The sequence below is a fragment of the Natrix helvetica genome (genome assembly GCF_964273705.1).
Source record: "Natrix helvetica genome assembly, chromosome: 1".
NCBI lineage: Eukaryota > Metazoa > Chordata > Lepidosauria > Squamata > Natricidae > Natrix > Natrix helvetica.
The window spans coordinates 235,258,448-235,402,626 of NC_138548.1; positions in this window are offsets into that span (position 1 = coordinate 235,258,448).

Sequence of the window (144,179 nt, forward strand, 5' to 3'; positions counted from 1 at the left end):
GGTTATGTATTTTCTGCAATGGCGGTCCATCAATTATTCTACCATGACAAAGACTTGGTGTGATTTGCTGCCTGAATGCAGCAACCTTTGTTTCAAGAACCTGCTTGGATGAGGTGATTCAAGTTAAATAGTGTTAAACTGAAGCATGTTTTTAAAGTTTTGCAAAACCCTAGATTTAGAGAGAAACTGAGAGACCAAGAGATATATTTTATTTATTCATTTTATTAATTGGATGTTGAAGCCACCCAACTCCAGGAAAGAACTCTGGGAGCTCACAATGATTTTTTTTAAAAAAACATACATGGTTTAAAGAAACATGAGCACTTGTACAAAAGCAGAGAAATAATGTGGAAACAAAATTAAAGAGATGCTTCAAACCTACCTTAATCCCAGACCTGGAAACAGAAAGCAGGTCTTAAAGAGATTTTTGGAGTACTGCAGAAGTGTACATTATGATATATGCCTTCCTGCATAGCTAAATTCATACATATATCAATCAGAACCCTTGCTCTTTTTATTATGGGGAGTACTAGATACTCCCATATAACACCTCTCCTGCGTGAGCTGCACTGGCTCCCTGTGGTCTATCGGGTGCGTTTCAAGGTTTTGATTACCATCTTCAAAGCGCTCCATGGCACAGGACCTAGCTACCTCCATGGCACAGAACCTAGCTACCTGCGGGATCGCATCCTGCCCCATACATCCCTACGACCAATTCGCTCTCACAGAGAGGGACTTCTCCGGGTGCCGTCCACTAAGCAGTGCCAGAGGGCGGCGCCCAGGAGCAGGGCCTTCTCTGTGATGGGCCCAGCCCTCTGGAATGACCTCCCCCCCGACATTAGGATTACTACCGACCTCTGCTCCTTCCGTTCAAAACTCAAGACCCACCTTTTTCAACTAGCCGGCCTGGCTCAATTATAGTTCCATCTTTATCCTCCTGGCAATCTTTTAAATTTGTAATTTTATATTGGGGTATTTTAATTTTAATTTTATTAAGACTATTACTATGTATTGTACTATGCGATTTTGACACCTCCTCCGTGAAATGTTTTAATTGTATAATATGTGTTTTTATTTATTGTACGCCGCCCCAAGTCCCTTCGTGGAGAGGGAGCGGCTAACAAATATAATAAAATTCAAATAAAAATTCAATTCAAATTCAAATTAAATATGATACAACAGTGTTACGTAAAGCTACTTGGTAAACTGATTCCAGGTTGTGAAGCTTGAATAGATGGGAGTGTTTTTTTCCCACCAATATTTTTTCAGCAGATTGTGAGCATGTGCTGAAGTCAAAGATCTTATTGAAAGAGATAGTTTAGTTTAGTCAAATGTTTTACATTGTTTTTAGGGGGTTCCAGGGAGGTGGGGTGGGTGGGTCAGACCAGGAGCGATGTGAGAGCCGGGCCTCCAGGTGTGGTCGCGAGCAGAAGGGGCGGAAGGGAGGAGGAGGGGGAGGACACCATTCCTATACAGGGCTCTTTAATTCCAACGGTCGCAGGGAGGGGCAGATACGAGGACAGCTTAAGAACCTACAGTCGGTTGGGAGACCGTGGTTGCTGGTTACACCCGGTCGCTTGTACCAACCCCCGCGTTCTAGGTGGTCAAGAGTTACAGACCCAAGGCCTGAGGCTGCTGTTATGCAATGCGAGGTCCGTTGTTAACAAGGCCCCCCTCATTCACGATCTAATTTTAGAGGGGGAGCCAGACCTCGCGGGAATAACGGAGACCTGGTTGGGCCACGAGGGAGGTCTTCCCCTCGTCGAAATGTGCCCACCAGGCTACCGAGCATTTCACCAGCCCCGGGCCCAGGGAAGGGGCGGTGGGGTGGCAGCAATTATTCGGGAGGACTTAGAGCCGAGGGAGTCTACTGTGCCACAGACGTCCGGATGTGAATCCCTTGTTGTGAAATGGGGGCCTGGGAGACAGTTGGGCCTGCTGATAGTATACCTGGCTCCTCGCTATACATCAGCGGCCCTGCCCGAACTCCTCGAGCTGATCGCATCAGTGGCGGTTGAGACCCCCAAACTTTTAGTGATGGGGGATTTTAACCTGCCATCGATGGGAGAAGCATCAGAGGGGGTTCGGGAGTTCATGGCTTCCATGACAGCCATGGACCTGACTCAAATGATTCAGGACCCAATACACGAGGGAGGACACACTCTGGACCTTGTTTTTGTCTCTGGCCAGTGGCTGAGTGATCTGGGAGGAGGGGACTTAACCATCACTCCCCTGTCATGGTCAGATCACTCACTCCTCCGTCTTGACTTCCCTGGTGCTACCTCCTGCTGCGGGGAGGCGGAACCGGAAAGTTCCAGATGGTTCCGCCCCAGGTGCCTGATGGAACCTGATAGGTTCCAGACGGAGCTTGGGCCACCTCCTGTAACCTTGACCCGCCCCCGGGTAGAGGACCTGGTAGTTGCGTGGAATAATGCAACTACCGGGGCCTTGAACCAGGTGGCGCCTTTGCGGCCTCTCCGACGGCAACGATCCACCCTCGCCCCTTGGTTTACCGAGGAGCTAAGGGTGATGAAGTGCCACAAGAGACGTCTAGAGAGTCGTTGGAGATCCTCTCGCTCCGAATTTGATCGAACACAGGCACGAGCCCATTTAAGGACGTACCTTGTGGCATTGAGAGTGGCCAAACGCAATATTGTGCCACTCTCATTGCATCCGCGGAGAACCGCCCTGCCGCCCTGTTTCGCGTGTCCCGCTCCCTCTTGTTTCAGAGGCCGCGGGACACTACAGGGCAGGGCAGAGGAATTTGGTAAATATCTGCAGGATAAAATCGCTCAAATCCGGAGAGATTGGGTTCCTGTCAGTGATCCAATGGAGATGTCCATGGCGAGTCTTGAGGTATCGATCTGGGAGGAGTTTGACTTGGTTGCCATCGAGGATTTGGACAGATTGCGTGGACGACTGCGACCCACCACATGTTTATTGGACCCGTGCCCCTCCTGGCTTGTACTGGCATCCTGGGAGGTTACACGAGACTGGCTCCTGGGCCTAGTGAATGCTTCGCTGAGCGGGGGGTCTCTCCCGGCTGCCTTGAAAGAGGCGGTGGTGAGACCCTTGCTCAAGAAGCCTTCCCTGGACCCTTTGGAGCTGGCCAATTATCGTCCTGTCTCCAACCTTCCCTTTTTGGCGTAGAGAGTGTGGTGGCCTACCAGTTTCCACGACATCTGGAGGAAAATGATTATCTAGACCCGCGCCAGTCCGGCTTCCGTCCCGGTCACATCACGGAGACGGCCTTGGTCGCGTTGGTGGATGATCTCTGGAGGGCCAGAGACAGAGGTTGTTCCTCTATCCTGGTCCTATTAGACCTCTCGGCGGCTTTTGATACCATCGACCATGGTATCCTGCTGCGCCGGCTGGAGGGGCTGGGGGTCCGGGGCACCGTTTTGCGGTGGTTCGGCTCCTACCTTTCTGACCGGACGCAGCGTGTGCTGGCAGGAGAAGAGAGGTCGACCCTACGCCCCCTTACTTGTGGGGTGCCACAGGGGTCAGTCCTCTCGCCACTCCTCTTCAACACATATATGAAGCCACTGAGTGAGATCATCCGTGGTTTCGGGGTCGGATACCATCTGTACGCTGATGATACTCAGCTGTACTTTTCCACCCCGAACCACCCCAACGAGGCCATCGAAGTGATGTCCCGGTGTGTGGAAGCCGTACGGATCTGGATGGATGACAACCGACTCAAGCTCAACCCCTCCAAGACGGAGTGGCTGTGGGTACCAGCTCCCCGGTTCAGCCAATTAATTCCATCATTGGCCATTGGGGGCATTCAACTTGCCCCCGTGGAGCGGGCGCGCAATTTGGGTGTCCTCCTGGATGCCCAGCTGTCCATGGATGACCATGTGACAGCCGTGGCAAGGGGGGCGTTCCACCAGGTTCGCCTGGTGCGTCAATTGCGCCCCCTACTGGACCGGGACGCCTTACGCACAGTCACTCATGCGCTGGTGACGTCTCGCTTGGACTACTGTAACGCTCTCTACATGGGGCTTCCCTTGAAATGCACCCGGAGGCTACAGTTGGTCCAGAACGCAGCCGCGCGGGTAATTATGGGGAGTACTAGGTACTCCCATGTGACACCGCTCCTGCGCAAGCTGCACTGGCTTCCTGTGGTCTATCGGGTGCGTTTCAAGGTTTTGATAATAATCTTTAAAGCGCTCCATGGCTCAGGACCTAGTTACTTGCGGGATCGTATTCTGCCCCATACATCCCTGCGACCAATCCGCTCGCACAGAGAGGGCCTCCTCCAGGTGCCGTCCACAAGACAGTGTCGGGGGGCGGCGCCTAGGAGTAGAGCCTTCTCTGTGGCGGGCCCAGCCCTGTGGAATGACCTCCCTCCGGATATTAGGAATACCTCTGACCTCCGCTCCTTTCGTATTAAGCTTAAGACCCACCTATTCCAAGCAGCTGGCCTGGCTCAACTTTGATCTAACCATATCGCTCCTGACGGGCTTTTACTGGGTATTTTAATTATATTTAATTATCTAGGGGTTTTTAAATACTGTATTTTAATTGTTTTATTTATCAGCCGACCTCCTCCTTGTGTATGTCTCGGTATATGTCTCTGTTATATGTTTGTTTTGTCCATATTTATTTCATATGTTTCATTGTACGCCGCCCCGAGTCCTTCGGGAGAGGGTGCGGCTAAGAAATAAATATTTATTTATTTATTATTATTTATAGTTGGCTAAATTGATTTTTAATTGATATTATTTGGAATTCTGTTGGAGTAATTGTGGCCTTTCCTTATATTGTTTTATGTTTTCCCTTTCCAAAGAAATTCTTTAAAAATAAGTTCACTTCATTTGGTTTAAAAAAGGGAATGTTCATTAAATCTCTCCCTACTTGCAACACATTAGAAAATAAAGCAAACGCCTAGCAGGCATCAAAACGAATATTTTATCAAAAATACTGTTCCTCTTTCAAGTAGCACCAATAAAATTAGATAAAAGCTTTTTTAAAGAGTCAAATAAGCTAACTATGAAATACATTTGGCTGGGGAAAAAGCACAAATTAAAATAAAACTATTACGGGATGGTAGAGAAAGAAGAGGATTAGGGCTCCCGAATTGGGAGACTTACTATCGGGCAGCAGCACTTACATGGATCAAAGATTGGATTGAGTTAAAAAATAAAATGCTGATTTTAGAAGGCCATGACTTACAGTTAGGATGGCACATGTTTATATGGGATGGCAAAAATAAAACCCACAGTTATTTTCAGAAACTTTTAATTAGGGATGCTTTGCTACAAGCATGGCAAAAAACTAAAAAAAAACCCCACTATATTAAAATTCCAAGTTGGCTATCAACGATGAAAGCATTAATCTACCCAAATGTATTAGACATGGATAAAATAAAATGATATAAAGACTTACTAAACCATCAGGGGGAATTAAAAACAAGATTAGAACTAAAAAAAACACGGCATAGACATTGATTGGTGACCATATATGCAGATACAAGCTAGATATAAGATAGACAAAGAACAGTACAGATTCCAAATAGAACCACAAGATCTAGATAAAATTTTACAAGGAACAGAGGATAAATTGATCAAGAAATTATACAACTACTTATTGAATTATAGAATGGAGGAGGAGGTAGTTAAAGAAACTATGATAACTTGGGCCAAAAAATTTGGCTACAGTATTGATTTGGAGAAATGGGAAAAAATTTGGAATGAAAATTATAAATTGACAATGACAGTAGCCTACAAGGAAAATATGTAAAAAAATGTTCTATAGATGGCATCTCCCACCAGCGAGACTGGTTAAAATGTACCTGAACTTATTACTGGACTGTTGGAAATGTAGGCAAAATCAAGGAACTTATTACCACATGTGGTTTTTATGCCCAAAGGCTAAACAATATTGGAATAGAATAAGAAAATGGCTCGAGGAGATTACTAAACAGCAAATAGATATGAAACCGGAATTATTTCTATTGGGAATACCTACAAGGAATTATGACAAAAAACCACAATATTTAATTACACATACCATAATGGCAGCGAGAATAACATGCAGTATGTTATTGCATATCTTCCAATAACAATTGGAAGAATAATAATAGACCAACAGAGGGGAATGTTATAATTAAAGTGTTAGAGTGTGCAGAGATGGACAAATTTACAAAAGAAATAAAAGAAAAGGAGGAAACAGAATATTATATGGTATGGAACGAGTGGTACAACTGGCTAGAGGACATGTGTAAAGCTTAAGGAAAGACTAAATGAAGAAGACACAAGAGTTAGACATTAACAATGTATAGGTAGAGATGAACAAACATGTATAAATGGAATGAAGGATTGTAAATTAAGGAATGTATATAATAGTATCATATGCATAGACAAAGAGAAACTGAAATCAGAGGGGGAGAAGTACATTTACAATGGACCTACTGTATACTGAAGTGGAAATGTTGTACAGAAGGAAATTGCCAAAAAAATATTCTTAAATTTCTTTAAAAAAAAGATTTTTGGAGTACTGCAAGTGTACAGTATGATATATGCTTTCCTACGTAGCTATATTCATACATATATCAATCCGAACCCTTGCTCTCTTTTTAAATATGACACAACAGTGTTACCTAAAGCCACTTGGTAAGCTGATCCCAGGCTGTGAAGCTTGAATAGATAGGGGGTGTTTGTTCCCACCAACATTTTTTCAGCAGATTGTGACCATGTGCTGAAATCAAAGATCTTATTGAAAGAGATACTAGTTTAGTTGGCTAAATTGATTTTTAATTGATATTATTTGGAATTCTGTTAGAGTAATTGTGGTCTTTCCTTGTATTGCTTTATATTTCCCATTCCAAAGAAATTCTTTAAAAATAATTTAACTTCATTTGGTTTAAAAAGGGAATGTTCATCCAGTCTCTCCCTATTTACAATACATTATGATTATAGACTCCCCTTCTATTTAAGAATTGGCACAGTTTTTGTTAAGTTCCTTCTTTGAGTCAGACGATCCAAAATACGATGCAAATTTTTTTCTACACCAGAGCAGAGTGAGATTGGCTCCCACCCTCCTGACCTTCTTCAAGAATTTGAAGATCTGGCTTTGCCAGTTGCTCTGGGGCTCCAACGGGAGATGGTTGGATCCCACCTTCTCCTCTCATCGTACTCCCTCCCCATCTTTTAGTTTTAGTTATAGCTGATAATTTGTATTTTTATGGTATTTTATTCTTATTATCTACATGTTTTTCTATCATTTTATTCTTTTTAACATTGTAAGCTTCCCAGAGTCACCTCGTGGTGAGATGGGTGGGTGGGTAAATAAACAAACAAACAAACAAACAAACAAATAAATAAATGGAACACCTAAGTTAGGTGGTCTCTGGTATATCAAGTGGTTCACCCATGATGGCAGCAGCTTGTAATAATAATCTATTACTGGATAATTTTTGGAAGGAGGTACTTGCCAGTTTTAAATTACCAAATTGCTGAATTTAAGTGGAGGCACCAAATTCAATCTGACCCTCTGAATCAATTCAGTAAATTGATACAGAAAGATAATTAAAGTTGAAACTTTCATGGAACTGCCTTCTAATAGAATTGGATATGCCATTCTGTAAATAGCTCCAAAACAAAGTTCTATTTAGTCACCTGAGCAAAGATGGCTTCCATTGTACCCTTTAGAGAAGAAATGAACAAAAATACAACCTATAAGCTGCCGGTAGCAACTGTCTAGAATCCCAGGATATCCTCCTGTATCTCCTAACTGGCTGAGGAATTCTGGGAGTTGAAGTCCACAGATCATTAAAGTTGCTAAGGTTGAGAAACCCTATCTGAGAGAAAGTTGGGAGGCTGCATTATGTCTACCAGGGGTGGGTTCCTGCCAGTTCTAACCTCTTCTATAGAAGAGGTTCCACAAATCTACAGTGCCGTTTAGAACCGGTTCCAGCTCCCTCCCCCCGGCCATCCGCACATCATCAAGATGAAGAGTGAGAGGAGGAATTCTGGGAGTTGAAGTCCACAAGTCTTAAAGCTGTCAAGTTTGAACACCCCTGAGTTTTTTTCTAAAGGGTTAGGGTTGCAAGGGTCCTGTAACTTGACAGCTTTAAGACTTGCACGCTTCAAATGCCAGAGTTTCTGAGCCAACATTTTGGTTGCTAAGCAAGAGCATTGTTAAGCGAGTTTCACCACATTTTACAAGTTGGCCACTCCCACCCAGTCACATGGCCGGCAAGCCACTCTTACCCAGTCACATGGCTGGCAAGCCACTCCCACAAAGCAGGCCACACCTACAGAAGAGGTTATAAAATTTTTTGAAACCCACCACTGATGTCTACCCACTATTAAAGGCTGCCCACTTCTGCTTCCCAATTTCTAAAATTCTGACAAATTAACATTTTATCCAGAATTCAAGGTCCTATGGAATGAAATCTTCGTTACTTTCAAAATTCAAGGTCTTTCACACAGAGCAACATCTTTGCGCCTTTCTTTGCTTTACAGAACTGTAACATGTGCATTGGAACTCACACATATAAAACAGTTGTGCATTATTACACATATGTTGCAGATGGCCTTTTTTTTTATAGTCAGCAGTGAGGAATGTTTTATTTTTAGTCAGACATAATGACACTAATTTGTAGCAGAGTGAGGGGGAAAAAACCTCCAAAACTAAAAATAGCTTTCAATAAAGTTCGAGAATAGTTGTTCAACTAATGAATTGCAAAATGCAGACACATATTTCCCTAACAAGGTAACAGAAAATGAATATGAAAAAAAATCTAAAAATGCTTACAGCTGAAATGCTTATACTTTTCACCTGTGTTCCAATTATAAGTCCAATATATTCTCCTTTAAATGGAGTTATTGATATTATTACATAATTATATAAAATTATATAACAATATAATTCAGGTAAGAGACGTGTGGCAAATACATTTAATAAATAAGTGAAGTAGAGGTTATTAGTATAAATAGCACCTTTGGAAAAAATGCCACTACAATTACTTTTTAAGCATCTGTTCAATAATATTTTAGTTTGAGAAGGAAAACTAACCCTGCTTGGGACAGATTCTGAACAATCTTTCATGAATGATCAGCAAGCACAGAGTGTTGGTAAACCTTTAACACAGAATAACAGAGTTGGAAGGGACTTTGGAGGTCTTCTAGTTTAACCCTCTGTAAGAGACCCTATACCCATGATGGCAAAACTATGGCATGCGTGCCGTAGGTGGCACACAACGCCCTCTCTGTGGGCACACAAGTTGTTGCCACAGCTCAGCTCTTTGCGTCTCCCACCGGCCAGCTTGTTTTCGGGTCTCTGCCGCGTATGTGCAGGGGGCAGGCAGCAGGGGGGTTCATGTGTGCATGTGGGGGGGCACATGGGGGATCATGTGAACATACACACGGGTTGCATGCAGGGAGTCACACATGCATGCGGGGAAGATGGGCCACACACGGGGGGGGGGCTGTCCATGCATTGCATTGTGGGTGTGTGCATGCACTTTTGTGCGCACAAACATACTTTGGGCACTTGGTGCCCAAAAGGTTAACCATCACTGCCCTATACCATATCAGACAAATGGCTGTCCAATCTCTTCCTCCGGTGATGGAGCACTCGTAACGTTTGAAGGCAATCCTTAATTAATTGACACTGATTAATTGTTCTTACTAACAGAATTTTTTCCCAAGTTCTAGGTTGATTTTCTCCTTGCATCAAGATCCAGAGTATGCTAGTCTTGAGGAAACAGATTGAAAACTCCAGCAATAAAAATCAGTGTCAAATATTAATAACCTTCAAGTCTGTTCCAGCAGACAATCCATAAAGAGTGATAAAAGATAAGGAGATAAATCAAAGGTAAGGATCACTTTGGGATGGAAATTGTCTAGGGAAATATTGGAGAATCTTCCTTCCTCCATTCCCATGGTTAAAAAGCCACAGGCAGCTATACAATGGCTGAACATTTTTTTATTTATTTTTGCTGCTCCTTTCCCCTCTGATTCATGGGAAAGGGTTGCAACATAGAAGCATATTCTCAGGATTTGGTGATAGGAGAATGGCAGAAGTTTACTCTGAACAATTTTCTATTTTCCATTATTATAGATAGGGCAGCACCAACTAAAAGTGATTTAGAAAATATTTTCAGAAGGACAAGTATGATTTTGATAGGTTAATTCTTTCCCATGCACACAGAATAAGTTGTCTTCTATCTACTTCTGCTTCTAAGATGTCTGTCTAGGTTTAATTTTTAGCAGCAAGAGAATATATTTTTTTTCTGCAAGGAAAACTTCATGTCCCATTAGTGCAGGCACATCTCCAAATTGTGAAAGCCTGCTCATGCTCAGAGAAAATGTTTCCAGGTTGCAACCCTCTTCTTGCAGCATAATTTGATTTGAAAACTCAGATACCGTTGAGGCAGCACATAGATGGTTGCCGATTGGCCAAAATAGTGATTGATTCTCAAGAGGAAAAAACTATTTTTTAGATGGCAAGGAGGCAATGGAGCTTGGAAGTGTGGTAGATAGAAAGAGGGTTAAAATGGTTTCTCCCTAGCTACAGAGTATATCTTCAGTTGTGCAAGCAGTTGCTTTAGTCAGGCAATATTTTGTCTGTATGTAAAAAACAATAAAAGAAAGCATTGTAAAGTAACTCCACATGTCATTTAGGGTTATTTGGGCCTGACAATAAGTTGCGTAAAACAGTAATTCCACCGCCCTGTGTAGTTAAATGTATGTTTGTGGGGGCAAAGTCCCTTGTACACAGAGAGGTGGGGAGTTGTCTCATAAGTAACAATAAACCAACACTGGACTCCAATGATGGAGAAAACCCAGTGCACTTTATTGTTTCCAAACCTTTCAGAATCGGGATTGAAAACAAAACAGCTCTTTGGAGGGTCAGTAAACCAAACATACAAAAAAAAAAAAAAAACACCTCAAAATATAGAATATTACAAGCAAGGGACTAGCAGCATTAGCTAGAGGTGGGTTATCTTCCTTTGTCCCAACATAGTCAATGGGCAACCCAATCTCAACAAAAAAGCATGAAGCAAATTGGTAATTCTCAATTAAGAAACTGCAATAGAGTAATCAGCTCAATTTAGTGCCTCACAAATGAGCCAGATCCCAGCCAGGCAATATAAACAGGTGGAAGAATCTTTTTTACAGCCTTGATAAGAGAATTTCCAGCACTTCCTCTGCAGGCTGTTGGTTGTTGTTGTGGTGGTGTTGGTGTTCTGGTGACTATTATGTCCCTCCAACTGACACACTTGCCCTTTTGGTAGCCCAATCAGGTATTGTGGCTTATTTACAAAGAGGGTAGTGTTTCTCCTTCATCACCAGTGTGAGCAATCCAATATTTCCATTCTCATTCAGATAATAGGCAATGTCTTTGCCAACCGTGCCAATCAATTATATTTTAATTATCTGTGTGAGTTACTTCTGACTTTTCCCATTTGGAAATTTTCCTATTTCATACCATCCTTAATTTACCAGGAGTTAATAAAATGAACTTTGCACACTTTGTATTTCATATGAGTCTGAGCATTCCATGCATGCACTTGTTTTGAATTTAATATGTTTCATACTAATTGTGCTTTCCTGGCACAGTATCATAGGAACTAAAAGTTATGTCAAACTACCTTAACTGGCTGCAGAAATGCAGATGACCAATAAATGCTGGCAGAGGGATAGAGATTAAAGATGTCAGCCTTCCTAGGCAGTCCAGATAAGAAGCACAACATAATTCTATCTTTATTGTAAGGTTACATCAACAGAATATTACAAATCAGAAAATAACTCTCCTGTCCCTTTTACTCCCCTTGGGAGGATTTTTGCAATCCCCTTCTCTTTCAGACTCAAATTTTGTTTATCAGATCATTGTCTAAACTTCAGCTCTTCTTCCTATCTCTCAAGGCTATTCTCACATATCATTACACCACCTAATTGTTTTCCAGATTTTTGCAATCCTCATATGGTAGCCCAAATGTTGCACTTTGAGAATGGTGCTAGATTTTTATTACAGTTTTTAAAAAGGAAAATAAAAAACTAATATAAAGTAAAAAAAAAAAAGAAATAGATCAGAAAGCTAAAAGTGTAAGTAAAGTAAAAGAAATACAGAAAAGGCTAAAAAAAGATATAAAGTAACTTCCAATCTTCTTTACCCCAGTGATAAGTACAATTATAAATCTACTTCTTACTGTATGGTAACAACATAATTCTCCTCTTTCTATAGTCTTGCTCATGTATACGTCAAAACCCAGAAATATTTTTTTTCGACAAAATCTATAAAACATCTACTGGTAGTCAGCAGTAAACATACATATTCTCGCTGATCTAATACAATACTTCTTTAAAACCCTTAATAAAAATTGAATTTAAAAACTTTAAATAAAAACTTTATTAAAAATGTTATTCAGGAAATGTGCTAGATTGGCCTTCAAAATGGGAATTGTGGAAAACCATGACCCCTAATATCTAAATATTGTGCATCTTCTCATATTGCCCCAAAAGGGAGAATGTATAATGAGAACATAATGCTCTAGTGATTTAATTCTTTGACAGATATTTCTTCCTGTATTTTTTTTAAATATTTGGCAAATGAACTTCATATATTACAGTTTCAGCTGTTCATAAAATTATGCCTCGTGTGGAGAAAAAATGTAAAGAGTTTTTTTCCTTTATTTTTCCTAACAAAAATAGAACTCAGGATCATTCAACAAAATTGACTGTAAGAAATTCACAGAAGCTGTCCAACAGGGCCTGCTAGATCTTATGATTAGGAGTGATTTTCAAGTTGAGATCAAATAGTTTAGTTGCTGAAGGACAAAAGTGAGGGAAAAGCTATAGCCACATTGCTGATCCTTACAGGAAACAAAATTCGTTCCTGGTCTATGGGGTTATACTTTGTCAATCTGGCAGTGGAAACAAAACAAAAAAAAGATTGTTGAAACATTCTGATATACTCCTGCTTTCCTTCTGTCATTCTGACAGTAGCCCTGACATTAATTTAAAAAGATATGAAGATGCTGTTGAAAACATGCAAGCCAGCTGTGCTCTCTCTGTTCTTCATTTGATGATAGAAAGTTTAATGTGTTGGTTTTCAACCAATCCAAAAGTGGATCAGCTTAGACACATTGTCCTCATATGAAACTTCATGAAGAGACCAGAATTAATTCTACAAGATATTGCCATCTCTTTATGCCTTCATCAATTAACATTTGAGCATGACTTTGATGGGTAAATTAATTAGGCTGGAAGTAAAACTGAAACATGCCTCCACAGAATATTTTTCAGAGTTTAATTTGAAACATGTCAGTTTTACATAGAGAGTCCAAACAAGTTTATAATGAAATGTATTACTTTGTCAAACAGTGAAATACAAATATTAAATATTTCAATGCAATTTTATTTTAATAGAAATCTCTTCACAGTGTTACATGTTTTTGTACTTCTACATGGGTAAGGCCATGGATGTTAACTCGATCACATCACAAGATGTTTCACAACATGTCACAATGTTTTTTGTCTTTGCAGAGCCAGGGTGGCTGTGGCCTGAGCACTGTGACCAGTTTGACACCCCTGGGTAAGGCCATTGAATGACTCATCTGTGATAGGCCCAGTACAAAAAGCAGAAATAATGTTATGACCCACTCAGCCTTTTAATCCTCAAAATAAATGTAAACTGAGATTAGTTCATAGACATGGAAGGTCGAACTCTCGGGCACAGAAAAGCTTTTTAATTACCCCAAAGTGCAAAATAATCATTCATTTGCTTTAAGAATTGAAAAGTGATTTCCGAAGGAGTCCCTGCTTTCACTTCACTATCCATTGTATCATTTTTCCACAATGCTATTGTGGGATTCCCAGTCAGAAGGTGCAACCAACTTTCACTTAATGTATTTTCCTTCTCATATGACCACATATGTTCGCTTGAAGCTCTTTCCAACTTGGAACATGAGGCTATTTTAAGAGTTTCCTCTTTTCATATATAGATAGTTGCCATGGTTGCAAAACTAATGCACATGGAAAGGAGGTTCTTCACTATTGACTCAGCACTAAGGAACGTTGTTGCATCTCTTGATTTCTCAACTAATTAAAGGGATATTAAGCTAACTTCTCCTCCGATACAGTTCTGTTGACTCTAATGGATAAACGGTGCTGATCTATGCCACCTAAGAAGCTAGCTCAGTGTTTACCCATTACCATGCCACCTGAGATAAATCCTGCTTTGGCTCGGTTTATTTTGCCAATTAGATTTGTGCCTTTCATATATATGATTGGTTTGGAACTAGAGAATATGTACAAAAAAAACATGGGTGCCTTGATCCTGATCATAATGCAAGACGTTTGACTCAATACAAAATATTTTACCAGAATTAAACTGGTAAACTCTACTATCGCACTTCTGGTGGTTTTTTTTTTTCCTTTGTAGATTGAAAAAAATCCACTACTTGTAGCAGTTTATTGCAAAGAGGGTGAAGAAAAGGAAACAAGATAAATAATGGCAAATTCTGATCAATATAGATAAATAATAAATATTCTGAGTACATCTGTATATTGTAAATATACATGTCAAATAATGTAATTAATACAATTAATTGTATTTTTTTTAGCATATTAATTGTTATGCTGGTTAGGAATCACACGCATCCCCCCATCCCGCTAAAGAGATAAAAGCTAGAGAGATGTCTTTGGAAACAATGTGGGTTAGAGTAATCAAACTTTTATTCTCAGGCAACTGTCACAGTTTTCCAGTTTCTTCAATCTTTTTTAGCTAGTTGCATAGATATGTTCTGTTATGTAGATGCATTTAGGGCAGAAATGGGCCTTGCCTCTTCTTATGCCTTAATAATGTCTCAATTATTGTATATTCCTGTTGGGTTGCAGGGATAAATAATGGAATACCCAAAGGGGAAAGATTGATGTTTAACTAAATCCTGGCCTTATGACATTTTATTCCATTAGGACCCATGCCGATCTTCTCTATGCTTCCAAGAGCCAAAATGGCATAGCCAGAAACTTAGAACTGAAGGTCAATTTGCCTCTGAAGCTCACAGTTACCTCTATACTTACTGTGGTAACTGATTTCATAGTGATCATATTTCAGCAAATCAGATCTTTTAAAATGCAGTTGTATACACATACATGATTCTTCCTAGGCTACGTGTTACTTATTTCCCCCTGCACCTCTATAAGGTTGTAGCCAAGAAAAGGCAACCTTGTGTTTTCTTTCAGAATAGAATAGACTAGAATAGAATTCTTTATTAGCCAAGTGTGATTGGACACACAAGGAATTTGTCTTTGGTGCATAGGCTCTCAGTGTACGTAAAAAGACAAGATACATGAGTCAAGGATTATAAGGTATTTCAATTTCAATTTCAATTTATTTGTGCTTCTAGACCGCCCCCTCTCCCAGAAGGGACTCGGGGCGGTGTACAGTCCATAGAGAATATCACAAAAATACAATAAAAAATTAAATATGTACAGTTTGGAGGAGGTTAAAATGCAATTAAAAGAACTGTACAAAGCTAAATAAATATATTTTTTTAAAAAATCCCTAAAACAGACACAACAGATTAAAAACCCTAAAATAACCAGATAATAATACATTTGCCAGGAGGGACAGTTGTAATTATGCCAGGCCTGCTAATCGGAACAGGTGAGTCTTCAATTTTTGCCGGAAGGAGCGGAGGTCAGAAGTGGTTCTAATGTCGGGGGGGGAGGTCATTCCAGAGGGTTGGGCCCATCACAGAGAAGGCCCTACTCCTTGGTGTCGCCCGTTGGCATTGCCTAGTGGACGGCACCAGGAGAAGTCCCTCCCTGTGTGAGCGAATTGGCCGCAGGGATGTATGTGGGAGGATGCGATCCCGCAAGTAACTAGGTCCCGTGCCATGGAGCGCTTTAAAGATGGTAATCAGCACCTTGAAACGCCCCCGAAAAACCACAGGTAGCCAGTGCAGCTCGCGCAGGAGAGGTGTTACGTGGGAGTACCTCGTACTCCCCATCACAGCCCGCGCGGCTGCGTTCTGAACCAACTGCAGTCTCCGGGCGCGTCCCAAGGGCAGCCCCATGTAGAGAGCGTTGCAGTAATCCAGGCGGGACGTCACCAGCGCATGAGTGACCTTGCGTAGGGCATCCCGGTCCAGTAGGGGGCGCAATTGGTACAACACTTAATGATAGTCATAGGGTACAAATAAGCAATCAGGAAACAATCAATATCAATATAAATTGTAAGGATACAAGCAACAAAGTTACAGTCCTGCAGTCATAAGATGGGTGATAGGAACGATGAGAAGACTAATAATAAGGAAGACTAGTAATGTCTAGTAATACAGCCACCAACAAAACAGCTTTCTAGACTCTCACAGGGGCTGTAACATTGCAGCTTTACTGTATTGAAGTCATTTTTATTCCATTTGGCCCTCCAAAAAGAAAATAAAAAAATGCTCAAAGCTGTATAATTACACATACACACAAACACCTACAAAGACAGCAGCTTTGATACTGAAGGTGGTTCCTTGACTTAGGTCTTAGGTTTCTTAATAGTGCAACAAAAATCTGAATCCATCTGCATTTCTAAGAGATGTAAATAGAATTCTAACAGTCAGTTCTTGTGAGAAAGCAAATGTCGATATATACAGTAATATAGTCAAATAACTGGCCTCTGGAGTTGAGCAAGCTACATTACTCACCACATGTCCCTTCACTCTTTATTTTAAATTTAGACAGGGCTGTAGCTTAATTTGCTTTTCATCACCCAAATAGCCTGTCTGTAATCCAAGCCAGCATGCTGAAGTGTTTGAATAAGGACTGTAAGCACAATATGTGAGTTATTTAAAAACAAACAAACTGAACTGATTACTTTTGAAGTTGAATTCTTTGTGTTCATCCAAAGTATATCCACCAGAAGTTGGAAAATAACTGTAACAATATGTGGGAAAGAACTTGGGAGATAGGGCAAAAAGAGGCTGCCCAAGGAATGGTCAGACAACAGAGGGCAGAGTGCTCAACTGCATAATGGACAGAGAAAGAGTCTCAAAGGGACCCTCCCTAGCTTTTCAGGCTGTAAAGGAGGTAGTGGGAGGACTGTACTTTCAGACTTGCAAGATTCTGTTAGGGTAGTTTTACAATGAAAACGAATTCGCTTATCTGGTTCTGTTTCCTGTCTGTTCTAGTTAGTAAGGCTAACAATCACTTGCTATAGAGACAACCAACCAAAAATTTGTCAACAATCTCTCTAACAGCAGTGACAGATATGGATGGGATTGAATGGGATGGTTGCAGTAGAGCCTTTTTTAATATCCCTATTCATGCCTCATAGCAGCTCTGAGTGTGTGATCAAGAAGGAATAGAAAGAAAACATGTAATCCTTCCAACCCCCCTTGTTGGGGATAATTTTTTAGTTTGTATTGACAGGTCATCTATCAGACTTTGCATCTCTGAGCTCTCCAGAATCACCGCTTAGAAGCCATTTAATCTGAAGGTAAGAACTCTGGTTCATGTGGAAAATCTCTCCCACCCTACTCTTCTAATCTGTTCTTCCGTATGCAACTTGTGTTGTTTGGTATTTACTGGCATATATAGTAATTGTTGAAAATGTCAGTGAATTGGCAAATGGTAAATATCATTGACATACAGGATGGAGAATAAATGTTTCCATGGTCTCAAATTTTCCATTAATATGCACCACCCAAATGAAAGTCTTCCCTAACTAAGTTTGAGTAGGATTACAACAAAGTCAATGGAAGAAACAAAACATTTTGCTAAATTACACTGTGGTATGTGCACAACATAAACTAATTGGAAGCATATTATTGGAATTCTGGATTGAAGCTTCTTTTCATAGCCTTCTGAATATTACTGAATGGTGGGCTTAGGGATTTCTTTACCATCATACTGTGTAGGAGCAATGAGAAAAGAATCTTCTTCCACCTTATAAAACTTCATGGGAAGTAAAGTATACAATAGCTCTCCAACTGAAGGCAGAGTTCTATACGTCTTCAAGCAAATGTGACTAGCTCCTCTTAATTTATGTAGACAAGGTTGAGGATGATGGGACATTTTTTGTTTTGGCTTCACACCTGTATTATTATTTGAAATAGATCATCAGTACATTCTTTCCTTTCTCATTTTTCATGCTTATTTTGGAAGGAAAGCTGTTCCTTTCCATATATTCCACATTCCATATTTATTCCTTCCTTCCTTCCTTCCTCCCCTCCCTCCCCCACTCTCTCTCCCCTACCCCATGGCTGGGTTGCTGCAGAACAACTTGTCACAAACAATTCACCACAGGACAGTGCACTGTGGGAGAACGCTAGAGGGAGGGGAAACCTCCTCCTCCTCTCTCTCCCTTTCTCTCCCTCCATCCCTCCTTGATCCAACTTACCTCCCCCTTCACCAATAGCAATAGCACTTAGACTTATATACCAGTTTACAGTGCTTGTTACAGCCCTTTCTAAGGGAAGCATTTCCCCCCCAACAATCTGGGTCCTCATTTTACCCACTTCGGAAGGATGGAAGGCCGAGTCACCCTTGAGCCTGGTGAGATTTGAACTGCCAAATTGCAGGCATCCAGCAGGCAGCAGAAGTAGCCTGCAGTACTGCACTCTAACCACTGCATCAGCATGGCTCAATACCCCTTGAACTATGTGGCAGAAACTCCTTTGCACTGAAAAATATGTGACTCTCGCCCTCTTCCCTTCCCTGCTTGGTTCTCCCCAATTTTTCCCGAGGAGGAGGAGATTTTGTTTGCGCCTATTCCTCCTGAAAGTGAAACTGTGGTGCCCAGAACTGGGTATAGAATGCAAGGAGCTCTCTGATCATTTTGGAATACAATAGAAGGATTACATTTTAGGATTTATTTATTTATTTGCATCCTGCCGTTATTATTTTTATAATAACTCAAGGTAGTGAATATACCTAATAGCCCTTCCTCAGTGACGTGCGGTGAGGTTTATGACTGGTGAGGCACTGACACAGTGCTGAGTTTCAAATATTTTTAGACTTGTGGACTTCAACTCCCAGAATTCCACAGCCAGGCATGCTCAGTTCCGATTTAAAGCGACAGCATTTGTTTTTCTCCTTTGCTCCTTCTTTCTTTTTCTTTTTCTTCTCCTTCCTCTCCTTCCTCCCTCTCTCCCTTCCTCCCCCTCTCTCAAACACACACACACACACACACACACACACAAAAGTTGGATTGGACTATCTCTCCTACCCCTTCCCTCTCTCACTCACTCTCAAATAAACCCCCCCCCCCACACACAAAAGTTGGATTGGATATCTTTTCCAGTGGCTTGAAGAGTCTTTGCCTGGCTTCCTGCCTCCTCCTGTGGTCTCCTCAGTGCTCGCTTGTGCTCTCCCTCCCCAAGTGTAGTTTGATTGCAGGTGGAGCCACATTGACTTTTCAAATTTGTAATCAGTGAAGCTGGGCTAGATTTTTATATAGTTTTATCCAGCTGTGTGTGTGAGAGAGAGAAATGAATGGGGGCCTGGGGAGGAAGTCACTACACTTGGGGCGGGAGAGCACCAGTGAGGTTAAGCAGAGTCATCCACGGTGAGGCAGCAACTAGCTCAGCTTTTTCCTTTTACTTTTTTTTTTCATGATGAGAGTGGTGAGGCTGTGCCTCACTTGCCTCACCTGACTGCACGTCACTGCCCTTCCTCCTCCTCCTACTTTCCCCACAACAGCAACAACCCTATAAGGTGAGTTGGACTGAAAGAGAATACCTGGCCCAAAGTCACCCAACTGGCTTTCATGCCTAAAGCAGGACTAGAGCTCACAGCCACCCACTTTCTAGCCTGGTGCCTTAATCATTAGACCAAACCTGGCTCTCTGAATTTGAACACTCTGCTTCTGTTGAAGCACCTTGAAATGGCATAACATTCTAAGATCTAGATATCAGGCCAGATCTTCCCTGTTAGATACTAGCTTCAGTTACAATGGTTTCCACCAAGGTCCTCTGTTTTGGCAGGAACAGAGGTTTAATCTCAATGGTCGAAGGGTCAGACAGCTCCCTATAAAAAGGCTGCTGTCAGACTCAACCTTCGTTGGATTGTTCTTACTTGTTGTGTTATAATAAAGAGCTGTTGTTACCGTTAGCTTGTGTGTGCCTGTCCATTACCCGATCTAACATTTCCCATTCTATACCAAGACATTTAATTTTGTTTTCTAAATAAAAAATGTTAATTTTCTCTCTGTTGAACTTCATACTGGTACTTTGAGTCCATTTCATTAATCCATCTAAGTAATTTTGAACTTCATATTGGCATTAGCTATCCCACCTGATTTTTGGTCACTAAATCGAATAAGCATTCCCTCCATCTCTTCATCCAGATCATTAAGCCTTAGAAGGCCTAGGACCAAATTGTTTGGCCCCCATCCTGAGATTTCACTCCAATTTGACAAGGAACAAATAATGAGCACTCTTGAGCATGGCTTTAGTTTAATTCTCATGCCATCAAGCTCCAATTAATCAGTTTGCTAATCTGAATGTTGCTCCGTACTATGTCAGATGCTTGCTGGAATTGAGATCTGTTGTGATCTCAGCATTCTCATCATGTATTAAAGAAATTGCCCAATCAAAAATAAAATAAATGTATTCTGGGAAGAGTTAATATTGGTAAAATGTGCAGAAATTAGAGGATATATTTCAGAAAGCTCATAAATCAATCTCTTTATGTTGTGCCTGACTGATCTGTAGTTCCCTAGCTTCACGGTTTTTTCCCTCTTCTTAACAGTGAGGACATCTGCTGTCCTTCAGTCATTTGACAATTCTCTAGTACTTCAGATGGCCACAAAGATAATACAGGTATTCCTCGACTTACAAGCTTTCATTTCATACATATTTCACACTTACAACTGTAGCAGTGTCCCTGCGGTCACGTGATCACAATTTGGATGCTTGGCAACTGGCTCATATTTATGGCAGTTGCAGTACCCCAAGGTCGTGTGGTCATTTTTTGTGACCTGACAAGCAACGGGGAAGCGAGATTCATTTAACGATCATATTACTAATTTAATGATTTCAGAGTTTCATTTAACAACTGTGGCAAGAAAGGTTGTAAAATGTGACAAAACTCACTTAAGTGGAAATTTTGCACTCAATTGTGGTTGTAAGGCAAGGACAACCTGTAGATAGAAGTTCAGCCTAGCTACCAACTAGTGCTGTTATAACAACAGTCTGGTATTACAGAGCCGTTCATTTCTCATTAGAATCGTGAATTTGATCCTTCTAAATTATTATTCATAAAAACCTTCTCCACTGAAGACCAAACAATTTTGGAGAGCATTTTTTAGCTTGTATATGACACCATCTCCCCCCCCCCACTTCTACCTTATTTTCATTTTTGATCCTTATGTTTCTTGTTATTTCTTGGTTGGTTACTTAATCATGCTATGGATAACTTAACTTTTTATATTATACATAGGCTGCTGAGAGTTGTGTGATTGTCACAGGAGAGATAGCTCTGCCTTCCTGCAGAAGACTATGAAACCATACAATAAAAGTTCTCTCCAATTTCTCTGTGCTGCTGTGCTTGTTGAAACATACTGAATGAATTGGTGCTGGCAGCTATGAGAGTCAGCTGCTTGCATAGCATGGAAGCATAGCATGCACTGAACCAACAGCTGCACCATTTAGCAATTCCTTGATCTGTGTTAATATAGAGACAGCATCCACTCCACTTTAATGCTAACCTCATTCCCAAGGCAATATCTGCAATTGTACCCTGGAAAAAGGGGTTTAGAGTCAATGAGACGAAATTCAAAACCTATGGGAAGATAAAAGAAGCTCATAAAATGGTTGAAAACGTTAGTACGCCACAAAATGATTATTTAGTCTAGTATGACAAAATTTGCTCCCATCTTTAGAAAACAGGCCAGTTTTATAAACAAAAAGGTTAACAACTAAATTGGAATAGACTATGTTTTCTCTTCTATACACATCAAGGAAAGTTTGACTTTCATGCCTTCAAATACATCCATATCATATTCTTGGCAACAGTATGGAAATGATTTGTTCCTACTTTCTTTCCAGATAGTTTTTGACCTTCCAATCAGCCTACTGTCCAGTGGTGGGTTGCTAACTGGTTTACTACTGATTCGCTCGTGCTCGCGCTTGTGCATGCAGTGCTTCTGTGCATGTGCAGAAGCATTGGGGGGGGGGGGACTTCTTGTTGCTGCCACTAACAAGGCCAAACTGGGAGCAACCCACCTCTGCTACTGTCCTGGCATTTCTGGTGGCCTCCCACCAAATATTAACAAAGTCTAACTGTCAGGTGCAAAGGATCAGGATCATATGTTAAATTGCAGCACAGAAAATTTATTCAAGCCTATGCACACAAATCTAGTCAACTACAAAGTTCAGTATAAATTGGGACAAGATGTGGGTCAAGAGAATTCAAGAGGAGTTGAACTTGGATCATTTGTGGCAAAGTAAGCACTCTAAGCTGATGTCACGTTTAACTCCCCACCTCCCCACCTCTGCCTGCTCTTCTCCTACGCTGCCTTTAAGATTAACCAGGGTCAATTGCTGCTGCCATCTAGCAGGATATTCAAGCCATAATACTTATATCTTAATAGCCTAACCTAAAGCCAGAAAACATATTATATGTGTTCTCTGATTCCAAGAAAACAGGACATGACCAGAGACAGGCCAGATCCAGATCCTAAGAAGAAACCTAGGAAATGAAATGAAGCTGATGCATTTTCTGGAGAGACTGAAGCATCACTTCAGGGCACTGGGATTAGCTGACCTGATATTAAAATATTCTTTATATATTGTGCTACTGACATGATGTCTGCTTTTCTCTCTCCTCGTTTTTACTGCAGTTTTTCTCTGAATGAAGAAAGTTGCATATGATCTGAAGGGGAAGCAGAGTATTTGGGAATTTGGCAGGCTTTGATATTCTACCCTCCACCATGCTATTTGGCAGATTTTCACATCCTACCTGTTCTGCAGTGCCTTCATGGCTGGCATTCTGGAAATTCTGAGTCATACAATCTTCCTTTTTATAGGGTTTGGAGGGCTCTGCTGAGTCATCCTATTCTTCAGATAATTCCAGGCAGGCAGCCTGATTCCTATCTATATTATCTATTAGCTGATTGGTCTCTTGATCTCACCCGCAGAGTTGCTAAATTTTGTCCCACCATATGTACCATCTGTAGCAAAATACTGTGATAGTTTTCTATCAGATATTTTTGCACTATAGTTATGTCTAATTTTAATTATAAGTTCTTTCTATTATTGGTTGCACAGTCAGCCAGACATTTAGGCTGAGTTTGGCATTTTTGTCCATTATCATTGCTTATACACACAACAACGTGAAATCACAGCTGCTGCTTCTTTAGCTGGTGTTGGTCTTCATAGGCATTGAGTTCTTCCCAAAAATCTAGGATATTGCAATGTATCGATGTCGCATATGTGCAGATCCAAGCATTGCAGTCTTATGTAATTAACAGATGGAAATATTACATCATGTGTAGATTTTTCTAAATCCAAGATTTTTTTTAAACACGGTATGCAGTGTGCCAATAACCACTGAGACCACCACAGTCAGTTTATGCTACAATCTTTCAATATTGATTTCTAGATCTTGATGCTTTGTGGTCTTCTCCAATTCTTTGTTTTCTATTCTATTATCCCCTGTACTGCCACACCAATCCAAAAAGCAATATAGCCAAGTAAAGATATCATCTTCTTAATTACATAACTATTTTTTTTTAAAAACCTGCAGATGGAAGAGAAAGACCTAATGTGAACAGACATTTCAGTATTACAAGGTTAGGAATAATGAGATCTAATAGCAGCAGTTTGGAGATAGACATATGTAGCTCTAAAATAAGAGACAGTTTCTCAATAAAGAGAGCAACCAAACCCCGGAGCAGGGTGGGGATAAACCTTTTGTCTGTTTCTAGGAAAGTGGGACAAAAATATTCACTGGAAAAATGGAGAAACCTTGGGCTTCCTTTAACATGCTAGAAAAGGTATAGACAAGCTGTATCATATGCGCTATACATTAGTGTCACATAACTTCAAAATTCCTCATAAGTAGTCCTCAACTTATGATCACAACTGAGCTCCACATTTCTGTTCTTAGAAAGACAGTTGTTAAGTGAGTTTCCCCCTCCCTTTATGACCATTCTTGCCACAGTTCAGTGGTTAAGCACTGAACTGTGGTTAAGTTAGTAACGGGGTTATTAATCTGGCTTCCCCCATTGACTTTGCCTGTCAGAAGGTTGCAAAATGAGATCACATGAACTGGGGATACTACAACCATCATAAATATATGCCAGTTGCCAGAGCCCAAATGTTGATCACGTAACCACACGGGAGTGCTGCAATGGTTGTAAGTGTGAAAAATGGTCACAAATCACTTTTTTCAGTGCCGTTGTATCTTTGAACGGTCACTAAATGAATGGTTGTAAGTTGAAGACTACCTGTACTTGGAATGAGGAGTTAGCTTCATGTCAAGTTGTTTGACTAACACCCAAGGAAACAGGAGTCCCTTGGACAGTACTGTAATCAGAGCGATTCTTGTTCATTCCACCAACTCTTTTTTAATCCCACATGCACAAAAGGAAAGCGTGAAGAAGAGTGAGGAGATATTTCCCAGTTGTACGTGTGTATGTATGTGTGTGCATATATCTATTACATGAATTACACAATGGGGATGATTTTTACTTTTGTCAAAGAAATCTGACTTTGATACTTCGGTGCTAAATAACCTTGATGGAAAACTTTATTTTGAAAGACATTTTTGTCACCATCGCTTTTAATCAGCACCTGTAACAATAGTCCCTAGCTTTGTATGGTGTAGGGGATCAGGGGTTGGGTTTGGCACCAAGGAGGCCCAGATTCAAATCAAAGATGCTCACTAGGTCACAGAAGAGCACTGAGGGACTTTTGGCTTGTCCTTTTCTATCAGCCCGTTCTATTTCACAAAGTAAGGGTTGAAGGGAAAAATTAGGAGGGAGCGTTAAGTATGCCCCTTTGAGGTCTTGAATGAATAGAGAGCAATCAATCAACCAATCAGCAAGCAAGCTGAACATGGAGATGTCCCCTTTGGGGAGAGGGGGCGGTCTAGAAATCTAATTAATAAATAATAATAAATAAAGATGATTGCTCAGAATGGAGTTGTCTTGAGTGAACACACATTCTTGAGTAGACAAAAGGCAATGGTTTTCCAAAGACAATCTGACTTTCTTAGTTTTTTTTTCTTGAAAACATTTTACTTCTTATCCAAGAAACCTCTTCAGTTCTTCAGAAGCTTCTTGGATGAGAAGTGAAACGTTTTCGAGAAAAAACTAAGAAAGTCCAGTTACTGTTTGAAAAACACCTTTGGGACATCCATAAGACAAACGTGACCAGGATGATTGACAATCTCCATAGATATTTAGTAATAGATGTGTAGTGAGTAAGGGAAATTCTGATATTATTCTTTTCCTGATCTACTTTGTAACACTTAGTTCATTTTGCAAGTCTGCTTGTGCTATATTTCCTCCTCCTCCACCTCCTCCTTATACTTCAGGGAGGCATCTGCCTGAGCCATTTCTGAATATTGTCGCACTATTCTGGACTTTTAAAAAATATTCTTCCCCTTTTGCTTAAGTAAAAATGATGGAGAGGCAGATCTCCATCAAGGTCACCTTTACTTTCTACACATTTAAAAACACTTTACTATAATGAATTACACACACATCTCACACACACACCCCAAAAGTTTATGGAAGCATGGAAACATGAAGGTGTCATATTCTTGTTCTACTTGCTGTTCTTTTTTTTTAAAAAAACATGTTATTTATTAATTTACCTAAGGCATCCTTCTTTTAAAGGAAATGTATAAATACAAACAAAAGTGTTACATGTTATTAACTTGATGCTGATATATATTGCTTAACAACTATTCTGCTAGTGTACAGTAGGAACAGTTACATGGAATAGAAAGAAAACATCAGCCTTCAAAGCAGGGGCACTTAAGTTCCCAGTGGATTGCTATCTAAAATTTATGGAAGTTTTGTTGATCCAGCAGCTCTTCTGGGAAGGGAAATCTTTTCCATCTTTCCTCCACATGTGCAATTTTTTTAAAAAAAATGTTACTTGGGAACTGTACTATTGGACAGGAGAAGGAAGGGCACATGCTTCTCACTCAAGAAAATCCCCAGCTGAATTCCTGGTTTTTCAAGTAGGACTGGAAAACATCTTGCTTGAAATCCCAGTGAGCTGTTATTTGTCACTGGTGGTGATACTGAGCTAGACTAGCAATGGTTTGACTCAGGGTCTGGCAGCTTCCACAGTTCCTAAAAAAGCATGGCCTTTCATCTGTCACTCATTGCTCATGGCCTTTACAAAGATCCACACATCTGCCATCCAGGCAAGCTGTTTAGCAAAAGCAGTATGATAGATTTAGTAGAAATCATCCCATCTTCTGATCTGTTAAGCCAATAGGATCTACTTACCAAATAAGAGCATGCATGATGACATGGCTCTTTGTAATACTACACTGCAATACCTTTATTTTAGTCTTTGATCACTGTGAAACAAAAACATAATTATGGAATTTAAAAAAAAACATAACATAAAAACAATCTGCCTAACCACTGTAAGTATCGCAATGGCACTATGAATCTTACCATCAAAATAATCTAGAACAAAATATTTCAAAGATGGATAACACTTAACTGGAGTGTTGTGGTTATTATTATTTTTGACCTGGATGCAGAGAAGAGATGGTCTGGAAATAATTTGAAACTACCACATTTCTCATCCGCCTGTATTGGCTGATGATCATAGATAGATACGTAGATACTACGTTTCCCTGAAATATTGACCCCCGAAATAAGTGCTTGGCCTTATTTTTTGGGGAGGTCTTATTATTTTTGAGGTGTAGGAGGTGGCAAGTGTGGTCACCTCATGTTTGCTACTGTATTGTAACATTCTCGGGGAGGGCTTATTTTTGGAGGAGGGCTCAAAAGCCTGATTGAGCTTATTATCCAGGGAGGTCTTATTTTTGAGGAAATAGGGTAGATAGATGATAGGTAGATAGATAGATAGATAGATAGATAGATAGATAGATAGATAGATAGATAGATAGATAGATAGACAGACAGACAGACAGACAGACAGACATAGACATGGACCAAGATACATAAAGATGGACAGACAGACAGATAAAGATGGAGAGAGATAATAGACATATAGTCTTGTTTGTATAGACCGTGTAGCTTCCCAGGTTTTAAGGCAAAAGGAAGAACCACTCATCCTGCTATTAACTAGATAAAAATTGCCACCTTGGAAAATATCTCAGAAGACTTGGAATGAATTGTAAGTGGGTCACCAATATTCAGAGGAAAAAAGACTTGACCTGCAACATAATCAGTTCTGCAAATGGATAAAATGTGTTCCGCAAGCACATCATTTGCAAGCTTGTTTAAAAAAACAACAGTGCCTTATACAATAGTGATAATGGAAACTTATTGTGGAAGGATAATGTTTCTGCATACCATTTTTCATTAAGGTTGGTCACAACACTGTTATAATTGCCTTCAAGATGTGAAGATGACTCTAGTTTGCAATATGTGCATATTAGTGTTATTTTTAAAGGCATGGCTATATTTTGCTCATGCAATTATGGAATCTCTATTTTTTTCCAACACCTGGCTTGCCTGATTCTGTTTTTCTTGGCTGCTTAGTTTACTCTGGCACAAGTGTTTACCCCACCTGATAATAAAATAGAATGGGGTTAATAAAGTGCTTCTTTCAGTTGCTGAATGATGCATTCTTGCAAAGTCATACATCATCCTGGGACTGAAAGTTTTGGAAATAAAACCCATGCAGAATGTTTCATGTGCCCACTAACTGTCAGAGGAAAGCTTTTTGCTAGCACGGGAATTGCAAAAAGGTACAAGAGGCTGCTGCTGGGTTTTATTTTATCAACAGTTAATTTTGCATAATAGCTGTCTGAGCCTTTCAAAGTCCTGTAGCAACTATCACCATGCCAAGTTCTAAAATAGCGGTGCTTTTCTTTTTCTTTTTGATGGCATGGAGTAACATTAGCATGTGGTAGACCGGGGAAAAAAATGGAAGAGTTCCAATCTCAGTACAGCTGACTTTTTCCAAGAGAATGGAATAATTATGCCAAAGTTTATTGTTAGGAAAGATGGCTCCCTGTCAGAGAGAAGACTGAAGGTGAAGAGTGTAATATTACATTTTCTGAGAAACAAACCTTGGCCACTAGAAAATAATGCTGTAATTTTTAAATAGATAATTGGAAGTAGGATATAATACAGGTAGCCCCCAATTTACAATAGTTCATTTAGTGACTGTTTGAAGTTACAGTGGCACTGAAAAAAGTGACGTATGACCATTTTTCACATTGTTGCATCATCCCCAGGGTCATATGATCAAAATTCAGGTGCTAGGCATCTGACTCACATTTATGATCATTGCAGAGTCCTGGGGTCATGTGATTACCTTTTGAGACCTTCTGACAAGCAAAGTCAATGGGAAAGGCAGATTCACTTAATGACCATGTTACTAATTTAACAACTGCTGTGATTCACTGAACAACCGTGGCAAGAAAGTTCATAAAGTGGGGCAAAATTCACTGAACAAATGTCTCACTTAGCAACAAAAGTGTTGGGCTCAGTTGAGAGAGGAGGAGCCAAAGTCGCGACGATACAACGTGCGATCTCAATGCTCTGAGATCGCAGTCGACACTTTTGCCACTGGGTGGTCCAAATGGACCTAAACCGTCCCACAGAGATGGTGAACAGGAAGAATACGTCTTGCTGATCTCAGGGACATTGCAAAGTCCCTGATTGATCCAAGAGAAAGTCTTCAAGCCGGAGACAAAAAAATCCAGCCATGGCTGATGAAGTCAGGGCGGCTCCAAAATGGAAGGATATGTAAAGAGAAAGTGTTTCCAGCTGGTGAGGAAATGTTATTGTTTTAAGAGTGACTGCCTATTAAAAATTTAAAATAAATTCAAATTGGAGAACAGAAGAAATAAGCGGCGGAATTAAATTTGGAGTGGTTTTTGACAGGGGGTTATCTTTTTTTTGAATGCTATCTTCACGGACGGAATTTATGCAAGACCTTTAAAATGAACGGACTAAGTCTTCTTCTTCTATTTTCCTTTTTTTATTACTCTCTGTAACCTATGGTTCAAAATTCTTCTCTTTCATTACTGTGGGTGTTTTTCTAACTCATTTAAGAACTGGACTTTCTTTTCAATTTGAAATACAAAAAAGACATTAAAAACTTTGCAACATTGTAACAATAGCACTGCTACTTCGGAAGCTAGAATTTTGTGTATTGGAAACGAAACACTTTACTTTCTCTCACTGATTATCTCAGCTCGGCATTTCAAGGTCTTACTGCTTGTTTACAGAGAGCGACAAGAAGAAAAACACAGAGATATTCCTTTGAGATACTTCTAACCAGAAAGAGGTGAAGATAAAATGATTATTGTGAATTGAAGTCTAACCTTTGCTAAAAACTTCTAAGCTAGAATAGCAGTGTTTATTAGTTAAAAACAATGGCGCAATTCCAGCAGGAGAAAGAAGCTTTAAATTTGCAAAAGATATTTTCAGAAATACAGAAATTATCAAATACACGTGAGATGATTGAGAAGAAGTTGAATGATTTAGTACAATTAACAGCAAAATATGACGGAGAAGTTAAAGAGGTTTATCAAATGGATAAAGTAGCAATTAAAAAAGTGCTAGGCTCAGTTGTGGTTGTACGTTGAGGGCTACTATAAAACACTTTGGTTTCTCTTTTCAGTTTTTCCAAGGTGTCTCTATAATGAAAGGGTAGTGTTTTGGCCTTGTTAGGTGCACTGTACATGGCAAATATATAAGCATCTCTGAAAGCATATTATGTAGCCAAACATATTTTTTGGGGGGAATATCTTTATCAGTTCATATAGATTTAAAGTAGAAACTTCCTTTTTTTTTGTGACCAGAATTTTTATGAATTCAAAAAACGATTCAGAACACTGAGAAGGAAAGGCTTGATTAAATATGTTCAGAAGGATGGAAAAATAGAAGAGGAATGTTGCAAGATATTTCCAAGAGGACCATGCTTTCATAGGATTAATCCACATTGGACCACCAGAATGGGCCAATAACTTTGTGGAGGGCACTTCTTGTCAACCCCCACCTCGATCAAAGCCATCCCAGGGTGTGTTTTTCTACTCCATTTCTAAAGTACATTTTTTAAAAAAATTATTATATTGCCTTAAAGCCTCTTCTCTGTACCAACACACTTCAATTTCTTGCAGGCTAAACTATATCAGCTCTCTGGCTATTTTACAGAGGAAGAAATGACCTTCAACTGAGTCACTGCTTAATTGTGGTCTATTTAGGAGCTAGAGATACAACTGTTATGATTGAGGTGGCTGAAAATGGTTTTCCACTGGATTAAACAACACAGGGAAAATAAGAATCTCAAAGAATGAAATGTTCTGAATGAGCAACATTCTGTTTACAAGGAAAGAATTGTGGTCGTTTTGCTCTCATATAGAATTCATAGTAACTATGAGAGGCATTGAAAAGCAATAGGCAGTGAAATAGGACTTATTAAAAAAGCTAATTATGTTTGGATGTATAATAATAATAATAATAATAATAAATTTAAATTTATTAGCCGCTCCCTTTCCAAACAGGACTCGGGGCGGCGTACAATGGAGTATATAAAACATAAAGCATGTATACCCATTTTATACTTTAACTCTGTGTGTGTGTGTGTGTGTGTGTGTGTGTGTGTGTGTACACACACATATACATACATATACACAATTTAATTCTTGGGATCTGTATTTGTATATATGTTACCATCAATGTGTGAAATTAGGCATATCATAGAATGCCTAGGAAATCTATAGAATGACAAAAATGGAAGGTCGAATTATGAAACACCATATCTTACACATTTCCTAGGCATTCTATGCAATGCCAAAAGGCAACAGCAAAGTATAAAATAGTTCTTCTAAAATGCCGTTCTAACTTTCCTTGTTGTAACATGTGGGTCATTGGTGGTCTTTTGTTTCTTTTTTTCCCCAGTAAGAATGACCTGTACTTTATTTTGTATTTCTTCTTTCATTTTCATATCCATCTTTTCAAGAAAGAGCTAGACTTAGGGTTAGCCTAACCCTTTTCATGCCTCTGTTTTCATACTTTGCCTGTCATTTTACATAATGCCAAGGTATTATATACAATGCCCAGAGAATGTATATATTTATATTAAAATAAGACATTTCATACTTTGCCTAAAAATGTTACATATTCTATAGATTTCCTAGTCATTCTATACAATGCCAGTTTTTCACTCATTGCCAGTATCACATATTCCTCACACATATACCCAGGAAGGCCCACCCATAGGAAGGTCAATGAGAGGCTGTTGCTTTCCTAGAAGAGGAATTGCCCATTGGAAATAGGAGGGAAATAGGAGAATCCTACATGTATTGACTTCACTTTGGTGGTAGATGATTCAATTTCTAATGCATTGGTACCTAAGTATTCATCGTTAATTGGTTCTGGGAGATGCGATGAGTACCAAACAATTTTTTTTCACAAGGAGTAATGTAGTGAGTCTCAAGGCAGCTGACATTGACAAATTCTAACTTGTGTGTTAGTAGCAAACAAACAATGAGTACCGGAATAAAATTTTCATGTCAAAATGCATTGAGTACCAAATTCAAGGTGTTTCAAAATAGTTGAGTAGCAAGGTACCACTGTATTCTTTAAAAAACAGACATTTAACAATATTTTTATTACTTAAAACTCAACACTTCTGCAACATCATCTTTCTGAAAACCATTGTCCTATCTCTTCCCAGCACTTGCTCTCTTCCGCTTTCAATGTTCCCTCTGTCTTCAATGTATTCCAATGATCTGCCTCTTGTAGTCTACTAATTTTCTCCGCATCTGCTTGCTTTTATTCATGTTTTCTTCCAAACCAGTTTAGATTGGCCATTTAATTGCTCCCTACTTTCTCAATTTCCACAGTTTTCTGGGACACTTTCCTGCTGGCTGAAAATGATGGGTTTTTCAAACCTCAGGATCTACATAAGTACAACTACAGTTTATGTTATTCAGGATTAAATAAACCAAGTACAAAGAAAAGCAAAATCACTCATCCGATGTTTAAAATTCAGACAAGACAACATGGCTTTGGAAAGTTCTTTCTGAAGGGTTATTCTCCATAGGTTCCTTAAAAATGGCTGGATTATATACAGCAAACTTTATCAAGAAACAAGAAAGCACCCACCCACCAAATACATGGTTGATTGTACAAGGAGCCCCAGTTAGTTTATGTCCCCAATTTGAAGTGATCCATTATTCTTCAGTAAAACTTCTTAAGGCTTTTAAGAGACTTTTGAAAGAATATAATATTTCTACAGAGTTGTAGCATTTTGATTTGGGGACTTCTCCACATAACCGCCTATGAGATTGTCAGTCATCCAGGTCATGGTTGTTACAAAGGTGCTTTTTCAAAAGGCAACTCGACTTTCTTTTTCCAAAAACAAAGTCTAATCGCTTTTGAAAAAGCACCTTTGGGTTCTCCACATAAAAGTACAGTGAGCAAGGAGGTCTTCTCATTGATGAGAACGGCCTCTTTAGCAAAAGAATCTTCCTTCTAGTCAACTGTCTTTCTTGCACTAAGCAAAGTTTCTTTGTCATTCTCCTAGGACTTTACGTCATCATTTTATTTCTTTGCTCATTTGTAGGGATGCTGATTCCTAATTATCACTTTTTGTCCCTGTTATATGACTGTTGTTGTAACCGACAGCAGTGTTTCTAACTGATTTTTGAAGACATATTTTTATGTTTTTTTTACATATTCTTTTCTAACAGGTTCTTTGTTTAGTAGTCTAGGTTATTGATTGCAAGCTGAATTGAGCAAATGTTTCTATTTAAAGATGGCTAATCTACGAAGAGACAAAATGTCAGGAGGTTACTAGCAAGGTGTCAGAAACAAGGAAAGCTGTCTGAGAAACTGAGAATTAGAGTTAGGAGGACAGAAAATAGACTTTCAGAATGCAAGCACCCTTTTTGTCTACTCCAGTAGTACTGTGATTGAAGGAAGAGGTAAGATTCTGCTGCCACACACAGAAAGAATGAAGGTCTTGCTTTGTCAATGAATCTAACCCTCCCTTGTGGAAAAGGAACTTTGCACCCTCTATGGTAGGGGTGTCCAACCTTGGCGACTTTAAGACCTGTAGACTTCGAATCCCAGAATTTCCCAGCCAGCATGCTGGGAATTTCTGGGAGTTGAAGTCCCCCAGTCTTAATGTTGCCAAGGTTGGACACCCCTGTTCTAGAAGCTTCTAGAGTGCCTATCCTGAGGCCACAAAAGTACAGCCTCCCATGTGTGCTTGCCATCATAGTCTTCATTGTACAAATTCCCAACCCACTTCCTGTTGAGTAGTGACTCACCGCCCTATTTCCCATTCAAAAGCATAACCAGATTCAAAAGGCTGCATATCAAAACAGTCATAGCAACCGGATATACAGTGTGCGCAACCTCTGTTTAGCGATCAATAGGATTTCTGCTTAGCTACTGGGTGCCATCGTTTACCGATCATAAAAAAATACTATTCTTTCCTACCAATTAAGAGCAGAAGGAAAAAGTTTGTTCTTTCTTCTTGTGCCGGTAGCAAGAGTGGGAATAAAGCCTGAACTTTTCCCTCTGCTTTAGCAGGGAACCGTTCCAAACGCTTACATAAAGAGACATGCTGAAAACGTCAGATATTATGCAGAGTTCACTCCTTTCTCCCACCTAATTAAATGAGTGGGCAAATCTATGAGCTTTCCAGAAATGAGCATGGAACTAAGAGTAACACAATTAAAATGATTCAGTCAGTTAAGGCTAAATTGCAGGTTACTCTTTCAGGGTTTTATTATTATTATTATTATTCTCGCTTGAAAAGTGCAGTAGATTCAGGAATGACTTTTAAATAATCAATCATTTTCCCCTGCCTTCCAAATGAGAATAGATTTCATCACCCATTGATCATAAAAGAATATTGAGGAAAACTCTACTCCATTTAGTAATAGTTCGAACAGGAGGGTAGTTCTCAAGGTTATGTCTCTATTTGATAAGATTTGTAAACTACAGGTAGTCCTCAACTTACAACCCCAATTGAGCCCAAAATTTATATTGTTGAGTGAGAAATTTGTTAAGTGAGTTTTGCCACATTTTACAACTTTTCTTGCCACATTTGTTAAGTGAATCATTGCAGTTGTTAAGTTAGTGACATGGTTGTTAAGTGAATCTGGCTTCCGCATTGACTTTGCTCATCAGAAGATCGCAAAAGTTGATCTCTTGAACTCACAAAACTGCAACTGTCATAAATGTGAGTCAGTTCTCAAGCATCTGAATATAAAACACTTGGCTATGGGGATTCTACAACAGTCATAAGTGTGAACATAGTCATAAGTCATTTTTTTTTCAGTGCTGTTGTAACTTTGAACGGTCACAAAACAAACTGTTGTCAAGAACTACCTGTATTGTGCCATAAGAAATTGAGTTTTTTTCTCCAGTCAGGTGCCAGATTAATTTTTACAAAATATTAGAAAAACAGGGTGGACCTTATTTTGGGGTGTCAGTGGTATTTAAAAGTGTTAGAACATTAGCTGAAAAATTAGGGAAATACCAAGTGGCCTTTAGGGAAGGGTCGTTTTACCATCATCTACCCAGTGGCTTTTACAGTAAAAATAATTTAATATAATATATTTAATATAAATATAAAAATATTTCATATGTCTATTTTTAAAAAATTGCTGTTTAGAGGTGTGGGATAATAACTGAAAGCACTGGGCACCATAAACTGAGAGATTGTTTTAGTCCTGCTTTAGGTACAAAGCTGGTTGAGTGACTTTGGGTTAGTCTCTCAACCACATTGAGGTCTGACCATGTTGAAGTAGAGTTTACACCAAAAAGTTAATTCACAGATAACTGTAAACAGGATTTATTTATTTGTATCCTACATTATTTTTTTACAAATCACTCCAGGCAGTGAACATATTCTCCTTCTACTATTTTCCCCATAGCAGCCATCTTGTGAGGTGGATTGGGCTGAGAGAGAGTGATTGGCCAAGGTCACTCAGCTGGCTTGTATGACTAAGGTGAGAATTGAACTCACGTTCTCCTGCTTGCTAGCCTGCTACTTTAACCACTAGACCAAACTCGCTCTTTGGTCTTGATAAAAATCTGTCCTCCACTTCTGGGCCCTTAAGGGGTAAACATGAGACTCTCATATCGCTGTTTCTGTCTGATTCCCGTTAACATGTGCATGCAAATATTGTTCCTTCCTTAGTGCATATATTTTCCATTCTCCTGCCATAGTGTAGCTGTGCTAGCTTGTTGGCAGGGTATTTTCACTAAGTTATCTGCAGCCTGGCAGCTATTTTTCCACCAGGAGTTAGTTTCCTCTTTGCTTTTAGCTTGCTCAGAACAGGTGACCTTTCTGTCACCTGTGAAATTTATTATGCTGTTTGGACATGGCTGCATCTAAAATAAATGAACTACAGCATTGGTAATTTTGAAGCCAGATTTTCCACTGGAATTACGCACAGAGGTTTTATTACGGTTCTGAACAGAATAACAGAGTTGGAAGGGATCTTGGAGGTCTTCTAGTCCAACCCCCTGCTCAAGCAGGAGACCCTATACCATTTCAGACAAATGCTTGTCCAATCTCTTCTTAAAAATCTCCAGTGTTGAAGCACCCACAACTTCTGGAGGCAAGTTGTTCCACTGATTAATTGTTCTAAATGTCAAGAAATTTCTCCTTAGTTCTATATTAACATTTTAATCAAGGAAGTTGTTGCTTTGAAAGAAAACTGTGCAGTTATTTATTTTAATTATAAATTTACAGAACAAGCAGGAGGAACACACCTGATCCCCAACAAACACCCTGGTGTGCATAATAGTCCAATCCCATGCTATATATTTGAAAAGGTAACTGTAATAACTACTTATTTTACTCATTTGAGAACTTTTAGGTGAAAATTGAGTTCACCTAGAGTGTTTGCCTTTTTATAGTCTCAACTAAGGATTTGCTGCTTAGGTTTGTATTCTTCTCTTCCCTTTCAAATAAACAGAGATCAAGACAGTTCTGAATCTCTGGTGAATTTCATGGCCAAACAGAATCTTTCAACCAAAGAAAGAGTACTGCATGTTCTCCATGTTATACAAAGCTGGTTCGCTGTACAATGTTGCTGTTGATTTATGCCTTGTATCCGGTAACATTAAGACTTGTGGACTGCATCTCCCAGAATTCCCCAGCCAGCATGGGCTCACCTTAATTGGACATCCCTGCATTATATAATGTGTACATATTTAAATAAAGCCATTAAAAGAAATTGCAGACTAGAAATGGCCATTTGCATGAATGTAACAAATATCTAATAGTAAAGCTGGGGTGGGTGGGGACCTTGTAAGTACAGATTCTGTGCAGTATAAAACCATTTTTCGGTTGTCATGCTTAGCTTGTTTAGTTTTTGATAGATTCTACCTCTTCTGAGCTCTTAGAATTGCTGCACTAACAGCATGAATTGCCTGCTTTAAAGTTAAAGGGCTTCAGAGAGACCTTTACTACTGTGAAAACGAATGACTTTTTGTTGCGTGGCTGGCATACTGAAAAGGACTTTACTATTTATATATGCTGAATTCATATAGCACAGAAAACATTGGAATTTAATTCTTCTCTTATTGAAAAGCATAGCAGAGTAGTTCTACTGGTAGAGGCTGAGAGAGCAAGACCTAACCGAGGAATAAACTAATTAAGTTATATTTGTTTCAATTATATTTTGACAGGAGAACTATCAAATGCACACATACACCCACATATGTGCCAATCCTGTATCAGAGCACGGGTAATTCTTGACTTTCAACCATTCATTCTGTGACCTTTGGAAGTTACAACAGCATTGAAAATAGTGGCTTAGGACCATTTTTCACACTTACGGCTGTTGCAGCATTCCCCATGGTCATGTGATCAAAATTAGGAAGCTCAGCAACTAGTTCATATTTATGACAGTTGCAATGTCCCGGGGTTCATGCAATTACTTTTTGCGACCTTCTGACAAGCAAACTCAATGGGGAAGCCAGATTCATTTCTACAACCGTGTTACTAATGTAACAGTTATAGTGATTCACTTAACAATGGTGGCATGAAAGGTTGTAAAGCAGGGCAAAGTTACTTAACAACAGCCTGACTTAGCACCAGAAATTTCGGGCTCAGTTGTGGTCATACACCGAGGACTACCTGTATACAACGAATGACTGCTGCAGCGTGTGCGAAACTCCAAAGAATACGGGCAGCATTGCTAAAGATCTGTCGATCAAGCTTCACCAATAAATTTTAGGCGTTCATATTTAACTTGTGGCAGGTGGTGGGGGGAGGGGGGGAAAGGGAGTATTTATCACCAGGTTATTTCTGAATGGTGCTTCCCCTTCTGCAAATTTCCATCAAGGGTTCCAAGATTTCTTTCCAAATATATTGTGCAAGCTGTGAATGAGAGCCAAGTAGCACTCTGCCTTTGGGCAACCAGCTGGGACAGTTCCTCTCTCTGCAATGTTCCTTGACCAGAAATACAATCGTACTGCAACAAATGACCCCCTTATAGAAATAAAGGCAGGAGGAAATGTTTCAATCTATCAGCCCTCACGCTCCAAAGCCTATCGTGCTAACTAAATTTCTAGCCAGGTATTGCTTTGAGACAATTTTCTTCTAAACTCCCCCCCCCTTAATTGCTCACCTATCCATTTTCCCTTTCTCTCTTCACACACATATGCAGAGCAGTCTCTCTAAACGGCCTAACAGAATGGTATGTGGGTAGTCCTCGATTTACAACCGTTCATTGAGTGACCGTTCAAAATTACGATAGCACTGTAAAAAGTGACTTAAGGCTGTTTTTCACACTTAACAACAGTGACAACATCTCCACAGTTACATGATCAGAATTTGGATGCTGGGCAATTGACTCATATTTATGACGGTTGCAGTGTCCAAGGCTCATGTGATCACCTTTTGCGACCTTCTGACAAGCAAAATCAATGGGGAAGCCAGATTCCTTTTTACAACCGTGTTACTAATTTAACAACTGCAGTGATTCATTTAATAACTGGGACAAGAATGGTCACCAAATAGGGCAAAAGTCACTTAACAACTGTCTCACTTAGTCACAGAAATGTTGGGCTCAATTGTGGTCATAAACTGAGGACTACCTCTATTCCTCAGGGAAGGAAGAGAAGTATCCATCTTTTCTAATTCAGCCTATGTATTGGTATCTTATTATGGTTAGAATTATTTGTGACACTAGCCAATTCCCCTTTTAAAGTGCCAAAAAGGACTTTAAATATACAGGGCAGAGATAAGGTCTATAGGCAAAGCAATAGCAACAGCAATAGCACTTAAATTTATATACCACTTCACAGTGCTTTACAGCCCTCTTTAAGTGGTTTACAGAGTCAGCCTATTGCCCTCAACAATCTGGGTCCTCATTTTACCAACCTCAGAAGGATGGAAGGCTGAGTCAACCTTGAGTCAACCTTGCTGGCAGTGGGCAGAATTTAGCCTACAATACTACATTGTAACCACTGTGCCATCCCAGTTCTTTTGGCATCCTATGCTGTACTCATCTTGCTTTTATGCAGCTCTTGGAATATTTCTGGATTTGGGGAGTGTCCTTATTTTCCCCCCCTAAGAACTGTCTGTCTTAGAACTGTTTCTGCATCGATGTATTGTTTGTCTCTGACCACAAGCAAAAAAAAAAAAAAAAAGAGGGGGGGAGAGAACGGAGAAAGGAGGAGGTATAAAATTCTTCCCATTTGAGTTTCTGGTTTAGCTCATTTCTCCTATGACTCAAGAGCCCTTTAGGAAAAAAGTTCATCACTTCCTGTATTTGGTGTCCCCTGTTCATTTCTACATCTTAGGATGTCCTTTCCTCTTTCTCAAAAATTCTGACACAATCTGTAGCCTACCTAGCATGTAACTCAGAAATCCCTCCTGTACCAAAATCCAATGTGGCTTCTCAAGTTGCTATGATTGCATGCACTGAACTACAAATTAGCCAACCATATTTTTTCCCCTTTGAACCCATGTTGTGGTTGGTTTAGTGTCTTATAGAAAATGAAACCTAGAAGAACTAATTAAAGTATGGTTTTAAGTCAACCATATTTGCTAACTTTGGTTTCACTAAGAGAGTAGTTGTCTTGGATTATTACGTTACTTAACATTTTCTTCTTTTTTTCCATTAGTATGGCTGCTTAAGCAGACAGTGCAGTGTGTTCTGGTGGGGTTGAAAGCTTTGCTCGAAGATTTAAACAGAAGTAATCCTTATTTTAAATATCAACACTAAAGGATTAGTTCCTTCATCACTTTAAATCTAGTCTTTCCTGCCAACACCACTCAAAATTAGCCCTCATATTGCACAGATTGTAGTTCATTCCCTCCAGAAAAGTGCTTTCTTAACCAGAATAAAGCTTTGTAGGGTTGCTTTTAGCAATCTGCTTTATTTGTCACATAAAAGTTATACCTGCTACTATGACTTGTTCCTACTGTGTAACCTTCCTGCCAAAATATGGTGGGGATTAACAAATGGTAAGAAGATGACAATCTAAGGAGCCATGGTCTGTTTGCATTTTTATGTCATCCATCATTGATTGCATATATGGAGCAATCATCTGCTGTTCTCCTATATAGAAAGATCCCGGTTTAGTTTTAAAGTGATCAGGTGGCCAAGTTGTTTATGGATAGAAGCATTGGAACGTCAACATCTCATCCAAAAGTTCAATTATAAATAGTGACTACCTTACAAAGAAGCTTGCCTTTTATTTTAGAATTGTTTTGCCAGTAAAATGCTGCTGTTGGAGTCTTCTCTTGGGGTAGGAAATGAGGATGGGAAAGGAAAAGGTTAATTTTTCTGCATTTCAGCTGGGAAGGAAGCCTCTGGAAGTCTAGCAAAGCTGTTCTGCTTTGTGACAAACCATACTCTATGTGCAGGATGGACATTTAAAGGCTACACAAGGAATTCTGCCCATTTTCCTGGCTCAGGCAAAGAGATTTCCATGGAAAAATCTGTTTTCTTTTCAGTTTTTGGCTTCTTTCCTTCAGCTTACCTTGCTCACTTCTAGGTTCTGGATATCAGTTACAGGTTTGGGATGTTTGGAGACATTCCTTCTGCTTCTTGTGTGGTCAAAATACATCCCAAGTTGTAGATATATAAAATACATGATGAATTGTGGTTTTGAAGTTGTATGTGTTTCTCTGTGTGTATTCATACATTTGCTTCTTTTAAGGAAGCACACATTTTATAGGTCAACAGTAGTAGAATCACCACAATGAACATATTCCACTTTCACTCATAAAATGGCATTTCAGTAGGAATACAGTATCAAACTAAGCTTTCTCCCAACTTTCACCCTCCTTATGCCATGTTCATTTTATCACCAAATATATTTGTAGAGAGTAGAAGCAACAGACATCATTCATTTCAGACTGAACATTGGAGCAGGAGAGAATATGTTCTCTTTTGGTCTGTTGTTATACTAAAAAAGCCCATTGCAAACCTGCCTGAGCTGAAGGCAGTTGTTTGGATGCCACTGTTTGCAGATGGAATGCAATCAGGGAAAGAATGAGATTGTCCTGCATTGACCACAACAATTAAGAACATGAATCCTGTGAACAGAGGGGGATCCCAAGAAATTGATGAACTGTCTTCTTGAGAATTTAGCAGAAAAGAAAGTAAAGTGCATAGGCCACGGGTGTCAAACTCGATCATGTCACATGACATCATGTGACGTGTCATGACATTTCTTGCCTTTGCAGAGCTGGGGTGGGCGTGGCCTGCACGTGATGCATCTGCCGCACGAGCCGCCAGTTTGACACCCCTGGATAGGCTCTCTATAACCCTATTGATACCCAACCCCGGATTAATTCAGGTTACCTTATCCATAATATTTGGCGAGGTATACTTTGCTGTAAATAGGTAATATGTTGTTATTACATGTTGTATGTGTTGTTAACACCCAAAATAGCAAAAGTTAGGTCTACTACTTCTGGGTCGCAAACATTAAGATGAAGACTAGATGGCAGCAAAAAGGCACAGAAAATTACAACTCTTCACTTCTATCTAGTGGTCATCTCTGTCCTTGGCAAACCAGGCCCTGATACCTCACATTTTGATAAAGCTATTAAGCTAATTGAAACAGCAGTGACATCCTAGATTTACAGAGAACCTCTGTGACAATAATATGTTTACTTTTATGATACTTTTGCACGCATTTGCTCCTGTGGTTTTTGTACTGTGGTTTAATCTGCCTTTAAAAAAAGAGAATGCTCATATTTTAAACTTCTTTTAACAGTCAAGTATTTCCAAGAATGTTGTCTCTCAAATATTCATTTTGAAGGGTTTCTTCATTAATTTCTCGGACAGGCATGGCACAATGAACCCCAACATGCTAGTCTAAAATGGGGTCAGCCTGCTTGTAACTCAGGGTGTAGTACAGACACAATGATCTGAAATATCCAGTAAGTTTCAGGGTTGAGCAAAGATTTAAGCATAAGGAACCACAATCCTAGTCCAACCTTCTAATAACTACATAAGAGCATATAAAGCATTTTTGCTTTAAAATAAAAGACTGGGGAATTTATTATTTTAGAGTGCTCGGATTTAGGGGCTTCGGAGAAAACTCAATAAGCTGTTGGATTTCAGCTGGCAGGAAAGAAGTGAAGAATAACTTTTTTTCCTACTGAAACAAAAGGGTGGAAATGCGAAAAACTTTATGAGCTTGGGATACCCACTCAGGGACCATTGTTATGACTGAATAAGGGAAGAAGAGACTCTTAGAATAAATGTATTAAATTGCATGCTTTGACCAGCATGGCATTGATTGCTGCAGATTAAATAATTACAGTCTGCAGCAAGTCATAAAGGGTAGCAGTTATGTAGAATTGACTAGGGAGTGACCCTCACTGTGAGAATATATAGGACCCCCTATGAAGTAGTCCTTTTACTGATAAATAGTGAAAGGCAAACTTGCTTGCTTTCTTTTCCAGGAAAATTCCCCTCTGTGCTCTTTTATTCTTGATGGGCAACTGCAGGCAGGGCAATCTAAGAGCAGAGAACAAGAGACTGGACAGCCATTTGTCTGGAATGATACAGAGTCTCCTGCTTGTGCAGGACATTGGACTATAAGACCTCCAAGGTCCCTTCCTTATTCTGATGTTCTGAAGATGAACTCTTGTCCTCACGTTCCCTCTGAATCTCAAGCTAAGTTTGTTTTGAGCCAGCTAATTTTATTCTGACCTAGCATGTGGTATGCCCTACGATAAGTTTGAGGTTCACTGTACCTTTCGCTCACCCTAAATTGGCTTAATTGGGTAAACCATGAATATGTTAATCAATGAGTATCTTGTGTCAACACACCTCTCTCCGTTACATTAGCAGTTGAAGAGAACACAAGCTCCACATTTCTAAACTCTTTGTCTCCCCCTCCCTCCCTCCCTCTCCCCTCCCCCCTCCCTCCCTCTCTCTCCCCTCCCTCTCTTTTTTATCCCCTTTTATCCCTTCAACTAGTACTGCTATCTAAGGGCCAGCTGTGGATTAATTAGAATTCTAAATGCCTATTCCATGAGAAGAAGCAGATCACTCCTGAATTCTATAGCCTTTGATACAGCCAGCCAGGATGGTGAAATGGGCCTGCAGCCTTGATTGATGGGTTCTTTTTAAAAAAAATGGTCCAATAACTGTCTTGCGTGAGTCAGTGTTGCTTAACTAACACAGAATTACTGAAACTGCATTATTTTAACATGTGACTAATGATCAGAGCAGCCTGAATAGTGCATAGATGATTGACTATATAGGAGACTCTCTTAAGTGCATTGTCCATATCAAAATAGAGTGTAGAGTGTGTTCTCTGATAATTCCTTGCTAACTGGTGACTTTCAGCTTGAATAATGATGGAAGGAAAACAGACAGGAAGGAAACACTGGCGGTGTTCTACTACATAAAACAGTGTAGGGTAACCTGTTTGCCTTTGCAAAAGAACTCCTGGATAAACTTAAGTTCTCTGTTCATATATACAATAGTTGTTAGTGTGGTTTTCATAAACAATAACCATTCTGTGACTTCCCTACCTTTAAAACAAACAATTTCCTTCCTCTTCCACATTATTTTCCTCATAACAAATAAGAAATCAGAGTCCCCACAGATTATTCTAATTCTCCTCATTAAGTATTATTATTTATGATTTTCCCAGTTTAAATATTACAGTTGAGAAAATATCAATGGGGATCAATCCAAGACAACTGCATCTGCTACAGAGAAAGTGAAATTAAGCACTTAAATCCTGCTTATTTCAACAACAGTTATGCATGCTTGTTTCCTGAATTACACTTGGATGAAATTCTAACTTCAGGGTGATGAAATGTTTTTCTAAGTTTTCAGATGGAGGAAGACTGAGTAACCTCTCCTCTTCCGAAGCCTACATTTTTATGACCGCTGAGTACTTTTACAGTAACCTTTTCTCCTGTTAACTGTGTCAGGGAATCCCCCACCCATTCCTCTTCCAGGGAATTTTGCCAATTAGAAATCACACAAGGCACAAGAATTCTAAGATTGTTGTCTTACAGAGTTGGTCAGATCAGTTGTTGTATGTGGATATCTTTGAAGGCAAATGTTTGAGAGGTTGTCACAAAGAAGAGTGGAACAATCTATTCTCCAAAGCACCTGAAGGCAGGACAAGAAATAACAGACGTAAACTTACCAAGGAGAGATCCAGCTTAGAACTAAGGAGAAATTTCCCGAAGAACAATTAATCAGTGGAATGGCTTGCCTCCAGAGGCTGTGTTATTCCTTCACTGGAGGTTTTTAAGAAGATGTTGGACAGCCATTTGACTTAAATGGTAATAGAGCCTCCTATTTCTCTCCACTCCACCCATAGTGTGGATTCCTTTTAATCCTTTTGTTATTACGGATATATGTGGATGAAGCAAGACTTTATCTTCCCTCCATCCACATTAGTCATTGGACTAATCAGCACATCCAGAATTTTATCAAACTTTCCTATTGCTCAAAAGACAAACATACAGTCCTTTTGTTCTATGTTGTTTTGTTACTTGTGTTGAATTTTCATACATTAAAATATCAGAGCAGAAGGAATGCTCTAGCATTCCTTCATAGAGCGGATATCGCTGGGATTAAGTGACGGCATGTCCTGCCTTCTCTGGCTGTACAAACAGAAGATATGCAATCTAATGGTCAGTGTCATAACTCTCTATGCTAAATCATCTAGATCAGTGCTTCTCAACCTTGGTGATTAAGTTATGTGGACTTCAACTCCCAGAATTCCCCAGCCACCACATCCTGCCTGAGGAATTCTGGAAGTTGAAGTCCTTACACATTGAAGTCACCAAGATTAAGTGAAACTATGATCTCGGGGTTTTTTGCAGCATCTAGCATATTTGCTCATCATTTTACATCTCTCTGCATGGACCTGCTTTTCATGTGGCCATGTTACTTTATAACATTCTAATGCCCACTATCAAGAGAGAAGATTTTTAATCCAGAACTGAGTCCAGACTCTTTGCTCACACATTTTGTTTTTAAAGTAGTAAAGGGTCAGTGTATTCCAGTGAACTGACGCACTCTGTCTAATTTATGCCCCAAGAAGCTTAAAAGTGTGCGTCACTTAACCATTTTCCATTTGTTCATGCTGAGATTAAGAGATGGGGCTTATTGGTGAGCTTATAGTCAAAATTACAACTAAGAGGGGGGGAAAAAGGTTACAGGGGATCAGTAGCTGCAGCTGGCCTTTGATTTATTTATTGCTAGTTGTTTTGGGTTTTTTTCTCCTGCTGCCCAATGTTGAGTGCGCTAAATGGAGAAATTTGAAGGAAGAAACTTCTTAAGGAATGCACCAAAATAAGAAACGATAGAGCAAAATTTTAAAACAGACCAGTACTTTGCCAAACCTGAGGTGACAATAACTGCAGCCATTTGTGTGTATTTAAGTGAGTTTCTTTCCCCTTCTTCTTTGCTATCTGTGAACCTCATCTTATTTTCCTTGGCTAAATCAGATGGCTGATTTCCTCCAACATGACTGATAACTGAACTAGGTGAAGGTGATGGGAATGTTGTATTCTGCTGAAAGGAAAACTGTTTCACTAGATAGCTTTCTGGAGCTGTTTACTGGGAAAACAAGAAGGGAGCCAATACATTGACAGATCTATGAGCTTGACAGAGCATGTCCGAGCAAGAGAAAGAGGTCTTGGAGAGGCAGTGATAACATAATGCTTTTATGCATTTTAGTTAGCATTTTAGTTAGCATAATGCTAACTAAAATGATTTAGTACCCTGTTTCTCCGAAAATAAGACCTCCTCGGATAATCAGGCTTTTGAGCACATGTGCTAAAATAAGCCCTTCTCCGGAAATAAGCCCTCTCCGAAAATATTGCAACACAGCAGCAGCCATGAGATGACCACGCTTGCTGCCTCCTGCACCTCAAAAATAATAAGACATCCCCAAAAATAAGGCCAAATGCTTATTTCGGGGGTCAAAAGAAAATAAGACACTGTCTTATTTTGGGGAAAACATGGTACCTATAGAAAAAATTATCTTCTATCTATATGCTATCTGCTCAATGAGAGAGAATGTGTTTTCTAAATCGATTTCAAAAATTATCATTTTTGCATTGGAATGCTCAATTATTGCATTAATTTAGTTATATGATAGTTATGGAGTATGTGCAAATGTCTTGTTTTTGACTGTTTAATCATCTCCAGTGAGCTGCAGCCTTCCTGGCTTTCCATATGTGTTCCATTTTAATTTGAAAGAAATTGAAAAATATTCTGGGAGTAAAATAGAATGAATGAATTGATGAGTGTGTGTGTGTGTGTGTGTGTGTGTGTGTGTATCTACAGCTGCATGTACATCTATACACACACACACACACACACACACACACACATGTGCAGTGGGAAGGAACTTCTGAGAAATTACAAGGCATCTATGGGGATTCTTAATCATCCAGTCATAATTGTTCCAAAGGTGCTTCTCTAAAAGGCAACTGGGTTTTTTCCTTGAAAACGTTTTGCTTCTCATCCAAGAAGCTTCCTCAAATTTTGACTGAATCGGAATCTGAAGTCAAAACAGAGGAAGCTTCTTGGATGAGAAGCGAAACATTTTTGAGGGGAAAAAACAAGAAAGGCCACTTGTCTTTTGGAAAAGTCTTTTGGGATTACAGGGCAAATGAAATTTGACATAGTATTAATATAGACCAATAGTCTGATTCAGAGCAAGGTGGGGTTCATTTATTTTCACTTTTGAAAAAGGTTCTCTCTTCTCCCCACTAAGCCTAGATTAAATGGCTAAGAGAAAGTCAGGCTTTCCAAGAAAGCAGGAAAACAAAATCCCAAAAATTCCAGTCTTTCCCCGCACCCACCCCCGTTTATGCAGTAGCCTTTAAAATGGGATTTGCACCCTTTTCTATTGTACCCCTTCTAATACGCATCACTTTCAGAATGTCCAAGTTGGCAGATTGTAGCTTGATTGTAGATGTGATCTATGAGTCCCTTATTAGGCAATGAATTAGAAACGGAAAAAGAAGACAGATGAAATTTCTTGGTAGCATTTGAGTCAGTATGCAGATAGTGATGAGTTACATTTTTTGTTCAATGCTATTTTTATATGACTCTTTTTTAAAAAAAAGGCAAATTGAGATTTCAAATGACATCATGTGGGGAAAAGTGAGTGACAAATTTGCCAGTTCCAGCAAAGAGTTTTCAATACTACTTAGCCTTAAAAATGTGGGCTTATCCCTCTACTTGTGCATCCACGTTGGTGGTGCTGAATACAAATTGCCATCTTTATCTCTATTTCTCTCTCTCTCCCCCTCCATCCCCACTCCCTTGGAAAGCCTCCTTTTTAAAGCTATAAGATGTTTCAGAAGATAGCTGAGAATAGCTGCATTTCTGAAACTGGTCAGTGTACACAGATGAGAATTTCATTCAGTTTATTTTTATTGCTCCAAATGTCTTCATAAATGGGATGGAAAAACCTGAGGAATTTTTTAAAAAATGAATATGAAGGAAACAAAAAGAAAAAGAAAACCACCAAGCAAACACACAGAGAGAGAGAGAGAGAGAGAGATGGTGGTGGTGGGAGTAAGCTTTATTTTTCTTTTTGTACCAACTAGCAACATCTCTAACTGGCTGCACAGCTGCCGGCTTACCATTTCCCCCCTTCATATTCATCATATTATTTTTCTTTGGTTCTGATTTTGTTTAGGGTAGATCCCTTTCATTACACTGTCCATTGTTCTGTTGAGGAAAGGCAATACAAATGAATTCCTTGAGAGGCACTCTAAATAGAATTGGAATTTTGGTGAGATAACGAAATAGGTGAATTTTGCAATTGTGGCTTCTCAGAATGACTGATATCCGACACTTGTTTGGATAAATACATTTTAAGAAGGCACTTTGAGTAAAGCAATTCATCAAATGGATCATAAAGAGTGTACTTGGAGTGTTCGGTACCTTGGTCTAGAAGTTATTCCAAAAGCTGGTGAGATATGAGTTTTCTGGAGAAGAAAGAGGAAGCAAGCAAGAAGAAATGGTGGCTTTCTTCAAGAAGAGACTGACCAAGCGCAGGAATCTAATAAAGTTGATGCAGTCTATTTTTAGTCCAGAAACCTTCCATCTAGAACAGGGGTGTCAAACTCACATCATCATGTCATCATCACGTGATGTATCAGGACTCCCCCCCCTTCGCTAAACAGGGTGGGCATGGCCAGCATGTGACGCATCCATCCTACAGATCATGAATTTGAAACTCCTGATCGAGAACATCAAAGAGCATCATATCATCATAAGCCAAAAAGAGCAGGAAGATACTTTAGATCATCAATGTCACTATTATTCAAAAGAGCTCCAACACACTAGAATCCAGTGATGCAGGAGTAATGCCTTCTGCTCAGCATAAGTGTAAATAAACATGCTGTGTGATACAATCACTTCAGCTGAAGAAAGTTTATCTAACCCTGAAGCAAAGTTTCCCACAATTCCTGTGACTCCAGTGGCGAATGGAAGAAGGGATTAACTCCTATCTCCTGGATCCTCAAATATACGGAATATACTATCAAATTCCAACTGTCCACTAGGAAAGAAATTTGACTAGAACGGTATCATAGAAAACCAGAGAAAGTCTACAGAGTAGAAAAGGAGGGTGTCTTCACATTGTTTCCTTGTGTGAACTCCTTGGGCCAGCCTTCTTCCATTTAGGGCAGCAGACCAAAACAAACCACGTACATCACCTTACAAACCACCAATTTTTTTCCCCAGCTAGGTCATCATTTCCTTTTTCCACAGAAAAACTGACCGTGTCCTGAAATGAAGGGAGCAAAATATGTCAGCGTGTCGAGCTGTAAGCTCTAAATGCTTTAGACAAGCCCTGTTTTTGCATATGAAAGTCACTCAGCTGCCCTAATGGGTGGCTTTAAGTCAGAAAATTATTTTTGCACGTGTTCCAATTTGGGGCCATCATGGATCAGCTTGCATGCTTAAATTATCAAAATGAAAATGCTATTACAGCATTGGTCGCATATTGTGCCAGTTTCCTAATGTTAGTGACTAATATGCTAAATGTTGTCTTTCGAAGGAGAACGGATTGAATCATTTTATATTGACTAAAGGAGGATGGATTACAGGTAATCCTGTAAATCCTCAACAACCACACATGGCATAATAGGATTTACCCATTCTTTTCTGGGTTCCCCCCCTCCCCCCTCTACATTATTGCCAGAAGCACCACAGCCAAATCATACAGATGTTTATACTGATTTTCAGAAATAAAGATCTAATTTATCGTTTTGTCTTCTATAGCCAAGGTCAACAGATACAAGAAGTTAAAGTTAAGAGATTAATATTTTAGGTTAATTTCTTTTTGTCTTTTATTTTGAAATTGGGAGTCCAAGTCCTACAAGAATTCAGTGTGTGCCTTGGAACCCCCAATTTCAATTTTTTCCCCCTAGATAGATGAAAGTAACATTTGACTAATAGAAATAGATGAGGTTTATGGGGTAACTAAGCTATTTAATGTGGAATAAGGCAATCCTACGTATAATTATTTGCAATTGGGATTCAGAAATAAGATCTAATGCCTTCTGCGTTTTCTTTATCCTTTCTTTGAAAATAGGATCATTTACTCTCTTCTAATCTTTCTCTGCTTATTAGATGATTTCACCTAACTCCAAGTATCGCCAGAACTTGAGACACCATACATGGATTTGCCCATGTAAATAGGCAATAGCAATAGCAATTGCACTTAGACCTATATACCACTTTACAGTGCTTTACAGCCCTCTCTAAGGGACACAGTGGCTCAGTGGCTAAGACACTGAACTTGTTGATCAGAAAGGTCGGCACTTCAGTGGTTCCAATCCCTAGTGCCGCGTAACAGAGTGAGCTCCTGTTACTTGTCCAAGCTTCTGCCAACCTAGCAGTTCGAAACCCTGTAAAAATGCAAGTAGAAAAATAGGAACCACCTTTGGTGGGAAGGTAACAGTGTTCTGTGCACCTTTGGCGTTCAGTCATGCCTGCCACATGATCAGGGAGACTTCTTTAGACAGCGCTGGCTCTTCAGCTTTGAAACGGAGATGAGCACCTCCCCCTAAAGTCAGGAATGACTAGCACGTATGTCTGAGGGTAACCTTTATCTTTACAGCCCTCTCTAAGCAGTTTTTACAGGGTCAGCATATTACCCCCAACAATCTGGGTCCTCATTTTAGCAACCTCAAAAGAATGGAAGGCTGAGTCAACTTTGAGCCTGTCAGGATTGGACTCCTGGCAGAGAGCAGTGAGTTAGCCTGAAATACTGCACTTTAACTACTGTGCCAGCATGACTCATTTTATCTCTTAGGTTTTTTTCCAAAAGGGAACTTGTCTTTCTTGGTTTTTTTCCCCTTGAAAACATTTTGCTTCTCATCCAAGAAGCTTCTTCAGTTCAAGGCATTCTTTCATTTTATCTCCATAAAAATGGATTGGCAGAGAGAATGAGCCTGATCCAAAGTCATCAATTTCCATATTTGACGGTAGATTTGAATCTACGTTTTCCTCATCCTAACCTAATACTTTTATTGTAGAATTTCTCAAAGATAATACCAACAGAAAGAAATCTCTCACTACATGTTATGGAATTATACATCATTTATGACAGGTTAATCCGACAACTACTTCATCCTTTCAGGCCAGTACTCAATAGATGAATTGATTGATTGTTTGATTGGCCTTAATTCTACCCACTTGGCTGGGTATATTGCAAACAAGTACTAGAAAACCTTTGAGCATTGGTTTATTGATGAACTATAGCTTCCATCCTTGGCCATGCTGTTTTGGAATTGCAACCACTAATAACTATTGGAGGGCACTAGTTTTCTTGCTTTGAATATCTTCCCTATTCCTTTAAGAGGTCATGGTGAAATCTTGCATTTATTCTGACAACTCTATTGAATTTTGTCATGTGAATGAAAAATCAGCTACTAAATGGCAAATGATTAATCTACACGTGAACCATTGTTTTTAAAAATTTCACAGACTTTCCTTTGGCTTTGGAACTCATTGTGTTGGTTCATAAAGGGCTTTGTCCTTCATGTTCCACGCTAATACTTGTTTTTGCATTGTGTGTTTCACTTGTTTAAATAAAAGGTCTGACTTCCTGTTCACCCCACTTTATGCTTGTATTCAATCTATGGGTGTTTAGTTTAGTTTGATATTTGAATGTTGGGGTCAATCTAGGAAGGACAGAAATTCTTATCAAAATAGATTTATAAAAATAAGCTAAAATACAGTCTGTGGGCTTTTATTTACAAAGCTCTGATGTTTTGATATGAAAGGGGAAAGTGGTTACTGGAGGGACCATTAATCTCTAAAGGGGTATTTGGACTAGCTTGGGAAAAGGAATCTGAAGTCCAGCAGATTAAGACCTAGGAAGTTGAGGTCATATATCAACAACATGTGTAGCTCTGGGCAAGCATCTATCTGTTGGTGTCAGTTCTCCATTTACAACAAGAGTAATGACAGCCAGTATCATTAAGTTATTATTATTATTTTTGGTAGCATGAATAACAACAACAAAAAAACCCACATTCTTTGTCACATGTAACTCTCTTCATTAACACTCTATCTGGTTTATATTTCTGCATGTAAATGTATCATGAACTGCTCCTATGGGCCTTTGCACCAAAACACAAAGCACCCTGAAATAAAAAGAGATTTCACAACAACTAATTCTAACAGATAATGGTTCTTGATTCCATTTAGTAGCTTGTGGTTGCTACTTGTGGCAGCCTTTCCTATTAAATATGGAGATTAAGGTTGGGTACCCTGCTCTATCAGTTATTACTGGATTAAAATTTTAACAGCCCCAGTCCAAATGGCCAATGATGAGAGGTGATAGGAATTTTAATTCAGGAACATCTGATGATCACTTACATTTTCAAGTCTTTAGTAATAGCTCATTAACAACACCACAACAACAAAGCATCAGGACGGTGGAGATGACATATTTTGGTTGGCCAATAAGTGCCTCTTGTGGAGCTGATTCACACATTCATGTTTCTTGTTATGTCAAGTTGTAACATGAATGAGCCATTATCATTACAGACCTCATGTATTTTCAGAAGGCAATTGTTACACCCTGGCGTGAATTTCTACATCAGGTCATCAGTTATACTAAATTCAGTGAAATCTACTTTTTTTAGGTTCCAATTTGGTGTTCCAATATTTCAGTGGCTGCCACAAGGAAGGGGTGTGTGTCTCAACCTGTTCTCCAAAGCACCCGAAAGCAGGACAAGAAGTAAGGGATGGAAACTAATCAAGGAGAAGACCAACTTAGAAATAAGGAGACATTTCCTGATAGAACAATTAATCAGTGGAAGGACTTGCCTCTAGAAATTGTGGGTGCTCCAACACTGGCAGTTTTTAAGAAGAGATTGGACAACCATTTGTCTGAAATGATATAAGGTTGTGATGGTGAGCCTATGGCACATGTGCCAGAAGTGGCATGCAGAGCCATCTCTCTGGGAACACCAGCCGTTGCCCATTGCTCTTCCAGGTTCCATGTGCATGCTGGCCAGCTGGTCTTTGCATACGGGGCAGTGTCAGAAACTGGAAGAGTAGTTCCCTGGTATGCATGCACACACCGGGAAGCTGAGCTTCTGGTTTCTAGCACGCACATGCTGGTATTCACACGCTCAGCTTCCCACCTTGCGCATGTGCGCTGGGGTACTGGTCTTCCAGTTTCTGGCACTTACATGCGTGCCGGGGAGCTGCTCTTTCAGTTTTTTGCACTCTCCCATGCGCACGTGCTTCCATTTCGGCACTTGGTGCCAAAAAGTTTCACCAACACTGGTATAAGGTCTCCTGCTTGAGCAAGGGATTTGACTAACAGAACTCCAAGGTTCCTTCCAATTCTGCTATTTTGTAATTCTCTTATTCTGGTATTCAAGTGCCTGAGTGAGTCAGATGTTGATCATTTTTAGCTCTATCTACAGGTGAAACTCGAAAAATTAGAATATCGTGCAAAAGTTCATTTATTTCAGTAATGCAAAAGGTGCAATTTATATATGAGATAAGACTCATTACATGCAAAGCAAGATAGTTCAAGCCATGATTTGTCATACGTACAGCTCATGAAAACCCCAAATCCACCATCTCAGAAAATTAGAATATTACATGCAATCAATAAAACAAGGATTGTACCAGGGACGTGCGGTCAGGAGAGGCAGGGGAGGCAGAGCCTCACCGCTCTCATCATGAAAAAAAAAAGGGAACACAGAAAAGGCACTGAGGAGCCTCGGGGAATGGGACCACATGTGCAGGAGGGAGGTGCAGGAGGCTCCTCTAGCCTCAGCCTCCCTCCTGCACACATGGTCCCATTCCCTGCCTTCCTGAGTCAACATGAAGGGGACTGGGGCTCGCTCTCAGCACGAGCCGTGGCCCCCTTCATGTTGACTCAGGAAGGCGGGGAATGGGACCACGTGTGCAGGAGGGAGGTGTAGGAGGCTCCTCTAGCCTCAGCCTCCCTCCTGCACATGTGGTCCCATTCCCCGCCTTCCTGAGTCAACATGAAGGGGACCGTGGCTCGCGGTCCTCTTCATGTTGACTCAGGAAGGCAGGGAATGGGACCACCTGTGCAGGACAGAGGGAGGTGCAGGAGGCTCCTCTAGCCTCAGCCTCCCTCCTGCACACGTGGTCCCATTCCCTGCCTTCTGTCGGATTCTGACGCCGGAGCTCATGGTTCCAGGGTGAATGCGCCTTGTTAAGAATTGCGCTGCTGAAAGAGACACAGAGAAAAAGCAGATGTATTTTTTTTACAATTATTATTTTGTGATACGATATTGAACGTAGCGCTTAGAAGGCCATGGCTGATTCCAAGAAAATTAAGCGGGGTCAGATTTGATTAATCTTCGGTTAGGATGGGGACCCAGGAAATCCTAGGCAGGGAATGGGACCACATGTGCAGGAGGGAGGCTGAGGCAGCCTCAGCCTCCTGCACACTTGGTCCCATTCCCCGCCTTCCTGATGACGTCACCAGCCTCACCAGCCATAAACCTCACCGCACGTCACTGGATTGTACACAGAACAATATCAGACCTCTGAAAAGTATAAGCATGCATATGTACTCAGTACTTGGTTTGGGCCCCTTTTGCAGCAATTACTGCCTCAATGCAGCGTGGCATGGAAGCTATCAGCCTGTGGCACCGCTGAGGTGTTATGGAAGACCAGTATGCTTCAATAGCAGCCTTCAGCTCTTCTGCATTGTTCAGTCTCATGTCTCTCATCTTTCTCTTGGCAATGCCCCATAGATTCTCTATGGGGTTCAGATCAGGTGAGTTTGCTGGCCAATCAAGCACAGTAATCCAAGAGTCATTGAACCAGGTTTTGGTGCTTTTGGCAGTGTGGGCAGCTGGAAAATGAAGTCAGCATCCCCATAAAGCTCGTCTGCGGAAGGAAGCATGAAGTGCTCCAACATCTCCTGGTAGATGGCTGCGTTGACCCTGGTCTTAATGAAGCACACTGGTCCAAAGTCCTCTTTTCTGATGAGAGCACTTTTGCCAAAAGCACCAAAACCTGGTTCAATGACCGTGGGATTGCTGTGCTTCATTGGCCTCTTCATTCTTCCTCCATACTCTGGATCCTTGGTTTCCAAATGAGATGCAAAAGTTGCTCCTCTATCATGCTTTATAAGCCGACAAATACTAATGCGTGTCTCTGGATTATTGCAATGTAGTATTATATAGTGTGATGCATTGGGTAATGTATATCATAATAGTATAATGTGTTGTGCCTCCTTATTTCTAAGATGAATTGCAGTTGGGAAAATTGTGGGGGGGAGGATTTGAAAAAAACACTATAACAGAATTAAAAGGTCACCTGTTTCTTTCGGGAAAGAACATACAGTATGTGAACAGATTAATGGCCATTTGCTGAATAAAATTAAACAAGGTAATTATAGCTATAGTTGAAGCTAAAGTAGGTCAGACTGTAGGCTGTGGTTTGTTATCACTTAAATGAAAAACATTTTTTTTCATTTTATGTGAAGAAATTAGTACTTTCTCTGCTGATGCAACTCTCAGCACATCTGTTTGACATCTGTTGCACAGAGGCATCTGTTTTATCATGCACAAAGGGGAAATGTCAAGCAAATATTTGGCACATTAGTGTGCAGATATTTTTTTTATTACATCAAAAGACAACTACAGTATATCAATTGAACTGTCCTCCGTATTCCTGTCATAAATCTTTGAGATGTTGAAATTCCTGAACCTATTTTCAATACAAAATAGGTACATGTCTGTTGGAAAACCTGAAAATACACTGTAAAGTGAGTGAAGTGGTACATCAGAAAAAGCAACTTAAGATATAACTAAAGTGGCCTATAAGCCTAATACAGGGTTTCCCAATCTATGAAGTATACAGGTAGTCATTGACTTATGACTACAATTGAGCCCCAAATTTATGTTGCTAAGTGAGAAATTTGTTAAGTGAGTTTTGCCCCATTTTACGACCTTTCTTGCCATAGTTATTAAGTGAATCACTGAAGTTGTTAAATTAATAACATGGTTGTTAATGAATTTGGCTTCCCCATTGATTTTGCTTGTCAGAAGGTCACAAAAGGTGATCATATGAGCCCAGGATACTGCACCCATCATAAATACATGCAGGTCAAAAACACATAAATGCAAGTAGAAAAATGAGGTACCACCTTTGGTGGGAAGGTAACAGCGTTCCATGCACCTTCGGCATTTAGTCATGCCAGTCACATAACCACGAAGACGTCTTCGGACAGCCCTGGCTCTTCAGCTTTGAAACGGAGATGAGCACTGCCCCCTAGAGTTGGGAACAACTAATAATAATAATAATAATAATAATAATAATAATAATAATAATAATAATAATAATAATAATATTTATTTCTTAGCCGCACCCTCTCCCGGAGGACTCGGGGCGGCGTACAATAAAAACATAAAAATACAAGTATGGACAAACATACATATAATATAGACGTATACAAAGACGTATACAAAGAGGAGGTGGACAAATGGATGGAAACAATTAAAATCACAATATTAAAATCCCCTAAATAAATTAAATAAAATTACAAAAATAAAAAACCCGTCAGGAGCGATATGTTCAGACTATAATTGAGCCAGGCCAGCTACTTGAAATAGGTGGGTCTTGAGCTTTACACGGAAGGAGCGGAGGTCAGAGGTAGTCCTAATATCCGGAGGGAGGTCATTCCACAGGGCTGGGCCCGCCACAGAGAAGGCTCTACTCCTAGGCGCCGCCCCTCGGCACTGTCTGGTGGACGGCACCTGGAGGAGTCACTCTCTGTGCGAGCGAATTGGTCGCAGGGATGTATGGGGCAAGATACGATCCCGTAAGTAACTAGGTCCTGAGCCATGGAGCGCTTTAAAGATCGTTATCAAAACCTTGAAACGCACCCGATAGACCACAGGAAGCCAGTGCAGCTCGCGCAGGAAAGGTGTCATATGGGAGTACCTGGAACTCCCCATAATTACCCGCGCGGCCGCATTCTGGACCAACTGTAGCCTCCGGGTGCATTTCAAGGGAAGCCCCATGTAGAGAGCATTACAGTAGTCCAGGCGAGACGTCACCAGCGCATGAGTGACTGTGCGTAAGGCGTCCCGGTCCAGTAGGGGGCGCAATTGGTGCACCAGGCAAACCTGGTGGAACGCCCCCCTTGCCACGGCTGTCACATGGTCATCCATGGACAGCCGGGCATCCAGGAGGACGCCCAAATTGCGCGCCCGCTCCACGGGGGCAAGTTGAACGCCCCCGATGGCCAAAGATGGCATTAATTGGCTGAACCGGGGAGCCGGTACCCACAGCCACTCCGTCTTGGAGGGGTTGAGCTTGAGTCGGTTGTCATCCATCCAGACCCGTACGGCTTCCACACACCGGGACATCACTTCGACGGCCTCGTTGGGGTGGTTCGGGGTGGAACTAGCACATATTACATTTACCTTTTATGAGAGATAGAGAATTTTTTTTAAAGAAAAGGGGGGGAGGAGGGATATTTGTAAGTGGAGGGATTTCCAACTCTAACCCCCCCCCTCTTCCCAGGGTTTCCTTTACCTTCACCAAGCCTCCAAATTTTGATCAAGTGATTACAGGGATGCTGCAGCAATTGTAAGTGTGAAAAAAAAGTCGTGTCAATTTTTTTAGTACTGTTATAACTTCAAATGGTCATAAAGCGAATAATTGTAAGTTGAGGATTACTTGTGCATCCTTTGGGGAGGTGCAGACAGAGTCCAGGGGAAGTGTGAATTTTTTTATTTTTAAAAAATAAACTTGCATTTATTGTTTATTTGGACTCATTTTGGTTTTTAGATATGCACATTAAGGTTAAGTTAAAGGAATGTGATGGCAAAAAGTTCAGAAATGCATGGCCTATTATAATAGTAATCAGTATTAGCAATAGTAATTAATGTAAATATCATATACAATACAATACAATACAATACAATAGTAGAGTTGGAAGCAGTGGTGGGTTCCTGCTGGATCGCACCGGATCGCGCGCGCTCCCTTTCAGCGCTCCACCTGGCTTGCGCGCTCCCTTTCAGCGCTCCACCTGGCTTGCGCGCTCCCTTTCAGCGCTCCACCTGGCTCTCGTGCTCCCTTCTGGCGCTGAAACCGGAAGTACAGTCTTGCCCCGCCCCTGGCGAAGCAACGACGCCTGCCTGCGCTCCACCAGCTCGGCTGGGAACGGAGATGTTTCCTCAGCGGAGCGGAGCGCCTGAAAAGACTTTTCAGGCGCTCCGCTCCGCTGAGGAAACATCTCCGTTCCCAGCCGAGCTGGTGGAGCGCAGACAGGCGTCGTTGCTTCGCCAGGGCCGGGCAAAACTACTTCCGGTTTCAGCGCCGGAAGGGAGCACGAGAGCCAGGTGGAGCGCTGAAAGGGAGCGCGCAAGCCAGGTGGAGCGCTGAAAGGGAGCGTGCAAGCCAGGTGGAGCGCTGAAAGGGAGCGCGCAAGCCAGGTGGAGCGCTGAAAGGGAGCGCGCGCGATCCGGTGCGATCCGGGAGGAACCCACCACTGGTTGGAAGGGACCTTGGAGGTCTTCTAGTCCAACCCCCTGCCTAGGCAGGAAACCCTATACCGTTTCAGACAAATGGCTATCCAACATCTTCTTAAAGACTTCCAGTGTTGGGGCATTCACAACTTCTGGAGGCAAGCTGTTCCACTGATTAATTGTTCTAACTGTCAGGAAATTTCTCCTCAGTTCTAAGTTGCTTCTCTCCTTGATTAGTTTCCACCCATTACTTCTTGTTCTGCCCTCAGGTGCCTTGGAGAATAGTTTGACTCCCTCTTCTTTGTGGCAACCCCTGAGATATTGGAACACTGCTATCATGTCTCCCCTAGTCCTTCTTTCTCTTAAGCTAAATATATCCTAGGGATCCTTGGTGCTCTCTGAATTTGGTATCCTTGCAGACATTTCATTACCAAACTAGGTAACTTCAATACTCCTTCTCCATGCCAAATTTCTCCTCTTGATCTTTCTTTTTTTAGGGTGGGGGTGGGGGGTTGGCATGAGTGCCAATTCCCTGGATGCATTTAGTTTCTCTTTACTCTGCAATACAAGGTTTGTTGTGACTGTGAATCTAATCCATTTATATGAGTCAGTGGTCAAGCGTTTGAATTTTGATCACATGACCATGGGGATGTTGCAATGGTCATTAGTGTGAAAAATGGTCATAAGTCACTTTTTAATGCTGCTGTAACATCGAATGGCCACTAAGTGAAATGTTGTAAGTCAAGGACTACCTGTATGTTGAATTCTAGTGCAATATTAATGCAGTATCAGAGGTTTTCAATTTAATTGTGTACAATGTGAAGGATATGTGTTTTTGTTTTATTTTTTTATAGTTTTCTTATGTATGATATACACTGAAGATGGCATTTAATTTTGTTATACGAGGTGCACTGACAATAAAGTAAACTTAAACTTAAATGTAAAATTATAGAAATAGTATCCTGATTCATTCCCGCAGTGCAGATTCGCTTTCTAGTTTCAAACTCTACCAGTGTTAAGACAACTAAGCCAATTTGTAAGAAAATGTTCATCGAAGGACCTAAATGGAAAAAAAATAACCATGACGCAGTCATTCTCCCTTTACTTGTTTTATCAGGAACCACACACAACTTTGCTTAATTTAATACAATAAAGAAAGCCTATTAGGCTTTCCTTTATGATCATATATACTGCTCCTATCCTCTAAATTTGGATGTTTCGGGACAAGTGATCCTATGTGATAAGTCATGAGTTGAAGATTTTAAACCTCCCCCACCCACCTGCGGGCATGTCATTGGTTCAAATTTTAACTATTTCTATGAAAAATACGAAAATAACAATAGACATGGCAGGCCCTGAAGTTTTAATTGATCAGAGACATATATATATATCAAGTGATACTGATAGACAGTTTCCTTTTGTTCTAGATTTATTATTCACAATGTTTTTTTAAAAAAATAGCATTTAAAATTATTTAGATTATGTATACTTTAAAAAAAATCTATGCAGATTTCTCATTCTATCTGCTCTTGATTAGTTATCTAAGAAGATATGAGCTATTCAGGAAATGAAATACTGTTTCTCCTCCAGATTTTATAAATTTTTGAAAAACCCTTTTCAAATGTAGCGTTTTGTGTTTTAAAAAGAAAAACAAAGACTTACATAGTCAGTTTTCAGCCCACTGGTTTCTGTTTTCCTAATAATAGAAGAAAGTGTAACAATTACAATTTAAGTAAAGGAATCCCTTTGTTAAACAATCTTCTGTATGAGCTTATACAATTAGGCTTAGATGCATTAAAGTTCAAGGATTTTGCAGAAGGAGATTGCTCAGGAGTTTAAAATTACTGTATTAACCTTCTACTCTCGGCATCCTTCTCCCAATTTCGCAGAACTACTTTCAGTGATATTTGAACTGATAATGATGCAGCCAGGCTGAAGATGAAGTTAACTTACAGTTTAGCATAAATGCATATGATTCATACAAAGACATAAATCAAAACCTTTTTATCTTTCAAAATGTATACCATTCTAAATTTTCAGGCAGTTCTTCAATAAACAAATATTTTCACTAAGCTATTAGTGAAACCTTACAATACAATAGTAGAGTTGGAAGGGACCTTGGAGGCCTTCTAGTCTAACCTCCTGCCTAGGCAGGAAACCCTATACCATTTCAGGCAAATGGCTATCCAACATCTTCTTAAAGACTTCCAGTGTTGGGGCATTCACAACTTCTGGAGGCAAGCTGTTCCACTGGTTAATTGTTTTAACTGTCAGGAAGTTTCTCCTCAGTTCTAAGTTGTTCCTTTCCTTGATTAGTTTCCACCCATTGCTTCTTGTCTTGCCCTCAGGTGCTTTGGAAAATAGCTTGACTCCCTCTTCTTTGTGGCAACCTCTGAGATATTGGAATAATGCTATCATGTCTCCCCTAGTCCTTCTTTCTCTTAAGCTAAACATACCCAGTTCCTGCAACCGTTCCTCATATGTTTTAGTCTCCAGTCCCCTAATCATCTTTGTTGCTCTTCTCTGCACTCTTTCTAGAGTCTCCACATCTTTTTTACATCGTGGCGACCTTAGTGAAAATAATGTTATCTTCCATTTTGCATTTGAAAAAACAATACAAAAAAGCATAGATTTAAGTTGAAATGAATAAATACATCTCTTTTATGCTTATCAATACTTTATAACATCTCTGAAGTATAGGCTCCCATGGATCCTCCTTCCAGATTTAGTATTTCTTTTGTATTTTTTTATTAAAGGTCTTCTATCTTTAGTTGGAGATGGTGGAAAGGTAAAATTCAAAAGTATTGGGTGGGGGGCAACAGAAATACAATTCAACTGGATATTAATTGCTTATCCCAAACTATTCTACAGTAGGCCTCAATAAAAAGGTCCACACTGTATAGGGAACTCCTCCAGAGTATTGTCAAACCCCAACTTTCTGTAAGAAATTCACAAGGAAAGTACGGATACCAGTTAAAACCTTAAAAGTGCTGAAGAAGACAAGAGTGAAATTGAGTATGGATGGGTGAAGACTTGATTTAGTTCCCCCCTCCCCAAGAAAGAAAGAGAGGGGGAAGACAAGAGAAGAGAAGGAGAAGAATAAAGGAAGGAAGGAAAAGAAAGAAAGAAATGCAAATATATTTGCAATATATGAAAGCCAGATTCGATTTCTGCCACATTTAGAAATGGAATCTGGCTTTTAATGTCTATGTGTTCAGTCAGAGTCCATAAAGAGATTTCTCACCTTTGTTTTAATAATAGTTGCTAAAAACACGTGTAGATCTGCAAAATTCTGTCCCTGAAGCCCATCTCAGTATCAACTGGCTCCAATCTTTCTGTAGATCTGGTCTACCTCATAGGGGTAACAGCAGGTCTGAGAAACTATGGGATCTGTGTAGCCTCAGACATTTTACTGGGCGATGCTAACATCTAACATGTTCTTACCTTAGAAATCAAGTTTTCTCACTGACTGAAACTAGTTAGTAGTCTGCAAACAAGCAGGCAATATGGAATGACATTGTCAGAAGCCTGATCTGAATAGCCTACAGTCGTGTAACTGTTTTGTTCAAACAGAGGGAATCAATGTCTTTTTTTTTAAAAAAAAAAAATGTGAATACATGCGCTTTCTCCTGAGATGCTGATCAGAGCTCATCCTATCCCTGCAAAGGAGTGTCTTTGTGATTCTCTTTCATGTTTCTTTCTCTGTGTGCCTCTGACAGGCATAATCCAGCGAAACAAATCCCCCCTCTACTTGTTTGTTTCTCATTTTTTTTCTCTTTTTACTGCTGCACCCAGCATCATGTTACAGTTGCCCCGGTGACCCAATGAGACCTCCAACGTGTGCATCTGTGGTCTTTACTGCTTCCATGTGCGGAGAGGGATGATGTACCTCCCAGCTCTCGGTTTCCTTGACACCTAAAGCTTTCTGTAGGCCTGCTTTCCATTAAGATCAAAACGGGCACATGTGCGAAGAGACATTCCAATGGGAATATATAATTATGCTCATCAAAAGGCTGAATATTCCTTTGTTTAGCAACACGGCTCTCGAAACTCTCACTGCTCACCAAATTCCTATGGAAACCGAAATGTCGATGCTCATTTGTAACCCTTTTGTGTGCTGCTGTTACCATGTAGTCACCATGACATCTGTATTCTTTCCTTTAAATAGCTGCCTGGCCATATGCAGCACAGCAGAGGGATGACTGTAAATGCGCTTTCATTGGGAGTCATGTCACTCAAATGCTCAGATGTCCTGCTTGGAACATGTTGTATCGGATGTAAGCAAAACATTGGCAGAAAGTATTTTCTAGGCGCTGTTCATCTTTTCAGTGTTATGACAGGCTGGAAACTGAGTATTTATCCTTGAACGTTTTTTATTGTCCAATGTTTGTTATTCTTTTATCACTTCCTTAAGCCTTAAACCTTGTATCAAGGTCAGAGTTCTTTTGGCGTTTTTTCTCCTTTTCCTTTTATTGAATAAAGAGCCTTGCAGAGAGCAGGACACAGGTGCACAAATGTCAGTTTAGGAAACTGGTCAGGATTGATGGATCATTCCCCCCCCCCTCCACATTTTAGGAATATTTGGGAGTATTTTAAAAGTATTCTGTAGGTCTGTCAAATCTATAGAAGACTCAATGCATCCCTTTTAATTTGTGTTTTGGCTTGTTTCATATTGAAAATCAGTATAATCCCATGGTAGTGCAATGGTTATAATGCAGTATTACGGGCTAATTCTGCTGACTGCCATCAGTTCAAGTCTCACTGGCTCAAGGTTGACTCAGCTTTCCATCCCTCCAAGGTCAGTAAAATGAGGACCCAGATTGTTGGGGGCAATAGGCTGATTCTGTAAACTGCTTGGAGAGGGTTATAAACATGATGAAATGGTATATAAGTCTAAGTGCTTTTGTTATGCTCCCCAGAATGCTTTTCTTCAAACTAGGGTGTAATATAGTGGTTGGCATCTGGCTAAGGGACCATTAATGATTATCAGCCAGTACATAGGGAGGTCTGCTTAGTGAGACATCATCCACATTCATATACAGAAGGGTCAAAATGAGATGACAATACGGATGATAATTTGTAAGATTTATAAGTTCTTCCAAGATTTCAAAGAGACAGTGAGATTTAATACTATCAGGTATGTCAGGGGCTCTCTCGTCTGGTTAAGAAGATATTCAAAAATGAACATAGATCTGTAATTGAGGGGGACCCCAAGGGCTTTTCACTTGGCACCCCCAGAAAGACCCCCTAAGATCACCCTCTCCCTGAATTTGGTGGCAAACAAATGAACAATGACAAAAAAGTTTGCAGTCAAAGAGGTGTCATTGGCTTTGATTGGTTGAATGTACCTATTAATATTTACAATCATTCTCCAAACTGGCCACTGGCATCACTGATCATGAAATCATTGATGCCTTAATATCATATGCTTACTCACTAATATTCACTCAGAATATTAGGAAACAGCAGGAACAACAAGAGGAAAAACAACTGCAGTCACAAAAAGAGTCCTCCTTCTCCCAATTACATGAGCAGAGCTAACCCTGTAAGATTCTGGCTTACAAGAATCATTTACAAATCTTTCCTGCCTTCACTGGAAGGATTTACTTATTTTATTTTACTGCTACTGCCCAAGCAGCTGTTTCAATGAAAGCCAGTTTCCCAGGCCATGTTTCGAACCAACTTCAGTTTCAGAGGAGTTTTGACCTTCTGGCAGGACATTAGAAAAGCACCATTTTAGGTAAATATACCCGCTGGGCACTTGAAATGAAAACATTGCCTAGAAATCTTAACTGGAGATAAAGACTTTTCCATGGGAAAATCTGGATTTTCAATAAATAGTGAACAAACAAAAACAAAAAAAGTCCCATAATCCCTAGATCACCTCTCTTCCTACTTTAGGTGATACATCAAAGAACTGGGCTTCTACAGTCACCAATCAGAGCCAAGGAGAATACATACATACATACATACATACATACATACATACATACATACATACATATGAATGTTTATCCTATTTGAATGCTTATAATAAAAGTGACTTCTTGGGAACTTACAGACATCAAAGTGAAGTCTGTAATTCAGTCAATAACCAGAATAATATGTTTGTAAGATAGTCACTACCTTTGATGACAGACTGTCAACACTTCAGGATGTAATTTGAAATGACATTAGTTTCGTCGATTTGTCTTGTCTGAAAGATGCTTCATGGGCCCTGAAAAAAAGACACAGAATATCTGTAAACTAAAAGGAGGGCTGCTGATTAGGAGGGTTGCTGAAAATCCCTTAGCATGCCTCAGCAGTAAAGTGGCTTAAGTCGACAATAATATAGAAACATTAATTTCATTTCATTTTTTTAACTGAAACCCAGCATGGCGGATTTATAGCCAGCCCAGGGGAAATCCATTTAGTCTTTTTAAGCCACCTTAAAATATAGTGGAGGAAGGAAAAATATAAAGAGGTGCTTCCGCTAATCTCCCCCACTCCCCTTAGGTCTGTGTCATGATTCTCCAATTTCAGGCTACTTGGGGGGAAAAGCATCTTTTACTTTAAAGTTGCAATCAGGTGTGCCTGTCTTAGAAGAGCCATGCAGAACCCAGAACTCCAAAATCACATCTGCTTCAGGGTAGTTTGGACAAGATAACTAGTTTGGTGTGGTGGTTAAGGCAGCAGCCCAGGAACGAGGAGACACTGAATTCTAGTCCCATCTTATGCCCAAAACCAGCTGAATGACCATGACTTGGTCAATGAAGAAGCATTATTGACATATTGCCCCCAACAATCTGGGTCCTCATTTACCAACCTTGGAAGGATGGAAGGCTGAGTCAACCTTGAGTCCCATTGAGATTCTAGACTGTGGGCAGAATTAGCCTGAAGTACTGCACCTTACCACTGGGCCATCAGGCCTCTAAATGAGAGGTACCTAAAATCTGATTTTTAAAAAAATAGGACTCATGTGGAATTAAAATGTCCACAGTGTTCAGACCAGTTTTCTTCACAAGTTGTGGCTGTAGCAGTTTCCCCAAAATCATATCATCCTGATTTCAAACATTCCCTGCCAGCTTCCCACAAGCAAATGCAGAAGACATCAGGAAGTCAGAAGTCACTCCCACTATCACTGCTTTTCTGTCTTTATAGTTATTTTTTTAGGCAAGTAAATATTGACTTATTATTAAAGTTTGTTGGCCCCTGCAATTATTTTTCTGTTTATGTTATATACTCTTTAGATGATCATGGGAGCTATTCAGATGTAGGGTAAAAAACAAACAAACCCAAAACCATCAGCCTAAAATTGAATTTTCATTTTGGTCACATCGCCTCATGCTACTTTTCTCTTTAAAAATGACCCAATGGATTATAGAATTGTCCAGTTCTTTTTAAATTTGTTTGTTTTCATTGATTTTTATGGGCTCCCAAATTCAAAGAAGGCGAGACTTTCCATTTTGGGAGGGAGAAAATTATATAACTCAGTTTACTTCTAGGTCATCCAAAGATTCAGACACCGCTTTATGGAGCAAACTTTTTAGTGCTTGTTTAGTTTTTATAGTGTACATTTCCAAGTTGGAAACAGAACATTTCCAAGTTGGGACTGTCCCTTTCTCTTTCTTTATTACACTCAGTATGGTCAGTGAGGAACTTCCCTTAAAATATGCAGACATAAATGCCAACTATGACATTTACAGGAATTAATATCTTCCTGGTTGGAAACAGCAGGAGGAAGCATATTATTAAAAGGAAGGGTGAAAGCAGATCGCTGATCCTCCTTCCCTTTCACTCTGCCAGCACGAGAACAATTTGGGATCTGGCAGATTGATTCCTTTCAGTGCTCTCCACCTGTCAGGATCATATTGCTTTGACTTTCTGTTTGTTGTTCCAGGTCTTTCTCATGCCTGATGAAATATAGAAACAAAAGCAGCATTGGACTAATCTCACACAAAGGCACATTATAACCTGGCCACAATAAGCAGTCATCTGTGTAGAGCTGGCTAATGGCATTTTGCTTCTTGAGAAAGAGAGAGGGTGGGAGGGAGGGAGATAGAGGGGGGGGGGTATAGGAGAGGCCATGGATAATTCTTGGAGTGAATTGATCTTGTTACCATTCAGTCAATACCATTTCTGGGGGTGTGCAGGTCCTTCCTCTTATTCTAAGGCAAGGTTGTTTGTTTGTTTTATCAAACAGGGACTTTTTAAAAATGAAGTGTTGCTCATTTTAAAAAGTGAGTGTCACTACAGAAGTTGAGTAATAGCTTAGTATCACTTAGACTTCAGATATCCTTCAATGGCCTGGACTGACTCATTCTGATTGGACGCCTGCTGGGTACAAATAGGACAGTCTCACAGCAGAGGTGTACCCATAGCATCCTGACTAATCTTTAAAGACAGAAATGCTCAGTCAAGAGCTGCTCCACTCAAATGTGAAACTTGAAGACTTGGAGGGCGATGAAAATCCTGGCATCATGAGTGATTCATGAATGCCCTGCCACTTCTCAACAACTTGAGCATCTTCAAAGTTACTAGGAGACAGTTCCATCCACTCTATCTCACGAACATCTGAGATCCTGTAACTTGTGATGTCATTCACAATGTTTTTTTTTTTTACCAGTGTGATTGGCATTAGGAAACTACTATTGTCCGCTGTGTTGCATTCCAGAACTTACCTGAGAGTGGATCTTCAGGTTTTGTCCTAAGGACATTTGGAATTAAGATTTCAACTGAATAGGGATTTTATTTTAATAAGTTGCTTCTGAAAACATCCACTGGGAAAAATCAAAACATGGCTATTAACACACACACACACACAAAGTTCCATGATGTAAGAAGAAGCAGTTGGCAGCAGCTCCTCACCCTTTCCCCCCCTCCCTTCAAATGGAGAAATTTAAATATCATGACTGGATTATTGACATTGTGTGTCTTCCTGAGAACATTTCCCAGAAGGTTGTGTATTAGTCCCTACAGAATTAGGACTAAACTGGATTTCCAAGCTCTTCTCTCCCTGCTATAGTGTGGATAATATCTATGGAGATTCCCAGTCATCCCAGTCATGCTTGTCCCAAAGATGCTTTTTTTAAAAGGCAAACAGACTTTCCTTGAAGATGTATCGCTTCTCATCTAAGAAGCTTCTTCAATTCTGAAAAACTTTGCTAGTTGAACTTTCTTGAAGAACTGATGAAGCTTCTTGGATGAGAAGTGAAACGTCTTCAAGGAAAAACAAAGTCCACTTGCCTTTTGAAAAAAGCACTTTTGTGGACATATAATAATAATAATAATAATAATAATAATAATAATAATAATAATAATAATAATAATAATAATAATAATAATAATAATAATTTAAATTTATTAGCCGCTCCCTTTCCGAAAAGGACTCGGGGCGGCGTACAATGGAGTAAAAACATATAACATTTACATAAATCCATGACATACATAAGTACAAAGACACACATGTTCGGAGGAGGTTGGGCCACGAGGGAGGTCTACCCCTTGTGGAAATGTGCCCTCCAGGTTATCGAGCATTTCACCAGCCTCGGGCCCAGGGAAGGGGCGGTGGGGTAGCAGTGATTATCCGGGAAGACTTAGAGCCGAGAGAGTTCACCGTGCCGCAGACATCCGGGTGTGAGTCCCTCGTCGTGAGATGGGGCCCAGGGAGGCAGTTGGGCCTGCTGATAGTATACCTGGCTCCTCGCTATACTTCAGCGGCCCTGCCCGAACTCCTCGAGCTGATCTCATCGGTGGCGGTCGAGACCCCCAAACTTTTAGTGATGGGGGATTTTAATCTGCCGTCGATGGGAGAAGCGTCTGAGGGGGTTCGGGAGTTCATGGCTTCCATGACAGCCATGGACCTGACCCAGTTAATTCAGGGCCCTACTCACGAGGGAGGCCACACCCTGGACCTTGTTTTTGTCTCTGGCCAGTGGACGAGTGATCTGGGAATAGGGGATCTAGACACTATTCCCCTGTCATGGTCGGATCACTCACTTCTCCGGCTGGACTTCCCTGGTGCTACCCCCCGCCGCGAGGAGGCGGAACCGGAAGGTATTAGATGGTTCCGCCCCAAGCGCCTGATGGAACCGGATAGGTTCCAGACGGAACTTGGGCCACCTCCTGTGGACCTGACCCGCCCCCGAGTGGAGGACCTGGTAGACGCATGGAATAGTGCGACTACCGGGGCCCTAGACCGGGTGGCGCCTTTGCGGCCTCTCCTGCGGCGACGAACCACCCTGGCACCTTGGTTTACCGAGGAGCTAAGGGTGATGAAACGCCACAAGAGACGCCTAGAGAGTCGTTGGAGATCCTCCCGTTCCGAATTCGACCGAGCACAGGCACGAGCCTATTTGAAGACGTACCTCGTGGCATTAAGAGCGGCCAAACGTCAACATTGCGCCGCTCTTATTGCGTCTGCAGATAACCGCCCTGCCGCCCTGTTTCGGGTGACCCGTTCCCTCTTGTTTGAGAGACCACGGGAAGCCCCACTACAGGGCAGAGCAGAGGAGTTTGGGAATTATCTACAGGACAAAGTCGCTCAAATCTGGATGGGATGGACCCCTTTCAGTGGTTCAGTAGAGACGCCCGTTGCGAGTCTTGAGGGACCGCTCTGGGAGGAGTTTGACTCGGTTGCCATCGAGGATTTGGACAGGTTGCGTGGACGTCTGCGACCCACCACATGTTTATTGGACCCGTGTCCCTCCTGGCTTGTACTGGCATCCTGGGAGGTTACGCGCGACTGGCTCCTGGGCCTGGTGAACGCCTCGTTGGGCGAGGGGTCTCTACCGGCCGCCTTGAAAGAGGCGGTGGTGAGGCCCCTGCTCAAGAAGCCTTCCCTGGACCCAACGGACCTAGTCAATTATCGTCCAGTCTCCAACCTTCCTTTTTTAGCGAAGGTTGTAGAGAGTGTGGTAGCACAGCAGTTCCCACGTCACCTGGAGGAAAATGATTATCTAGACCCGCGCCAGTCCGGCTTCCGTCCCGGGCACAGCACCGAGACGGCCTTGGTCGCATTGGTTGATGATCTCTGGAGGGCCAGAGATAGGGGTTGTTCCTCTATCCTGGTCCTATTAGATCTCTCGGCGGCGTTCGATACCATCGACCATGGTATCCTGTTGCACCGGCTAGAGGGGCTGGGAGTCAGGGGCACCGTTTTACGGTGGTTTGGCTCCTACCTCTCGGACCGGACGCAACGTGTGTTGGCAGGGGAACAGAGATCGACCCGGAGGCCACTCACATGTGGAGTGCCACAGGGATCGGTGCTCTCGCCTCTCCTGTTCAACACATACATGAAACCGCTGGGCGAGATCATCCGTGGTTTTGGGGTGGGATATCATCTGTATGCTGATGATACTCAGCTATACATTTCCACCCCGAACCACCCCAATGAGGCCGTCGAAATGATGTCCCGGTGTTTGGAGGCCGTACGGGTCTGGATGGATGACAACCGACTAAAACTCAACCCTTCCAAGACAGAGTGGCTGTGGCTTCCGGCCTCCCGGTTCAACCAGGTGCTTCCATCCCTGGCCATTGGGGGCGTGCAACTAGCCCCCATGGAACAGGTGCGCAATTTGGGCGTCCTCCTAGATGCCCGGCTGTCCATGGATGACCATGTAACAGCCGTGGCAAGGGGGGCGTTCCATCAGGTCCGCCTGATGCGCCAATTGCGCCCCTTATTGGACCGGGATGCCCTACGCACAGTCACCCATGCGCTAGTGACGTCTCGCCTGGACTACTGCAATGCTCTCTACATGGGGCTTCCCTTGAGATGCACTCGGAGACTGCAGTTGGTCCAGAACGCGGCCGCGCGGGTGATTATGGGGAGGACTAGATACTCCCCGGTAACACCTCTCCTGCGCGAGCTGCACTGGCTTCCTGTGGTCTACCGAGTGCGTTTCAAGGTTTTGATTATGATCTTTAAAGCGCTTCATGGCACAGGGCCTAGTTACATGCAGGATCGCATCCTGCCCCACACATCCCTACGACCAATCCGTTCACACAGAGAGGGACTTCTCCGGGTGCCGTCCACCAAACAGTGTCGGGGGGCGACACCCAGGAGCAGAGCCTTCTCTGTGATGGGCCCAGCCCTGTGGAATGACCTCCCCCGTGACATCAGGATCACTTCCGATCTCCGCTCCTTCCGTGTACAGCTGAAGACCCACCTCTTTCAATTATCTGGCCTGGCTCAACCGTAATTTTTTTTTTCTCACTCCTCCTGACTGTCTTTTTAAATTCTAAATTTTAATTGTACATTGGGTTTTTTACAATTGGGTATTTTAATGGGGATTTTAACTGTCTAAATGTTGTAATTGGTTACCTCCTCCGTGCATGTGTGTCTCTGTATTTTTGTATGTTTATGTGTTTGTATACATGTTTCTATGTTCTATATGCCCACTGTACGCCGCCCCGAGTCCTGCCTGGAAAGGGAGCGGCTAATAAATTCAAATTTATTATTATTATTATTAGATACAATACATAGACAATTAAAAACCATTAAAATACCCTAATTACAAAACCCCATGTACAATCCAAATTCAAAATGTTAAAAAACAGACAGTCAGGAGGAGTACGAGAAAATTACGGTTGAGCCAGGCCAGATAGTTGGAAGAGGTGGGTTTTCAGTTGTACACGGAAGGAGCGGAGATCGGAAGTAATCCTGATGTCCCGGGGGAGGTCATTCCACAGGGCTGGGCCCATCACAGAGAAGGCTCTGCTCCTGGGTGTCGCCCCCCGACACTGTTTGGCGGTCGGCACCCGGAGAAGTCCCTCTCTGTGAGAGCGGATTGGTCGTAGGGATGTGTGGGGCAGGATGCGATCCTGCATGTAACTAGGCCCTGTGCCATGGAGCGCTTTAAAGATCATAATCAAGACCTTGAAACGCACTCGGAAGACCACAGGAAGCCAGTGCAGCTCGCGCAGGAGAGGTGTTACAGGGGAGAATCTAGTCCTCCCCATGATCACCCGCGCGGCCGCGTTCTGGACCAACTGTAGTCTCCGAGTGCATCTCAAAGGAAGCCCCATGTAGAGAGCATTGCAGTAGTCCAGGCGAGACGTCACCAGCGCATGGGTGACTGTGCGTAGGGCATCCCGGTCCAATAAGGGGTGCAATTGGCGCATCAGGCGAACCTGATGGAACGCCCCCCTTGCCACGGCTGTTACATGGTCATCCATGGACAGCCGGGCATCCAGGAGGACGCCCAAATTGCGCACCTGTTCCATAGGGGCTAGTTGCACGCCCCCAATGGCCAGAGATGGAAACACCTGGTTGAACCGGGGCGCCGGAAGCCACAGCCACTCCGTCTTGGAAGGGTTGAGTTTCAGTCGGTTGCCATCCATCCAGATCCGTACGGCCTCCAAACACCGGGACATCACTTCGATGGCCTCATTGGGGTGGTTTGGGGTGGAGATGTATAGCTGAGTGTCATCAGCATACAGATGATATCCCACCCCAAAACCACGGATGATCTCGCCCAGCGGTTTCATGTATGTGTTGAACAGGAGAGGCGAGAGTACCGAACCCTGTGGCACTCCACATGTGAGAGGCCTCCGGGTCGATCTCTGCTCCCCTGCCAACACACGTTGCGTCCGGTCAGTGAGGTAGGAGCCAAACCACCGTAACACGGTGCCCCTGACTCCCAACCCCTCCAGCCGGTGCAACAGGATACCATGGTCGATGGTATCGAAAGCCGCCGAGAGGTCTAATAGGACCAGGATAGAGGAACAACCCCTATCTCTGGCCCGCCAGAGATCATCCACCAATGCGACCAAGGCCGTCTCCGTGCTGTGCCCGGGTCGGAAGCCGGACTGGCGCGGGTCTAGATAATCATTTTCCTCCAGGTGGCGTGGGAACTGCTGTGCCACCACACTCTCTACAACCTTCGCTAAAAAAGGAAGGTTGGAGACTGGACGGTAATTGACTAGGTCCGTCGGGTCCAGGGAAGACTTCTTGAGCAGGGGTCTCACCATCGCCTCTTTCAAGGCGGCTGGTAGAGACCCCTCACCCAACGAAGTGTTCACTAGGACCAGGAGCCAGTCACGTGTAACCTCCCAGGATGCCAGTACAAGCCAGGAGGGACACGGGTCCAATAAACATGTGGTGGGTCGCAGACGTCCACGCAACCTGTCCAAATCCTCGATGGCAACCGAATCAAACTCCTCCCAAAGCGGACCCTCAAGACTCGCCACGGGCGTCTCTACTGAACCACTGAAGGGGGTCCATCCCATCCGGATTTGAGCGACTTTGTCATGTAGATATTCGTTTCCGATAGAAAAAGAGGCTGAAAGACAGACCTCATAAGAACAGATCTGACCCCCTTTTTCTCATGATCGGCAGGAAAAACATCAGCTTTGTACTGAAAAAAAGTAAAGACAATAAAATTGTATAATTGCTCAGTCCCATATACAAGCCAACCAATAGACATAGACAAACACTAGGAAGCAGCCTAGTGGGACGTGGTGGCTCAGTGGCTAAGATGCTAAGCTTATCGATCAGAAAGGTCGGCAGTTCGCGGGTGGGAATCCCTAGCACCACGTAACGGAGTGAGTTCCCATTACTTGTCCCAGTTTCTGCTAACCTAGCAGTTTGAAAGCATGTAAAAAATGCAAGTAGAAAAATAGGAACCACCTTTGGTGGGAAGGTAACAGCGTTCTGTGAGCCTTTGGAATTTAGTCATGCGGGCCACATGACCTCAGATACGTCTTCGGACAGCGCTGGCCCTTCAGCTTTGAAACAGAGATGAGCATCGCCCCGTAGAGTCAGGCACAACTAGCACATATGTGCGAGGGGAACCTTTGCCTTTACCTTAGCAAGCAGACTCTTGCAGATTGTCAAAGAGAAAATGTGACTGAACTATGGAGAGAAATTTTAGAGGATCAAAACAAGTGGGAAGATGGGGAGGAAATTATGAAGAAATCATGCTTCATGAAGCTGATGAATAGTAAATTAAATTTCTACAGATTTTTTTTAAGCTGCATACATAATGTAACAGCACATGTTTGCACTGATCTTGGGGGATATGATAAAAAATTGTTACAAAACAGGCCTCAGCTAAGTTTTTGTTTTTCCAACTTCTAGGGAGAGGAAAACCATCATTCTTTTTTAAAAAAATAATAAAAAGTCAAAACATATAGTTTCCTTCCCCTCTCCCAACTCTAAGGTGTTGAATCACAAGACAAGAAAAAAGAAAGTATGGTCTGTACATCCGTCTGTGGGAGTTATATAAACGTACTAATTATTCTCTTCCATACTTCGCTTTGGAAGAAATAGAAATTCTGAGAGTATTAAATGACAACCCCCTCCCCCAAAATAACATTTGAATTCCAGGCTGGAGCTGCAATAAACAACGCCCTCTCCTGACCACAGAGCAAAACTACAATTGTTTGGTGTCAGCTTCTGTGGTAAGCATTCTTATGCTGGTTCTCACTCCCGTATAAAGATTTTTATGAGGAAAAAAACCAACCATAACACGATATTCATAAAGAATATATGCAACAAACCACTTCTAAAGACGACTCTGTCTAAAAAATGGCTACTGACTGGTAAAAGATATAGATAGCTCTTGAATGTGTACGACCCCTGGAAAGTCAGTAATGAAGTATAGGTACAGTGGTGGGTTCCTACTAGCTCAGACAGGTTTGACTGAACCGGTAGTGGTTTGGTGGCCTGGGTCGCTGGAACCGGTTCCCCGTTCGGCGCTGTTGATGGTGCCATCTAGTTTTTCAGTTCTGCGCATGCACAGAACAATTTTAATTGCAATGTGCCTACACGTGTGTGCGTGCAAAGCACGCTTACAAGTGAACCAACAGTAGTGCTGGCCAGAACCCAGTCCTATATAGGGAGTCCTTGATTTATGGCCATAATTAAGACCAAATTTTCCATTGTTAAGTGAGACAGTTGTTAAGTGAGTTTTGCTCCATTTTACCTTTCTTGCTACAGTTTTTAAGTGAATCATTGCAGTTGTTAAGTTAGCAACACGGTTGTTAGCTGAATCTAACTTCCCCATTGACTTTGCCTGTCAGAAGGTCGCAAAATATTTTTCAGAGTATAAGATGCATCTTTTTCCCTCAAAAAAGAGGCTGAAAATCTGCGTGCATCTTATACGCTGAATACAGCATTTTTTGCCTCCCTAAACCCCGCCCCCCTCACCAAAATAGCCATGCATAGCTTTTAGGAGGCTTTCAGAGTGCCCCTGGGGGGGTGGGAGGGCAGAAATGAGCAAAAAACGGGCCATTTTTTGCTCAATTTTGACCCCCCCAGCCCCCGGGAGTAATCCAGAAGCCTTCTAAAGGTTATTCGTGCCCCCCCTTTTTTTGAAAGAAAAAACGGGCCCGTTTTCACAAAAACAGCCATTTTGGGGAGGTTTGCAGAGTGCAAAAACTTTTTTTTTAATTTGCCTCTTCAAAACCTTGGTGCGTCTTATACTCCGGTGCATCTTATACTCCGAAAAATAAGGTAATTAATGATCCCGGGATACTGCAACTTTCATAAATACATGCCTGTTGCCAAGCATCTGAATTTTGATGACATGATCATTGGGATGCTGTAATGGTTGTTAAGTGTGAAAAACAGTCATAAGTCACTTATTCAGTGTCATAACTTTGAATGGTCACCAAATGAACTGTTGCAAGTTAAGGAATACTTATATATAAATTGAATAATATCTGGAAATTCCCTATTTCTTTTCTGTGTTCTGGTAGTTTTTCATTTACCACTTCAGCAGATGGCAACTTCGCAAATGGAATTTCTAGAGTTATGCTACACTCTCTAATGTTCCCAGATTCCGTTTTCCCACTTTTTAAACTTTTTTAAACCAGCATGCAGGACTCTTGCTGCCCAATTTACCAGATTTGTAAGTTTTCTCTCTCATAGCCAAAAGTTTATAGGACCTTTAGGAGTGAAAACACTGGATCTTCTCAAAATAAGCAGCTTGTGATTTACAGCTCCCAAACAAGTCTACTAATATTGACATCACTCTATAATCAATTTGTGAACATGAGGCCACTGATCCCTTTAATTGGACTCACAGCTGCCAATATCTCAAGGTCCTTTGTTTGCCTGGTATTTGGAAAAAGATCTAATACACATATAATGAACTCATTGTGGTCTGGAATACATTTTCTAAATCAATAAATATTTCACACGTGCACAGGAACATGTATATATGATGGAGCGGAGAGGGAAGAGTTATTTTTAATGCTAATCCGTTTCATGCTAGAATATTAGAGTCATGGAGTTTAAAATCCTGTCTCACTGAATTTCTCTCTGCACAAGATTTTTTTAGAGGTCAAAGACTCTGCATCTTCATGTTTCAATCTGGGGATGCTACATATTGGACAGGTTAAAGTAGCAATTAGCAAACTGACCTAGCTGGCATTATTTTGTGGCCATAAATATGGACCTCTATTGTGGGAAATGCCCCAAACTCCAGCACATGAGATGGATTAATTTGACATCTACAATGAAAAGTATGCTTCATTAGGACAAGAACATCATAAAAACAGAGGTCAGATCTCATGGTTGTGGACAGGGCACTCCTTGCCTGTTTCTTTTCAGAGCATGTGCAACAGGACAGTGGGCTTGGCAGAGCTTCTGAATCCCAAACAGCAGTCCATTGAAGCTCAATCCTGTCTGTCAGTATTCTCCCAGCACTGAATAAAGACAACCTGCTGCAATTTAATGTTTACCAGTGGTCCTGGATGGCCCCTTTTGCTGATTGTCTGTTGCCACTTACTCCAACTCTCCAGCACATTGATGGGAAGTATTTCTGGCTTCCCGCAGCAGATCCAATCCCTTGCATTGGCTGGAACTACTTCATTCCGATTTTTTTTTGCCCTGCTTGAAAATGGGAAGCCATACTTCTATAGGCTCAGATGTATATTGCAGACTGATTTTCTTCTCCAGGAAAAACAAAAATCCCCCAAAAGGCATGGTTTTCATTGATTCAGGATCGGAAAGAACCAGCAACTTCACATAAAAAGCACACTATTATTTTAGACCAAGCAGACAACTTTATAGTATTTTCATTTCCACTACTTACTGGACTTTGGTGATCACTCAATACCTCATCCTCACCCCACCTATCAGTTACTAAGAGGACAGCATAAAGTCTTGAAGATGTTTTGCACTTCAGTTGTCATTAAGCCCACAACCCTGGGGCAAAGAATTGTGGGAGTTGTTCAAAAGACTTACACTTGATTAGCATTCATGTTTATAATGGGCCTTACCTTGATGTAGAATCTTGACCAACACCTTTGCCTCTGGCCAGTCATTATCTGAAGCTCCATACTAACATGTCCAAATAATGCAGAACTAAGTAATCCTACTTAGGATTCTCTGTTATTTGCAGGCAGGGTCCATGTTTAACAGAGTGTGCGCATGTGAGCTTACCAAGAGTATCCAGTGTGTTTAAGGACCAAAAAGACAAGCTAGCTTTATGAAGGGAGAGATCATCATGATGCTCCCTGGTTTGGATACTGAAACGTCTGCAAGAAAATAGCCAAGTTCAGAGAGCACCAAGGACCTCTCATTTCAACCTTGAGCTACAAGTATTCTCCTTTTATTGAGACTGCTTTTCTGAAGTCTGCATACCTATCTTTGCAGGGCTATAAGTCTAGGCTACAAAAAAAAAATGATTTTCAGTATCTCATTGCTTCTATCCAAAAGGTGTTTGGATCTCTACAGTCTGGGATCTGGATCTGATAGCTCTACCCCATAGCAGGGAAAAGTAGAAGAAAGAGAATAATCTGTTCTTCCTGTGGGATGCAGGCTGAAGGGGAGCTTAAGAGAATTGGCTTTCCATTCACAGGAGAGGCAAAGAGAGATACAAAAGAAGATTTATTTATTTATATTTATGTGGCTGCCCAACTCACTGTCAGTAACTTCGGGCAGCTACGATAAAAGGCAATAATCACCCAACTCGCTTGCTTGTTCTTTCTATTCATAATGCTCCTAGTGGACACTAAGGTAAAACCAACAAAGAGTTAAGACTTGTGAAGGTGCACCTGCCATGATAGAACTTGGTCAAGCTCTGTAGTAATGCTTATCCTCCTATCGCTTTCAGATTTAACAACAGCTTAGATCTGGCAAGGAATACCCTCACTTTCCTGTCAGCAGTCCTTCATTCAAAACAACTGTTGAAGCCATCACTTGGCTACAGGAAAGCATCTGAAGGAACTGTTCCAAGTAAAAGTACATTTTGGCTTGGTAAACAAAAGTGAAGAAAATACGGATTGTGTAGCCAGCACAGGTATAGTTGACCCAGCCTCTTCTATGGGCACTTACTTCCGTGGGAAAATAATCTTACTAATAATATTAAGTCCTACTTACTGGCCGCTTTTATGAAATAACTATTTGAACCATGGACTCAGGACTATGACAGGACAGAAGCTGTTCTTTCACTTCAAACATCATGCATAATTAAAACTGAAGTAGTGAACAGATAAGATTATTGACAGCAAGAAAATCCAATACTTGGGATCGATTTCACTTGGAGAATGAGTTAATTTCAAGCACTTCTATGTTTGATGTTTTTCCTCTCCCCTCCCCTTCCTTAATGAAGATTTACTGTAATTTACTCTAAACAACTAGCAGTTCAGTTCTAAACAGCTTTATATAGTTATTGTTAGATTATTATCTTTTTTTTAAAAAAAAAAGTTGAACTAGGGTTGGGTGTTTTCCAGATACTGAAAAGTCCCATTTCCCATAAATCCCATTCAGCATGTTCAACAGCCAGGTGGAAACTATAACATTATTTACAATAACATAAAAGAACTTGGAACAAAGCTGCACATTGAACTGTCAATAAATCAGCAAAACAAATGAGGAGTGAAATAGCATTAAAAATAGCAGCTGATGTAAAAATGCAACATTATTATTTATTAAAAAGCCTAGCTAAATCAAGATGTCTTATTTCGTACAGTAGCTAACATTTCGCGGGAATGGTGCTAGGTGGTAAAATTTTGCTGAGCCTCAAAAAGGAGATGAGTTCTTTTAGTAGCTGTCCTAAAGGCATAGATACTCAGAGTAGACCTCAGGGCTAGGTGTGCTAACTTGAGAAAATCCATCTCTTAAATATTTTAGAATCTCAAGCTGGGTATGTCAAACCCAGCAATTTGAAATCTGTCAGGAAAACAAAGGCGTGGTGAATTTATTTCCCAATAGCTCCGCCGCTTGGCAGTCCACTTGCTACAGTTTAGAGTAACTGAAAAGTCTTGATGAACGATACATGACATCAATCCAATAATTAGGGTGTAGGAGTGATCAGCTGTAGTTGGATGAGGAATCAATAACTAAGTCCAAGGTTGCAGGATGGATCAGGGAAAAAGGAAGAAAAGGGGCAATATTAAAGCATTTCCAAAAAAAATCCCAACATGGATGAACCCATGGCGTAGTCATGCTGGATTGAAGAGAGTCCTTACTTAATGGCAGGCATGGTTGGGTTGAGCTGGGAGACAAGCCTGCTTTGGTAAAATGAATTTTAAGCTATGTGGACATCCACCCAAGATCTGGGTATGATTCTTAAGATGATTAAATACTGCCTTCTCTTAGTCCAGAGGTGTCAGACTCCCAGTACGCGAGCCAGATGCATCACACACTGGCCACGCACACCCCTGGTTTAGCGAAGAGGGGGAAAGTCGCAATACATCATGTGACGACAACGTGACAACATGAGTTTGACACCCTGTCTTAGTCAGATGAACTATCTGTACTGACAGTGCTTCAGTCTTACCATTATCTCCAATTTGCCCATCCTCACTGAATCACACCGTAGCCTCTGGAATGCCAACCTTTATCACCTTAAATGAAAAGTATGAAAATTTACCACCTGTAGAATATAGGATTCATCAGCAATGGAAAACATCCCATTAGGAATCCATTAGAATCTGTCAGTTTATTGGAATAGATCATTTACTTAACTTTCCATTTGTGCTGTAGACGATACCCTTCTGAATTTTAGGTGAAAGTGTGATCCACAAAAAAGTAAGAAATTACCTTTCTTTCATGTGTATTTGATTGGATTGCAGCCTTGGAGAGATATATTTTGGATAGAGAACCAGCTGCTTTAATAACTAACATTGATGACCTCATAAAGTCAAAAGCTCAGAGTCTTCAGATTCACATTCAAGGCTGTGTTGGTTAATCAAAGACTGACTTTTGAGTTACAGCCCAGTTATGAAGTTCCAGATTAAACGCTGAAATTCAGACAAGAGATTTGGATGAGGAGAAATAACACAATGTTTGCCAGGGAAGTAAGATCTTAGTATAAGTTTCCAGCCGTGTATCTCAGTCTCAGCACTCCATCCTGCCTAAGGCCTTGATGTAACATCTTAGTATCAAAATCATGTTTTATGTATTCTGCATACTAAATGCATACTTGGTATAGAGAGCAATAAAAACTAGGAAATATACTGTCCTATAGCTCGCTTAACTGGGAATAGTTCTACATGAACTCACTCAAACTAATCATACCACTAAACAATTGAATGCTTATTTTAAATACAATTTTAAAAAGGAGTGAATGAGATATGCAGAAAACACAAAATTACATTCAGAGTTTACTTTTCATAGTTCGGATTACTTTGGAGAAGGGCTACTTTCTTTGTGTCTGAATTATATTCCAGAAAAGTAGATCTTTGAATCTCTGAAATATTTCTGTTACGGGAATGCTGTTATGGCAACATATCAAACAGGGTGAATGTCCATGGAGATTCTTAGTCATCCAGGACATGGGAAGCTTCTTGGATGAGAAGCTAAACATCTTCAAAGAAAATCCAGAAAGTCCACTTGCCTCTTGAAAAAGCACTTTTGGGATAAACAGGGTGAAATAACCAAGCATCATTTCTTTTAATGGATAATCTAAAGAAGATCAGCCAAATCAGTACAAGAGTAATTTAATTGCAGCAATTATACAGTGGGCGGGGGGAGTATTACAAAATATTTGGTCCTTCCCCTGCCCTGTTGCTTGGGAGTCAGTTTGGAAAAGGTGCTCCAAGGAAAGTCATCTGCAAAATTTCAGAAAGAAATATAAAAGACCAGGGAACAGAAAATCACCACCCACTGGGAGATGCAAAGAGAGAGGCCTGGAAGCTGCATTCTATGTTAGGGATCCCCTCCCATGGAACAACTTTCCCCTGAGGTCAGGTTACAGCAAATAGATTTCCTTGGTGTCAGCCCTCACCTTGACAGCAACCTATCTGGACCAAGTCCATCAACTATATCCATGCAATTTTCTCAGGGAGTCTACAGTAATCCAAAAGGTAACAAAACATCACATGGCCCAGCTCTGGAGAACCTGCAATTTCACATATCATCTGAATCTGTTTATTTTATTAAACATAGAGACAATGATCAAGTTTGGCCAAATATAATAATGTAGAACAAAGTGCCGTTCAGTGTAGGTTGACTCTTGATGACTTCATGGACACATTTATGATAGGTTTCATCATGGCAACAAGTTGTTTGGCCTACCTTCTTCTGAGATCCATTTTTAATTTCTAAGCCTTAGCTACAACCCAGGGTTTCTTTGGCGATCTCCCATTCAAGAGGAATCATATCTGACCCTGCTTATTTTTCTAGGTCAGAAAAGGTTAGCAAAAAGATGCTATCTGCTGGGATGAATATACACTCAATTCAGGTTTTACAACTATTTAGCTGATATGTTTGTTAGTAGCAGTTATCTTTTTTGAGCCCAATTTGAAGCACTCATTATGATGTCTGTGGATTGTGGGCCTGGATTATTTGCAGGACACAACCTTCTGTTTCCACCTAGTCTACCTTTATCTTCAATTGGAAATTGTTACAAAAATCTGCTTAACATCCACAACTAATTCTGTTGCAATTTCCATTGCTTCAGGATAGGAGGAGCTTCAAACATTTCTTTTTGGAGTTTCTCACTTGGTTGGTTCCCTCAGATCTTCTCACCTCACCAATTGGAGCTTGGTGACTTATGCAATTTTAAATAAATGATTAGATGCCACAAACGGTGCTTTCCATTACGAGGAGGAAAAAAAAATCTCAGTATGAAAAATTACATTACTTTGCATTTTTGCTTCCTAAACATTGGCTGCAAAAGCAGATTGGGCCATGTGACGCTGCCTTTTAAAACAGAACTTGACAGATCCATAATGAACAAGCCATATTTAAATGTTAAAAAGGGAAATCTATTTTTTTAATTCCCATTTTATAACTGGTCTTTCAGGGTTGTACTTGATGTGATTAAAGGTTAATCTATATGTTATGTAACATGAGTAAACATGAATTATCTAGGCAATTAACGGTCTTCTTTAGCTATTTCTCCCCAATCACTTTTAATCGGCATTCAGTCTAATATTTCTTTGACAAAACAGGCTGATCTGTAGCCTCTTCTGGTTATTAGAAGTGGTCTGGAACTAGGTGAATTCTCTCTCTCTCTAGTTGCTAGAGCCAAGTAATGTGGAACTCAACAATTGGAAACTCAAACTATTCAAAGTTCCAAATAATTAAATCTAGCTACAAATACAGTTCTTTCTTAAATCATGATAAATTTATGATTTCTTTGTTCTGCACATTGGCAGTGCACGTTGAAAGGCAAGGAGAGAGAGACTATAAAATAATCTAATTGCCTTGGCAAGATATTGTCTCACTTGTGTTTGTTATTATGAATGGCTCAGCCTGGATGAAAGTCACTCAGAGCCATCCATGTTTTGACTCTCTCAAAAGGAAAGTTATGTAATCAGGAGTTCATTTCTAAGGAAGCAGTTTCCATATCACAAAGCAAGTTTTGGCATGGACAATATATTTGCATTAAGGTTGCAATTGGACTCTTTTATAAGAGGGGAAGCCCTGTGCACAACACAACAAGTAATTTCCAAACAAACATGTTCATAATTGCATGGAGTCCTAGTGGACAACCATTTAAATCTGAGCCAGCAGTGTGCAGCAGCTGCCAAAAAAGCCAACACAGTTCTAGGCTGCATTAACAGAGGGATAGAATCAAGATCACGTGAAGTGTTAATACCACTTTATAAGGCCTTGGTAAGGCCACACTTGGAATACTGCATTCAGTTTTGGTCTCCACAATGTAGAAAAGATGTGGAGACTCTAGAAAGAGTGCAGAGAAGAGCAACAAAGATGATTAGAGGACTGGAGACTAAAACATATGAAGAACGGTTGCAGGAACTGGGTATGTCTAGTTTAATAGAAAGAAAGACTAGGGGGAACATGATAGCAGTGTTCCAATATCTCAGGGGCTGCCACCAAAAAAGGAGTCAAGCTATTCTCCAAAGCATCTGAGGGCAGGACAAGAAGCAATGGGTGGAAACTAATCAAGGAGAGAAGCAACTGAGGAGAAATTTCCTGACAGTTAGAATAATTAATCAGTGGAACAGATTGCCTCCAGAAATTGTGAATGCTCCAACACTGGAAGTTGTTAAGAAGGTGTTGGATAACCATTTGTCTGAAGTGGTATAGGGTTTCCTGCCTAAGCAAGGGGTTGGACTGGAAGATCTTCCAACTGTTATTCTATTCTATTCTATTCTATTCTATTCTATTCTATTCTATTCTATTCTATTCTGTTCTGTTATATTCTATTTTATAAATTTAAATAAGCATATTAAATGTGCTTGATCCTATACCACCTGAACTGATAAGGGGTTTGCATGCAGAACTTTACATACTATTCTATGTTCTTCCTTGCAAATGTCACTGGGATCTGCATCAAAGATAAAGGAAACTAAACCCTATACAAAATAGGGGATTTTTTTAAAAAAAAATACCAATGGAAATATGTAGATAATGACAGAAACAGATTACGGAAGATTACGTGACAAATTAGAAGGAACATGGGAACAGATTTAGCCATTGCTTTATTAAACTAAAATAAAAGATCGATTGCCCACAAATAGTTCACACTCCAATTTTCATTAGGACTGTAGGCAATTTTGTCCAAGATGTGTATAGCACAAGGGAAGTGATCGGCTAAGCAGCCATTCACCTTACATGAACTGATTATCTATAGGGTCAGCTGTATTAAGATATGATAAATCTTCTTTCCCTGGAACAGTTTGTACAGGAAAGCAGACAGAATTATAGTCAATAAGATCACAGGTTCATATCCCAGTGCTTAGAGAAAATAGCCAGCCATAAATTGTTGTTAATGCTGGGAAGGCTTTTAATGAAGTACTCCCTTTTTCTATCTTTTCACCAGACAGAAAGGAATTCTCCATGGACCTTTATCTGTTCCAATTCCCATGCTCTCTGTGAGAAATGTGATAGTTTCTTTTTGCAAATGAATTGTGGAGAGCATCAAAAGAAATTTCTCCTACAATTAGGTGTTTCTAAATGTCTGAGTTAGCAGCCTTTGTTTCAAGACCTTTGGCTGAAAATATTGTTGACAGGTGAAAATGCTTGACAGAGTAGGACTGTATTTGCATATGACCATCACTTTCCTCTGCTAGTTGTGATGATGAACAATGGCAACTCATACATGGTAGCTCCACAATGCAACCTGTGCCTGTTGTGCTTGCATTGGAATGCCAGATAGAAGAGTGGTAAGTCACAGTGTTTCCATTGTGATGTCATGACACGAGTTTTGTCTCCCCCTATCCACACAGCACATACCTATATGTAGCACGCAGAAGGTAAGGGGACTGTATTCTCTGCTTTGGAATTACATTTAAATAACAGTCTATTATTTAAATAAGAGTCACCACAAGCCACGGTGGCACAGTGGTTAGAATGCAGTATTTCAGGCGAAGTCTGCCCATAGCCAGGAATTCGATTCTCACTGGCTCAAGGTTGACTTGGCCTTCCATTGGTAAAATGAGGATCCAGATTGTTGGGGGCAATATGCTGACTCTGTAAACTGCCTAGAGAGAGGGCTGTAAAGCACTGTGAAGCGATATACGTATAAGTCTAAGTGCTATTGCTATTGCTTCGCAAAGACAGACATAAGTATGAATGGTACGGTGTAACAGGTTGATTCACAGGGGTGCTTTTGCTGGGTTGAAATCAATATATAATCAGCTGTTTTAATAACTTTTTAATTCTGTGCTAAAACCTCCCTGTGAATTTCTCTCCTGCCCCTTTTCATTTAACTCTATGGAAAATGCACAGTTTTTAATATCTTTAAAAGAGAGGAAAATTTATTTGGGAGAAGCAAAATGTATTAAGCCATGGTAAGAAAGGGAAAAAAATATTGAATTTCAATTTAGGAAGGAATTAAGAAGTTGCTACTTCATTCTCTGAGTCAGCTGTTCCAACTGGCTTCAGTCTTAGTGTATAATAAAGATAATTTACTAGCCATGTGGTATTAAATATTTGGGAAGCTTCAGCCAAATTTTGAGCCTGCTAAGGAAGGAAGCCTCATATAGCAACTAATAAAAATGTTAGCATCTGTTAAAACCGAGATCCACATCTAGAATCTACATAGGGCTCCTCCTAGTAAGTTATACTCATCCTACCACTCTAGATATCCTAAAAACATCCAAATATAAATCAAGATTTTACAAAGTGATTTTTTTTTCCAGAAAAAAGACCTATTTTATTACATCTTTTTGGAAAATTTATCTCCCATAAAATATATTTGCTTCTGAAATGGCAAACTCTTATCTCCCTCCAGCACTATTTTTTCATTGTTTGGGATTTGAAAGTAGGACTTGCAGGAATCCAAATGAACATCATCAATCTTTTGATCCCACCATTTCCTTTGTATCCTCAACAATAGGAGTCCCCAACCCCTGGTGGTCCAACACCGGTCTGCGACATGCCAGAAACTATGCTGAGCAAACAAGTGAAGCCCCATCCATGGGATGCAGTCAGCACCTGAAGCTATGCCCTCTCCGATTCATGGAAAAACCTCTCCCCACTGTACCCAAAAGGTTGGGGGCCGCTGCTGAACAGCATATCCTTTAAGCTCTTGGATACTTAGCAACTCATAATTCCTAGGTGATAGGGTGAAATGATGGAAAAGCTAAGCCCCTGATGTTAGTAACTCCAAAGCATTCTAACTGAAATGCTTCCAAAGCTATCATTTTGTTCATTTGTGCTGGGTACTCCAATTAATAATGGTGATCTTAACAGGCTTGAACACTGGGCTCTATCTAACAAAATGTAATTTAATGTAGAGCAAAATAAAGTCTTAGACTTAGGCAAGAAAAACCAAAAGTATACATATAGACTGGGTGAAACCAGGATTAATAGCAGTAACTGTGAGAGGGATCTTGGAGTCTTAGTGGACAACCAATTAAATATGAGCCAACAGTATGCGGCGGAAGTCAAAAAAACCAGTGCAATCCTAAATTGCATTAACAGAGGGATACAATCATGATCAAGTGAGGTACTAATACCACTCTATAAAGCCTTTGTAAGACTATACCTGGAATACTGTTGGTCACCTGCGGGATCGTATTCTGCCCCATACATCCCTACGACCCATCCGCTCGCACAGAGAGGGACTTCTCCAGGTGCCGTCCACCAGACAGTGCCATGGGGCAGCGCCTAGGAGCAGAGCCTTCTCTGTGGCGGGCCCAGCCCTGTGGAATGACCTCCCCCCGGATATTAGGACCACTACTGACCTCCGCTCCTTCCGTGTCAAGCTCAAGACCCACCTTTTCCAAATAGCTGGCCTGGCTCAACCATAACTTCGTATCGCTCCTGATGGGTTTTTTAATTTAGTAATTTTATTTAAGGGGATTTTAAATTGTGTTTTTAATTGCCTTTCACTTATAAGTCAACTCTCCTCCATGCACATATGTATATGTCTCTGTTCTTTTTGTATATATGTTTGTCTTATGTGTATTTTTATTTGTTTTGATTGTACGCCGCCCCGAGTCCTTCGGGAGAGGGTTGCGGCTAATCAAATAAAAATTATTATTATTATTATTATTATTATTATTATTATTATTATTATTATTATTATTATTACCACGCTATAAAAATATGTTGAGATGCTAGAAATTGTGCAGAGAAGTGCAACCAAGATGATTAGGGGACAGAAGACTAAAACATACAATGAATAGTTGCAGGAACTGGACATGTCTAGTCTAGTGAAGAGAAGGACCAGGTGAGACATGATAGCAGTGTTCCAATATTTGAGAGGCTTCTACAAAAAGAAGGAAGTCAAGCTATTTTCCAAAGCAGCTGAAGGCCAGATAAGGAATCATGGATGGAAACTGAACAAGGAGAGACTCAACCTGGAAATAAGGAGAAATGTTCTGTCTGTGAGAGCCATAAACCAATGGAACAGCTTTCTTTCAGAAATTGTGGGAGCTTCATCACTGGAAGCTTTCAAGAAGAGACTGGACTGCCATCTGTCAGAAATGGTTTAGGGTCTCCTGCTTGGGCAGGGGGTTGGACTAGTTGACCAACAAGGTCCCTTCCAACTCTGTTAATCTGTTAATTAAAGATAGATAGATAGATGATAGATAGATAGATAGATAGATAGATAGATAGATAGATAGATAGATAGGATGGGATGGGATGGATGGATGGAAGGAAAGATGGATGGGTGGATAGATAGATAGAGATAAAGAAATATATGTTAGATATATAGATATCATATATCAGATGACCTTAATATGTTTAGCTGTAGACATCATGCACCATTTATTAGAGTATCCAATGCAAATGAACAAAACGATAGTTTTGGAAGTATTTCAGTTACACAGTAATGCTAATACACACACACAGACACCCCCCCCTATGATATAATATATGTAATATACACATATTACACACACACACACACACACACACACACACACACACACACTTGGTAACATCACAATTTGTAAACTTTAACTGGTGGATCCTGAATGCCAGTTTCGTGTAGTGATTAACACACCAGGCAAGGAACTGGGAGACTGTGAGTTCAAGTCTTGCCTTAAATACAAAGCTTGCTGATGTTAGGAAGCAATGCCAAAGAACTTCAGAAAGACCTTGCCAAGGAAAGTGCCTGGTGTCAACCAGAGATGGTATTCAGCAGATTCTGACCAGATTCTGGAGAACTGGTAGTGGAAATTTTGAGTAGTTTGGAGAACCAGTAAATACCACCTCTGACTGGCCCCGCCCCCATCTATTCTCTGCCTCCTGATTGGGAGGAAATGGGGATTTTGCAGTAACTTTCCCCTGGAGTGGGGAGGAAATTGAGATTACACAGTTTCCTTCCCTTGCCACGCCCAACAATCCATGCCTGACACGCCACACCACACCCACCAAGCCACGCCCACAGAACCGGTAGTAAAAAAAATTGAATCCCACCACTGGTGTCAACCCAAAGCCACACATACATTTTGAACGCAGGTTGAGAATGTTCCCCATTGGCAGCAAATAACTCTTCATTTGAGGAGCCAGTTTGCTAATTAAACTGGGGACGAATGCATTTAACATCTAAGAAGAGCATGGCCAGCGCAGTAGCTCCAGTTTAATTTGAATAGGGAAAGGATGGTAGTAGGAGAGTTTGAAAGCTCAGTAATATATACCAGTCAACAATCATGAATTTTAAACTAAAATGCAGTAATGCTATTCTTTTCATCACAATGAATTCACAGACCCAACTACCACCATTAGAAATAAGCAGGCTCTCAACAGATCAGGAACTTCATTTACAGACTCTGCTATTTTTGTAAGCTGCTTTGAGGACCAATATTTTTGGAAAGGTTACCTGGGAATGTAATAGATAATATTAGCATTTCTCTTTGTTTTAAATTGAATGTAGACACCCTTTACTTAGAAGTTTTATAAGTTCTATAATCATTTCTGAAAATTATATGGTCATAACAGAGGAGGTGGAAGAGAACAAAGAAGCAAAGTTAATTTAACCGCAATTGCAATTCTTATTTCTGTTTGCTATTTTAGAAACCTCGACACTTTTTGGCTTCCATCTCTTAAATAAAGAAATATCCCTGGCTTTTCACTTTGGATAATTATTTGCTGAGATAAGAATGGGTAGAGCAATTGCCTGATTGGATTGACAACTATCAAAAAAAATAACACAAATTTGATTTTCTTGAAAGTGAACACTCAAATCACATCTGATTACTCTGAAGTACATCATACTTGATGCCACTAGCTCACCAAAACAATTCACCAAAATATAAGGACTAGGATTTTAGGTTAAATCTAATCCATCTTTTTTTTACTGTGTCAGACCAAAATACAATCATAACATTGTTTTAAAAATAAAATTATATAGTAATAACAACATAAATACATAGCATAAATAGAAACATCTACACTCACACTTTTCGAGTGAATGTTGTGTCAGTGCTGAGCCATATGGTAGGGTCTTGTTGCTAAGAAACAGAAGCTAGTAAATATAAATCCTAACCCTTACATTTTGTACCTAGTAAAAACTTTATTATATATACCTTTTGTCTGAATGGCCTGCTTTTAAAAAGAATACAAACTGGATTAAACCAAACTGGGATTTAGGGAAAAACTGACCTCCTATAATTTGAATCTCAATTGATCCACATAAGCAGAGCCTCTGAAAAACTGTGGTTAGGATTCAAATAATATTCTGACTGCTTTGTTTAGTTTAGCACAAGAATTGGACAATCCCTAATCCATTGGTCAATTAGAAATCATTGTTTTGACATAGCTGAAACATGTCTAGAATATCCCTGTGTACCTGGGGTAAAATCATTATGAATATAATTATTAATATCCATAAACTACTTATAAATGAAATATTTATAAATAAGATCTATAAACCTCAATAAAAATGATTATATAACTTTAAATGATTTTTTAAAAAAATTTCAAATGGCACCAATTTCATCAAACCACCATGAAAGTAGCTTCCTGTGACCTTAAATGAGGTTAGTACAACAGAAATGTTTCTTTGTGTACACTAAATGTTTCAGAGAATATTTGATAAAGATTGATTCGATTATCTGGGCTGCTAGAGAAGTAACTCAGGCATTCACATAGTTTGGGCTTGTCCTATTATTGTCCTTTTGGAAACTGATATTGGCAAGATTGTAAATATCACCCTGGATCTATCACTATGCTATGTACACATATATTCTTTTGGATATATCCTCCATATTTGCATATATTAGCAAATAGATAGCAAGCTAACAAGAATCTTGATGGTAAACAGCTTCCATGTTTTTAAGAATAGCAGATGGATGTGTCAATGAAGTCTTCATTAGTTATGTTCAAATCAAGGGATTTTTTCCCTTATTTCTAATATGTGCTACTTTCTATTCTATGTTTTGTATGCTACGCTGCAAAATATACAAAGGTATATTATTAACTTTTATAAACATTTCCTTGCCTCTTTTTTTTTTGTATGTAGCTTTCCTATTAAACAAATATTTGCGATATAGAATAATGGCAACCAGAAGCATATTTTGCTATTGTCCTTCATGCTCTGAAACACAATTCAAAATGCTTTGCTTAAATTGAAATCCTTGGCTGATTCCTTTGATGCTCTTGGGATCAGATTGTTTAGTTTTATTCGATACATAATGGCTACTAGGTGTAAAGGATATATTTACCAAAACATTGCAGTGTGAGAATGGAAAAGTCTTCATTTCCATTCCTACCTCAAAATATATTAAAGTAAAGCATTTAGAGGATATTTATAAATAAAGATTAGTGTTTCCTTCCTTATTTCAATTCCTCTACCTCACTTCTGTCTCCTGGATTATCTAACAGAAAGTCTTGGTTTTAACGCAATATCATCAGCTCAGTTGGATTCTTCTGGATCTCATCCACAGGGAAGGAGGGAGAGGAAAGACAGCAAAGGAACTAAATACATTTAACATAGATTTCATCATTCCCCTCCTGAGTTTTTGAATGTCATTAGGTGGAAAGGTGACTTGCAGCTTATTGCAGAGTTTTCATCCAACTGCGCCATGGAATCAAAAGTGAACACGGCTTGGCCTTGTGGCTTTTAACTAACACAGTGTTCAGACAATCCTCCTTCCGGGTGCAGTAAACATGTTTTTATGACCATGATGAAAGTTTCAGTGTTTGTGAAAGAAGTCCATTTTGGCAATAAATATTTCTAACCCCTTGTTTCTTATGGCTTACTTTCATGTTTCTCAATTTACAAATACTTCAATTTCGCTAATATCCAAAAACATGTACTATTTTTGAGAGTCAGTATCGATCATCTACCTACCTACCTACCTACCTACCTACCTATCTATCATCTATCTATCTATCTATCCATCTATCTATCTATCTATCTATCTATCTCTCCTGTTCTGTCTATCTACCTACCTATTTATGAAGGGAAAATATCACAGGGAAATATTTATTTATTTATTAGATTTTTATCCCACCTTTATTACTTTATAAGAAACTCAAAGCAGCGAACATTCATAATAGCATCTTCATCTCTAAGCCACTATCACTCATATCAAATAAATATGAAGACTAATAACCACATCTGCCTCATAGATCACTAACCATTCTGCGCAGAAATGACTGGATCAGAATGCTAACATGAAAAATTATTAAGCCGACAGAACATAAAAATTCTCATAGAAAGCTGTTTGGAGACATTGTACACAATGCCCCAATAAACAAAATGGCAGGTCAATGAACATCAAAGCCAAGTATATTTAACTTTGGTAGTTGGAAGACATAATTATGATCAGTAAATCCTACCTTAGTGAATCAAGCTGAAAATCCTTTTTTTAGTGTTATTATTCAAACTGTTCAAAATAGTATAATAGCATACAATATCATTAACATAACATAACCACAAAGCTAACAGGAAAATAATGAAAGGAGAAAAGCATGAAATAAAGTTATAAAATGAACAATAATGTTATTCGGACTGGTTCAGCCAAACCAGTAGTGGTTTGGCAGTCTGGGCCGCTGGAACCGGCAGAGACCCAGACCTGCCATGTCCCCGAACTGGTTCTCCCAGCGGTGCCATCTTGTTTTTTTTTTTTGCTTCTGCGCACGCGAGGCTTCTTTGCCAACCTCCCAATTGGCAAAACATAAATTTTCTCTGGTTCTGTGGGTGTGGCTAGGTGGGGGGATATGACTGAGTGTGTGTGTGACGTTAAGTTGGCCATGCCCACTTAGTCACATGCCTCCCCCACCTAGCCACACCCACAGAACCGGTAGTAAAAAAAAATGAAACCCACTTAGCTTCTTCACATCAATCAAGGTTGACTAATTCATATCACCAGCTGGGTTAGGGTTAGGGACAGGTCCATATAGAAGGGAAAGTTAAAAGCAGTCTCATAAATTATCTACTAAAATGTATACTGGATAAAGGCAAGTTAAATCCCATAGCTGCATGATAGAAATTGCTGTTATTTGGGTGAATGTTTCTTTTTTTAAACAATTTGCTGAAAAAGGAGCAGGTTGACACTTAAAAAGCATTTTTTACCAATATGGCACTCCACGTGACCCTATCATCGCTATTTATTCCAATTTCTAGCATCGTCTAGTATCCCACTTACTTCTACGGAATGAGAGCTAAAGCACCTCTCTGGCATTGGAGTTAGACATGGAACCTGGCATGAACTTCAGTGTAAATGAAGCCTATGCAGATTCCACTAAAAGGCATAACTGGCCTCTGCCTGGCTCTAAGTGTTCCTTGTCACAACTGTTGAGGGGAGGGGGGGGGGAATGGCATGTTGTTTGGGAAAGCAGCAAAACTAAAGGATATATCTGTGACAGTGGAGTGTGTATAAATTTATATATCACTGACATGGGCTGGATTTGTGCTGATTTATACTGATCCACACTACCATTATTGTCACCATTTGTCTCAGTGTCTAGAGACATAATGTCTAGCATCCCATTTACTCTATTCCTATAGAGCATGGAGTTGAAAAGAAGGGATATAAAATAATTCATCTCCAGATCCTACTGGGCATTTTAACTGACGCATGGAAAGACAAACACCAGGTGAGATGAAACACAGCTAACTTTCTCCTTTGAAATTGTATGAATTTAGCATTTTCTTAAGCATAAGATCTGTGCAGGAATCCTAAGTATGTATTTTTCTTTCACAGTAAACATATTCTGTGCATTTCCAGTAGTGTGCAGCTTTTTGTTGTTTTTCCTTCAGCATTTCTTGGAATGATCAAGTGACCACATCTGGGGCGGGGGTGGGGGAGCACTCATTTGCAAGCAAATGTGAATATAATCTTGCATTTGGTATTTCACATAGGAAGGCTAGTGGCTGATAAACAGAGACTAGATTCTCTTGCTCGGGATGAAGAACTCGTTTGGAATGAACTCCTAACAGGGCTTGTATTTCATACTGCAATTACTGTGAGAGTAAATTGCATGGGAACATGTGTCTGCAGAAATGTTGCCCTTAGATAAATTTTCACCTATGCTTCCTCTGTATATTCTGGAGCATGAGTTTTTTGAGTTGTAATATTTTATAGCTTGAATAAAGAAGTTCCTTTTGAAGAAAGTGCAGGTTAAATCATTCTGTTTTATAATGAAGTACCCATCTTTATTACAAGGCATGTCTCCATTAAGTAAAATTTAAAAACAACACTGCAACATGTGGTTCAGTTATATTAAAAGAAATATATATCCATTATTCCACAAGGGACAACTAAGTCAAGCAATTCCCACAGAATTACACACACACACACACACACACACACACACACACTCCAAACAGATAACTAAAGAGGAAGAGTGACATCTATATTTGGATTCAATAAGATGATTATTTCAGCCCATCTTAGTTATTATTTACACATTGGTCAAGATAAAGGAGCTCTACCAGATTACTAAAGTTAACATTTCAAATAATGGTATATGATCAGTCTGGGAACACCCCCCCCCCCCCCAATTTTATTTGGCCTTTAATATTTTTGTATTACTTCATTTTTCCTCCATTTAGAGAAACAGGTATATAATTCTAGCATATTAAATAAAAAGGAATGCAGCGGAGTTCCAGGAACATTGAGTTCCTTATCTTTTGGAAGAGTCTTAGAATGAGAGATTGGTGATTGCAGAAAGAAAGTAGAAGATCAAAAGGTTATTTTGACCTCTTCATTTTTATTGGCTATGTGTCTGCACTGTACCTTCTAGACACTGAGGAGCAATGAGTCATTAAATAGTAATATGAGAAGATGATTAACATTAGGACTTCTGGACATTTAGGAAATGTACCTCAGGTTCCTTGACATCGCAATGAGCATCTTTCAGAACAAAAGCTATGAAAAAGATTTCCTGTCCTTTTTCTGTTTTTCAAAGATGTCCAATTTTATTTTGGAACATTCCATCTGGTTATGTTCAGTGTCACACAGAGTCTACAGATCAATTATACCTTGGCTAAAAAAATAAAAACAAAACTACTGCCAGAGTGTTTTAAGGTTTCAGTTGACAGGAATGCATATAAATCAGGTAGAGAAGAGAAAAGTGCTGATTACTTTGATATATGACTGCTGTGATGGCGTCTTTAAGATAGAGAAGGTGGCAGGATAGTTCATTGCATGGGATATTTGTATACTTACTTGTCTGTCTGTCTGCCTGCCTACCTACCTACCTACCTACCTACCTACCTACCTACCTACCTACCTACCGTCTGTCTGTCTGTCTGCCTGCCTGCCTGCCTACCTGCCTACCTGCCAACCTATTTTCCACCCATCTCAAGGCAAGGACTCTGGCTGACTTATTTATATAGTTGCAATGCTATTGAAAGCTGAACAGGTATGCAAACTTTTAAAGCGCCATCAACATTTCTAGGTCTTATGATAAGATACGAAGACTGGCCATTTCTGGAATTAGGGTCTCACTGTTAGTTTTCAGAAAGCTTGCTCCTCCATTATGGAACATACTTGTGACCCATCATCTCTGTTTCTGATTTTGAATACTAACAAAGAAGAATTTTGGGCAGTTTTTACCAATCTAGCTGCCAGAATTCCCAGCAATACTAGTTGAGGAATTCTGGGATCTGAAGGCTAAGCAATTTCCTGGTAATAAACGCAGCATGAATACATGACATCAACAATCAAGAAGAAGAAGATGCGAAAAGGAGCAGATTGGGAGATGATATAAATAGATTATGGGAACCTTCAAAGATAAGAAACTTGCCTGATATAAGAGAAAATGTGGGCCTTTCTAGAACTTGTCTGAAAGGTGTTTCTTCCAGATCGGAATGAAATTATTTTGCTATTTATAAAGACAAATATTTAGAGCACAACATTCTTGAACTGTTTAGAATTATGAAGTTGAGACTCTGGAAAGAGTGCAGAGAAGAGCAACAAGAATGATTGAGAGGGGAAGCTGAAACATATGAAGAATAGTTACAGGAACTGGGTATGTCTAATCTGGCGGAGACATGCCAGCAGTGTTGCAATATTTGAGGGGCTCCTACAAAGCCAAGAGGGTCAAACTAACTATTTTCAAAACTATTCAAACTATTTTCCAAAGCACCAAAAGGTAAGATGAGAAGCAATGGATGGAAACAAACTAAGGAGAGAAGCATCCTAGAACTAAGGAGAAATTTCCTAACAACACGAGCAATCAACCAGTGGATTGTCTTCAGAAGCTGTGGGTTCACCATCACTGGAAGTTTTCAAAAAGAGATTGGACAAACATTTATCTGAAATGATATAGGGTTTCCTGTCAGAGCAGGAGGTTGGACTAGAAGACCTCCAAGGTCCTTCCAATTCTATTAGTCTATGTTCTATGATTCAGGATACAACCTGCCCAAAATTTTTCCAATGCAAATAGCATTGAAACACACAAGCAAAAGTACAGCAAAGTTTCTATTAAATCAAAAGAGGCTTTGCAAAACCAAACTTTTTAGTAGGTTCCCCAGTTAGTATAGCAAACCAAGAACTATCGTGTTTCCCCAAAAGTAAGACAAGGTCTTATTTTCTTTTGGCCTTATTTTTGGGGAGGCCTTATTATTTTGGAGGTGCAAGAGGCAGTGAGCATGGTCACCTCAAGGCTGCTGCTATATTGCAGTATTTTCATGGAGGGCTTATTTTGTGGGGAGGGCTTATTTGAGCACATGTGCTGAAAAGCCCGATTGGGCTTATTATCTGGGAAGGTCTTATTTTCAGGGAAACAGGGTAGGTGTGTCTGTGTGTGTGTATATATTGGAACTTAAGAAAAAAATAATTAAAGGTTATGTCCCCCCCCCCCCCGCCCAAATGGATATGGAAAGAAGCAGTTTATTTCTATGGAGCTGAATGAAGGTGGCTTCAAAAGGCAGAAATTTGAAAATTTTTAAAAGGCCTTCAGAGAGTATTACTGCACACAACTAAACTTTTCTCTCTGGTTGCTTTTTTTTCCTTCCAAGAATGAAAATAAATCTGTCTCGGTGGTGAAAAAAATGAGCATGTACGCCATTAAGCATAACAAATGTACAGCCTTCCCTTGTAATTTGTACAATCTATCTTCATATTGTATGAGTGAAATCATTTTGTATTCATACCAATCTTGAAAGAAGTTAGTATCTGGAGAAAAATCTCCTCTCAAAGAGAATTAGACTATGAATTGAGAAAGACCTGGAATGGATGTTGCTGTCTGTTCAACATGGTTCCGGCATGTGTGAACAGATCATATGACATATTGCTCTAACTCTTGTCTCATTATTTCAAATGGAGGACGGTACAAAGCTGCTATCTAGACAAACTATTAATCTGAAGAAAGATTCTTCGCCTCCACTCCATCCCAGACTTAAAGATTATATGACGGTTTTAATTAATGCAGTTTCCATCACAGCTGGACACATTCCAATGCTCTAAGAATTTATAGAACTTGGTATTGTTCCAAAGATCTGCTAAGATGAAAGAGAAAATTGTGTGTGTGTGTGCATGTGTGTTTGTGTGTTGTAGAAATGCTACTTCTGTAATACTTTTTGTTAGCCACTAAACACTATGTTAGATTTGCAGAACACAGGAGACTAAATATGGCAGATCACATCTCTCTGTATCAAATTGTGCTGAAAATCACTGTTTGTAGAAGGACTCATCAGAGGGATACCTCTGCTTTGAAGATGACCACATCCAAAACCTCAGTGGTTCGCTCAAAGACTAGATTTGTGTGAAGCTTCAAAAAAAAGTGCTTCAGTTCAATAAAACTTTAACTGAATCACCTTAAGAAGACGTATTTAATACTCGTGGTTCATCTGAGGTAATTACAGAGAATAAACAATTAATTTCTGTACTGTGACCGCTTAAAAGCCTTTTCTGCACAGGAATAACCAAGCTTAATCATTACCCTTCTCAGGTTGGCAATCTACCAAAGTAAGCGCTGGGTACTAGTTGCTCATATTGTCATATAGGAAAAGAAAATGACATGAACTGTACTATGCGATCAATAACCTAAAAATATCAATTAGACACTGTGGATTCATTCATTCATTCATTTTCTATAGCTACCCATCTCAATCCCATTGGCTCTTCAGTGTGATGATTGTTTATTTATTTAGAAGAGAGTTTGAAAGGTTTTAGTTTTTTTTTTTATTATCGCATTCAATTTGAAATCAACTAAATATGCAAGTAAGATGGGCTGCTTGTAGTTGGAGTGCTTAGAAATATCTCAGAACATCTCATTGTCCTCATGTAAAACCTAAATACAGATTAGGAAGCCATAGTCTAGATGGAACATGGTAAAAGAGACAGTTCCAGTTTAGCAAAGGGTCAAGGAGATATATTTTCCCCTTATTTATGAAACCTATATATGCAATATATATATATATATATATATATATATATAGAGAGAGAGAGAGAGAGAGAGAGAGAGAGAGAGAGAGAGAGAGAGAGAGAGAGAGAGAGAGAGAGAGAGAGAGAGAGAGAGAAGGAGGGAGAGAGAGAGAGAGAGAGAGAGAGAGAGAGAGAGAGAGAGAAGCTAAATTGAAAGAAGATGAGCGTGCTGTTAAAATTGGAGGAGGAACTATCAATAGCCTGTGCTATACTGATGATGCTATTCTGAGAGCTGCAAATGCAGGTGATTTGCAAGCTCTTGTAGTAAAAGTAAAGCAACACAGTGAAAAAGTGGGATTAAGATTAAATATAAAGAAGACCAATCTGAATGACAACAAGTGATGATAACCTAAAACTATTTAACACCACTGACAATGCTGCTGCCCTACAAAGCGACCTTGACTATGTGTCAGAATGGTCGAACAATTGGCAACTTCAAATCTCAACCAATGTGTCTTACACATTGGCAACAAAAATCAGAACACCAAATACAAGCTGGGCGGATAGATGACCCTCACTCTGTCAAGGACCTAGGAGTACTCATTTCAAAAGATCTAAGCCCCAGAATTCACTGTAACAGCATTGCCAAAAAGGCATTAAGAGTTGTTAACCTAATTTTGTGAAGCTTCTTCTCCAGTAACATTGCACTGCAAACTAGGGCACACAAAACCTTTGCCAGATCAATTCTCGAATACAGTTCATCTGTCTGGAATCCACAGTATATAACGGACATTAATACAATTGCGCAAATCCAGAGGTATTTCACGAGAAGAGTCCTCCACCCTTCTGCTTGCAATAGAATACCTTATGCCACTAGGCTTGACATTTTGGACCTGGACAACCTAGAACTACACAACCTACGGTCTGACCTAAGCTTAGTACACAAAATTGTCTGCTACAATGTCCTACCTGTCAACCACTACTTCAGCTTCAACTGCAATAATACATGGGCAAACAATAGATACAACTCAAAATAAACCGCTCCAAACACAATTGCAGAAAATATGACTTCAACAACAGAGCGGTCAATGCCTGGAAAGCACAACCCGAGTCTGTTGTTACATCCTCAAACCCTCAAAACTTTAACCTTAAACTGTCTACCGTGGACTTCACCCAATTCCTAAGTGGTCTATAAGGGGGCGTGCATAAGTGCACCAGTGTGCCTACTGTCCCTGTCCTACTGTTTCCATCTATTTGTACTCATTTCTTATGTATATACATATACCTGCTTATACTTATGTTATATTCATGTTTATACTTGTTTTCTCATACATGCTCGACAAACCAAAATAAATAAAATAAAATAAAAAGTGCTGCAACCAGCCTTACAATTAACAATGAAGTTACTGCAGTGGTAGACAGCTTCTGTCTTTTAGCACTATCAACCACAAAGAAAAGGCAGTCAAAACCCCCCCTGCTGACTAACACTCGGTAGAGAAATCACAAACACCTTATAAAAGATACTAGAAAATATTTTGCCAGCAAATGAAGCATCTACAACTGTGTTCATGCTTTCATATGACCATGTTTGGATTGTTTTTGTTTCCCAAATAACAATTCAAGGCCTATTAGTTTGCCCTGGAAACACAAATTTGAATCAACCCCGAAACTCAAATCTCCATCTTAAATTGAGCCTAAATATATTTGCACAGGTTTAATGCAGACTTAATGTTAGTCTGGCTTCACTGTCTTAGAACTCATTCTAAGAATGAGTTCAAACCGTGAGGGAAAAAAACAACTTCTTGAGTAATGCTGAAAGAGTATGAGTAAGAGAAAGACTTTTGGTAGCAGCTACTGTACCTGTGGATGTAATAATTGAATTCTCCTTGAGAATAATTTATCTTGGAATATTTTCGGTGTATAACTAGTTGGACAACTGACTAAATTCATGACAGATGCTGTTTTATCACACAAGTCCTTGGGTTAATTTAAAATTTTCCTAGCAGTTGTGTTTTAAAAAAACAACAACCCACAAGTCTGTTGGATTTCTTCTATGCTGGCAGAGATAAAGTTTTCTCAGTTACCCAGATTTCAAGGAAATGTACTGGAAAATTGAATTTAAAAAATGGGAGAGTATTTAGATTTCTTTTCAACTTCTGCTTCTCTTTATAAACAGCCTTCCCATACTCAAGGTTTTTAGTGAAGTTTTGGACTAAATTGGATTACTATTTTTCAAGTGGAAAAAATTATTTTGTAAAAAAAAGACTTTACTAAAATCTCTGAATGATAAAATGTTAATTCCCACTTCAATTTATTTTGCAGCAAGAGAGCTAAAGGGCATTGTTTAAACTCCTTTGAAAACCAGTGAAATTTTTTGTTCAGTTTCATATTTTAAAAATAACACAAAGACATTATCATCTCTTTCCTACATGTGATGCAACTATTTATCCTTTACTTTGAAATGGAAATTTCCTTATTTTAGAGGCTTTCAAAACATACTGCATATAATCTCTCCCTCTTCCTCTCCCTCTCTCCCTCTCTCCCTCCCTCCCTCCCTCCCTCCCTCCCTCTCTCTCTCTCTCTCTCATGTTTCCTTCAACATTGGAATATGGATCTTCAATGAACATAAAATATATATGCAGAATATGTTATTTAAAAGTATATATTATTTGAATTATTCATTTACACTACCAATGTTTGCTTGTGCAAACTTCTCAGATAGAGTTTATTCTTTAGCTGACAAATGAGGAAAGTAAAGGAAGAAGACAAATCTCCTGCTCTAAATAAATGATCTGTGAAATTGTAAAAAAAACCACACCATAATCAATAAAATATGTTTGCCTACATTTGTCTTGCTACTAGCTTTGTACTTACCTATCTCCATTGCAGCTTCTAGGCAGTCTTGATTTTAAACAATTCATACTGTTTCAAACTTTAGGCCAAGTAACAGGGAAAGAGGGAAAGTATAAAAAGCATCATAATGCATTAAGAAATATTATTTATCTACTTCTTACCTCAGACGTTCGGACCCAAGCATGTAAGAGCACATTTTGTCTCATGACTTCACCACATTAATGACGTAAATGCCATAATTTAGATGTAATCTGGGTTTGTTGAAGACAAGTATGGTATATTCAATGCTTGAATAAAGGAAAACAGAATCAAGTTATGGAGACCATATTGAAATTTGGATGTGATATGGGGGAAGACAGTAGTAGGATTTTGTTAAACAAGCTAGGGATACAATACACATTACAGGTTGGGATCCTTGTTCAAATATCACAATATGGAAGCTAATAGGTACCAGTAAGCAAAAATAAAACATTTGCTGAACAGCAAAACAAGTGTCATTCCCAATATTCACATAGGTATATATTTGTATCTATTATTTCTGATAGATATATTTTATACCTATTATTCCTAACACTGTTAAAGCACTTGAATGCAAGATGTTACTTTGATATACTTATGCTTCACTGGCATTCTGAACTGGATGCTCGGAACACTGTAATTGTTCTTCACTTCATGACATGCAACTGAACATTAGACTGCCCAATAATGGATCATTGATTATTAAGATTCAAGTATATTTCAGAATACATTCCATGGTTCTTTCCCACCAAGGAAGCTATACAGAATACAAAATAACAGGTTGGAAGGGACCTTGAAGATCTTCTAGACCAAAGGTGTCAAACTGGGCCCAAAAATGTGCCAAAAAGAAGCTGAAAAACAGGCTGACAAATAGGCACAAAATAGGATGAAAACAGGCTGAAAAACGCACCCAAAACAGGCCCCCAAACTGCTCAAAAATGGGCCATGTGGCCCAATTTCGGTCGGCATAATGCTGCAGGAGGCATCCACCCCCCCACACACTCCACCCCTGTGGATGAATAGAGTTCACTTTGAAATAAACGTAGAGATGACAGATTTGGCCTTAATAAGAATTGACCTAATTTCCTTGCAACTGCAAATTCACTTCATTGAACTTTGCAAAAAGTTCTGATAAATAAGCAATGCCATGCCTGATCTCTTTGAGTTCACCACTGAGCAAGGCATTCTTGTCTTCAAAAAACTCCACAACTGTGTCAAAAAGATTGTAAAAGCATCTCTCACAGTTGCCTTTTGATAGACAACAAACTTCTGTATGAAGCAGCAAACGATCAAAATCTTCCTCATTGAAAAGGTATTGAAAAAGTGACTTTTGGCAGTTATGACCATTGTAGCATCCCCAAGATCGTAAGTCGTAAGATCAAAATGTGGATGCTTGGCAACTGACTCATTCTGTATTTATGATGGTTGCAGTGTCCCGAGGTCATACGATCATCTTTTGTAACCTTCTGGCAAGGCAAAGTCAATGGAGAAGCCAGATTCACTTAACAACGTTAGTAACAAGTGCAGTGATTCATTTAACAAGTGGCAAGAAAGATAATAAAATAAGACAAAATTCACTTAACAAAAGAAATTTTGGGCTCAATTATAGTCATAATCTGAGGACTACCTGTAGTCTGCAGCAGGAGGAAAAAGGCTTTTCAGAGAGCAAAGAGATAACAGAGTTTGGAATGTAGGCAGGAAGAGAGCAAGTTTGTATCTTCCCTAGCAATTTGTGAAATACAGGTGGTCTTTATCTTACAACTATTAGTTTAGTGACAGTATGAAGTTACAATGGCACTGAAAGAATTGAGTTATGATTGTTTTTCACACTTATAACCGTTGCACCATTCCCATTCCCATGTGATGAAAATTCAGACACTTGGCAACTTACTCATATTTATGATGGTTGCAGTGTCCCGGGGTCATGTTGATCACTTTTGTGACCTTCTGACAAGCAAAGTCAATAGGAAAGGAGGAAAAATGCCACTTTATAGCTAGTACAATTAATGATCAAAGATATTTCACTCATTACTGGGAATGAGATCAGGGCAATGACAATTCATTTTGGGGGGAAACACAAGGATGTAGTCAGGACATGATGTTAAACTGCACTGTAAGCTACTTTTATTAGGTGTGTCAATGCTTGAGAACCACTTGTCTCAATTCCACAAGCTATTCTGAACAAAACGTGCTTCCCTCTTTCAGCAGATCAGTCAGCCAACTAATGCTCTAAAAATTATTACTAATTTAAAACACATTTTCTGGAGTATTTCCAGCAGTGGGCAAGATTGTTTATTAATCCAGATGATTTTAAAAAGAATCCTATTAACAATACTAATACTATAGAAAAAAATTTGCATCTATGAAGTAGTTGCAAAATCACGCCCTGCCCGAGCATGAAAGGATTACAATCCACAACCTCTTTTGTACGCTGTTCAATCCTTATTTACATAAGAAAGTAGTTCAAGCGAAGTAGACGCTCTTCCTCTTAGAATCACATTCCAAAATTTCAGCTTCCCCTGCAATTTTTTACGGAGGCAGCAGCTCAGTTTCTACACAGCATGACAGACCGGCCGAGGGTCTCCATGCGCTCATGTTGGGTGGGACAGGACCTTAGGCTCTTGTGAAGCTGTTCACCCACATGCCCATTCATTAAATAACAGCGAGCCGTGGAGAAGGAAGGTGGCAAAGCCGGTGAGAAGCAGGGAAGACAACTCCATCGCTACATTTAGGGGTTCACGGCCACCACCACCTGCAGCTGGAGGAGCAGTTTTAACTGCCAGTCTTGTGCGACGAAGAAGAACCCAGCCCTTCCACCCATTTAAGGCGCGCGTGAGACCCAAGCCTTCCCAAAGGCTCGGCATTGCCGGTTCCTGGTGAGGCGAGACTGAGCCGCCACCTCCACACAAGCCACACGGGGAAGAACTCTCGCTTTCGATCCCATTGCATTCCCTTCCGCGCCTGCACTCTAAGTTAGGTGAGTCGGGAGTACAGTACAGTACAACACCTCCAGCACTCTTCTGCCACCTCCCTTGCCTCTTAGCGCCCCCTGCCACCACCCCCTTGCCTCTTAGCTGCCCCCTTGCCTCTTAGCGCCCCTCTAAGTCATCCCACCACCACCCAAGGGGGGTACCGCCCACATTGGGAACTACTGCTCTATAGATGGTCCCCTTCTTTTTTGTGAAAGCCTCTCAAAATATAGGATGACTGTTATTATATCATCTCTAGGCTTTCTCTTCATTAGAGTAGATATATCCAGTTGCTGCAACCGTTCATTATATGTTTTAGTAAGATTCATTCTTCCATTGTTTCCTTCAAATTTATTTCATATTTGTCTAGCATCCTAAATTTAAAAAACAAAATTGATTGCAATGCACTTTCTCACATTTCTTAAGAGTACTGATAGAAATTGAAATGATTCCACATGCTTTACAATAGATCAATATATTTAATAATCTCATAAAGCAAAGATGATGAGGGAACCACTTTATTGTTTGATCAATAATGCAACAAAACTGATGACTTCATTTAGGCATGTTATAATGAATGCTGCAATTAAAAAAAGTGATGAATGTTTTAAAATTTGTTAATCTCTTCTGTTTATTAGAGGAGACACACAAAAGCATAACAAAAATGAAAACAAAATTATTAGCACCCTGTAAGCTGTGATTCACACAAATCTTTGGGTAACTCATATTGTTCCTTTAATGAGAATGATGGAAACACCTTCTGCGTTCATGGGAACCCTATTTAATATCTTTATTTGTGAATACAAACCTCTGAACTTATCATGGTCTACACAGAATATTACAATAATGGTAATATTCTAAAAACCAAAATGTGATAAATTGTGCTATATATTATTTTGCCCCCCTTCTCTCTCCATGCATCATCCATCCATCCATCCATCCATCCATCCATCCATCCATCCATCCATCCATCATCTCTCTCTCTCTCTCTCTCTCTCTCTCTCTCTCTCTCTATCTATCTATCTATCTATCTCTATCTCTATCTCTCTATCTCTCTCTCTCTCTATCTATCTATCTATCTATCTATCTATCTATCTATCTATCTATCTATCTATCTATCTATCTATCTATCTTAGCATCTGTCTGTCTGTCAATCTATCTATCTGATATATATTGAAAATAAATCAACTATCTCTCAGCTCAGTTCGTGTGAGAAAATTATTTGATCTGAATGTTGGCATGTCACAAAGTGTACCCTGTAGCATCTCCTGTACAAGAAGTATAAAGATTGGTTTACATAAAGTAGAAGTTGAATGATAACTTGTGTAGGGTCATTGCTATTTAAGTTGTTGTTGTTGTTTTAATTGTGTTTTAATATTTTGTTACCCCTTATGGATATCTGACCTATGACTGCACATGTTTAATAAATTATTGTTGTGGGCATTGTGGAAAGTCCTATTAAATTTTCTCAAAGGAATAACAACTATAGGATTGTAAGCTGGAGGATTGAGGAGAATGAGGCTATATGTGGGCAAGCTGGGAGGGGGCAGATTTTGTCAAGAACAACAGACTAACAAACTAACAGAATAACGGAGATGGAAGGGATCTCGGAGATCTTCTAGTCCAATCCTTACTCATCATGAGATCTTATATCTTTTCAGACAAATGGCTGTCCAATCTTTTCTGGAAAATCTCTAGTGTTGGAGTACCCACAACCTCTGAAGGCAAGTCGTTCCACTGACAGGAAATTTCTTCTTAGTTCTAGGTTATCTCTTTGATAAATGTCCATTCATTACTTCTTGCCATGCCCTCAGATTCTTTGGAGAATAGGTTGACCTCCTCTTTTCTGTGACAGCCCCTTAAATATTGGAAGACTGCTTTTTGAGACTTTAACTGCTTTTAGCTGCAGTGTAACTATTTTAGATGCAGCCTTTACCAGTTTCCCATCTCAAAATGTTATAAAATCATGCCCTACATTTCAGGGATCATGATAAGAAAAGGCTCTAAGGAGATAAAAAAAAGACGGCTCAGCACAGCGGGCTCTTCCCTCCTGAAAATCAACAGCAAATATTGTTTCCTTTCCGTAGCCAAAGAGGAAAATAGCAGCCATGTTTCTCAGTTTTTCTATATAATATTTATAAGATTTTTATAGATAGTTCTCAGTTATTTGGACAGTTGGAAAGAGTGAAGTCTCCAAAGTTAAAAAAAAGGACCCCCCTTAATTACTAGATATCATATTAGCCAATTGTATTCATCCTTTCTGCACATAAAGAGCCAGGTTGTTGTAGTGGTGAGGCCAGAAACCAGAAGTTTGTGAGTTCTAATCCTTCCTTAAGCATGAAAAACAGTTAAATGACTTTGGGCCAGTCAATCTCTCTCTCAACCCAACCCACCTCACAGGGTTGCTGTTGTCGGGAGAGGGGGTAGGAGAAGGAACATATTAGATATGTTCACTGCCTTGAGTTATTTATAACACTAATAAAAGTGGGATACAAATAAAGAAATAAAAATAAGTAAAATAAAATATAAAATAATTGCTCTAAAGGAAAGGGAAGATTCACCTCAGGAAGCAGATTCCTTTCAGCCGGCCTTTTGTAAGCACTCGTGTCGTCCTCATCTACCAAAGTATACTATCCTACTGCCAATGTCACAATGTTGAAAGAAGAGTCAAGTATCATTTGAATCAGGTTCTGTAAATAAAATTGTGAGGGAGCAATGTTTATTTATTTGGTAAATTGATATAGGCATCCATCTCACATGCATAACTGAGCAGCATACAATTTTTTTTAAAAAAAATGTAAAACAATACAGCAAAATAACCTCCCCAAACCCCACAACATTTTTTCCCAAATTAAAAAAATTGCAATCATGGGAATATTATAAACTACTATACTACTAAGCAGCAAAATGTTTTAGACCGGTGCCAGACAAAATGCTTTTGAATGTAGGATCAACTTAGAAAGAGCTTCATATTAATGGCTGTCCACCCCCCCCCCCTTGTCTTTTCTCATATAGCTTGCAAAAACTTGTATAAATGGAGTAAAGTCAAGGTAGTTTGGTTTAATAGTTACAGCATCAGGCTAAAGGTCAATAGACTATGAGTTCTAGTCCTGCCTTAGGCATGAAAGTCACCTGGGTAGCTTTTGGGCCAGTTACTTTCTTCTTAGCCCAACAACTTACACAGTTGTTGTCATGGGGAAAATAAGAGGAGGAGGAATATGTGTTGGATATATTCGCCTCTTGGATTGTTTGTAAAAAAAATACATGTGAGATAAAGATGAATAAATAAAATAAATATGAAGTGTGAAAGAAAAACCATGGAATGAGAATATTGGCTAAAATGAAGTCATCACAGATCATAGCATTGGCTGTAACTGTGGCTGGAGATTGTGTGGAGATTTCCTAACAAGGGCAACATATGATTATTCTTAATATCACAATATTTTAGTTAGAATATTTTGTTAAGGTAGGTTTAAAATGAAGAATGTGTGACTCACATTCTGTTGATAGGTACAAGGACAGAAGTGTTTTCTTTAAATATCTCAAAATTTGGGAACAAAAAATAATTTGGTACAAAATTATCTGAAAAACTGATAAAATTCAAATGTTTTAGTTTTTGGAATGTTTACATACTTCAGGAATAAAGATAGATAGATAGATAGATAGATAGATAGATAGATAGATAGATAGATAGATGATAGATAGATGATAGATAGATACATAGATAGATAGGTAGGTAGATAGATAGATAGATAGATAGATAGATATGAATAATATACATGCATACCTGTTTTCCCCAAAATAAGCTCTCCCTAGATAATAAGTCAAATTGGGTTTTTGAGCGCATGCACTAAAATAAGCCCTCCCCTGAAAATAAGCCCTCCCCAAAAATATTGCAACACAGCAGCAGCCATGAGGTGACCACACTTGCCACCTCCTGCACCTCAAAAATAATAAAACACATGCATACCCAACAAGCCATACATTTCTGAAACACAAATAATAATAAAAACACAATAATCTGTTTCATCACTTTTCCCCTCCTCCATAAAAATTGATATCATCTGTAATGCACAAGGGATTATTTGTAAGACAATATATTGTGAATATCAGTTAGGATTTAACATTCACCTAAAGAAGATTTGCACACCGTGAAGGGGAAGCAAAGTGGTCAGAGTACCACCCTTTAACTGGGAGAGCAGGTTTCAACCCTGTAATGCTTCACCTGCCTACCCTCCAATATGGAACTGACATGAACTAAGAGAGTCATGCCAGCTAAGGTCATCACCTGGATTTATTAGGTCAGCAATAGATGTTGAGAACCAGGTTAATCTAAGCTACTGAACGAGTCAAGAGAATCTGGAATTGGTTGAATGCTATTACAACAGTAGACCTACTGAGAGGGGATACCGTATTTTTTTGGCATATAAGACACACCTTTTTCCTTTAAAAAAGGGTGAAAATCTGGGTGCATCTTATACACTGAATACAGCATTTTTGGCCTATTGAAACCCAGCCCCCTTTGCAAAAATGGACGTGCAAAGAGTTTGGGAGGCTTGTAAGTGCTCCTGAGGGCAAAAACAGAAGCAAAAATGGGCTGTTTTTGCTTCCCCAGCCCCCAGTAGCACTCTAAGAGGTTCCCAAAGCTCTGCATGTCACCCCTTTTTTTGCAAAAAATGGACTGGTTTTTTTTCTTTTTCTTGCCCCCCCCAGCCCACTGGAGCACTCTACAAACCTCCCAAAGCTCTGAATCCCCCCCCTTTGCAACAATGAGGCATGCAGAGGGTTTAGGAGGTCTGCAGAGTGCAAAACCTTTTTTAAAAAATTACCTCTTCAAAATCATGGTGCGTCTTATACTCCAGTGCTTCTTATAGTCTGAAAAATATGGTATATGAAATGTATGAGGGAACTATGGATGGACAGAACACCTAAACCATACTAACTGAAAAACAGTTGGTTATTCAACGTTTCAACATTGTGAAGAGGAAGCTGCTCTCACAGCTTGAGATAGGCCAATTCCGTATCATGTCCCAGACTCATGAATCCCGAACAATTGGATATGCAGCCAACACTTGAAGCTGGAATATCATTGTCATCCCCTCAATTACAGAGAACTGCAGATAATATGGCATATAGGATAATGGATAAACTATCTAGAATCAACCTCAAGACTGGTTGCCAAGGCTCCATGAAGAAGTACTGTCAGACAGTATGGTAGAAGATGCCAATAAAGCTCTCACAACTATCCCTACTATCACCATAACTCAAATCAATGGAGTAGTATACTTTACAGTCACTGTAATCCTGGAGATGCTTGAATGTCTTTCAAATTGGGGGAAGGGAAGGTAATCTTGGACAGAACAAGCAGTTTTGTCTCTTTTCTTTGTCATGAGAGCAAGAAGGAATATTATGCAATGAATGCATTTGCCCATTGAGTGCTACGCAGACTGACAAGTTTCATTTCTCTGGAGTAATACATTAGCCAATTGAGAATGAAAACAATAAATTTGAATTAGGAGTAGGGTATTTTATACATTGGCAGGCAGATTTGAGGTAGAGAAATTGAATGTAACATAATTTTGGATCAGTTATTATTCCTAAACCTTCAGGTGTGTGGGGTGTGTGTGTGTGGGTATCTGGAACATACATTCAGTTTAGTGTGAGAAATTTTATATCAATATCGATATTAATATCTATATAATAGATATAGATATCATGCTAAACTGAAAATATATTTATATGATATAGTGGGCTGGCCAAATGAGGACAAGGAGGCCAAAGAAAGACTATATACTGTGTATATTCCAAACTGACCACAAAATGAATCACCACAACTGTTCTCCTTGGCTTCTTATTTATATCTCCTCCTTGTCATACAACACTCTCATTATACCTTGTTAGATCACAAGAAAGAAGGAGGCTTAGAAATGCCAATGAAATGGAGAAGTGAAGCTTGTTGGTAATCCAACTCCTTGGAAGACTCATGAAGTACATGCTGATCAAGCTGGGTTCAAGGTGACTGGAAGGATCTCAGAAAAGCTTATTTATAGATGATTGATGCTTAGCGTCTCAACTCTTTCGAGTGACCATATCTGTCTTTGTCTGGAGGAGAGTCATAGTTGTTTGAGGGTGAAACCTTCACACACATATACCAACACACATACAAACGCCATATTAATTACCACAGAGAAAGCATTAAAGAGAAGCTGAGGCTAGCTTTTAGAAAAGATTGTCAAATGTATTCCATTTATGGGCTGTGACTGAGGTAAAAGAATCTTCCTTAGTTGAAGCAGCTGATGGGTATGGACTACAGGCCCTGAAACGGTGCACTCTTTACCATTAACATAATCTGAAGGGATCCTTTTGTGACACAGATTACATTATTAAACATGAATGTACAGTGGGAAGAAATAATTGCATGACATGTTACGTGTGTTTTGCTCGCACACATGGTTTGCATGCATTTACAAGCCTTCAAAAACGTGTCTAAATAGGATAGCATAGAGCTGGGGCGGGGGGGGGAGGTGGGACGGGGGTGTCACTACTGGTTCACCCAAACCGGTCCGAACTAGCTGAATACCACAACTGATGTTGCCCCTTTCTGGCACTGCATCTGACATGAATGAAGAAACCACCTCATCCAAATATCCTGTTTCCTATGAGTTCAACCATTTTGCAGGCAATCTGAGGTAATTTCCCAGCTTCTCTTCTACCTTTGGCATCCCATTCTCCAGGATCTCTGAATTCATAAGGTATGATGCTACTTTGTCCAGTCTACCTGGCTGGAGTTGATGGGAGTTGATGTCAGTCTTTTAGATTTTTCAGAGCAATATTTTTTCCCATTTCCAATATGCTGTACCTGTAGCAACAAGAGATTCTCTGTGGAATCCCTTCCAGTAAGTTGGCTGTATTACGTTTATTCACAGTAATAAAAAGCAAGGGATGGAAAGTAATCAAGGAAAGAGCCATCCTACAACTAAGGAGGGATTTCATGGCAATTAGAATGATGAATCAGTGGAATGGCTTGTCTCCCGAAGTTGTGAGTGCTCCAGAAGGACAACCATCTATCTCCATAATGGTATAGGATGTCCTGCTTCAGCAGGGGTTGGACTAGAAGACCTCCAATGTGCTTTCCAACTCTGTTATTCTGTTCTTGTTCTGCCAACCACACCAGGGTATTATATCTGATTAAATACAGTATTTCTGAAAGCAGTAGCAAAGATCACCCAAGAAAGTAATGAAGGGTAGATGGTCAGTGACTTATGTGACAAATAGCAAAAGCCAATGCTGAGGTTGGATGGGCCAAACTAGAGATCCCTAACCTAATTTATTCAGCTTCCAGAAAGCATGGGGTTTCCCCCCCTACTTATCCCTTAATTTGAGAAAGCAAGCCCAATGGTATCTACAATTAGTCCCAATGGAGAAAAATCAACATGCATATACAGGTAGTTCTTGACTTGCAACTATTCATTTAGTGACCTTTCAAAGTTACAACAGCACTGAAAAATGACCTTATGACCATGTTCCACACTTATGACTGTTGCAGCATCCCCATGATCACATGATCAAAATTCAGATACTTGGCAACTGGCTCATATTTATGAAGGCTGCAGTATTCTAGTATTATATGATCCCCTTCTGACAAGCAAAGTCAATGGGGAAGCCAGATTCATTTAACAACGGTCTTACTAACTGAACACCTGCAGTGATTCAGTTAACAACTGTGGCACGAATGGTCATAAAATGGGGCAAAACTTATTTAACAACTGTCTCACTTGGCAATGGAAATTTGGGGCTTAATTCTGGTCATAGGTTGAAGACTACCTTTAGAGTACATCATGGCATAAAATCTGTCCTTGGGAATTTGCCTCCCAAAAGCAAATACACACATTATGAAATTTGCATTGTGACATCATGACAGATATTTCATTACTTGCCTTCTCTTGAGGAAGCCATACCTCTGTCCATCCATCCATCCATCTCCTCCTCCTCCTCCTCCTCCTCCTCCTCCTCCTCCTCCTCCTCCTCCTCCTCCTCCTCATCATCATCATCATCATCATCATCATCTCATTTCCCCCCTCCCTCCCCCCCTCTCTCTTTCTTCCTCATTCCTGCACATGTGACAGAAATAAAAGGGATAGGGGTTGGAACGTACAGTTTGCACATACCATCTTGATTTTTTGGCCCACTCTGCTCTTGACTGTGAAAATAGGTAACATACAAGCAATTGGGGGCAGGGGGGGGGATTAATAACAATAAAAAGTACTGATGAGTTCCAACTGCACAATTCAGTTTGAGTCCTTTACATTTTCCAGGACAAGGCCAAATTATCATATGCTCTAAGAAATATTGTGGAAAGGGATTAAACCAAATGGGTTTCTCAAAATGAAGCAAGACCTCTGTAGGCTTTTCTTACGATGCAAAATAGAGATATAATAACATTAAAGGCATTTCTTCCCCCGCTGGTGTGAACATTAAATTATTCTCTTGAGTAAACAAAATATTTGGGGGCAAGTCATCAATAATAATAATTCTTTTTCAAATTATTCTACCGTCTCATAATAGGCACTGCAAATTGAAAGAAAAAGTTTAAACTAATGAAAAACAAAATGATCTGCTGCCATCTTGTGGTAAAATGACAATTTACTTTGGTCTACCTTCTGCATCTTGGGCTTTAAAGAAGCAGGAGAGGGAAGGGTATTAATGCGTTTAAACGTTGATGTTTGAGAAAAATATTGGAACAGTCAAAAATACAAACTAATGGATCATCGAACAAATCAACCCAGAGTTCTTCCACAAAGCACAAATGACTAAGCTCACATTATCTTCCTTTAGACAGGTAATTTGGGAGGAGTGGCACAAATTGTGGTGGTCTAGCAGTGAAGACACTTGCTTCACACTCAGGAAGTTGAGAGTTCAAGCCTAGGCAGTGACAGATGTTTCCCTCTCAGGGTACAAAGAGAAAATATCTACTGTGAACTTCATATAGGCATCAGGAACGGCATCCAGCCAGTAAATGCTCAGCTCCATTAAGTCGTCCTGACTCCACCCCGATTAAAGGGATTACAGGGTCATTAAAACAACAACAACAACAACAACAAAAAATGGGACAGGTGGAAGGAAAGAGAAGATACAGATGACCAGCAGCAAGGGAAGTGGACTCTGTTACAGTGGCAACAAGTCTGTCATTGGAAAAGTTGAAAGAACATTCTAGGGATAGATGATCATGGACAAAATCTATGGGATTGTTATGAGTTGAAAATGATTTGATAGCACACAATCAATCAATTAATCAATCTTTTTTTTATATAAGAATTTTTTATTTTTGAATAAACACAAAACACAAAAAACACCACAAAACCATTTTCCATTACAGATTGTAGAAAGTGTGTCAATTCGTTACAAAAAACTTTGGTGCATCCCTTCCACAGTCATCACCTATAATTCATATTAAGTTATATATTTTAAATCAAATATATTTATATATATTACTATCATCATACCTCAACCTTCATTTGACTATAATTGTTTTAACGTCCTTTTATATAAAATATTCCAAAATTTAAAGAAAAACCACATAATGGCATTCTGTTAACTGTTTCCATTATCATCCGGTAACATTACATCTTTATGACATGTTCTAAATAAAAAAAATGATTATATTTAATAACAAAGTTTCTTAATCACTGTTTACAATTTATATCCAAATTCCTTTTATCAAACTAGTACATATATATACATTATTTTTAACTGAATTTGACTTTTTTATTATAAGCTTTCATACTTAACAGAATTTCTAAACTTCCTTTAATAGTCATCATTTGCAATTTATATCAAATTTCCTCTTATCAACCAATACATATGTATACATTGTTATCATTATCACTTATTTATCTAACTATATCCATTATCACTTCATTTTTTACATAATGCTCTAAATTTAACTAAATTTGACTAATTTTTTATTATAAGCTTTCATATATCAACCTGTGTCTTTCCAGTAATAGTGCAGTTTTATGTCTTTTGCCATTTATGGGAATAGTCTTCTGGATGTTTCCTTAATAAGATTTGTATGGACTTCTCTTCGCAACTTGTTGCTTGTTGCATATCTTATATACTCTTGAAACCCTCCATTTGCTTCTTAATCAGCTTATCTTTGGTTATCAATAATACTTCTGACAAAATTTCTCTCCTTAGATCCATCAATTCTTCTCTTTCTTCTTCTTTTATACCTTGAAATCTGAGGTAGAGCTCATGTCCATCTATCTCCCCTTTCCATGTTCCACTCTTTCCATTTCCAAACATGCTCAGTTCACTGTTGGTATCAACAATTATCTTGTCTTTTTGTTCATTTTCCCCTTATATTTTTAGGACTCTAGCCTTCACTTTTTCCATTTGATGAACATCTTCAATTTTTCCATCAAATTTTAGTGTTTTACAATTTATGTTTTCCAATCTCTTCTCAATTTTCTCTGTTACTTCTAATAATTTTTCAATTTCAAACATAATCTTTTGCAATGTTAAGGTTTATTTTTGATGTTGTGCCATTCTTCCAACTGGTAAATACTGTCACTCTAGCTTTCAAAACGTTTTATTAGATTTGATGCAAGTTCATTTATAATCTTTCAAAACAAGGCTTTGTTTTCACTTCTCTTCAGCTGCCAATGAAGCTCCCAAAGTGCACCTGTATAAACAACCCGTGCTCTTCTCCTTATCACTCTCTATAAACAAGCTGAAGAACCTTGAAGTGCAAAGTCAAAATGATCAAAGCGAAAAAAAGGGCAAAGTCCAGGACTCAACCCTCCAGCCACCAAGTGGCAATGTTACTTCCTTTCCCTCTGATATTACAATCCTCTTTGTATTCCTTTTATATCTTCTTTATATTCCAGGCTTAAATGAAACAAATTATTAAGTGAAGCAAAATAGAAAAAAAAACCATCCAAACCAGTATTATAAAAATAAAGAAAAAGATTTTAATCCATAGATAAAAAAAGAAGTAGTAGAAGAAAAACTAATCCACTCTCTTTAAAAAATAGAAAATATTTGCAAAAAATCCATCCACAAAGAAAATTAAAAAAGGAAAACACACTGTCCAATTTAGCTTAATTTCGCCGCTTATTTTCTTCTGTTTCCAAATTTAATTTAGCTTAAATTTTTTTGGGGGGTAGTCTCTTTTATAACAATAAGATTTCCTCACCAGATGAAAACACTTTCTCTGTCCCAACTTCGGCAGCTTTTAACTGTGTTTTTGTCGCCGGCAAGAAGAGATTCTCTTGGATCAATCAGGGACATTGCGATGTCCCTGAGATCAGCAAGATGTACTCTTCCCTGTCACCGTCTCTTAGGGATGGTTTAGGTCCAAAAGGACCATCCAGCGGCAAAAGTATCGACTGCAATCTCGGAGCTCCGAGATCGCACTTCATGTCGATGCGACGTCAGCTCCTCAATTGATCAATCTTTTGTATGACAGAATTCTAACAAAAAAAAGTCATTATAGTTTTCTCTTACTACATTTGATGATAAGTAACTACCAATTTAAAAGTACCTAAAAGGAGAGAGAGGGAGAAAAAAGGAAGCATCCAACAGTTCCTACATCAACTAAGTAAAATCACACCAGTGCACAACTGACTCTGTAAAGTGACTCACATGACACATCCACAAATATTTGCTCTCTGACCTGGATGAAGTGTGAGCGAGGAATGCTAGCAACAATGATAAAAAGGCTTAGAAATAAAACTCAATGGCCCAGGTATTATTCAGAATTTGGGCCACCTCTGTTTTTTGTACAGTTGGTGTGACACAATGTTTTAAGAGCAAGTTGTGGAGCTGTTAGCCTCAAAGAATAACGGAGATGGGAGGGATCTTGGAGATCTTCTAGTCTAGTCCAACCCTTACTTTTGAGAAAAGCCTCAAAGAAAGAGTATTTTCTCATTGTTTGTAGGGATGCAAATGATTGCAATAGGAACAAATAAGGCCTACTGAGGCTCTTTTATTTTCCCATTCTTCTTGACTAGTAGCACCAAGGTAAGGTACTGGATGTACATATAAACACATACACACACATGCATACACGCATGCATGTAATTTATTTATTTACTAGAAAATTTATATTGCCGCCCACTCGTACATGGCGACTCAAGGTAGCATACAGGAGTATAAAACATCATATATAAAAATATAAAACTAATAAAAGAAAATCAAATAATAAATTAATAAAATAATATAATAGTGGACCCCCCCCCCAACCTCTCACCCCGATGACACCAGATATTTAATGGGCTCCATCCCGCTCTGGGTTCTGCAGGACTGCTGGCAGAACCAGGTCTTCAACACCTTCCATAAGAGCGTTAGAGTGCAGGCCATTCTAATCTCTGGGGAAATGATGTTCCAGAGAGGGGAAGTCACCACGGAGAAGGCCCTTCTTCTGTGTCTTACCAGGTGTGTCTCCCTAGGGGGATGGGACCTCGCTCTGGTGGGTCAAGTAGATGTGACCAGCAAGAGACGGTCCCTCAGATAACCTGGTCCCAAGTCATGAAGGTCATTAAAGGTGACAACCAGCACCTTGAATACGGAAAGGTATAGGAATATACTGTAGATATAGATGATATGCGTAGAGAATCTTTTTCATTTAAAACAAATGGACACTTTGCAAACCAAATGTATTTAGTAGTAGGTCAGCAGAAGCAGTTCTCATTTCATTCCCATTCCTCTTCTTTACTTCCTCTTTTACCACTTCGGGTATTGAAGGAGATACAAAGTTTTAGTTCTTAAACTTTCAACTGTTTTATGCAAAACAAATGTCCTCCTTCGGGACCATAACCATAGGGGACATTGAGGTTTTTGCCACGTTCTTCCTTGTATTTTTTCACCATACACACTGGTGTATGGTGATCAGGATTGCTCATGGGACAGGCTCCAAATTGGTTTTATCTTTTAAAATTTCTGATTAAAGATTAGGCCTCTGGCCTAGTGACATTACTGATTGAAAACAAATGTAACTCTACTTGAAAAGTTACTGAAAGTTAAATTTGTGTTCTGTGTGTGTGTGTGTGTGTGTGTGTGTGTTTTGCATCAAGCTAGGATAAATGCTGGAAAAAAACCTCCTAAACAATGTACCAACAGAGCAGTGCTGGGTTGCAGGCGGTATGCCCACCTGGCCGCCTGAGCTCCTTACCTGTATTTGAGCTCTTTGGTGCTTCCGTGCACATGCCTGGAGCCCACGGCACATATGGCGCCTACCGCGATGCTCCGCCAAGCAGCTGGAGCATCACAGAGGCATCGTGGAGGTAAGGACGCATGCGTGCGCTGCACACCTGTGCATGTGTGCATGTGGGGGACACTGGGCCCCATTGCACCGTATCAGTTGCAACGGGATCTGGAACCCACCACTGCAACAGAGAGACAGGTTTCCAGTTGTTTATAGGAAGGATTCTAACAATGGTTTTCTGCACCGCTCGCAAATTTCAGTAACAATGCAATGTTGAACTTTTATTTTGGTCTGACTAAGTGCTTTATACATCAGACTTGCTAATGGCTTAGATATCAGAATATCTTATTTGACCACTGTAATTATCTCTGGGGCAGGAGAATTCAAAGAAGTGCATGCCCTTTTATGCTGCCTGTTTTACTATTGCTGAAAGAACTGGTCACCATGCAGATGACACAAAACATGTGTGGTAAGGCTAATGCACTAATGCTAATGCACTAAGACCAGGTTTAAAGTCTATCTTCAGGTATGCAAGCTCACTGGATCACTTGGGGCAGGATCTTGTCTTTCAGCTCAACCTACTCACAGGATTGTTTTTGCCGAGAAAACTGCAGAAGAAATTTAAGGTAGGCTGATGAAAAGGTAAATATAAATCTGAAAAAGAAATGCAGTAGACGAAAATAGATGAGAAAGTTACGTTATTATTAGTTTTTGCGTAATACGCATTTCAGGAAAAGCAATCTTCAAAATTTTTGCCTTTTAAATCTATGTACATTAAAAATGGAGGAAAATGTTGCCCCAAGGTCATATTAATTGAGAATGAAAATCCCTTAACTGTGGAGCGTTTGAAAGATAGACGGCAGAGTGACGTTCCATAAATAATGAGTAGAATTTACATTATTTTTGGAAAAGAAGCTTATATCCACAAGAGGGCGCTCCAATTACACCAATGCAAATTCATTGCAAGGTTTATTCACACTTTCCTAAGAGGAAATTTCATTGAACTCAACAAGGGTTACTTCCAAGTAATGTAGCTAGGACTTCAGCATTAGAATTCTGTCATATTGTTCATTGACTCATTTCTCAAAACAAAAAGGAACAACAATGTACCCAATTTTTTGTTGTTGAATGTATTACATAACTTCTTTACTAAACAATTCCTTACACCTTTCAAACTACAGCTAAGAGTCTTAACACAATATATACATATATCTTCTTCTTCTTCTTCTTCTTCTTCTTCTTCTTCTTCTTCTTCTTCTTCTTCTTCTTCTTCTTCTTCTTCTTCTTCTTCTTCTTCTTCTTCTTCTTCTTCTTCTTCTCCTTCTCCTTCTCCTTCTCCTTCTCCTTCTCCTTCCCCTTCCCCTTCCCCTTCCCCTTCCCCTTCCCCTTCCCCTTCCCCTTCCCCTTCCCCTTCCCCTTCCCCTTCCCCTTCCCCTTCCCCTTCCCCTTCCCCTTCCCCTTCCCCTTCCCCTTCCCCTTCCCCTTCCCCTTCCCCTTCCCCTTCCCCTTCCTCTTCTTCTTCTTCTTCTTCTTCTTCTTCTTCTTCTTCTTCTTCTTCTTCTTCTTCTTCTTCTTCTTCATCCATTTAACCATTGTCTATCCACTGCAGTTTGAAGCCTTCTTCGGCATGTTCCCAACCAATATGAGCCTGAGCTTTCTTTGGCCAGTTGGGCTCGCAATACTTGTTTTAGGTCTCTTTCCTGGATGCTTTTTGTCAACTGGGATCTATTCTATGACTGCCTTGATCCACCTGCCATCTGTTCTCCTTGCTATGTGACCTGCCCATTTCCACTTCAATTCTTTTACTATCTTGATGATATTGTATTTTTTTGTTTGTTCCCTAATTCACATGCAGGTATATACATATACATACACATATACCGATGTATGTATGTATGTATGTATGTATGTATGTATGTATGTATGTATGTACAGTATGTATGTGTGTGTACACATACACACACACACACAAGGTTATAGTCTTTACATTTCTTATGTTGGAATATAGTATCTTAATTAATTACAGCTAGTCTTCAACTTATAACTATTCACTTAGTGACCATTCAAAGTTACAACGTTTCTGAAAAAAAGGACACAATTATTTTTTCATAAGTACAACCGTTACCGCATCCCCAGGGTCACCTACTCAAAATTTGGGCACTTGGCAACTGGCATATATTTATTATGGTTTCCAGGGCCTCGGGGTCCTGTCACCCACCTTTGGACTTCTGAACAATAAAGGCAATGGGGAAGCCAGATTCACTTAATAACTGTATTACTAACTTAACAACTGCAGTTATTCACTTAGCAACGGTGGCAATAAAGGTTATAAAATGGGGCAAAACTCACTCAAGAACTATCTTAATTAGCAACAGAAGTTTTGGGATCAATTGTGATCATAGGTCAAGGATTACTTTATATGTAGAAAACACCTGCTAAGGCTTGTAATTATTTTTCCCATTTTAAAGACAGCAAATTCTGATCTGGATATGACAAGAAAATCCTTGCTTAAATTTTGCTTAATGACTTTCATGTTTGGAAATGTTAGGAAGGTGCTGAAAAGGTAACCTTACGGCCATTTCTCATACTTATGACCATTGCACCATCATCGGTCCCATGATCAACACTTGGGCACCTTGCAACTGACAGGTGTTTATGCCCATTGCAGCTTTGTGATCAGAATTTGCACACTTCGCAACTAGCTTTCCAATAAGCTTAGTCAATAAAGAAGCTAGCAATAAACCCACAGGCTGCGGTCACATGATGTCTCATTTTACAACTGCAGTGGAAATGAAGTCATAAATTCATTTGAAGCCATGTGATGTGTCACTTAGCAATGGATTTGCTGGTTCCAATTATGTTCATTAAGCAAGGACTATCTTTACTGCATGCTTATCTGAGACATTTCTATGCCATCTTTCTGAAAAGGAATCTTTCCAAGATCATTTAGATGAAAAGAAAAATTGTTACGTTAGAGCACTTAAGGTGTCAGGGCATCAAACCTGATTGCATCACAGGCTGGATTATGACGTATCACTATGCTTTTTGCCTTTGCGAAGTTGGGGTTAGTGACATAACATATCTGGCCTGCGGGCGGCCAGTTTGACAGGCCTGAGTTAGAGGATCTGAAGGCTGATTAGAAAAGTTCACACATATCTACAGATTTCTAGTTTCATTGTTTTCTTTGGACTACAATATAAGTGGAACATTGTATCGGACAAAAAAGTAGTGACAGATTTTATTTTCCTGGGCTTCACCGCAGATAGGGACTGCAGCCAAGAAATTAAAAGACGCTTGCTTCTGGGGAGGAAAGCTATGGCAAATCTAGACAGCATACTAAAAACCAGAGACATCACCCTGCCAACAAAAGTGCATTAAGACAAGGCTATGGTTTTCCCAGTTGCAATGTATGGCTGTGAAAGTTGGACTGTAAGAAAGGCTGAGTGCCAAAGAATGGAGGCCTTTGAACTATGATGCTGGAAAAGACTCCTGCGAGTCCCTTGGACTGCAAGGCAATCAAACCGTTCAGTCCTAGAGGAGTTCAACCCTGACTGCTCTTTAGAAGTCCAGATCCTGAAGATGAAACTCAAATACTTTGGCCACCTAATGAGAAGGAAGGACTCACTGGAGAAGAGCCTAATGCTGGCAAAGATTGAGGGCAAAAGAAGAAGGGGACGACAGAGAATGAGGTGGCTGGATGGAGTCACTGAAGCAGTCGGTGTGAGCTTAAATGGACTCCAGAGGATGGTAGAGGACAGGAAGGCCTGGAGTAACATTGTCCATGGGGTTGCAATGGGTCGGAATGACTTCGCAACTAACAACTGGACAAAAAATTCACCAGTATGAATGAAGAATAGTTTTTTTTAAAGAAAATCTTATTATCTATTTTGATCTTAGATTCATCTATAAAAAAGCATCTGTTACTTATTCTAGTTATGTTCTTATTCTCTAAGCCAAGTTTTACAAATGCCCCTCCCCTCCTCATCACACAAGCAGGAATGTTCCGATCTGCTGCTTTCCTAGCCAAGTCCAGAGAAAGGAGTGACAAACCATCACAACCCTGACGACAGCAGGAGATCAAATGCATGCGACAGAACACCCATTTCTGCTTGGCAACATAAGCAAAAAATAAATCCCCTTCAGCTCTGGGCCCCCTTCCCCCCCCCTGCTCCTTTCCTTCATCCCTGTTGAAGGAATGGCTGGCACACAGAGTTAGCACATCTCCCCAACCATGCGTATCGAAGTCCTGTACATCTTTGACTGTCGCAGCCAGGGTGGTCGTGGCTGCATGTGGAAAGCCTAAAACAAACACAGGCCAGCTGCTGCCAGATGTTGAGAGGCTTTCGGGTTCACTTGATGCTTTGGAGGTAGGCGGTCCAAGCACCATCCTTGCTTTCTCTGTGCCGTTGGAAGGAACAACATGGCATAAACGCTTGTATCTTCCCCTGCCCATGGGGCACAGCGCTTGTCTTCCATTCAGATCCATCTGAGCAAATAGGAGCCTGCTCCAAGCGGTAGTGGCCACTGATCCATCAAGGTTATGTTAAACAAACCCTGCTGAACAATTTACAACTTGACCTCCCATTGTGCTGAGACTTTGGTCTGGAGGATTTTTGAAAAACCTTTTTCTTGGGAATGTTACACTTTATGCTATATTCATGAGGCTAAATTAGCCAAATCTAGAGCCCCTGTTTTAATTTTGAAAAAGAGGAGGTTTGGGTTTTTCCAAGACAAAGAACCTAGTAAAATGCAAACCAGGGGTTGTAACACAAATACATACCTATTTCCCTGGCATAGCTGTTAAGGAAGAGAGCCTGTGGCTTAGTGGCAATTACATCGGCCTAATATGCAATACAGCCCTGGTTCGATTCCAAGTAAGGGTATGGCTAGCTGATGAGAGCTAAATAGCTTGAAATAGATCTATACTAGTCTCCCTTTATTTATTTATCAGCACAAATACAACACAAATATAAAAAGGCAACATTAAAAATAAAAATATGGTTTTCTGCCTGGATGGTCCTCTGTGATGAGCCGAGGGACAGAAGGGGGGGAGTGGTGAGCTCCCTCCCATATTTGGGCATACCAGGGGTTGTAACACAAATACGTACGTACGTACGTACATACCTACATACATATGTGTGTGTGTGTGTTTGTGTGTTTGTGTGTATGTATGTATGTATGTATGTATGTATGTATGTACGTATGTACGTATGTACATGCATACATACACACACACATATATGTATATGTATCTATATCTATATCTATATCTATATCTATATCACAAACTGTAAAAATGATCCTTTGGTTATTTATTTTGGGGCAGCTACTTTTTAAAGTAACAAGAGAGTAAATTGGCCAAGTTGTTCATAGTTCTTCATATTGCATGCGCCACCAAGCAATTAATTTTTGAAGGATCAAATATGAAATGGTTTGATATGCCAACCTGCAAAAGAAGCACCTTCTTAGTCGTGCATTATTTGGTGAATTTTTTAAAAATCCTGTTCAATGGAAACAGAAGTTTGCAGCTTGTACTACCATACATTTAACTTCTCAAATAAGAAGAATAGCATAAAATCAGCAAAATATGGCAAAAGGTATGACTCCTTCTATCTATGATTATAGTTACATGGCTTTCTACTAATAAAAAAAGCAGTAATGTTTGCTATTAATGTATTGTTAGTGTTCCATATGCACCCCATAAGGAATCTAATTTTTAATTGATGACCTTACAATGCAATTCAATAGTATTAATGTTTTCACACTTTTGCATTGTTGAGATCACGAGAGGAGATAAACGATCATATGATAACACCATTGGGGGAAAGAATTAAGACAGAGGGAACAATTAAATTGATTTCTACATTTATTTATTTTATTTATTTATTTAGTCAGTTAGTTAGTTTGTCACTCAAGTACAAGATAACAGGAATAGGAATAAACCTGAATAAGAACATAGGAAATGGGTACAAATAAATGGGGACAGTAGGACAGGGATGGTAGACACTCTGGTGTGCTTATGCATACCCATACTGACCTCTTAGGAATGGAGTGAGGTCAACAGTAGGCAGTTTAAGGTTAAAGTTATGGGGGTCTGAGGATGTAACAACAGAGTCAGGTAGTGCATTCCAGGCATGGACCACTCTGTTGCCAAATGTCGTATTTTCTGCAATCGAGTTTGGAGCGGTTTACCTTGAGTTTGTATCTATTGTTTGCTCATGTCTTATTGCGGTTGAAGTTGAAGTAATCATTGACAGGTAGAACGTTGTAGAGGTAATTTTGTGTACCATAGGCGGCATAGTTCTTGGTTGTCCAAGCCCAAAATTTCAAGCCTGGTGGCATAAGGTATTCTGTTGCGATCAGAGGAGTGGAGTACTCTTCTCCTGAAATACCTCTGGACTTCAGCTGCAAAAATGATGCTGTCAAAAATAATGGAGAGGTTTAAACATTCTGACATTTGAATTTAAATATACTTTGGATCTTCTTCCAATATTTATATTAATCTCTGATCATTGCGTATGTCTGGATGGAAAGATTGTGTGAATATGCATTCCAATGAATATAAGCCATGCATTTGAAATGCAAAACCAGTTTAGGCAATGACTGCTGAAAAGGCTTTTGGTCAGGTGTACAAAGAACAATCTCCTGAGTTGCTTTTGACTATTTAGTTTCACACGAAAATAGCACTTTTCCCTCTTTTGACTCATATAACAAGTGCTAGGATTGTACTGTACAAAGCTTTGGCTTAAAGATTTGATTCAAGACCATTCAATCAAACTTCCAAACTTGATTTCCTGAATAGCTGAATAGTCAAATAGTGTATCTTTAAATTGATTCAGCAACTAAATAGATTCTGGAACTTTTGCATGAGTAATTCCAAGAACCAAATCTATTTCATTGGATGGTTTGAACTGAAACATTGAATCAATGTATAATTTTTGTATTGACTTGAATCTTTGAACTGGATCGAACTGGCCATTAAAATATAAATAATAATTCAAAGTGGATCAAAACCAATACATATACCCTTACTGATTAGGAGAGGAGATAACAGTATTCAGACATTTAACAGGTGTTGGTTGCCTGCCAATGTGAAATGAAATGAATAACTTTCAGTTTCATCCAAGGAAATGTACATGTATACTGAAGGCTCTAATTATGCTTTACCTATGCACATTATTGGCCTTGCAAGTGTCACCATCAGCATACAGATTGAAGAAGGTTACATGCTTCAATTGATTAGCATTGAGTATTTTTATGTAGCACTCTCGCTTCCAGGGGTGGAGGTTGGGCTGAGAGATGATGACGAATCTACTGTCCCCCAATCAGCTTCCATGTCTGAGGGTAGAATTAATATTGGATACTAATCCAGGTGCTCCACCCATAGAGCTCTACGGGTGATAATGTTTCTTTCAGGTAGAAATCTCTGAAGGTATCTCAATTGTAATGGACTCTTTAGGACTTTGTGTGTCTTAGTACCTGATGATCATGTCAGGCCCTTGTGCAAATATGCATGAAGAGCATTACCATATGAAAATTCCAGACTACCAAATGCACTTCAGGAATGTTGAACAAAAACTCTGTTTTCTGATCAATAGAATGTTAAACTGCTTTTTAAAACTCACATGGAAATGTTTTTTTTTAAAAAAAAACATTGACATTTAAGGAAAGGTAGTGGCTAAGATGCTGAGCTTGTCGATCAGAAAGGTTGGGCAGTTCAGCACTTCGAATCCCTAGTGCCGTGTAACGGAGTGAGCTCCCGTTACTTGTCCCACCTTCTGTCAACCTAGCAGTTCAAAAGCATGTAAAAATGCAAGTAGAAAAGTAGGGACTACTTTGGTGGGAAGGTAACAGCGTTTCGTGTGCCTTCGGTGTTTAGTCATGCCACATGACCACGGAGATGTCTTCGGATAGCGCTGGCACTTTGGATTTGAAATGGAGATCAGCACTACCCCCTAGAGTCGGGAATGACTAGCACATATGTGTGAGGGGAACCTTTACCTTTAGATAGATCTATCTATCTATCTATCTATCTATCTATCTATCTATCTATCTATCATCTATCTATCTATCTATCTATCTATCTATCATCTATCATCTATCTATCTATCTATCTATCTATCTATCTATCTATCTACCTACCTACCTACCTACCTACCTACCTACCTACCTACCTACCTATCTATCTATCTATCATCTCTCTCTCTCTCTCTCTCTCTCTCTCTCTCTCTCTCTCTCTCTCTCTCTCTCTCTCTCTCTCACTCTCACTCTCTTTCTATCTATCTATCTTCTATCTATCTAATTTATTTACTTATATTTCATACTTCTTAACTACCCTTCTCCCTCAGAGAGGGCCTCCGGGCGGTGTACAATTAAATCAATGAAATTAAGCGTTAAAACAATTTCATATAGGTTTTTTTTAAAAAAAATATATAAAACATAATTATAACATTTCAAAAGATGGAGAGTTCCAAGATGGGGAAGTTAACAGTTGTTAATACAGGCAGGGTGTGTAAGAAGCACATAGAAAGATATACATGCCAATTGAAAATTCCAGGGAAACCACAACCTATTTTAACATAGATGTTTGGGAAGGTGACTGCCAATCTAAAAGGCTATAGTTATCTAGGCATTCTGGGAGTTGTAGTCTTAGCACAACTTAGCAGTGGTGAAGATTGCCATAGGTAGGGCAAGCAAATGAAACAGTATTGGTTTTAGTCCATGAGAAAGTTCAGTTCAGCCCTTTCCAAAGAGCATAGGAAACCGTTGTAAAAAGAAGAGAGGTGACTCCCAAGTAGCAGGCAGATACCTGAACACCTGAAGCATCCTCTAACCATGACTTCATTGCAAGCATCAAATGCCTTCTGCCTTCTCCAACTCAAATATTGAGACTCCAGGGAGATGGTTGTTGTCTGGCCATCTATTGTCATGTGGCTACTGTGTGAGTTAACAAATGACAGGAAGAACATCCCCCCCTTCTCCCTCCCCCTCCCCGTGCCATGAGGCCCTCGCCAGCCCATTTTTCCTCCTCCTTCCTCTCCTCGAAACTCAGGCACACACCACACAAGGCAGGGAGGGGGAGGAACAACAGGAGAAGGATTCCCCCATGAAAGGAACGAAAGGAGCATAAAACCGTCAGCTGCGTGCAAAGCTGAATTCCCACGACCCCCCAGCTGAACTTTTGTAAATAGGCTTGGCAGCGAACACGCTTGCCTTGGAACAAACAAATAAATAAATAAGTAAAGTCTCCAGCTGAACTCCAGGAGAGGACATAGGAGGTTGGCTGCTTGCTTTTCCTTTTCTGTTTTGTTTTAAGTCTCTCCTTCCTTCTTCCTCTCTCTGTAATTCTGATGGGATGGTACTGTCTTATGTCTAAGCATACTTACCCATGTAGTATGGCTGTATTACTTTTATCCTTCTCATCGGTTACACTACATTCTCTTCTTGGCATCGTTATTATGATTTTTATTACTTTGATATTATTATTATTATTATTGCATCAACAGAATTGTATCACAGCGGCCAGTTGTTTCGCCGGATTTGGCATTTATTACTAGTCGGGCCCCACCCAGGGGCCTAGGACGTCGTAACGTATTATTATTATTATTATTATTATTATTATTATTATTATTATTATTATTATTATTATTATTATTATTATTATTATTTCATTGGTTTGCGTGTATACTGAGAGCTTATGCACCAGATACAAATTCTTGTGTGTCTGGTGCATAATCATACTCAACCAATAAAGTATTTTTTCACACTTTAAAAAAACCCTGTAATCCTGGATGTTTTCTTTTTCTCCAAAACATTGTCTCTTCCCCAGAATATTCACACATGTTCAAACATATCCATATGTGCTGACCTTGCTGTGCTTTACAAATTTTGACATCTATTCAGGTAGTCCTCAACTTACGCCCACAATGAAACCCCAAATTTTTGTTTGCTAAGTAAGAATTTTACCCCATTTTCTGACTTTTCCCCAGGGGACACGGTGGCTCAGTGGCTAAGAGGCTGAGCTTGTCGATCAGAAAGGTTGGCAGTTCAGCGGTTCGAATTTCTAGCACCACATAATGGAGTGGTGCTAGGAATGACTACTGTTACTTGTCCCAGCTTCTGCCAACCTAGCAGTTCGAAAGCATGTAAAAATGCAAGTAGAAAAATAGGAACTACCTTTGGTGAGAAGATAACAACGTTCCATGCGCCTTCAGCGTTTAGTCATGCCAGCCACATGACCATGGAGACATCTTCGGACGGTGCTGGCTCTTCGGCTTTGAAACAGAGATGAGCACCACGCCCTAGAGTCAGGAACAACTAAGGCATATATGCGAGGGGAACCTTTACCTTTACCTATGACTTTTCCTGCTACAGTTGTTAAGCGAATCTGGCTTCTCCATTGATTTTGCTTGTTAGAAGGTCGCAAAAGGGGATCACATGCTATTCTGAACACAGTAACCATCATAAATATCAGTCAGTCACCAGCATTTGAATTTTGATCAAGTGTTCATGGGGATGCTGCAACATCTCTCCCCCCCCCCTCTCATATTTCCAGATAAAGGGCTTCAAGTGCACCATGTATCTCATTTGCATAATGACATCTTTGAAATGATGTAAATAGAAATTGAATTTATTCTTCTGCATGAAACTTGCATTGTGCTGTGATGTAAAAAAAAATCAAGATGCACCCCCACCCACTCACTCATACACGCATACACCCTCACAATTCCCTTTTATTTCAGTTACAATCTAATCTTTTAAAACACTGTGAATTCTGAGAGTTGCACTCCCATTGCATCTCGGTGTACTTCCCTGAACTTCAATTTTCTCCCATTTTCAAAAATAAGTGACTTATGTTTTATAGCTGGATGCAGCTGCCTCATTAATACTTGCAATGAACTCTTGCAAAAATTGGCCCAAACAAAGAAGAAAATCACACTGCAGAATGCTAAAACAGCATCTCTTATCAAATTGTTCACAGCAACTTTTTTTTTTTACAGAATTGAACATAATTAGCTAATAGGGAAGGAGGAGGAGGAGGAGCTTCCGGAGGGAATGGAGGACTGCCTCTGAGCTCCGCTAAATGCGGAGGGCTCTCTGACGGGCGGGATGCTGCCGACCCTCATTTCCACCTCGAGGGTCGGGGATTTCTGGCGCTGAACATCCTGGCACCCTGCCCGGCTCCAAGCTGGCCCATTAGGTCGGCCGGGCAGCCGGACAGGAGGAGGATAGCGCGCCAGTCGGCGCGGTATGGCGGCTGGCATTTTAGGCCGGCATGGTGGCTGGCGGTTTTTCGAGTCGGAGCGGCAGAACAACGGAACGCCAGCGCCAGTGGAGCAGCGAGGTGGCAATGCGGTAGAGACTTGAGCAGAGGGGGTGGAGAAGGCTGGAGGAGGTTGGAGGACGGCGGCGGAGGTCTGTTTGACTGTTTGACTGTTTGACTGGGTGGATTTTGGCTGGAGACATTCAAAAAGATGGTGGCAACCCAGGAGAACCGAGCGGCCCGAATTATGATCTAGGGGACGCCGAGCTCCAAATTGGCCGGCGTTTGTGACTCTAGACCGGCGAGAGGGCCGTGGGAAGGAGTGTGAGGCCCGAGGGAGGCCCGAGAGACCCGAGACCCGAGGCGCCGAAGGGAAGAAGGGAAGGAGAGTGAGGCCTGAGGCGCCGGGGGAAGTAGAGAGCAGAAAGATCGGTGGAAGGGCTGCAGGGAGGCCGCAGGGAGGCCGATGCAGCCCTCCCGGGCCCAATAACAACGACTAACAACGACTAACAATGACTATGGGTGGCCAAATGGACGGAGGACTATTTACTACTATGGCAGGCCATGGAACGGAGGCTTTGGAACATCAGAGGCCCATGCAGAAGGTCAGACCCAGTGCTTTGCTGTGCTCACCATTACCCCCCCTACTCGTTTACCACCTACTTATTATGGGCTATCCGCCCTACCGCCTATTACGACCTATCGCCTATTACGAACTACTTCTTAGCTGCAGCCTTTTATCCACCAGCTGGCTTTTTTATTCTATTTTATTTCCATCAGTCATCATTTCCACCCAGATGGACTATCTTCATCAGCCTATCCCCTTGCCTGGACTATCCCCTTGCCTGGACTATCCCCTTGCCAGGACCATCCCCTTAGTGGGAATTGCGGCTGCTGATGCATATTAACAACTACAGCTCCCACTTGATGAACTTGGTCCTGTCCAATATGCTATACACGAGGCTAGACCTGCTACAGCTACGAGAGTCCCCCCTCTCGCAGTTATGGCCTCCTGCCCTTTCGAGGGCCCACCTTGAGGACGGGTTCATTAACCCAGAGAGGTGGAGGAAGCGCACGTTGAGGGGTTTTTTAATTAATAGCTTTTTAAAAATTATAAGGGGTTCCAGGGATGGGGGGGGGGAACAGGTCAGGAGGGATGGGAGAGCCAGGCATCTAGGTGTGGTCGAAGGAGGAGGGAGCGGAGTGGGGGAGGAGAGGGAAGATAGCATTCCTCTGCAGGGCTCTTTGATACCAACGGTCGTGGGGAGGGGCAGGTGCGAGGACAGATTAAGAGTGCGTAGTCGGTTGGGAGACCGGGGTTTTTGGTCATACCCGGTTGTTTGTACCAACCCCTGCATACTAGGTGGTCAGGATCTACAGACCCAAGGCCTGAGACTGCTGTTATGCAACACGAGGTCCGTTGTCAATAAGGCCCCCCTCATCCACGATCTAATTTTGGAGGGGGAGCCGGACCTCGCAGGAATAACCGAGACCTGGTTGGGCCACGAGGGAGGCTTACCCCTCGTGGAAATGTGCCCGCCAGGTTATCGAGCATTTCACCAGCCTCGGGCCCAGGGAAGGGGCGGAGGGGTAGCAGTGATTATCCGGGAAGACTTGGAGCCGAGAGAGTTCACTGTGCCACAGACATCCGGGTGTGAGTCCCTTGTCGTGAGATGGGGCCCAGGGAGGCAGTTGGGCCTGCTGATAGTATACCTGGCTCCTCGCTATACATCAGCGGCCCTGCCTGAACTCCTCGAGCTGATCTCATCAGTGGCGGTTGAAACCCCCAAACTCTTAGTGATGGGGAATTTTAATCTGCCGTCGAAGGGAGAAGCGTCTGAGGGGGTTCGGGAGTTCATGGCTTCCATGACAGCCATGGACCTGACCCAATTAATTCAGGGCCCTACTCACGAGGGAGGCCACACGCTGGACCTTGTCTTTGTCTCTGGCCAGTGGACGAGTGATCTGGGAATAGGGGATCCAACTATTATTCCCCTGTCATGTTCAGATCACTCACTTCTCCGGCTTGACTTCCCTGGTGCTACCCCCCGCTGCGGGGAGGTGGAACCGGAAGGTATTAGATGGTTCCGCCCCAAGCGCCTGATGGAACCAGATAGGTTCCAGACGGAGCTTGGGCCACCTCCTGTGGACCTGACCCGCCACTGGGTGGAGGACCTGGTAGACGCATGGAATAGTGCGACTACCGGGGCCCTAGACCGGGTGGCGCCTTTGCGGCCTCTCCTGCGGCGACGAACCACCCTGGCCCCTTGGTTTACCGAGGAGCTAAGGGCGATGAAACGCCACAAGAGACGCCTAGAGAGTCGTTGGAGATCCTCCCGTTCCGAATTTGACCGAGCACAGGCACGAGCCTATTTGAGGACGTACCTTGTGGCATTAAGAGCGGCCAAACGTCAATATTGTGCCGCTCTTATTGCGTCCGCAGATAACCACCCTGCCGCCCTGTTTCGGGTGACTCGCTCTCTCTTGTTTGAGAGACCGCGGGAAGCCCCTTTACAGGGCAGAGCAGAGGAGTTTGGGAAATATCTACAGGACAAAGTCGCTCAAATCCGGATGGGATGGGCCCCTTTCAGTAGTTCAGTAGAGACGCCCGTGGCGAGTCTTGAGGGACCGCTTTGGGAGGAGTTTGACTCGGTTGCCATCGAGGATTTGGACAGGTTGCGTGGACGTCTGCGACCCACCACATGTTTATTGGACCCGTGTCCCTCCTGGCTTGTACTGGCATCCTGGGAGGTTATGCGCGACTGGCTCCTGGGCCTAGTGAACGCTTCGTTGGGTGAGGGGTTTCTGCCGGCCGCCTTGAAAGAGGCGGTTGTGAGGCCCCTGCTCAAGAAGCCTTCCCTGGACCCAACGGATCTAGTCAATTATCGTCCAGTCTCCAACCTTCCTTTTTTAGCGAAGGTTGTAGAGAGTGTGGTGGCACAACAGTTCCCACGTCACCTGGAGGAGAATGATTATCTAGACCCGCGCCAGTCCGGCTTCCGACCCGGGCACAGCACGGAGACGGCCTTGGTCGCGTTGGTTGATGATCTCTGGAGGGCCAGAGATAGGGGTTGTTCCTCTATCCTGGTCCTATTAGATCTCTCGGCGGCGTTCGATACCATCGACCATGGTATCCTGTTGCACCGGCTAGAGGGGCTGGGAGTCAGGGGCACTGTTTTACGGTGGTTTGGCTCCTACCTCTGTGGCCGGACGCAACGTGTGTTGGCAGGGGAGCAGAGATCGACCCAGAGCCCCCTCACATGTGGGGTGCCACAGGGGTCGGTCCTCTCGCCTCTCCTGTTCAACACATACATGAAACCACTGGGCGAGATCATCCGTGGTATTTGGGTGGGATACCATCTGTATGCTGATGATACTCAGCTATACATTTCCACCCCAAACCACCCCAACGAGGCTGTTGAAATGATGTCCCGGTGTTTGGAGGCCGTACGGGTCTGGATGGATGGCAACCGACTAAAACTCAACCCTTCCAAGACGGAGTGGCTGTGGCTTCCGGCCTCCCGGTTCAACCAGTGGCTTCCATCTCTGGCCATTGGGGGCGTGCAACTGGCCCCCATGGAACAGGTGCGCAATTTGGGCGTCCTCCTGGATGCCCGGCTGTCCATGGAGGACCATGTAACAGCCGTGGCAAGGGGGGCGTTCCATCAGGTTTGCCTGATGCGCCAATTGCGCCCCTTATTGGACCGGGATGCCCTACGCACAGTCACCCATGCGCTAGTGATGTCTCGCCTGGACTACTGCAATGCTCTCTACATGGGGCTTCCCTTGAGATGCACTCGGAGACTGCAGTTGGTCCAGAACGCGGCAGCGCTGGTGATTATGGGGAGGACTAGATACTCCCCTGTAACACCTCTCCTGCGCGAGCTGCACTGGCTTCCTGTGGTCTACCGAGTGCGTTTCAAGGTTCTGATTATGATCTTTAAAGCGCTTCATGGCACAGGACCTAGTTACATGCAGGATCGCATCCTGCCCCATACATCCCTACGACCAATCCGCTCACACAGAGAGGGACTTCTTCGGGTGCCGTCCGCCAAACAGTGTCGGGGGGCGACACCCAGGAGCAGAGCCTTCTCTGTGATGGGCCCAGCCCTGTGGAATGACCTCCCCCGTGACATCAGGATTATTTCCGATCTCCGATCCTTCCGTGTACAGCTGAAGACCCACCTCTTTCAATTATCTGGCCTGGCTCAACCGTAAATTTTTCCTTATTCCTCCTGACAGTTGTTTTAAATTTTAAATTCTTAAATTGTGTTATTGTAAATGGGGTATTTTAATGGTGATTTTTTATTGTCTAAATGTGATGTAATTTGTTACCTCCTCCGTGCATGTATGTCTTTGTATATGAGTATGTTTATGTGTCTGTACATGTTTTATGCTTTATATGTTCCACTGTACGCCGCCCCGAGTCCTGTCTGGAAAGGGAGCGGCTAATAAATTTAAATTTTTTATTATTATTATTATTATTATTATTATTATTATTATTATTATTATTATTATTATTATTATTATTATTATTATAGTAATCTTTGCATAGGCACCCTCAAAGCATTGAAGTGAGGGCTCCCAGCGAGACATACAGTACTCAAAGTCAAAGTTGCAATGATCTAAAATCGGGGGCAGGGAGGAGGTTCAATTCATAATGCATAATGAATTGAACAAATTTATATTCCATAAGAGATAATTCTCTCCTAGAAAGTTGTGTGACTTCACTAATTTTGTATGCAGGGATTTCATTCCAGGTACGAAGCACACACATAGACAATTACAGTTAAGCAGAATTAAAGAAAATGTTAAAAAACTTAGAGATAAAATACCATATGAAACTTTAATCACTTATGAGCTTGAGAAGAACTGGAATAAGGAGCCTGCCCTTGTTGATCCCGTTGTAAGTATATTTATTCTTTTTTCTCTCTCCTTATACCTTTTGTTTAGGCATCACATATGTTATTTAGATTATTAACTTGAGGCAGGAAGTCCTTCAGTTATGCTCCGGGACCTTTCCCACTAAATGCTCTATATAAAATTACATCACTGCAATTACTTTGAAGATCATTGTTGGTTTTTTTTTTTTAAATAAGGAGCAATTTCTGTTTTGTAATCACTTTTGTTCTGTTAGCAATCATGCATGCTATTCTGGCGAGAAATCAGAACCAAGATATCTGACTAATTATAAATGTCAGTCCTGTCCAAATTCTGCACAAAATAGCAACCTTTCATGTTTCTAGGTTAAACTCAGTGGTGGGATTCAAAAATGTTTACTACTGGTTCTGTGGGCATGGCTTGGTGGGCGGGTCTTGGTGGGCATGTCAGGGGATACTATAAAATCTCCATTCCCTCCCCACTCCAGGGGAAGGATATTGCAAAATCCCTATTCCCTCCCCCCCCCCCGATCACTGGAATTTGGGAGGCAGAGAATAGATGGGGGCGAGGCCAGTCAGAGGTGGTATTTGCCGGTTCTCCGAAATACTCAAAATTTCCACTACCGGTTCTCCAGAACTGGTCAGAACCTGCTGAATACCACCTCTGGTTAAACTGGATTAATATGGATGATGTAAACATGTGGATTCCATGTATTGCTGGAAACGGGATGTATTCCAAAAATATGGAGGAAAATATTTCAAACTCTTTACTCCATTCCAATTCAACTGGAGAGGTGGTAAAATATGGCTAGTTTACAGCCCAACTGAGACTCCACTTTAGATTCCCAAGAAAAGAGTTATCCTCTGAGATTTAGATATTCCCCTCATCTTCCTGATGTAACATTATCAGGAATTTCTATTCTTTTTACAACTAATGGAAGTGTCTATGGCGATTCTTAGTCATTCAGATCATTGTTGTCCCCAAGGTGCTTTTTCAAAAGACAACTGGACATTCTTTTATATAAGATTATTTAGGATTAACACCATTTTGAATGGTGCAACTGTATGAATGGATTTCCAGAAAATTGCACATTATGACTGCAAGGAATTTAAATCCTTGCATTCTCCACCATATAGTCTGAACTAAAGAAGCTTCTTGGGTGAGAAGCAAAACGTCTTCAAGGAAAAACAAAGAATGTCCAGTTGCTTTTTGAAAAAGCACCTTTGGGATGAATGGGGGGGGGGGGGGAGGATTGCTAGTTTACCAATCTCTGAGTCAACTCTTCTGTTTTTCTTCTCCAGCAAGCAACACAATCAGACTCATTTGCCACATTGCTTTGTGAGCAGGCACTGGTGATAATGCCAAACAAAGGGCTGTAGTATTGTCCAAATGCCAAGGAAGAAAGGGGAAGGAGAACAGGAAGGAAAAATCCTCTCTACGCTGCTGCAGAAAATCGGTTCAGAGAAAAAGCACTGAGTAGCAATAGTAGCCTGCATGCCAAGTTCTAATTCACTATGAAATTTGGAAGCATCATTGTTTTCCTGTTTTGGCAGCTTCCAAATGCAGAGGCTTCACGTCCCAGAATTCCTAATCAGCATGGACCCTGTTGAAAATTTTTTGGAGTTGAAGTCCCCTCATCTGGAAATTACCAAAGTAGGGAAATCCTGGCCTGGATTAAAATATAGTAATTGTTAAGTGGGGAGGTTAAAAAATAAAGCTGCTCGATTGTTGATTTATATGTACTCAGGTATATGAATCCTGAAAATGCAGAGTCATACTACTCCAATGAAATCTCAGGGTGCTTCACTATGGGCTTGTAATTATTGTTAGCAATATTCCAAAAATTATATTTGCAGAAGCTCTAAAATGTCTAACAAAGCATATCTGGGAACAGGACGGACAGTAACAGAGCTGGAAGGCCCCTTGGGGGTCTTCGAATCCAATTGCTGCTCAAGCATTTCAGACAAATAGCTATCCAATCTCTTCTTCAAAATGTCCAGTGATGGAGCACCCATAACTTCCAGCAAGGTAAGTCCACTGACCGATTGTTCCAACTGTCACATATTTTCTCCTTATTTCTGAGTTGGCTTCTCTCCTTAATGAATTTTCATTCATTGCTTGTTGTCCTATTTTCAAGAGCTTTTGGAGCATAGACTGACCTCCTCTTCTTTGGGATTTTCCCTCAAATATTGGGACACTGCCATCACATCACCTGTAATCCTTCTTTACTTTAGAGTAGACATACCCATTTCTTGCAACCTTTCTTCATATGTTTTAAACTTCAGTCCCCTGTTCACCTTTATCAAGAGCCTTGGTGCGCAGTGTTTAGAATGCAGTACTGCAGGCTGCTTCTGCTGCCTGCCTGCAATTGGGCAGTTCGAATCTCACCAGGCTCAAGGTTGACTCAGCCTTCCATCCTTCCGAGGTGGGTAAAATGAGGACCCAGATTGTTGGGGGGCAACAGGCTGACTCTGAACTGCTTAGAGAGGGCTGTAAAGCGATGTAAAGTGATATATAAGTCTAAGTGCTATTGCAATTGCTCTTTTATGCACTTTTTCTAGAATCTCAACATCTTTTTTTATATGGTAACCAAGTTTTTATATCAGTGCCAAGTCTTTATCTTGTCCAGCTTGGCAAACTATCCAACCAGTTTCAACTTCTCTCAGGATTACTGTTCGTATGTTTTCTGGCTGAACTTGTAATTTCAGCCATCTGACAGAAGTTCAAAGTGCATGCTACTCACAAATGAAAAAAAGATATACCGCAGTGACTAGGTCACTTGAGAAAGACCTTTGTTTCATGGTAGTGGTGTGATGATGGTTGGGAATGGTGAAGTTTCCAAATTCTTTCCCTAAGAAGAATGGTCAGTTAGGCATCATTCCCCAAATAGCAGAAACACCCGTCTCCCCAAAATAACATAATATGCATACTTTTCCCTATGATCACATATGTATAGGTACACATTTTACAAAGAATGAGTAGAAATGCAATATATCTTTTCTATATCATAATAGAAAAACTGTAATCAAGTGGCCTGTATGGCTGCTGAATCTTCTTCTGTTCTAGTAATAATAATAGCCAACTTTGGGGCCTTAGAGAATGGAATGGAATGGAATACCATAGCATTGCATAGCATAGCATAGAACATCACAGAATGGAATAGAATAGCATAACATAGCACAGAATAGAACAGCATAGACTAAACTAGACTAGAATGGAATGGAATGGAATAGATGGAAGTGACCTTGGTGGTCTTCTAATACAACCCCCTGCTCAAGCAGGAAACTCTGTACCATTTCATACAACTGGTTGTCTGATATCTTCTTTAAAACTTCCAGTGTTGGAACATTCACAACTTCTGGAGGCAAGCCATTCCCCTGATTAATTGTTCTAACTGTTAGGAAATTCCTCCTTAGTTCAACGTTGGCTCTCTCAATTATTAGTTTCCATCCATTGCTTCTAGATCTTTTTCTAGAAATTTCATGAAACAACTCTTCAGACAGAGGACAGATTCAAACAGAAGACACTTTGTAGAAAACTTCTCAAACAGACACCTTCTTTTGCCCAATAGATTTTCTACCAATAATATGCAAGATAGAAAGACACAGAAGAAGAAGAAAAAAACACCACTTACGGGTTTCAGGGCATGTATCACTCCCGAAATGTCATGAACAGCATCCAGCTTTGTTATTATTTCAATAATTATTTAATATACATAATACTGTTAAAGTTAAGGCAATTCCCATAGAAAAAAATATCTGTAGCTCAGGGTTGAACTATGGAATCCTCAGTGGTCTCTGAGCCCGATTGCTTGTTTGCAGATATTTCATTACTCAACTAGGTAATATCATCAGGGATGAGCAATGACATCACTGACAATGTTACTTTGTTAAGTAATGAAGCAATCAAGCTGAAAGACCATCAAGAACTCCACACAGTTCAGGCAATTTCTAAACTGTCCTGTGAGATCTTGTGAGGAATATCAAAATCTCACAAGAGCTTGTGTAAAAATGGTTTGCACATCAGGTTTTCATAAGATTTTAGCTTTTTGAAGCTCAAAAGTCTTGTAAGATTCCAGCTGATTTCAGGAAGAAAGAGCGGCCTTGAACTAAAATGATTGCTGGCTTTTGCTTAACGAAATGATTGGGGGGTGGGAGGGGGGGCAGGAGAAGGACACTAATTTGACATTTGTTTCTTGGGTTTCGAACTACTTTGATGCCAGGAAAAAAAAAACCAATAGATCTTCTCAAAATTTTGAAGATGGATTCGAGGATCCTTGGCACTTTCTGTAATGGCAAGACTTTCCTGCCTTATTTTTCTAGAGGCAGTATAAATTAAAGTTAAGGCCAGTGGATGCAAGGAGGCTGCCTAAAAGAAAATGAAAATAAAATTGCAAACTTGGTAGTACAATGCCTTTGGAGGCCAAGCTGTGCTTTGCATGCAAAGCCCGTGAGGCTGATTTGCATCACAGAGGATAACACTTTCTGAGAGCTGGGGAATAAGCAAATCAGCTGCCTTTTAAGGAGCCAATCCATGTCATACATCTCCACAGAGATGCCCACCTTTTATTTATTTGCAGGGCCCAGGGCTTCCACGGGGTTTAGGACTGTTTTCTTCACACAATCCAAACATTGGCCCTCTCAGACAGAGACAAAGCCCCCACATCATTGGCTTGGTTGCTGAATTCAGCTGCTTGCCACTCTATAGAATGCCTGCCTCTGTCAGCCAACTCCTGAATGCCGCCTTCACAGGGACTCATGTCCAGATATTGTTATTGTCACGCAAGGCATTGGATGCATTTGTTCCTCAGTCTTTTTTTGCTGAGCGGAAGTCTGGTTTATAGGCTTGGCAATCCTGGGTCTGGTTCCATTACGAGGCCGCACAAAAGCACATCTCCCCTCTTTTCACAGCTTTTGGGGAAAATGAATGCTCCCATCTCCTCCACCCTCCCAATCTTTTCTTTATAGGTTCCTTTTGTCTCATTGGTTTGGATTTTGATGCCCATATCAGAAAGTCAGCCTTTATTCCCCCATGTGATAGATCACATTTTAACACGTCTGAAGCAGAGGTGATATTCAGCAGGTTCTGACCAGTTCTGAAGAATCGGTAGTGGAAATTTTGAGTAGTTGGGAGAACTGGTAAATACCGCCTCTGACTGGCCCCGTCCCCATCTATTCTCTGCCTCCTGAGTCCCAGCTGATTGGGAGGAAATTTGCAGTAATCTGCCCCTGGAGTGGGGAGGAAATGGAGATTTTACAATATCCGTCTCCTGCCATGCCCACCAAACCACGCCCACCAAGCCAGTGGAACAGGTAATAAAAAGTTTTGAATCCCACCACTAGTCCAAAGGTGTTTGTCAAAAGGTAATTGGATTTAAAAAAAAAATCTTTGAAAACATTTCTCTTCTCATCCAAGAATCTTCTTCAGTTCTCACTGAGGGTCAGAACTGAGGACACTTCTTGGATGAGAAATAAAATATTTTGAGGGGGGAACCCTTAAAAAGTCCAGTTGTGTTTTGAAAAGCCCCTTCGGCACAACAATGAGTTGGATGACTGAGAATCCCCATAGACACATTCTAACACGTTTGGAAGATTCCAAAATCTATACATGGATCATCTCAGGAGTTTATTACAACAGTTCTTGCATTTAAGATAAATGCGGAAATGGCATGGAGGAAAAGATACATGTCGGAGTAACGTAGTATAAGCACCTTTCATATGGCCATAATGCTGACAAAAAAATTTACGTGAGACAAAATAAAGAGTTCTGTGATTCAGTTTATATTCTCCTAGGTAGTTCAGTTTTGAGCCATTGGTGTAGTAAGTCACTCACCATTTCAGTGGTCGGTTGCAGGCAGTACGCCCCGGTACGGGCATACCGGAGCCTGCCCGGAGCACTGGTTACCGTTCCGGTATGGTGCTCCGGAGGGCCCACCTGCCCGTGCTCCTTACCTGTCCTTTAAAGCCTTCTGCGCTTCTGCGCATGCGCATGGCACATACAGTGCCTGCGTGATGCTCCACCGAGCAGCTGGAACATCATGGAGGCTTGTGGAAGCGTTGCTGGCAGCTACAATGCATGCGCACACTGCGCACATGTGCATGCACGATGCGCACATCCATTTGGGCAACGCCGCGCCCGTTCCAACCGTACTGGTTGGAACGGGATCCAGAACCCACCACTGCACCATTTCAACCACATTTGGGAGGGGGGGAGAGAACACCACCACCTAAAAATTCCTAAGATCTGCCTAAGGAAGATTTAAGGAGAACAAAAAAAAAAAGCAGAATACTTGGATTTCTCTTCTCTCAAATCTCATTGGGATGTATCAGGCCTAGTCCATTACTAAAAAGCAGCAGCAATATAAACAACACAAGCCCTTAGCCTTATCAAGTTATGAACTGGAATATTTATTCAGTCATACTGAGTAAAAACATGCCAGACTAAGCCCAGAGTTAACACAATGACGACCAATTGACTCCAAATTGACCCATAATCTTGATTACACCTAGTAATCAAACTTTGACTTTCTAAGTTACTATAATGAGAGATTCTAGGGCCGTGATGTCAAACCTATGGCACGCGTTATCACCTGTTCCTCTTCCGAGTTTCTGGCATGCATGCGCATGCGCCAATCAACTGGCCTTTGTACATGTGGCAATGCCGGAAACGGGAAGAGTTGGTCTTCCATTTTCCAGCGTGAGCATGTGTGCCGGCTAGCTGATTGGCGCGTGTGCATGCGTGGCAGTAACTGGAAACCAGAAGTTCATTTTCCAGCACGCACATGCCCCCTGGGCAGCTCCTCTTCCTGGTTGCGGCCCATACAAATGTGCACAAAGTGCTCCCTTTTTGACACTTGGTGCCACACCCACATGCATGTGCTCTCTTTTCAGCACTCGGTGCCAAAAAGATTCGCCGTCACTGTTCTAGGGTATGGCTACCCCAAGCGCTTCCCTCTTCGACTATCTAGCTCGGGACTGCACAGTCTCTTAATACAGTTCTCTCTCTGGGAAGGCTCTGAGTTGGCAAAATCCCCCCCCCCCCCCGGTGCAAGTACACAGCCCATCACAAAACTTCATCCTTTGTTTTCTAGTAACACAAGCTCTGAAACTAAAGTTGGCAGCTTTGAAAGTAACACCATGAATCTAAATAGGAAAAAAAGAGGTATGACAGCTGTCTAATGTTCCAGGAAACTTCCTTACCACCAAATTTTAAAACCAGTGATGACTTGGCTTGTAAAGCTGGCAGTGCAATAGGACATGACCCAGAGTTTCAACTGCTGTGGTATGACAGGATAAAATAAACAAGGAGGGTGCAGGATTAAGCTAGTCTAAGAGCAAATGTTATAGGGACGTGATGGCTCAGTGGCTAAGGCACTGAGCTTGTCGATCAGAAAAGTCAACAGTTCAGCAGTTTGAATCCCTAGTGCTGCATAACGGAGTGAGCTCCCATTACTTGTCCCAGCTTCTGCCGACCTAGCAGTTCAAAAGCATGTAGAATGTAAGTAGAAAAATAGGGACCACTTTGGTGGGAAAGTAGCAGCATTCTGTGCGCCTTCAGCATTTAGTCATGTCACCCACATGACCACGGAGATGTCTTCGGACAGCGCTGGCTCTTAGGCTTTGAAACAGAGATGAGCAAGAGTTGGGAATGACTAGCACATATGTGCAAGGGGAATGTTTACCATTACCTAACCTTTTTACTAATGTCCAATAAACAGGTTTGATGGATATACTTTCCTTCCAATTCAAGAAAAGATAGGAGGAAAGTACATGAATGTGTCATCAATCACACTCTTGTAGAAATTTTATGGGGTGAAAAAAGCAATTTGTCCATACAATGTGCAAGAAATAAACGTTGGCTACCATTATTGTATGGCAATGTACTTTTTTTAACATTATTTTTTTTTCATCTTATTTATTTGTTTCACACAAAACAAATAACATTAAATTATTTGAATGCATGCAACATTCAAATGACAATGTTATTTAACTATAGGTCACCTTGGGAATTGGTTGAGGGTTAAAATAAAGGCTTCACCTACCAGCTGAGGATCAGGATGGGGGTGTTGTCTTTGGTTTTCTTCAGGAATTATATCTCTGGTCTTGATCTGCCTGCAATATTTGCCAGCTGAAAACAGTAGCTGTGTAGGCTGGCAAAAAGGTAGGATTCTGTGGGCGATAATAGCCTGTACGGACAAAGAGAAAAAAGTGGCTTGGGAAGGGTTTCAACACTGGTGTGAAGTAGCCTTAGTTTAGTTGGTGGATTTGGCACATACACGCTGTTCTTTGCTTTCTTTGTAACTCAGAATCTCTGAAAGCTGCTATATAGCAAGTGAGGAAATGGCTGCGTATCTCATCTAACCATCAGCGTCGGCAAAACAAATATTGTTTTGTGGCCTCTCTTTTCTGCTTTCATTCTGATTACATTTATTATTGAATTACAATGTTTGAATTGTAAATGTATTCCAACCTTGTGAATTCCCAAGTTTAGGCTGCCACTGCTTAAAGCACCCAGAGCATTAGCCTTTGGCTCATCACCATGAATAATTTAAGGGTTTGCCGACATGACTTCTGGGGAATGATAAGCTGGTTCTTTCTCCCTGCAGGATTAGGCACTCTCGACACATGGAAAATATTAGGTGAGTCCTGCAATGTTGTTAAATAAAATACACCCAAAGAAAATACAATTATTGCTCAAGTGAAAACATACCACAAGGGATTATTAAAATAGCAAGATGGTTTATATTTTAAGGGTGTCTCAGGTTCATTTTGCCCACTGCAAGATCGACACAAAGACACTTCTAAGCTAATACCCCAAAGCTCTTTAGTCAAATCTGGTTCAATAGAATGTTCAGAAGTAATCTTGTCACTAGCATAGCTTATATGCCACTTTCAAACAGGATAGCATTATGCTAAATGACTTGAGACTTGTGTATAAATCAGTGTAACTCTACTTCTCCATAGATTGGAAAGTCCTTCTGATACAAGCACTGCATTCTTTCTTTCTTTCTTTGCTAAAGTCATAGACATATATTGTTCTGAGCAAAACCTGCCTGTATTTTTGTGAAGGGCAAATTATCTGCTCCAGCTTTGTTACAAAAGCTAAGGAGAAAGAGGCATTGGAGATCAAGGCTTTGAAAGGTAGCTAGACAGCTAGACAGGCAGGCAGGCAGACAGGCAGACAGACAATAGTGAGAGTATGAGAGAGAGAGATTCAAAGAAAAGGAGGAGGGGGAGGGGGAAGAGGAGGGAGAAGGAGAAGCAGAAAGGGAAAAGGAAGGGGAAGGAAGGAAGAAGAAGGAGGAGAAGGGGATAGGGAAGGAAGGATGTAGGAAGAAGAAGAAGAAGGAGGAGGAGGAGGAGGAGGAGGAGGAGGAGGAAGGAGGAGGAGGAGGAGAAGAAGAAGAAGGAGGAAGAGGAGGAGAAGAAGAAAAAGAAGAAGAAAAAGAAAGAAAGAAAGAAAGAAAGAAAGAAAGAAAGAAAGAAAGAAAGAAAGATTGTTTAAATGTTATGGTTCCTGGATAGGGCTTGTGCACTATCATATATATTTATCCTTTGTCCAAGGCAAAAGAAAGAATGCTGGGTCCTGAATTAGAAGAGTATGATATTAAAAGTCTTTCTCTTGACTATTATGGAACACTTCCAAAGCTATTGTTTTTCCATGTTTAAAACTCCTCAGTCCAAAAAACAACAACAATAACAGGAGAATATATGGTTTTTAATCACCTTTGCAGAAAGCATCCAACCTGACTTGCAGCCAATGCCAGAACTAGTTCTGTTTGAGATGAATTCCTTCCCGTAGCTTCATTTCCAAGGAGGAAATTTGCTTTTTTTAAAAAATCACAAGCAAATCCAACTAACCCAAAAGATCACCATGAGAAAGGAAAAACTCAAATATCTTCCCTTCTCATTTCTGTCAGGAGCTCCAATTCTTGAGCCCATGAAAAGATGGTTACAATTGTCCTCTATACTCTAGAATTCTATACATCAGACATCCCATTGCTTAGCAGTTTCCATACTACATTTATTATGGAGGCTGATGAAGTAAGCATAATACTTACTTTTTCTGTTTTTATTTCTGAAAGTTGAAATGATCTTAGAAGCTAATGAAACCATATAAGCTCTGGGTAGTTGGTTCAAGGAGAGACTGATACATCCTTGTGGGATTGTAAAGAAAGGGTAAGAGATCATCTCAAGATGCTTCACAGCATTAAAGGAGATGGATGAATGCAAGGAGAGGACCTTCTTTGTTATTCCATGCACTTATGGCACTCCATCCCCAGGGAGGCTCAACTTTTCCCCTTCCTGGCTTTTACTCTTTAATGAGTTTTACCATCTGATTTTATCATTGCTTTTATTCTTGCTATTTCGTAGTTTGTGCGTCTATGGAAATTGGGGGGCTTTATTGCATTTAAAAAAATGCTTTGTATGTTTTTGTTGTAAATTAGCCCAGGAATTACCAAGATGAAGGTTAATATAAGAATGAGGGATCACGGGAATTCAGGTTATTGAGCAGCTTAGAGTTGTAATTCACCAAACACACATAAAAAAAGAGATGCTCAATGAAGTTGGTTAAACTCACTGAAGTTCAAAATGTTCCTGGGATATCTGGTTCAGATGACAATTTCCCTGCCAAAAAAGCAAGGGTGATGGTTTTCCTTTGAACACTTACTTGTGGAAGTATATTATCTCCAGGATTGATCGAATAAGTTGCACGCAAGAAGACAACTGGTTTGCTCCATGCATGTGCACATTTGCACCTAAAAAGGTCTGCGTATGCGCACATTAAAAAAGGGGGGAAAATTACAGAAAATTGTTCTGGGCATGTGCAGAACAGAAAATCAAGATGGCACCACTGAGGATAGAACCAGTTCGGATGCGTGTCCATCCGAGTTACTACCTACTTGGCCAAACTGGTCTGAACTGGTAGGAACCCACCTCTGGACATGGTTCATTGGTTCTCCCTCCCTCATTTTTTAATTAATTCTGGTCTGTAAACTTTAAAAACTCGCCAATTAAATATAAAGAATCCAATGGCTAAATGTCATTAAAGACCCATGTTTATGCAGGCTTTGCATTTGCTATTTAAGAGTCTGGGCAAACCACACATGAGTCGCAAGTTTGTATAGGCATGTGGAGCGCACATGGATTTCATTCCATGACAATCTGTGCAGTGAATAGCTAATTGTGCAATATCCTTTGGCCAGGCCATCTCACAGGGAAAGCTATTTTATTCTTGCTTGGGTACCACCACGCAGTTCCCAGGATATTTGATGTATGGGGTGCTGAGGCTGCGGTCCCATTTGGTCTACTGCTATTCAGGAAGTTTCTGGAGCCAAACACAACCTATTCCTGTCGCTTTTTTCTTTTTTAACCACCATGCTTAGTCCAATTCTCCTTGCTCCAAAATCAATCTTTTCAGCTCAATTGATCCTCCCACAGAAATTGGGCAGACTTACTAATGCAAATATGTTTGGAACACAAAGACTCAAAATTCCTCTTTTTGCTGTTTTGTTGTGAGCATTTGACAAAGTGAAAGGCAAAGAATTGATCCTTTTGAATAGTGGCATTGGAGAAAAGTCTTGACTTTTCATTGGACTGCAAGGAGATCCAATCAGTCGATCTAAGGAAATCAACCCGGATGGTTCTTTGGAAGGACAAATGCTGTAGCTGAAGCTCAAATACTTTGGTCACCAAATGAGAGGAGAGGTCTGATTCAAAAGACGTGGATGCTGAGAACGATTGAAGGCAAAAGGCGAAGGGGACGGCAGAGGATTAGATGGTTATATAATGCCAGCAATACAATGAACATGAATTTGGCCAAACTCTGGAAAATAGTGGAGGACAGGGGATGACACCTGGTGTGCTGTGTTCCATGAGGTCACAAAGAATCAGAATCACGACTTAATGACTGAACAACAACTTCAATCTGTGTGGATGTGAATGAGTAGATTGACATTCAGTTTTTGTCCCAACATCTCATACTTTGCTATGTTCAAAGCAGTGACGTGCGGTGAGGTTTATGGCTGGTGAGGCACTGACACAGTGAGGGATTCAAATATTTTTAGACTTGTGAACTTCAACTCCCAGAATTCCACAGCCAGGCATGCTCAGTTCCGATTTAAAACGACAGCATTTGTTTTTCTCCTTTGCAAAATAAGTTTCCTTTTTTTCATTTTCTTTTTCTTCTCCCTTCCCCTCCTTCCTCCCTCTCTCCCTTCCTCCCCCTCTCTCAAACACACACACACACACAAGTTGGATTGGATATATTTTCCAGTGGCTTGAAAGCAGCTCCTCTGCCATCCCCCCCATTCCCCTGCTGCCTTCCCCAAACACCTCCACCATTGCAAATTCAGCCTACTGTCTGGGTGGGAAATGCCTGGAATGCAATAAAGACCACCCACTCACCTCCTGCTGGCAGGCTGGGGTGAGAGGAGAGGCAGAGAAGCTGGAGGGGAGCTGATCCGAGCCTTCCAAAAGAAAGAGGCTGGGGGGAAGTGTGTGTGCTACAGCATGGCTCTTTGCCTGGCTTCCGTGGATGACTCTACTTAACTGTTAAAAAAAGCCTCTAAAAAAGCACCCTCTACTATGAGGCAAGAGAACTGCGTGCCTCACCTAAGTCAGGAATTTTTAGGCTTTTAACCCTTGCTTAACTCTGCTCAAGTGATCATAAAACTCCTAAAGTCAGACTAGATGAGGCATGCAGTTCTCCTGCCTCATAGTAGAGGGTGTTTTTTTAGAGGCTTTTTTTAACAGTTAAGCAGAGTCATCAAAGGTGAGGCAGCAACTAGCTCAGCTTTTTCCTTTTACATTTTTTTTCTTTTCATGATGAGAGTGGTGAGGCTGTGCCTCACTTGCC